This window comes from Strigops habroptila, chromosome Z, assembly GCF_004027225.2.
Source record: "Strigops habroptila isolate Jane chromosome Z, bStrHab1.2.pri, whole genome shotgun sequence".
Lineage (NCBI taxonomy): Eukaryota > Metazoa > Chordata > Aves > Psittaciformes > Psittacidae > Strigops > Strigops habroptila.
The window spans coordinates 49466875-49611053 of record NC_044302.2 but is presented as its reverse complement, the minus strand read 5'-3'; the positions used below and the strand labels follow the sequence as shown (position 1 = coordinate 49611053).

At 43.9% G+C, this 144179-nt stretch overlaps 1 protein-coding gene across 2 annotated transcripts; it reads right to left on the bottom strand.

Moving 5' to 3' along the window:
- Positions 1-73194: 73194 nt before the first annotated feature.
- Positions 73195-128995, bottom strand: LOC115601205 (neuronal acetylcholine receptor subunit alpha-7-like). 2 transcript variants are annotated; one of them, XM_030470882.1, is made up of 10 exons: positions 127942-128995; positions 112636-112775; positions 98484-98528; positions 96680-96789; positions 94190-94269; positions 93068-93235; positions 91725-91919; positions 90348-90434; positions 78595-78704; positions 73195-74201 (listed from the first exon to the last, which is right to left on the bottom strand). In XM_030470882.1, the coding sequence occupies exons 1-10, from the start codon at positions 128018-128020 to the stop codon at positions 73680-73682; spliced, it is 1536 nt and encodes a 511-aa protein (XP_030326742.1). In that variant the 5' UTR covers positions 128021-128995; the 3' UTR covers positions 73195-73679. The 2 variants fall into 2 exon arrangements, with proteins under 2 accessions (XP_030326742.1, XP_030326743.1); XM_030470883.1 differs by lacking the exon at positions 127942-128995 and adding an exon at positions 116284-116478 and having other exon boundaries at positions 73465-74201.
- Positions 128996-144179: the final 15184 nt, after the last annotated feature.

Sequence of the window (144179 nt, the reverse complement as noted above, 5' to 3'; positions counted from 1 at the left end):
TCAACTTGGGTTCTGTTTTCAGTTATCTTGTTTGTAAGACTTAAGCCTGGGCAATAATTGCCAGGTTTTTTTCTCCTTTATTTACACTTCTTTATGAAGAGTGGTAGAGATGTCAGAAAAATTTGCTCTACTTGCAAAGTAATTTTAATGCTCCTGATATTCAAAGGCACCTTCCTGGTAAGGCAAAAATGTTCTTACACATGAATAAGTCTCGGAAGCAAATAATGGCAACATTTAATCGTCTACCAAAAGCTCTCCATTCAGCCTGGTATAAAACAACAGCATGACCTACCAGTAGATGCACTTACTTAAACTTAATACAATTACATTTTAAAATGTATTCCAAATGCAGTATTTTTAAATAGTATGAGAACGTTCTGTCTTACTGTTTCATCTGAATTTTATTATTATTGTAATTTACCAAACAGATCTTTTTTTTAACTGGGTTATGAACTCCTGGAATTTTTGACTGAAACTCCTAATCCCTAAGCAGTCCAGATTCAATTGCAAGACTGGTATTTGCCCTACAAAATGCAGGAAGACAGGAGAAAGTTTTCATGGATGATATTCACCCGAGGTTAAAAAATACTAATTTTAAAAATTTTCCTTTTTAGTATGTTAATTTGTTACCACTTACAAAATAAAAACTGTCTTCGTATATTGTACCACAAAGGAAAGTTACAGACAAACTATTAGAAATGTGTAAAATAAATACAGACTCCTAGACCATCACTGAAGCATGCTGTCTTTAAACAGGTATGACCCTTTCGGAATAATATTTTATAATAATGAAGTTCATTATATTTGGCTTTGTTGTTAATACTCTTTAGTGAATAAACAAGGCACAACATTTCTGCCTATTAAGTAGGCAGAAATATGCCTCTTTATAACGAACTTGGAAATTAACTTCAAGTTAGCTTAGGCAAAGGACTAGGCGTCTGAGGAGGTGTACAAGACTGGCTGATTGAAGTGGAAGAAGCGATGCACACTTCTCCTGTGTGCCTGACAAACTGTGCTGTTGCTGGTTATCAGACCAGAACAAGAAGAGAACAGTTTCTTCATGGACTCCTGTCTCGATTAAAACCTAACTTCTTTTCTGTGCAACCTTCTATTTTAAATTCTGAACTTAGTCTTTGATCCTTCAAGAATTTACACAAATATTTCAAGCGTACCAGCAATTGAACTGAAAGATGTTCATTGCTTGCAGCATAATAACCTTACGGTTCTGTATAGCACCCTCAAAACTTTCTTAGGTTTATCAGTAATTCTTTTTGTACTTCTTTCATAGCGCTTATATTGACTGTTTCACACTGCTTGTGGTGGTGTGATTTTACTCAGCATTCAGAAGATGAGCATGGTCATTTACAGGATTTTATAGAATTAAAAAAAAACAAAACGATTTTTGATGTTCATAAGCTTTTTCTAGCTTCTGAAATGTTTAATGTGTTGCTGTGTTATGCTTCAGCTCTGGGTTAATTTTTAAACAGAAAGTAGTCATATTTCCATTTAAATGGGTTAGAATGTAGATCTGGTTTGTTGTAAGCAAGCCCACTGATATTCACATGCTTGAATATCTCTGTGTTTACTCCACTTTGGAAATTTTTGTGCCATTAAGTAAAAGCTGTTGAACTGCTTTGATTCCAAGTGATAGCAAGAGTTATGTATTGGGTTTGTATGACAAGGTTTTGGTAGCAGGAGACTACAGGGTTAGTTTCTGTGAGAAGCTGCTAAAAGCTTCCCCTGTGTGTGATAGAGCCAATGCCAGCCAGCTCCAAGAGGGACCCACCTCTGGTGAAGGCCGAGCCTATCACTGACAGCGGTAATGCCTGTGGGATAATGCATTTAAAGAGCAGGGCGAAGGCTGCATAGCAGCGATTGCAGCTGGGAGAGGAATGAGAATATGTGAGAGAAACAGCCCTGCAGACGCCAAGAGCACTGCAGAAGGAGAGGAGGGGGAGCTCCAGTGCTGGAGCACAGATTCCCCTGCAGCCTGTGGTGCAGATCACGGTGAGGCAGGCTGTGCCCCTCATTACCCTGTTCTGATGTGCTTGGTAATAAATTAAGCTAATTTCCCCAAGTCGATGTTATTTTGCCCATGATGGTCATTGCTGAATTATCTCTCTCTGTTCTTATCTCAGCCCACAAGTTTTCATTATATTTTCTTTCCCCTGGCCATTTGAAGAGGGGAGTGATAGAGCGGCTTTAGTGCTTACCTGGTGTCCAGACAGGGTCAAACCACAAGTTAATACAGATTTTTGAAAGGCAGGTGTACAGCAGGTCTTCAAATATTTTACCTCCTTTTTCAGGAAAATCAGAAATAGCTAATCTTCTCTGTTGCTCTGAAGAATATGACCAAAATGCTTTAAAAATATTTTTTTTTCTCACAGATTTTTCCTCTTTTAGCTGGACTTCAAAGAAAAGCTAAAAGGAATGGGTCTGGACAATGACAAACCGGAGGCTGTGGTTAATGCCACTAATGGTCAGTATTGTGCAAAATCAGGAGTGCAAACTTCCTTTAGGCCATAGCTATGAAGATGTAAATATGTACAAGCCCTTTTAGGGAAGGACTGGTAAAATCAAGTATATAAGCATCAAAAAAAAAAAAGGTGTCCAAGATGTCAGTTTCACTTTTTAGTCATGAACTAAGCAAATGTTTCTTGCTGACTGTATCTGTCGAAACTTCGATAACCTTAGGAAAGCTGTAAGAAAATTACCTTAGAATGTATTTCTTCATTTCCAAAGATGTACTGGCTGGATTTGGCCTTAGTAATCTTCCTAAATTACACAGAGATATTATAACAGCACAGATAACTATTGACAAGCATGCCAGAGGCATTGTTACCGGCTTTTGACAGAAAAGGTACAGTGTTTCTTCTTGTACAAATCTGCCCGAGATAACAGGGTGTTTCATTTCTGTTGGCAGTTTAGAATGGCAAAAATAGCCACATTAGTACTGGGACATGGGTCTGGATAACAATGCCATTAGAATGGGCTTATCCCAGTATAGATGTGGTTATGATTACCAGAGGGAGTGCCCAAGTTTTGTTATTACCACAGGTACTGTGTGGCTTTAGTTATAATTTTTGTTATTGTTCAGTTAATGCAGTGTTGGATTTTTATTGGATGCAGCTGTAGATAGTGTGTAATAGTGAGTATTGATAGCTGTAACCACTTGCACCCATTTAGCTTGATAGTTTGTAACCATTAGCATGACACTGACTTACAGCATGAGCAAAGTGGGATAGCTGTGTAGGGTGATCAAAGATTCTGAGCTCGCAGCTGCTAATTTTTCCTAGCTGTACCTTTAACACAGAAGTGTCTAAGCCATCCAGTCTTTAATACCTGCATCACTGTCATATTAGATGAACAATTTATAAATACCTCACCTTAAGTTTATGATTAGTTCAGACTAAACTAGTCAAACCTGAATTTGTAAAAACTAGCCTCATGTATACTAAGAAATGTCATGCTTGTACATATGGGCATTCAAACTCAAGCTGAAGACGTTTTTGAGTATAGACCTATCCTCAGATATACATATGCTCTGTACCTATGTGAATCCCTGTGCATGCCACTCTGTAGTTTGGCATATGTAACTGCTTGACCAGCTCAACACTGTATGTACCTTTTTACAAGAAATTCTCCATGATGACCAGATCATTGCCATTAATTTCTTGAACAACACAGAAGGAATGAAATAGCAATTTCAAACTCAGCTTGTTAGGCATCCCTTAACTGGCAGTTTGGGACCTACTTGAGTATAGTGGATTTTTTGTTGGTTTAGTTTTCCCCCGAAAATGTCAGTACTGTGAGACTCTGAATACACATACTTGTCCATAGTTTCACAGCTTTGCCATCTTTTGGAAGGTTAGTCTGTTCTTTAGTAGAATTCTGTAACATTGGAAATAGTGGAATTCACTCAGTGGAATAACCTGGTTCTGCTTATAAACAGTTTGATACATTACATGTGAGAATAAAGTACCTATCTGTAAAACTTTCCTCCCTGCTACCCCATGTATGGTAATAGCTTGCAAGTACAATCTCTATGGATAGCTCTCCAATTTTAATTCCTAGACTCTAATCGCATGGCAATCTGCTACCTTTTGCCAAAAGATTCCTGGTCATGCATGGCTGCTAGACTGTTGGTAGTCCATAGAATCCAGACTTTTGTTTTGAGCTTGCTAGCAGAGGAAAGGGGTTTGTCACATCTGCCAGGTTTCTTCTCCTAAATTTTTCTGAAACTGACTGAGTTCCTACTGTAAAGCAGATGAAAAACCTAACACAGAATTCCAAAATCAACCCAGAAAGAGCTTTTTCTCAGATAATGGGATGTTTCTTCAGTGGCTTGGCTCCATCTGGGACATAGAGTTGCTTTAATGAATTCAATTGCATTGATATCAAAGATATTTTTGTGACTGCACAGGAGATTCTGTTGCTAGCTTGCCAATTTCTTTCCTAAAACTGGTGGCAAAATCACATTTAACAGAAATATCAATAATTTCTTATTTTCTGAGGACCTAACTTTATATACTGTGAGCTTAGTTTCAGACCACTCAAAAATTTCAAAAAACAGTCACATAGAGAGGTATTAGTCGTGTCTCCTTAGGTCAGGTCTGATTTCAGTCCTTCCACAGTAAGTGCCCCAGGGTTGGAAACACCTGTCTCAAATAGCATGTTCCACTTGAAACTTTTGTTCTTGCACCTCCCTAAATATTCCTGCAAAGGAAATGGTGATACAGGAACAATTGCACTACCTGGTGGTGGTTTCTTGGTGTCCTTTAACATTAGCAAAGGCAGAACCATCTCAATATACAGGGGAGGAAAACCCAACAGAAGCTTCTACTTTTTGAGACCTACAGTGGAAAAATTGTTTCCTTTGCCTGTTGTGTTTATGTTCGTATTTCATAGAAGCCTGTTGATTTTACTATTTGATGGTAAACTATAATTACTGTTCTTCAATCACAAGAAGAAGGGTTATAGTAAAAGTAAGATTGACAAAGATATTTGTCAATTTCAAAGTGTGATTTCTGTAGGTTTTAAAACATGACTGCCAGCAAGCTTTTAGTCCTGCATAATCCCCTCCAAGGCATCAAGGAAATCAAGTGTGTCTAGTTGAGCAAATCTGTATGCCAACTTGTGCAATTTTGCTGTTAATATTCAGGGGAACTATTTTTTCTTTTGCCTTAGTTAGCCCTGGGCTTTGATGATTGTCTTAATGTACTTGCCTTGTAGTTAACAGGAAGTAGTTACCTCCTTCATGACCTCTGTCAAATGGTACTCTGCATAAAAATACTGTACAAAATACTTTTTAAGCAATATTTCCTCCTCATTGGAGCATTCAAAATTTCATTAGCTGCCTGACTTGTGCTTTCTGCTTCTGATGGTCAGTGAGTGGAAACTGAATACTATTGGGATGATTTTAATATTTTTCTGAGACAACTTTGAGGAAAACTCTGATGCCAAAGTAAAGAAACCCGGTGACACAGTGGAACAGAACTCTGGGAGGTCAAAGTAATAATTTTGAATGCAGAAGTAACAAGATGAATATTATTTTCTTACTGAAATACCATGTCTTGGGTACCTACAGTCACTAGAGGTCCTATGTTAGTTTGTAAGCCTCACAGCCTAGTTCTTTATTTGCTGTATGCTGTATATTAACTTTTGCTTATACAGCTATTGATTTATAAAGGCATAGTTATGTCAACATTTGCAACTTCACATTTTAGGTCTTGAGTATTTAATCAAAACGCAGAGCAGTAGCATATCAGGGTACTGCTGTGCTCATCATGGGTTTTTTCTTTTTAAGAACATCCACCTGCTGTGCAATCACTTTATAATTATCCTTAATTCATTCTATACTTGCATATCCTTCTATTGCTAGACAGCTTGCCATAATGTGACAATGGTGATTCTACTCATTAGTAAAATACATTATATTTTTCTGGATCCTTATGCCCCTCTAGGATGCATCATTTCCCAAGGAAATATTGCTTTATTTTGTTTCAAAACTCTGCTCAGATTATTTCGTATCTGTAGAAAGGTCTGCTGATGTGTGATCCGCTTCTGTTCCACATCCACACTCACGAGTCCCAGCCTAGTCTTCACCTCACTTATCATGCTGGCAGAGCTTCACAGTAGTAGTCTCAGCAATGATAATGTTAGGGAAATAAGTAAGAAACCAAATCATGGTGCTGATGCAACTTTTGGGGACACCTTTAAGAGGCAGTAGTGAATCCTGCACTGATATCTTTATTCTGCTGAAGTGAAGTGACTTGGAGTTCAGGGCGGCTGGGTGCCAGCTGTGCATTCTTTGTGTTGAGGCTTCCCAGGAATACGTGCATAGCAGTGAGCCTTTTTCAACTCCTGTAGTCCAGCAGCCTAGTTTCTAGTGGCCAGATTTCTCCTTGGGGCAGTGAGTTACATCTGATGCTCATTCCAGCACAGCAGATGTTTATTTGTTAAGTGATATAAGAATACAGCTGTATTTGGTGGAAACGGGTTGTGAGACTAAAAAATATAGCAAAGAGTACTTATTTAATAATGGAGTCCTTCCAGATGATCAGGCATTGATGCTTGAAATATTAACCAGTAATCTTAAAAGTTGAAGAGAAGATAGTTATCAGGATTTCTGAACAGTAAAATCTGGGCAAACAGAATAAAAAAGTATGTCAGAGAGTTGTAATCAGGAGTTTACGACTGTACAACTCCTAGGAAAGTGTAACATCATGGCAGAGGAAATTCAATGTTAGCACATGCAAAGCAGTGCTCTCATGGACAGTGATTTTCTCGGTTCATGCATCTTACTCCATGTTAGTCTAATTGCTCAAGATACAGACCAGGGCATCATGACTTTAGGATACTTCGGGAAGAAGAAAAGGTAAAGTAGAAATAGCTAACAAACTCAATTTAGTTTCAAGAAGAAAATACACCTGAGGCAATTATTCTATAAATCTTTCTCAGCTTTATTCCCTCTTGAATGTGTGGTTTTGGTAAAAAAAAAACCAAAACAACAAACAACAAAACCAAACATTTTGCTGAGTTTACATGGTAATTCATTGTTCCTAAGCAATAGGCATTGCAGGTACAATGTGAAATATTGTGGGCACATTGGATTGTGCTGCGATGTCTATCTGGAAGCGGAGAGGGATAGCGTAACAGCCTGTCGAACTGGAAAGCAGAAGGAAGAGTTGGCATCTGTTTCACTTTTCCGTTCCTTTGAATTATTTCATTAAACTGTGTACAATACTGCATAATTAAGCATAAAATGGATGCACATGACTAAACACAGCTGGAAATATGCTACAGTTGTTACTAGTAATTTTACATTTCTTTCTGATGTCTGTAGTTGCAACAGGACTGCTAAAGCAAATCCAAGATAAACAGGTTATGTGCCAATTCATCTAAAGTAAGTTCTCTGCTCAGGCATCATCAAGAGATTGTTGAATCAAAACTGGAGAAGAAAAACAAATACTTGAGGTAATTATTTCCTAATTATTTCTTTATTTGAATGACAACATTTTGTAGATTTTCTCCTACTAGAGCCAGGTTCAGCAGAAGGCCACCAAGACAGACAGAGGGCTGGAACACTTGACATATTAACAAATGCTGAGAGAACAGGGCTTCTTGTCTAGCCTGGAGAAGAAAAGACTCAGGACGCACAAAGTTTTGGGTTTGGTTTTGGGGGTTTTTTTGTTTGTTTTTGGGTTTGGTTCTTTGTTTTTTTGTTTGTTTGGTTTTGTTTTATTTTTGGTTTTTTACCATGTGGGTGAGCAAATACTGGAATAGTTTGCATTGACTCTGTTGAGTCTCCATCCTTGAAGGTGTCAACACTGTACTGAAGAAATAGAGACAAGTGCTCTGCTGGACAAGAAATTTAATTTGATTAGTCCTGCTTTGAGTAGGAGGTTGAAATACAAGATCTCTGGAGGTCTCTTCTGGCCTAAATTATTTTATGATTTATGGTTCAGTGATTCTAATGACATACTATGGAGCATGGTGACTTTGAAAATTAGCTTCATGGTTAAGTTACTAATAAACAGTAACACAGCAAACAAAATTTCAGCTCTATAATTTAACAGATGTAGTTCTTTTATGTTTACTGCTAAGCACAAAATTGAGGTACTTCATACTTCAAATCTATTTTAATAGAGATTGTTATATGAAAAAGTTTTAAAAATTATTACCAGTATGATTTATTATGTGATGTTAAATCATACCCACATAGTCTGACATTAAAAACTGATTGTAAGATTATACTTGTACGATATTGCCTGTCAGCCAACTTACTAACAGTGACTGACAGAAATAAACACTATCCATATTTAATTCACATCTCGGCTTAGACCCTGCCAGTACAACTGGATAACTACAGACTCTTCTGATGAGCTGTAAACTGGCTTTTAATATCAACACTTCCGTTTGCAATGCAAATGTCCCTGTCTTCACAAGGCGTATTCACTCCATAACCCAAACAGCAAATACCTACCCATAAAAATGTGTTGGTGTAAAATAAATGATAGATAAGCGATATTTTGGGGAACCCAAGGAACACAGCTAGAAAGAATAAGAAGTATACAGCAGTTTACTTTCTTTATGGAACTAATCAAAATCTTTCACTGGTCAGGTCTGGTTCCCCAATTTGTCAAATCCTCTTGCTCCATATATTCTTCCTCCTCTGCCAACCCTGATGGCAAAATATTGAACCATATCAGTGGAGAAAGTACATATTTATTTGAGTGATTTGAGTTTTTCCTTCCAGGAATTATCCGTTGTGGACTTTTGTGAAAACTGAAACTCTTTTTGAAGTATGGTTTGTTTGGCATTACTAGATTATAGAAAACAGTTAAGATGCCTGGGATAGTAAAATGTCTTGCCATGATTTACTAAGACTTTAAAATAGAGAATGTAACAAATATTGAGAAACAATGGCTGTCTATGACTAAGAGTGATGGCTATAAATTACTTGCCTGATTTAAGTACTTCCCAGCTCTTTCAGCTTCTAGATGAAATGCCATGAAAACCTTACTTTTATCTCCTACATGTACTTAATTCAGTCTTTCTTTCAGAAGCACCCTGTTTCCATGCCATTTTTTTCCTAAGTTTTTTCTATTGACCTGGTAAGTTTTGCCCTTGAGTTTCACAGCACAAGGGTGTGAATAAAACCATCACCTAGATGTCTGCATCCTAACAAGATCTGTGGACTGGTATTCCTCTGATCTAAAACTACATTCTGTTGCATAGTGAAAATGTCAGAGGTCCTATGAAGTTAAACAACAATAAGCAATAAAATAACAATTAACAATAACAAAGCTTTTGCTCTTTGTTGCAAAGAGTTTTGAGATAAAAATTCAAAGGGTTACTCCAAAACTGTAAATTTAATTTAATAGACGGAAACTGTAAGCAATTATATGTCTCTCAACTAATTCCGTTTTTGTTTATCTCCTAGATGCCCCAAGAAACAAAAGAGTTGTTATTTCTGTGGGTGCTTTAAGCATGCATAAATTGGGTCACTATGCCTTTCAGACTACTACTGAGCTGTTTCTACAGATTTTGGAGGTGTCTATCAGAGGGACAAACTTTTTTGGAAAGTTTGTGTAGTGAATCTGGTGAGGTTATTTGGATTCCACACGTCCATTTAATTATAGAGGTATTACTTTTTACTGTTTCTGAACATACTATGAATTTTGTTTTTACTGTTCTTTGCATTTATTTTCTAAAATTCATAGATGGCAAACATTCCCAACAAAGGGAAACCATGCTTAACTGACCTGACTGCCTTCTACAATGGCTGGACTGATGAGGGAAGAGAAATGGATGTTGAGTGCTGTCTTTGTTTTAGTTTTCATTGCCAAGGCCAGCCCTCAGGAATCTCTAATCCAGGAGAGCAGGGAGAAGGTCTGGAGAAAAGAATTCTTTTTCTTAGTTGAGGAGGACTGGGTTAGAGATCATTTAGACAAACTTGATGGGATGCACCATGAGTGCTGAGGAAGCTGGTGGACATCATTGCTAGGCCAGTCTTGGTCATCTTTGAAAGGTCACTGCAATCATGACAGGTGCCTGAGGACTGGAAGAAAGCAAATGCCAGGCCAGTGCCCAAAAGGCCAAGAAGGAGAACCCTGGGAACTACAGGACACCCACACATCAGTCCCTGGAAAGGTGATGAAACAGCTCATCCTGGAGGCCATCTCTAAGCACGTGGAAGACAAGAAAGTGATCAGAAATAGTCAGCATGAATTCATCAAAGGGAAATCATACTTAACCAACCTGATTGCCCTCTATGATGAGACAACTGGTTAGGTAGGTGAAGGCAAAGCAGTGAATGTTATCTTCCTGGGCTTCAGCAAGTCTTTCCACACTTGTCTCTCATAACAACTTCATGGGCAAGCTCAGTAAGTGTGAGTAGGAGGAGTAGATGCTGAGGTGGGTTGAGAACTGGCTGGCTGGCAGAGCTCAGAAGGTTGTGGTCAGTGGTGTAGAGCCCAATTGGAGACCTGTGACTAGTGGCATTGCCCGAGTGTCGATACTGTGTCTAGTATTATTTAACTTACTCATCAGTGACTTGAAGGGGTTAGGTGCCTCTTCAGCAAGTTTGCTGATCATACAAAACTGGGACAAGTGACTGATACCTCAGCATAGTGCCCACTGCCTCTGATCCTCTCAACAATAACCTCTGAACAAAGCCTGGCTCCAATGTCCCTTCATCAGCTTAGTGGCCCTTTGTTGAACTCTCTCCAGCATGTCCATATCTCCCTTGTACTGTGGAGCACAGAGATAGACCCAGCACCTCAGCTGAAAGCTCACCAGTGCTGAGGAGAGGGGAAGAATCCCCTCTGTTGACCTGATGACAACACTCCTCCCAGAGCAGCCCAGGACACTATTAGTCTTACTTGTGGCAAGGGGAGATTGCCGACTCATGTTGAGTTTGGTGTCCACCCGTCGAATATTCTCTGTCAAACTGCTTTCCAGCTGGCCAGCTTTCAACGTGTGCTGCTGCCTGGGGTTCTTCTGTCGTGGTTTAAGCCCAGCTCGTAACTCAGAACCACGCAGCTGCTTGCTTTCTCCTCCCCTTCTTCCCCCCCTGCCGGCTGCCGGAGGTATGGGGAGGAGAATCGAAAGAATGTAAATCCCATGGGCTGAGATAAGAACAGTCCAGTAACTAAGGTATAATACAAAACTACTACTGCTGCTACCAATAATAATAAGGATAATGGAAATAACAAGGGGAGAGCATATAAAACTAAAAGGGAAAGGGGAAAAAAGCCAGCAATAAGCACAAGTGATGCACAATACAATAGCACACCACCTATTAAGCCGTCCCCTGAGGCTCCTTCCCAGCGTCACCGATGGCGGGGTGGCTTCCTGGGGGGCTGGGAAGGATCCTGGGATCTGCTTGCCCTCCTCTTCGGGGCTCGCCAGGGCCTCCCAGGGCAGCGCTCATTGCCCCGGCTGTGCGTGGAGGGCCCCAGCACCACCTCCACAGGCTCCTCCTGGGCCTCTTCTTGCTCCCGGCGGGTGGGAATGGGGTCAGAAAGGGGGCTGCCACTACCCCCCCTAAGCACTAGGCTGGGGGCAGGAGACCCCCCTTGGGTGACAGCGGGACCAGGGGCCGCCGCAGAGCTGTCCTCCTGCCTCCCGGCAGCATCGGCATCCTCCAGGCTCAGGCGACGTCGGGCCTCCCCGCTGCAGCGGTGCACGATGGTGTCAATCAGCTGCTGGACAAAGGTCCTTGTGCGCCTCCCCAGGGAGCCCTGCAGCAGCTGGATCAGAGCCCCCTCATCCAGCCCGAAGTACCGCAGGCTGGATGTGACAAGGCTCTGAGCGGCTGCTGCTTCCTGGACATCCTCCAAGAGCTGTCCCAGCTCCTGCTGCAGCCAGGGCAGCAGGGGCTGGAGGACAGCGGGGTAGACACGGAAGAGGGATGCCCAGACGTAGGCGTGGAAGCCGCCCACTGGAGCCAGGGCAGTGGCCCTGCCCCTGCTGGTCGGGGTGATGCAGGGTGCTGGAGGCGTTGGCTGGCTTGTTCTTCTGGTTGGTTGTTCTTCAGCTCCTCCTGCCAGCTGGACGACGACTGGTGGTGTCGCAGGTGGTGGGATGATGTGCTCCTCAAAGTCATCGTCCCCCCGCACCGAGTGCACGATGGAGCTCACCCTCCACTTGCAGAGGGGGCACTCAGGCTTGCTCTCAGCCCACCGCAGGATGCAGGTGTAGCAGAACTGGTGGAGACATCATGTAGCTGGCATCACGTAGCTGGCATCCTCCCAGCTCTCCAAGCATATTGGGCAGCGGGTCTCCAGCTCCATGGCCACGCTCTCCACGGGCCGCAGTGGGCTGGAGGAAGACTGTTGTCTGGCCTGGCAAGGGGTGGAAGACATGCCCAGGTCCCTCAAGAAGGAAGCCCTCCCAGCTGCCCAGGGAGAGGTTTCCCCATGCATCTCACCTCTGCTGCTGCGAGCGTGCCTCCTGGGTGACCCAGCTGCTTGAGCCTGGCAGGGCTGGGGAAAATCCTCCAACAGCCCTGGGGTCGGGCACTGAGAGCTGCTCTTGACAACTCCCCAGGCACGACACCAGCACCAAAAGCCTTGCACAACACTCCAGACCTCGCGGACTCGCTCAGCTGGAGTGCGGGCACAAGCCTCTGGGTGAGACTTGGTACCTGGATTTAAGCAGCGAGGAACGAGAGAGGAACAACAGGGCTTCCCTGTTGTGCTGTGCTTGCGTGCACAGCTTTTGCCTTACCTATTAAACTGTCTTCAACTCAACCCCAAGTTTACTGACTTTTACTCTTCCGATTCTCTCCCCCATCCCGCTGCGGGGGGAGTGAGCGAGTGGCTGCGTGGTACTCAGCTGCCAGCTGGGGTTAAACCACGACACCCTCGTACCCAGTAGGAGGACACGTGGGAACGGGTCAAGGTTGTGTCAGGGGTGGTTCAGACTTGACGTCAGGAAGCAATTCTTTACCGAGAGCATGGTCAAACACTGGAACAGGCTCCTAGATAGGGGGTTGATGCTCCAAGCCTGTCACCGTATAAGAGACATTAGGACGGTTCCCTTAATAACATGCTTTAACCTTTGTTCAGCCTTGAAGTGGCCAGTCAGTTGGACGAAATGATTGTTGTAGGTTCCTTCCAACTGAACTACTCTGTTCTGTTCATTGCTATGACCTACCATGAGAGGTGAAAGGCAGCATTTGACTTGTTCTCAGGGGTTTCTCCTATCATTCTTCCCTAGCCAGGGCAGGCAGAGATGATCCCCTCTGCTCAGTGCCCACCTGAGAGACGAAGCCCAGGGCTTCGTCTAGGCCCTCTGTCCTGTCTGCGGTCCCAGACAGGAAACACCCCAAAAGACCAGGAGAGAAGCAAAGGCATTTGCAAGGCTGAAGCTGGAGAAGCAGAAAGCAAGCCTGTGTGTGAGAGCAGCAGCACAGTCATCTTGCTGGGCTCGTGCAGGGCCTCTTTGCTCTGACCTGAGTGCCATGAGTCTGGCCGGGGTTGCTCAGGGTCTGTTTGTCTCTCTCTGACTGCCTTGACAGGCCCCATGGCAGCCAGAGCAGGGCAAAGAGACACTGCCTGAGTAGAGGGCAGGGCCCATGGAGGAGGCCAGCAGGGCCAGAGGGCTCCTCTCCATGGCAAAGGCGGCCTGTAGGAGCACTGGGCCAGACCCCAGGGCAGCCTGCACCTGGCAAAGGAGCCCTGCGCAGCCATCATGTCGGAATCGGGGCACAGAGGCTCTGCATGAGCAGTGGGCCAGGCCCCATGGCATTCCAAGGGGTGCTCCAGGGGCCACCTGGCACCTGGAAGAGGGCTCGGCTGCAAGGCCCCATGGCCCATGGGGGTCCTGCAGTTTTGGAGTCAGGGGAGGGAGTCCAGCAAGTCCATAGGGCAGCTCCCGTGGCACTCAAATGGGTGGAAGGAGGCCCTCAAAGACCCATGGGCAGGGCCCCATGGGACATGAATCAAGGCTTAGAGGACCTGCACAAGAGAGGGTCAGGCACCATGGCACTCCAGTCAGGCAAAAGAGATCCTGCAAACCAGCAGTGCGAGGAGCCATGGTGCTCAAATGGGAGGAAAGTTCCCTGCAAGAGCAGGGGCTTGGGTGCCATGCTGCTTTGCTCCAGGAAAAGAGACCCTGCAAGGGCAGGGGACTAAGTCCCATGGCATTCGAATAAGAGCCACAGCAGAGAAATGCTGCATGAGCAGTGGGCAAGGCCTCCTGGTGCTCTAAGGGCCTATGACACTCGCATCATGGCAAAGAGGACCTGCAGGAGCAGAGCGTCAGGCTCCATGTCACTTTTATCAGGGAAAGGGCCCCAGCAAGAGCAGAGCACCAGGCGCTGTGGGGCTTCAATTGGGAAAAAGAGGCCTGGCAAGAGCAAAGGCCTGAGTCCCTTGGCTCCCGAGTAAGGAGGAAAGGTCCAGCAAGACCAGTCATGCGGTCTCAGTGATGCTCAAGTCAGAGCACAAGTGCCCCAAAACCAGGGCTCTTCACCCGGCATGCAGGGAGCCAGCTAACACACAGAGTGGAGATACTTGTTTATTTCCTGTCTGCACAGAGGTGGGTGCTTGGTGGTAACCCCTCAAAGCCAGCACACCCTCAGCCTGCCTGCTGTCCATTTTCATACATTTGAAACAGTGCAGATCAGGGGTTTCTCTATACGTAAGTCTGTATCTACAGTCATCGGCTCTTACATGCTCTCGTCTCAGTTTAAAGGCACAGTATGCATGTATTTCCCTAGGCCTGACCCATGAGTAAGAGCCTCTGCAGGGTCTCTTATCTCAGGCCAGGGTCTCTTATCTCAGGGGGTGTGCTTTTCAGCATTATAATGAACCCAGTTCCTTTGGGAACAGTTATCTTCCGTTTTGTTAGGCTTTTCAAAATTACTTCTGCCTTCCTAATCTTTCTGATGTTGATTGTTACTCTTCTGATCCAGATGGTTCATTTATCAGTCTTCTACCTCTCCTCAAGGTCTATGAGCTTTTAAGGAAACCTTATTTTTCCTTTCTACATGCAATTGTAAACTCAAGATGTTCAAGCTTCCCCACACATAGTCCCTTACAAAATCTTAATTTCTGCATTGCTGGACAACAAAAGCACCCTTCAAGACCAGAGGGCCAGGCTCCATAGTACTCAAATGAGGAGGAAGAGGTCCTGCAAGAGCAGGAGACTTGTTTCTCTGGTGCTCAAATAATGTCATGGCCCCATGGCCTTGCAGAGCCAGGATCCATGGCACTCTGCTGAAGGGAAAGGGGATCTACGAGAGCAGAGGGCCAGGCCCCATGGTTGCTCACACTGCCCACCACTGAGTTTAATCAAACTCTTGAGTCATGTTGCACTTTAGGTGGAGATAGAAGGGGAGAGGGTTGTGTCTTCTGTGCTTCTTTTTGCTTTGGTGAAAAGAGCTGGTGCACCCAGATAAGATATGGCACTTGGCACTCTGGCTGCTTTCCCTCTAGTCAGAACTCTTCTAGAGGTCATCTAGTCCAATCTGCCTGCTCAAGCAGGTCCACCAAGAGTTAGCTGCCCAGTAACAGGTCCCAGTGGCTTTTGAGAGCAAAAGAAACTTCACAGCTTCTCTGGGCAACATATTCCAATGTTCCATCACCCTCACAGTAACAAAGTTCTTCCTCATGTTCAGGTGGAACTTCCTTTCTATCCCAGGAAAGGTGATAGAACAGCTCATCCTGGAGGCCATCTCTAGGCATATAGAAGACAAGAAGGATGGCTCATGTTCAGCTTGGTGTCCACCCCCCGACCTTCCTCTGTCAAGCTGCTTTCCAGCCAGCCGGCCCACAGCATGTGCTGGTGCCTGGGGTTGCTCATCCCAAGTGCAGGACTTTGCGCTTTACCTGGTTGAATGTCTGGGGGCTCCCTTCTTGATGCACTGCTGCACCCCCTCTCCCACCAGGCCGACCCCAGCGTCCATAGAGCCTGGGAGACATGTGAGGAAACGGTAGCCATAGCACCAGGAGAAGGAGGAGAAAGCAGCACAGGTTGGGATAGAAATGCCCAAAGCCTTGATAGTAATGCAGAGACTTTATCTGCAGCTTTGATGCTTTCAATTTTTTTATTAAATGTTAGATGTGAAATAGATTTGGGAACCGGGACCACAAGGGGCTGGTGTGTGCCCCAGTTGGTGTGCGGCCCGTCCCCCGATAAACTGGCCCCTGAGGCACCTTCCCAGCGTCACCGATGGCGAGGTGGCTTCCTGGGGGCCTGGAAGGGCTCCTGGGATCTGCCTGCCCTCGTCTTCGGGGCTCGCCAGGGCCTCCCAGGGCAGCGCTCATTGCCCCGGCTGTGCGTGGAGGGCCCCAGCACCACCTCCACAGGCTCCTCCTGGGCCTCTTCTTGCTCCCGGCGGGTGGGAACGGGTGCAGAAAGGCGGCTGCCGGGACCCCTCCCGAAGCACTAGGCTGGGGGCAGGAGACGCCCATCAGGAGGCAGCAGGGCCGGGGGCTGCCGCAGAGCTGTCCTCCTGCCTCCCGGCAGCATCGGCATGCTCCAGGCCGAGGCAACGTCGGGCCTCCCCGCTGCAGCGGTGCACGATGGTGTCAATCAGCTGCTGGACAAAGGTCCTTGTGCGCCTCCCCAGGGAGCCCTGCAGCAGCTGGATCAGAGCCCCCTCATCCAGCCCGAAGTACCGCAGGCTGGATGTGACAAGGCTCTGAGCGGCTGCTGCTTCCTGGACATCCTCCAAGAGCTGTCCCAGCTCCTGCTGCAGCCAGGGCAGCAGGGGCTGGAGGACAGCGGGGTAGACACGGAAGAGGGATGCCCAGACGTAGGCGTGGAAGCCGCCCACTGGAGCCAGGGGCAGTGGCCCTGCCCCTGCTGGTCGGGGTGATGCAGGGTGCTGGAGGCGTTGGCTGGCTGGGTGTTCTTCAGCTCCTCCTGCCAGCTGGATGACAACTGGTGGTGTCGCAGGTGGTGGGATGATGTGCTCCTCAAAATCATCGTCCCCCCGCACCGAGTGCACGATGGAGCTCACCCTCCACTTGCAGAGGGGGCACTCAGGCTTGCTCTCAGCCCACCGCAGGATGCAGGTGTAGCAGAACTGGTGGAGGCACGGCATCACGTAGCTGGCATCCTCCCAGCTCTCCAAGCATATTGGGCAGCGGGTCTCCAGCTCCACGGCCACGCTCTCCATGGGCCGCGGTGGGCTGAGGAAGACTGTTGTATGGCCTGGCAAGGGGTGGAAGACATGCCCAGGTCCCTCAAGAAGGAAGCCCTCCCAGCTGCCCAGGGAGAGGTTTCCCCATGCATCTCACCTCTGCTGCTGCGAGCGTGCCTCCTGGGTGACCCAGCTGCTTGAGCCTGGCAGGGCCGGGGAAAATCCTCCAACAGCTCTGGGGTCGGGCACTGAGAGCTGCTCTCGACAACTCCCCGGGCACGACACCAGCACCAAGAGCCTTGCACAACACTCCAGACCTCGTGGACTCGCTCAGCTGGGGAGTGGGCACAAGCGTCTGGGTGAGACTTGGTGCCCGGGTTTGAGCAGTGAGGAATGAGAGAGGAACAACAGGGCTTCCCTGTTGTGCTGTGCTTGCGTGCACAGCTTTTGCCTTACCTATTAAACTGTCTTCAACTCAACCCCAAGTTTACTGACTTTTACTCTTCCGATTCTCTCCCCCATCCCGCTGCGGGGGGAGTGAGCGAGTGGCTGCGTGGTACTCAGTTGCCAGCTGGGGTTAAACCACGACACCCTCGTACCCAGTAGGAGGACACGTGGGAACGGGTCAAGGTTGTGTCAGGGGTGGTTCAGACTTGATGTTAGGAAGCAATTCTTTACCGAGAGCATGGTCAAACACTGGAACAGGCTCCTAGATAGGGGGTTGATGCTCCAAGCCTGTCACCGTATAGAAGGCATTAGGATGGTGCCCTTAATAACATGCTTTAACCTTTGTTCAGCCTTGAAGTGGTCAGTCAGTTGGACGAAATGATTGTTGTAGGTTCCTTCCAACTGAACTACTCTGTTTTGTTCATTGCTATGACCTCCTCTTGTCGTATAAGCTCAGAGGTAACTCAGCACCCTGCAGCTGCTCGCTCACTCCCCCCACTTCTTCCCCCCCCACTCCTGGCAGTATCGGGAGGAGAATCGAAAGAATGTGTACTCCACGGGTTGAGATAAGAACAGTGCTATTACTAAAGTATAATACAATATTACTATTACTACCACTAATAATAATACTGATAAGGGAAATAACAAAAGTAAAGATTATAAAACTAAAAAGGAAAGGGGAAAACAAAAACCAATGAACACAAATGATGCACAATACAATGCTCACCACCCACCGACCGATACCCAGCCTGACCCGAGCAGCGATCTGGGCCTTCCGGGTAACTCCCCCCAGTTTATATACTGGGCATGACGTGCTGTGATATGGAATAGCCCTTTGGCTAGTTTGGGTCAGGTGTCCTGTCTCTGCTTCCTCCCAGCTTCTTGTGCCCCTCCTCACTGGCAGAGCATGAGACTGAAAAGTCCTTGATCGGGGTAAGCATTACTTAGCGACAACTAAAACATCAGTGTGTTATCAGCATTGTTCTCAGACTAAAGACAAAACACAGCACTGCACCAACTACTGAGAAGGAGAAAAGTAACTGTTACTGCTGAACCCAGTACAATATCCACCCCTTATTCCATACCATTCACATCATGCTCAGGTCGCACATTTTTCAATACACCACCTCTTTTTGTCTCTTGATATATACACACACACAGAGACAGATATCATTCTGTAGTCCATGGACCATCCCTATAAAGTTCGCTGAGTTCATTCTGTCCATGATTTTGGGCTTCATCTGTCCTAACAGTCTTTTGGGGCAGGACAGACGGTGTGTGGTGTTGGATTGTTGCCTGCTGACGACACCGCTGAACTAGTCTGGTCACTGCTGATCTCGTTTGGTCTCATCAAAGTTCATTCTTTGTTGGGGTGATGATTGGAGGGAAGTCAGGGCCAGTCGATGGTGACCTGAGGACAGCACTGGGAGACTGCCACTGCTGTTGCTGGCTTTTCCCATGATTTTATTCTCTGCTGATGATCATGAGAGCACATATTTTCTTTTCAAAGCCAAGAGTGGTGGAGATGGGCATCTAGCTGATGGGGTATAAAAGTGTTATATAGCAGGCAACAGCATGTAATTGAGTTCATTGGCTGTTTTCCCCCTTGAAAATTAAAACCCCTTGAGGTACACACCAGACTTACCCATCTTCCTGCATTACCCACCAAGTAGATCCAGGTCCCTGAGCACAAGCAATCCCACAAGTGGGTTTGCCTTTACCTGAAGCAGGAATAACCCAGACTGCCTTCCCCAGCAAATTCTTTATGTGCACCACAGGAACTTTATCCCCCTCTACGTAAAGTTCTCATACATCTGGGCCAGCCATGTTGGCAGATCCCCTAGTGTTGACCAAAAAGGTGGCTTTTGGTAAATGTGTAGCCCAGTGCTTGAAAGTCCCACCACCCATTGCTCTCAGTGTAGTTTTTAACAGCCCATTGTACCATTCGATTTTCCCAGAGGCTGGTGCATGGTAGGGGATGTGATATACCCACTCAATGCCATGCTCTTTGGCCCAAGTGTCTATAAGGTTGTTCCAGAAATTAATCCCACTGTCTGACTCAGTTCTCTCTGGGGTACCGTATCGCCACAAGACTTGTTTCTCAAGGCCCAGGATAGTGTTCTGTGCAGTGGTGTGGGTCACAGTGTATGTTTCCAGCCATCCGGTGGATACTTCCACCATGGTAAGCATATGGTGCTTGCCTTGGCGGGTCGGTGGGAGTGTGATACAGTCAATCTGCCAGGCCTCCCCATACTTGTACTTCAGCCATCGTCCTCCATACCAGAGAGGCTTTAACTGCTTGGCTTGCTTAATTGCAGCCAATGTTTCACATTCGTGAATAACCTGGGCAATAGTGTCCATTGTTAAGTCCACCCCTTGATCACGAGCCCATCTATATGTTGCATCTCTGCCTTGATGGCCTGGGGAGCCATGGGCCCACTGGACTAAAAATAATTCACCCTTATGTTGCCAATCTAAATCCATCTGAGCCACTTCAATCTTAGCAGCTTGATCCACCTGTTGGTTGTTCTGGTGTTCCTCAGTGGCTCGACTCTTAGGTACATGAGCATCTATGTGGCATACCTTCACCACCAGGTTCTGCAGCCAGGCAGCGTTATCTTGCCACAGCGCAGCAGCCCAGATGGGTTTACCTCTGCGTTGCCAGTTATTCTGCTTCCATTGCTTTAATCACCAGACAGGGCATTTGCCACCATCCATGAGTCAGTATAAAGTAATGGCCATTTTTCTCGTTCAGCAATGTCCAAGGCCAGCTGGATGGCTTTCACCTCTGCAAACTGACTTCATTCACCCTCTCCTTCAGCAGTTTCTGCAACTTGTTGTAGGGGACTCCATACAGCTGCCTTCCATCTCCGACACTTTCCCACACCACGGCAGGACCCATCAGTAAAGAAGGCTTATCGCTTCTCACTTTCCGACAGTTTATTATATGGTGGGGCCTCTTCAGCACACACCACCTCCTCCTCTGGTGACATCCCAAAATTTTTGCCCTCTGGCCAGTCCATGGTGACTTCTAGAATTCCTGGACAACTGAGATTTCCTATTCAAGCTCACAGTGTGATCAGTGCAACCCACTCACTTCATGTAGCATCAGTTGTATGATGTGTAGAGGAGACCCTGCCTTTGAACATCCAGGCCAGCACAGACAACCAGGGCACCAGGAGGAGCTGTGCTTCAGTGCCAATTACTTCTGAAGCAGCTCGAACCCCTTCATAGGCTGCCACTATCTCTTTTTCAGTTGGAGCATAGCCGGCCTCAGATCCTCTGTGATGCCAAGTCCAAAAGCCGAGGGGTTGACCTCGAGTCTCCCCTGGAGCTTTCTGCCAGAGGCTCCAGGTAGGACCATTCTTCCCGGCATCAGTGTAAAGCACATTCTTCACATCTTGCCCAGACCTGACCGGTCCAAGGGCTACTGCATGAACTCTCTCTTGCTTAATTTGTTCAAGGGCTTGTTGTTGCTCAGGGCCCCATTTGAAACCATTCTTCTTCCGGGTCACGTCGTAGAAAGGGCTTACAATTAGACTGTAATTTGGGATGTGCATTCTCCAGAACCCCACAACACCTAAGAAGGCTTGTGTTTCTTTCTCGTTAGTTGATGGAGACATTGCTATTATTTTGTTGATCACATCTGTGGGGATCTGGCAACGTACATCTTGCCATTTTATTCCCAAAAACTGAATCTCCTGTGCAGGTCCCTTGACCTTACTCTGTTTTATGGCAACACCGGCCTTCAGCAGGATATGGATTATCTTCCTCCCTTTCTCAAAAACTTCTTCTTCTGTATCGCCCCACACGATAATGTCATCAATGTATTGCAGGTGTTCTGGAGCTTGCCCCTGTTCCAGCGCAGTCTGGATCAGTCCATAGCAGATGGTAGGGCTGTGTTTCCACCCCTGGTGCAGTCGATTCCAAGTGTACTGGACGCCCCTCCAAGTAAAAGCAAACTGTGGCCTGCATTCTGCTGCTAAAGGAATTGAGAAAAGTGCATTGGCAATATCAGTTGTGACATCCCACTTGGCTGCCTTTGACTCCACTTCATATTGAAGTTCTAGCATGTCTTGTATGGCAGCACTCAGTGGTGGTGTGGCTTCATTCAGGCCACGATAGCCTACTGTTAGTCTCCACTCTCCGTTAGACTTTCGCACTGGCCATATGGGGCTATTAAAGGGTGAGTGGGTCCTGCTGGTCACTCCTTGGCTCTCCAGTCTACAGATCAGCTTATAGATGAGAATCAGGGACTCTCGGTTGGTGCGATATTGCCGCCGGTGCACTGTTGTGGTCGCGACTGGCACTTGTTGTCCTTCGATCTTCAGCAACCCCACAACAGAAGGATCCTCTGAGAGACCAGGCAAGGTGGACAGCTGCTTCATTTCCTCTGTCTCCAAGGCAGCTATACCAAAAGCCCATCTATACCCTTTTGGGTCTTTGAAGTACCCTCTCCTGAAATAGTCTATGCCAAGGATGCATGGAGCCTCTGGACCAGTCACAATAGGGTGCTTTTGCCGCTTCCTCCCAGTCAGGCTGATTTCAGCCTTCAGTATAGTCAACTCTTGGGATCCTCCTGTCACTCCAGAAATATAAATAGGTTCCACCCCTTGATAGCTTGATAGCATCAGGGTACAGTGTGCACCAGTATCTACTAGAGCCTTATACTCCTGTGGGACTGATGTGTCAGGCCATCTGACCCACACAGTCCAGTAAACCCGATTGTTCCTCTCCTCCACCTGGCTGGAGGCAGGACCCCTCTAATAGTGATCAAAAGATTCTCCACTTATGTCTTGTAGAAAGGGATTAGAATTCCTTATCACAGGTGTTGGAGTAAAATCAACTCTTCCTCTCCATCTGGGAAGCTGCTCAGCAAAGGCTGGAGCAGCAACTTTCATGGGAGGATCATCCTTGACCGTTGTTCAATTCACGCACCTGTTCCTCCAGAACTGAGGTAGGTTTTCCATCCCTCTTTCTCATGTCTGCTCCGTGATCCTGCAGATAAAACCATAGGGTGGCCCATGGTGTGTACCTCCTATATCTTCTCTCTCAAGCAGTAGGGCGCCTTCTGTTAATAGCTGAGACACAGGCTGGTACATGTGGGGAACTGGGTAGATCAGATAAATCGTCTCTCAATTGTTTGAACTCCTGGGACAGGAGTTTTTCCACAGCTGAAATGATGGAAGGTGCGAGATAGTCTTCAAACTCCTGGAGCTGATGACTCACTTCATCCACTGTTGGTTCTGCTGCATCCCTCCAGCTCACTGATGCCAGTGAGTTGGCATACGATGATGGCACAGTCTGTGTAAATTTATGCCACATAGGTCATGTGCATTCGACTTCCTCTGGATCTATGGAATCTTATTCTCTGGAATGAGAATGCATTCCTGGCATCCAACTTACGATAGATCATCTCTAGAACAGCTAATTCCCTCAGGTACTGGAGGCCTTTCTCTATAGTGGTCCGCTTGCCTGGACAACATATAACATTGTCCTTGTAGGAATACCTTTCCTGCACAGATATGAAGACCAGTAGGCGGGTTTCGCTTTCACAATTGCTTTGTTAATTCCCCCTTCCCTAGCAAGCGATCCCAGTTGCTTGGCTTCCCTACCTTCTAGTTTGTGGCTGTCAGCCCCATTGTCCCAGCACTGCGGCATCGAGGTGATGATGTGTTCATTTGGAAGAGGGCTGAAATATTTTTGCATATTCCACAGCTCAGTCAAGGTCAGGAATCAAGAAGTTACCTCTTCCTCTGATTCTTGTACTAATTCCTCTTGTTCTTCTCATTCAGATGTTGCCACCTCTAGTTTGTGCATTGAGTCTTCAGCTTCCTTCACTACACAAATTGCTTTGCATGCTTTTCATTTACTTTTCCTCTTGCTCATAGGGCAACTGATATTGGCATGGATTGGTCCTTCAGCCTAGCTGCAGTGCCTGCTACTGGGGTTGGAGTGGCTGCAGTGTCTGTCACTGGGATTGGAATGTTTGCTGTGCTCGTTGCTGGGAATGGAGCAGCCGTGTTGTCTGTTGCTTTGCCATCAGATCGAGAGACATCTTTTTCCTGCACCTTGCAGAACACGGCTCTGTAGACGTAGGCCAAACCCCAGAACATTGTGGCGACTTGTCCCTTGCTGGTATTGACAGGACAACAGCACACCTTCTTCAAGTGTTCTGCTAATTTTTCTCAATTTTGCATTTGTTCAGGAGTGAAATTCCAAAGCACTGGAGGGGCCAACTGGCCTAGGAGCTTGCCCATATGATCCCACATACCCTGCCACTCATGACTCTCCAGCCTCTGGGAAGATCTCGTGGTGGTATTCTTAGATAATTTTTTAACCTCAGACAAGAACCAAGCCCAAGCCTGCTTAGCCTTCCAAGATAGACAAAATTGGGTGTTCTCAGGGTGGTATGGTCAGGAGTAAAACACATGCATCATATGCAGCAACATGGTGGTTCCCAGGAAAGGGAGCAGGCTGGTTTCAAGGATATTCAAAATCTTTAAAATTCTCAAATACTGCTGTAAATAGCCTGGTGCAGAAGCGGAGGGTGTGAGGGAATGTCTCCTTCATATGTTGACCCTCCAAGGGCGGAAAAAAGATGTATAATTGTTAAAAATTCCCATTACATGCCCCCCAAAGCATAGAGGTGATGACCTTACTGAGAACGCATGCCAGACCAGTTTCAGGATCAATGATTCTGTTGTATTACAAGTCATTACCATGAAGTACAGAGAAACAAGAATCTTAGCCCAAGTCCCAAAGCTGATAAACACTAAAACAGCTGCAAGTAGGGTGTGACATGCTGAAACTCTGAGACCAAGCACAACAACTCCAAGAGCAAATAAATCAATATTGTAACAAGTGACTATTAATCCGAACCAATGAATGCTTATCACAAAAAAGTTTTGACACACTCTGGTCAGATCTGTCATTATCTCAACCCTTTGTGCCCCACGTTGATCCCCACAAAGGACTGTTGAGGTATAAGCCCAGCCAGTAACTCAGAAGCACGTAGCCACTCGCTCACTCCGCTGCTTCTTCCTCCCCTCTCTGGATGGGATGGGGAGGAGAACCGAAGGAATGTAAATCCCACGGGTTGAGATAAGAACAGTCCAGTGACTAAGGTATAATACAAAACTATGACTAAGAATAATAATAATAATGACAAGGAAAATAACAAGCGGAGAGAATATAAAACTAAAAATGGAAGGGGAAAAAAACCAACAATAAGCACAAGTGATGCACAATACAATTGCTCACCACCCACTGACTGACACCTAGCCCGACCCAAGCAGCGATCTGGGCCTTCTGGGTAACTCCCCCCAGTTTATATACTGGGCATGACATGCTGTGGTATGGAATACCCCTTTGGCTAATTTGGGTCAGGTGTCCTGTCTCTACTTCCTCCCAGCTTCTTGTGCTCCTCCTCACTGGCAGAGTATGAGACTGAAAAGTCCTTTATCGGGGTAAGCATTACTTAGCGACAAGTAAAACATCAGTATGTTATCAGCACGGTCCTCAGACTAAAGCTGAAACACAGACCTGCACCAGCTACTAAGCAGGAGGAAAAAACTGTTACAGCTGAACCCAGGACACCTCCCATGGGAGGTCTAAGGCAGCATTTGACTTGTTCTTGGGGATTTCTTCTATCTTTCTTCCCTAGCCAGGGCAGGCAGAGGTGATCCCCTCTGCTCAGCATCCATCAGACTTCATCTTGGCCCTCTGTCCTGCTTGGGGTCTCAGACAGGAGGCATGCCAATAGACCACTAGTGCTCAGGGAAGGACACAGCGGTGTTTGGGCTGGAGCATTTACCCTTCGAGAAGGGGCAGGTGCTTCAGCATGGATCAGAAAAGGCTGTTGTGTACCTAAGAGTATACACTGGTGCCTGTGGGGAAGAGACCAAGGGGATGGGGACAGACTCTTCTCAGCAGTGAACGGCAGGAGGCTGACAAACAGTGGCAAGAGCTGAAACTAGAGAGGTTCATGCTGGAGATGCAGGGTTGGATCATTAAGCAGTGTAGTGGTTTGCCCCAAAAGGCTGTGGAATCCCCTGAAACCTAGGTTTTTACATGGGGGCCAGCAGCAGATCTTGGTGCCAAACTCAGCAGCCACCTTCTGTCTCTCTCCTCATCTCGTGTGGCCAGCTTGGCTGCAGAAGGGGTCATGTGTACAGTGTGTAAGAGGAGGGCAGGGGGCCCAGGAGAGCAGGGAAAAGATCAGCTGCCATTTCCACAGGGATCTCTTGCAGCAGAGAGGAGCAGAGGGATGCTCCATGAGCAGTGGGCAAGGCCTCCTGGTGCTCCAAGGGCCCATGAGCAGAGTGTCAGGCTCCATGTTATTTTTATCAGGGAAGGGGCCCCAGCAAGTGCAGAGCGCCAGGTGCCGTGGGGCTTCAGTTGGGAAAAAGAGGCCTGGCAAGAGCAGAGGCCTGAGTCCCTTGGCTCTCAAATAAGGAGGAAAAGGTCTGAGCACAGAAGCAAGTCAAACACACATATGGTCAAGGCAAAACATACCTGTTTTCCAGTTTTATTGTGCCAATGTGGTTCAGGATTTCTCAGCACCTTCTGTGATTAGCCTCCCCCACATTATTTCCTTCTCCTTATACCCCATGTTTCCCCTCTTTACCATGTTCTTGCTTTTAACTTCCTCAACCCCTTCCAAATATAATCCATCATGTTGATTTCATTCCACAGTGGTTCTGTGTTTGCTGACTTGATACGTTTACTTGATACTTGTGATGTGGTTGTCTTCATAACATCCATCACTGGTCAGCAGCTTCTTTAAACTAGTACTCTGGTGTTTTTCATTTCTATCATTTTTCATGTTTCTCTATTGCTAGTGTAAGTCAGGGCTGGGTATCTGCATGCACAGATAATTGGTGTGTCACCTACACAGATCTTCCACCACTTTATATTTTCACTTTTCTCCCCAAACCTTGCTCTTCAGCAGAACAATGTCCCTCATGTTGCACCATGGATAAATCATTCTGCACAGAGGTCCATGGACGTGGCTGTGCCTTCTGCAGGGCTATATACAGCCTATTCATATGGTATTACACTGGGGGAAGAACAAGAAAGTGTAGTTAAATGTTCAGGCTGTAGTACTTCAGTGCCAATACCACCTAAGAGGAAATGTGGAAACATTTCAGAGAATTGTCAGTCCAGAAATGTAAGGGGTAGTGGTTTTAAACTGAAAGAGGTTAGATTTAGGTTAGGAAGAAATTCTTTACTGTAAGGGTGGTGAGGCACTGGAACAGGTTGCCCTGAAAAGCTGTGGCTGCCCCAACCCTGTAAGTGTTCAAGGCCAGGTTGGCGGGGGCTTTGAGCAACCTGGTCTAGTGGAAGGTGTCCTTACCCATGACAGGGGGGTTGGAACTATGTGAACATTAAGATCCTTTCCAACCCAAACCATTCTATGATTCTGACTTTTACAAAAACACCAGTTCTTGTCATGATGGTAATGTAAGCTATTTGTATTCATTTAAATGCCAATTAAGCTGTTCTACATTTCTTATTGCTTTCCTGTCTTTCCTATTGGCCAATCACCTTTAAATTCAGTGTGCTGTTTGTGTCTACCAGGACCTTTCATAACATAAATATTACTCATCCTATATTAATTTTTTCTCAAACAAAATACCTACTAGTAATTTTAAATGAAACTTGGGGGTTTTTCACCATGCTTTATTCATTTATGAGTGCATATTTCTGGACCAAAATCCCTGTAAAGAATATCTTTGAACCTTAAAGAAATAAAACATTGACATTTAGGAGATCTAACTGGCCTTACTTCAATATGCAGACTTTCTGAACTTCACAGACTTTCAGAACAAGCTTCCAACTTTGTGGCTTACCTTCCTCTCTAATATCTCGGACTAAATATGAACAAGAAGATAGAGTAACCTAAAAAAATTATATGTGTATGACGTGCATTCATGTTTGTTACATTTTGGGTTGTCATGCTTTGATTAATTTTCATACATAGCATTTTCAAATCTTCTTCCACTTTGAGTTGCGTGCACTTTCTTGGTCTAAATCAGCAGTCATTTGGGGCTGTATAGGCATAATATCTTCAGAAAAAATCACAGCCAGCATCTGAGAAGTAAGCAAACCTTTTCTGACAGGGAAGTGTCATTAAAAAACAAAGGGCAGTCATAACTTTTAGTTGATGATATGGTAAACAATATACATTTTACAAAACTGAGAACAACAGGAACCAGAGACAATAAAATGCCCTTTTAAAAATATGTGTGGTTTTTTGTTTCTTGGAGCTTCCTGTATTTTTTCTTTTTTTTTTTTTTTTCAATTACCTGTTCATAAGCTACATGCTCCAAGTATTTTTAAATACAATAAGTGTGGTATTTAATTTAGTACTGAGATACTTGTTCACAGTGTTCATTGGGTTAGTGATTTCTCATTATTTGGCCAGTGTTACTAGGATAGTTTTTTGCTTTTCCATAAATATATTCAGTTTTTTAAATGTCTTTAAGAACATGTAAGAAAGTCTAACTCCATAATTTTCAGTATCAGGAAGGACTTGTTTAGTTTCTACTTTGTGGCAAGTGTGATTAAACATTCATGAATTTTTTTTTTAATGAAAACAAATGCCCAGTTCTTTGGTTAGCCGGCTGTCTTGAGAGTTCAAACCTGTTGTGACTTGCCTGAAATCTCAGTATCAGAAAGCCATAAGGCCCATTCTTCTAGTGAAGAAGCAACTTTCAAAGTTTTCCTTTGAAATATCTGCACTGATTAACTAAAACTAGAGAGGTGATGGCTGTACTTTAGTTCATACTTTAATGAAGCAGTAATCTTTGAACTCTTTCCCCTGCTTGCACATCTTCTGTCTTGGTGCGTATAGTACCCGTCATTTTCCTCAGGAGGAGAGCTGCTCCTCATCTTTCAGATGTCCTAAAGCAGAGAGCCAGTTTTAACAAATTTAGCTTCCATCTACAGTAATCTGTTTACTTGAAGACCCATTGTCTTTATCAACATTTGTTGTGGTAAATCACTTCAAAGCACTTGTCCTGGTTTTAGCTAGGATAGAGTTAATTTTCTTCCTAGTAGCTGGTACAGAGCTGTGATTTGGATTTAGCCCGAGAATAATGTTGATAACATACTGATGTTTTGGTTGTTGCTGAGTAGTGCTTACTCTAAGCCAAAGAACTTTCAGTTTCTCACGTTCTGCCAGTAAGGAGGTACACAAGCTTCTGGGAGGGAGCACAGCCAGAGCACCTGACCTGAATTAGGGAAAAGGATATTCCACGCCATAAATGTCACAATATATAAACTGGGGGAGTTGTCCAGAAGGGGCTGATTGCCGTCTTTCTTGGGTTTTATTCCTTTCTCTCTTTTTTTTTTTTTTTAATTATTAATGCTTCTTTTTTCTTTTTTTTTTTTTTTCCTCCCTTTTTTTTTCCTTTACTTTATTTCAATTATTAAGCTGTTCTTATCTCACCCCATGGACTTCCCCTTTTTTCTGACTGTCCTCCCCATCCCACCAGGGGAGGAAGGAGAATGAGCAAATGACTGCATGGTACTTAGTTGTCAACTGGGATTAAACCATGACAGCACTTTACAGGAAGTCACTCAAAATATTCAAGTTTGTGTTAGTTAAAACATTGTTTTCTAATTTTGTATCACTACATTTTTTAATTTAATCTCTTAAGCCTCTTATCCAACTCCTTGGATATGCTGATTTTATTAGAAAGCTTTTGAAATAAGATAAAGAAAACGTAAAGCCTCAAATATTGTCAAAAGCCATAGAGATAAGCAATAACCCAGATCACCTGAAAAAGTAGAAAGGGTTTCAAAAGCATGCAGTGTATGTGTGTGAGCGCTATGGATTTTTTCTGTCAGATACTCAAGAAAGAAAGAGACAAAAATTTAATGCTGTGCAGGTACTCAATTTATCTTACACAAGATTTATTTCTTCCATTACTTCTTCTAGTCATGAAAAGCTGAATTATTCCATTTAGTTATGTAATTTAGTGGCATGGTTACATCAGAGGCTAAGATGATAGTATTTACTCAAGTCTACATGAGCAAATACAGGTCTGTCATTCTTTATTGAAGCAGGTTACAGTCAACTACAGCCATTCTCACCTCTGCTTTTCTTCCATCCCCTGGGCCCAGACCCTGTGCTGCTGGCTTCTCCAGCTAGAGAAGCTAATTCTGCTTCTAAGCCTTGAGTACTCCATTTGTACAGAGTAAGAACCTGCATGAAGATCCACAGAGGAGCTTTGTTTGGGGTGGAATCAACACTGTGATCCATCCATGTATTTGCAGTGATATTGTGAGCTACTTTTTCCAGGTTGGGTGGACAGAAATTATATTAAGATGAACTTCTGAAGATCCAAGGTCCAGAAGAGACCTCCTCCCTTTCCTCTATGCCAAATTTCAATAAACTATTGAAAAAGAAGCTTGAAAATACAAGCACGAGAGATCTGTCATTATGAGAACGTTGTTTTACAAACAGGACAGAAGCTTTCTATATTACAGCCATTTGACTGAGGAAAGATTTTTTTTACTTAGCAGTAGGTTGCTAATTACATCTACTGTTTGTGCATGAGATCTCTCACTCTTGTTAACAGCTTCTAAGTATCAAGTCTTGGATTTCTCACCCCAAATGCTTGCTCTGCCATCTTAGGTTGAACTTAATGCTACAGTGCCTACCCTTTAAGATGAATAGGTGAAGCTAAGACAGATCAGAAAAAAACTTTCCAAGGTCAGTATGACAAAAGTCTTGGAGACAAAGCAAGTCTTGGTGATTTTTTTTTTTTAATTTAAGCCAGAAAACTCAAACTCATTTTCATGCTGCCAGCATAGAGCTAGGTGTCCATGCAGTTTTACGATACATGGAATATCCAGCCAAGGTAAAATATCTGCATGAATGACACAAGGACTTCACTGGTATGGTACTCTACTAGACTTTACCCCTTTTTTAAATATACAGTACTGTATCTGAGAAATCTAACAGCCAATTTGCAGCTTCTTCTGGATCCCTTCAGTAAACGTTATATACAAGGGACTGAAAGAAACTGCCAGGAATGTAAATAGGAGAGGAAACGCATATTTCGTCTCAAGTCTGTCTCTCCTTGTCAATAACAAGTAAGGAAAAACTGCCAGTTAACAGTGCCCTTCTCTAACCTACTAATGAGATTAGGAATAAGTATTAGAGCAAAAAGATAATACAATGGGAGGTTAGCAGGCAAAAAAAAGAAAATAAAAATAAAAATCTCTTAGAAAGTAATCCAAATCTTGTATTTTTTTGATTGGTTACCAAGAACCATGGAACTCACCTGACCTGAGCTGGAGGTGGATAGGTTTGTTGAGAGGAGAGCATCAAGAATTTTGTAGTTGAGATTTCAAATATCACAGGAAATGTGTTCAGGGCAGTCACTTATATGGCCTATTACAGAGTTTTTACACTGCTATAGAGGACGCTTGTGAGTAAAAATAATATTTTTATCTTTCTTTCTAGAATTTTCTTATGAAAGGTATGCAAGATCAGTTTATATCTATTTAAAATTCCTATAGTCACTTGTGGTGGGTTGACCTCAGCCAGCAGCTAGGCCCCACACAGCCACTCACTCACTTCCTACCTTTCAGTGGGGTGTAAGAGAGAATTGAAAGACCAAAAGCTGAAAACTCATGGGTCAAGATAAAACCAGCCTGCTTGCTGTGGGAGCAGAGTAAGAGAAAAAAAACCAAACAAAAAAACCAAACAAAAAACCCCAAACAAAAAACCCAGCCTTTACACTGTGCAATCACTTCTCAGCAATATCCAGACACCGGTATATTATTGGCATTGGTTTAGCCACAAATCCAAACAAGCACTATAGGAGCTGCTATAAAGAAAATGAACTCCATCCCAGACAGACCCAATACACCACTAAGCAGTCCTACCCGTATACCCAATGTTCCTCAGCCTGCCATTAGTTCTTAATAATACAGTCTCACAGAGAGGTCTTCTCTAAAATGAGGTGAAACATATAATTTTCTAATCCAATTGATGGCATTACAGTGACAGTAGTTTTCAGCCACTGTGTCCTCACATTCAAATGTTCGTTGCTACAAGTCTCTCTAAGGAGTACCTAGACATCTTAACAACTAATATTTTTCAGCTAATAGACTGCTCCATCAATAAATGCCAAATGTAAAAATTCCAGTAAGTCTGGATTTCAGTATGATAAACATATTGGGAGATATTCAGCAGACAGATTGCCATGCAAAAATGTATCTACAGAAAATGGGATCCATGTCACAGAGGGACAATGCTGCCCCTTGATGATTATCCCCAGATCAGGAGGGCACTATATACAAATAAGCCAAATTGACTGACTTAGTCAAAAGCCAGACTCCTGTCATCGGTTATCTAAAAGTTTCCAGGTGAGCCCAGATCTTTACATGTTGTAAGCTGATGCAGAGGTCCAGTGAAATGAATTCAACTATAAATATTAATATCACCTGAATTTTCAGGTCTATACTTTTTAAATAAAGATGAGTGAAAAAATGGATCAACAAACAGAGTTGACTCACACTAAACAAAATTCTATGATGCTAACTTTTTCATTTTAATAATCCAAGATCCAGCTCATATAAATTGTCCTAGGTTCAAATTGCCTGCCCTAGAAGAGAAATAGTATGTACTTTCAGCCAAGGAGCTCTGAAACACTTCCCTCTCTCTTCCGGGGTCATCTGAGAAGTTATAACAGAGAAGTGATGCAATTATTGTACTCCTCTGATAAAAACGCCTCATTTTCATAATTGTCATTTTTAGCAGTATGGCAACATGCTAATTTGCCTGACTTGAGTGAGGATTCTTCTGTTTTCTATGAAGACAAACTGTTGGATAAACCCCAAAGAATCTAAAATGTCTTAGAGATAATCTTGCTAATTCTAGCTTTGTGTGCTCTCTAGAGAATTATTATTTATTTATTTGATTCATTTGGGTTTACATGTTATCCTAGAAGAATTTTCTGTCCATATGTTTATATTATTGCTGTTGCATTTCAATTTTTAATATGTTGCGGTTGGTAGTTTCTCATATATAATTCCACAAACACCACATAAAATTTTCTTCATCTTAATGGCATTGTTCTTTTAAGATGTACCAGACTGAAACAAAAAAATAGTAACCGGAGCTGTTTCAAAAAATGAAGCAAAAACCTTTCTAATTTAAAAAGCACACCAATTATTTCATGTGAGAAAAACTTAGACTCAATCATGACTTAATAATATATTTTTGTTTTGTTCTGTTTTCCTTTAGGAAATCATGTTCTATTTGAAATTTGATATGGGTGGGAAATCCATACAGGTAATCTTGTTAGTAGGACAAGGTAGTTTTGAAAAAATCATAAAATACATTATTTCTTTTAAAAATTAGATTACCACTTTTTCTTCATAATTTCACCTAGTTTTGCATGGGAATGCCGTTTTAATTTCCTTTGCTTTTCTCAAAGCTAATATTCATCAAGCTTATGAAAAGAATGCTGAGGTACCAGACGATGAAACAAAATGTGTGGGTGGAAAGAAAATATTTTAGAGATGATAAGGATAAGGGATCTGAAAGACTTAAGCATACCTTATGACATATGCATCTACAGAACAGTCTGATATTAAAAAAGATAGTTTAATGGCCTGATTATGGGAAGTAGTCCCCACATGAAGCTGCAAAGGAAGTAGCAGGAAGTAGATACTGGGAAAGAAAACCCAAAGACTGCTGCTTTATCAAACAGATGATGAAGCAAACATGAGAAAATGCCAGAACTTAAGTCTGTGATAATAGAAACTGGTCTGGAAGAAGACGAATCTTAAGACAGCACGGCAGTGTTGTTTGATGTTAAATTGCTTATGGCAATCCCCAGAGGCAAGACTTAGAGAGAGTGAAAAAGGTGACAAAGACTCTTGAAAACCCCTGAGGTGGACAAAGAGGCAGGGGAAGAGAAACTAGAGAAGCCAGAGTTATTAAAGCTGAAGAAACACAAACTTTTGGAAGAAGCAGTGAGTGAACTGACATAACTGGAGAGAAGCAGTACATGAGGGTCCTTACCTTGGCTCTATCTGTCTGACAGACTGCAGACAATTCACACTCACTGCCAACCCAGCAGGTGGCATCAGAAGGACATGAATCACAACCCGTGTCTAATTTCTTTTTCAAAACCACAACTAAGAAATTGCTTCAACTCTTTGTCTTCACCTGCTTCTCTGGGGAGAGATTAAACCAGTTTTGTGACTGAACTTTTGACTCTGTGACCTTGTCCTATACTACAGCAATCAGCACAAAGGAAAAAAATATCCTCTTTGGACTAAGATTGACGTTGTATGAATGAGCATCCTAAAGCTCACCTTACTACTGTTGTAGAGGTAGTGGTATAGTGGAAAAGCACTTCCTCCCAAAACACTGTTGGGATCAAAACCAAAGTATTCTCCAGAGACTCCAAAAGCATCATAAATGGTGTAGGGCACGAGAAGACTGCCACAGCAACCTAGGATATTTCACCTGCCCTATCCAAGTATGTACTCCCAAGCATATCTTATCTTGTTGTTAACTTAACCTGGGACAGTTCACTTCTGATCCCATCTGAGTATGCAGTGTCCTGAGCACGTTCTGTCTCTTTGTCACAGTAATCCAGGATAGTTTGCCCCCTCATCTGCACCTACTTTTGCACAGGCACCAATGATGGAGGCCAGCTACAGGTTTCGGAATTTGGACAACAGCACTTACACTATATCAGCAAGTTTGCTAATCAGCAAAACAGGACATTGTGCATGTATGATATGTTAATCAGCACAGGTTTTATCATCCACCCCCATGGTGCTTTCCCTTGAGCTTCACTCCTGAGCAGGTCTCCACTGCATGGGGCCTCCATTGGATTACCAGTGGTGTCCTGGTGCTCCAGCTGTGGTAACACTAGCCTTTCATTAAAGCCAAAGCTTTAACTTGACAAGCGTTGTGCCCCACCCCTGAGGGATCTGCATCTGCTTTTCGCTTGTAACAAATGGCCACCCAGTTTTTGCCCTTTTCTAATAGTTGCCATATGTGGTACAATCTCATGAACTGACAAATTTAAATCAGAGAGAAATAATTTGTGTACTCAGAGGAATTTCTCTTTTGTAATTGCTCATGTTTTAACGAAGACATAAAATTTGTAACAAAAGTGTGATTGGAAATTCAGAAATCAGACTGGGATTAGCCAACTAGTTTAAGTTAGCTGTATATGTAATGCCAGGGAAGAAGGTCTGCTATGTAAGATAAATGAAAATAAATTTGATGAAACATAATGAAATTTCAAAATAATAATTTCTGTTTTTTTGGAAAAATGCAATGAGTCAACCAGGCTATAGATGTTTGAATAAATACTTTTAACTCACGAATCCCAGAGCTTATTCCCTATTTATTACAATGAAATTATTTTACTCAGAAAAATGAAGTCTACTGTAAAGCAGTTTCCATCATGAGGTTTACTCTTTGAACTCTTTCTATGTTAAGATTTTACAGCATACTTATGCATAGCTGTTGTCCACAAATCACTTCTTAATTTCTCAGTCTAAGGGACATATATTGGTTGTTCCCATGCAATTGCTATGGATGATTCTTAATGCTGTGCATTCCTTTTTTTTTTTTCTTTTTAATGGAATTCTAATTCTTTTTTATTTTGTTGTTTATGTTGTGTCATTTTTAGTACAATTGACAAAAGTTTTGTGTGTATATGAAGGATGTAGTTCACAGTGTTGCTACTTGCCAGGCTATTGTTTAGTTGACGTACTTTTTACAAATGATGCATAATGAATTGCCGACGTGAGTACCTCCAGAGAGGACGCCTTTAACACCGGAGCGGGGGGAAGCACAGCGTCCAGGAGCCTCAGTTCGGAGCGGCAAGAGCGACCGAGAGAGCCTCAAGTCCTCGACAGGACTTGCCCAGGAGCCGGCAGCTCAGCTGGCGCGAGCAGCTGACTCACAGGGGGCGGCGCCAGGACTGACGGCACCAGCCCTCAGTGGGTAAAAACCCACCCCAGGGAGCGCGAGCGACCAGGAGCGTGGCGCGGCAGTTGGCGCGGGCAGGGCGAGCGGGCAGCGGGCGGGATGGTGAGCACTCGCCTCAGGACCAGGGCCCGCTCTGGGAGCTCTGCCCCGGCGGTGGTCAGCGTGGGCACCCAGACAGAGCCGATGAGACGGGAGGCTGCGGCACAGACCTCGGAGTGTAGAAAGTGCCTCGGCTGGTCTCTTGAGGCGAGGGTGCACAATGGACAAGGCTGCACTCGGTGCGCTCCGGTGGAGGTCCTCCTGCAGCAGGTGGCTGAACTGCAGGAGGCTGTTGGAGAGCTAAAAGATGCCAGGGAAGCTGAGAGGAAGCTGGGCTGCTTGCTCCAGGCCCAAACTGTGCAGGAGCCACAAACGTCCAGCATTGCTCACATAGGAAAGAAGGAGGGCAGCAACCCAGGAAGCTGGGAATTAGTTACTAGAAAAACAAACAAAAAAAGGAGGAAGAGGACAATTAACAACAAGGGGCTTCCTCCTAAATCTGATGTCCCCACCCAGAACCGCTTTGCAGTTCTGCAGGGGGCTAATGAGAAAGCACCCACCACACCTAATGAGCATCCTGCTGATGCACCAGTAAAGAGGATCACTACTGGTGCCTCCAGGAAAAAGCGGAGGGTCATAGTAGTAGGGGACTCTACTTTGAAAGGCACAGAGGCACTCATCTGCCGGCCTCATCGAGTCTCGAGGGAGGTGTGTTGCCTGCCAGGGGCTCGGGTCAGGGATGTTGCTGAGAGGCTGCCTTCTCTAGTAAGTCCTGCTGACTATTACCCCTTTGTAGTGGTCCATGTGGCTGCTAGAGATATAGATAGCAGTAGCCTGGAGAACATTAAGAAGGACTACAGAGCCCTGAGAGAGGTGGTTAGGGGCTCTGGAGCTCAGATAGTTTTTTCGTCAATTCTCCAGGACAAAGGGGAGGACCTTAAAAAAGCTAGGCGCATTTGGCAGGTTAATAAATGGTTAGAATGGTGGTGCCATAGTCAGCGGTTTGGCTATTTAGAACATGGGGCTCCATTTGGGAGGCCAGATCTACTGGAGGCTGGTGGAGCTGGTCTGACAAAGAAGGGGAAGAGCTGTTTTGGTAGGAGGCTTGCCAGGCTGGCCAAGAAAGCTTTAAACTAGATGTGTTGGGGGAGGAGAGCATTGATCCATCCCAACACTCCTGGCCAGTTGCCAGCACCTGTAATAAGTGCTTGGAGTGATGTAGAGATGTTCCAGCTGCCCCAGCCATTGAGTCGGCTTCATTTGGAGCTCGGCTAAGGTGCCTCTATACAAACACCCGTAGTATGGGGAACAAGCAAGAGGAATTAGAGATGTGTGCAAGGCTACGGGAATATGATGTCATTGGTATCACAGAAACATGGTGGGATGGCTCCTATGACTGGAGTGTTGGAATGAAAGGTTACAGGCTGTTTAGAAAAGACAGGCCAGGCAGATGGGGAGGGGGCATTGCTATCTGTGTCAGTGATAGGCTAGTGAGTATGGAACTCTGTCTGGGGACAGGTGATGAGGTAACAGAGTGTTTGTGGGTCAGGATCAAAGGGAAAACAGCAATGGGGGACATTACGGTGGGGATCTATTACAGGCCGCCTGATCAAGAGGACTCTGTGGATGAAGTGCTCCACAGACAGATAGGAGCAGCCTCACGCTCGCAGGCCCTTGTCCTCATGGGGGACTTCAACCATCCTGACACCTGTTGGAGGGACGGTACGGCCCGTCACAAGCAATCCAGGAGGTTCCTCGATTGCATGGAAGACAACTTCCTCTTTCAAGCAATAGAGGAGCCGACAAGGAGAGGTGCCATGCTTGACCTCGTGCTCACCAACAGGGAGGGGCTGGTTGGGAATGTGATGCTCCAGGGCAGCCTTGGCTCTAGTGATCACGAGATGGTTGAGTTTGAGATCTTCAGGACAGTGAGAAGAGCATGCAGCAAGCTCACTGCCCTGGACTTCAAGAAAGCAGACTTTGGCCTCTTCAGGAACCTCTTAGTAAGGTTCCATGGGACAAAGCACTACAGGGCAGGGGGGCCCAAGACTGCTGGTTGATATTCAAGGATCACCTGCTACGTGCTCAGGAGTGTTACATCCCGACTAGAAGGAAGTGTGGCAGGAGGGCCAGGAGACCTCCATGGATGGACAAGGAGCTGCTGAGGAAACTTAGAGGGGAAAAAAGAAGCTTATAGGAGGTGGAAGCGAGGACAGGCGACCTGGGAATAATACAAGGATATTGTCCGGCAAGCTAGGGACCAGGTTAGGAAAGCTAAGGCCCAGTTAGAATTAAGTTTGGCAAGGGATGTAAGAGATAACAGGAAAGGATTCTATAGATACGTAGCAAATAAAAGACAGACTAGGGACAATGTGGGCCCTCTCTGGAAGCTGTCGGGAGAACTGGCTACCCTGGATTTGGAGAAGGCTGAGGTTCTTAATGTCTTCTTTGCCTCAGTCTTCACCAGCAAATGCTCTGACCACACCACAAAAGTCTTGGAAAGCAAATGCAGGGACTGTGAAAATGAAGACCTTAGGCCCACTGTAGGAGAGGATCAGGTTCGAGACCATCTTAAGAACCTGAACGTGCACAAGTCCATGGGACCTGATGAAATCCATCCATGCGTCCTGAAGGAGCTGGCGAATGAAGTTGCTAAACCACTGTCCATCATATTCGAAAAATCCTGGCAGTCAGGTGAAGTTCCCGATGACTGGAAGAAGGGTAATATAACCCCCATTTTCAAGAAGGGGAAGATGGAAGACCCAGGGAACTACAGACCAGTCAGTCTCACCTCTGTGCCTGGCAAAATCTTGGAGCAGATTCTCCTGGAAAGCATGCTAAGGCACATGAAAAACAACGAGGTGGTTGGTGGCATCCAACACAGTTTCACTAAGGGGAAATCCTGCCTGACCAATTTGGTGGCCTTCTACGGTGGGGCTGCGGAACTGATGGACAGGGGCAGAGCAGTTGACGTCATCTACCTGTACTTGTGCAAAGCGTTCGACACTGTCCCACACGACATCCTTGTCTCTAAATTGGAGAGACATCAATTTGATGGATGGACCACTCAGTAGATAAAGAACTGGCTGGATGGCTGCACGCAAAGAGTAGTGGTCAATGGCTCAATGTCCGGTCGGAAAGCAGTAATGAGTGGTGTCCCTCAGGGATCGGTGTTGGGACCTGTCATGTTCAACGTATTTGTCGGTGATGTGGACAGTGCAATTGAGTGTGCCCTCAGCAAGTTTGCCAATGACACCAAGCTGTGTGGTTCAGTTGATATGCTGAAGGGAAGGGATGCCATCCAGATGGACCTGAACACGCTTGTGAGGTGGGCTGATGCTAACCTTATGAAGTTTAATCAAGCCACGTGCAAGATCCTACACCTGGGTTGGGGCAATCCCAGGCACAGCTACAGGCTGGGCAGAGAAGAGATTCAGAGCAGCCCTGTGGAGAAGGACTTGGGGGTGTTGGTTGATGAGAAACTTAACATGAGCCAGCAGTGTGCGCTGGCAGCCCAGAAAGCCAACCATATTCTGGGCTGCATCAAAAGAAGCGTGACCAGCAGGTCAAAGGAGGTGGTCCTGCCCCTCTGCTTGGCTCTCATGAGACCTCACTTGGAGTATTGTGTACAGTTCTGGTGTCAACATAAAAAGGACATGGAGCTGTTGGAGCGAGTCCAGAGGAGGGCCACAAGGATGATAAGGGGACTGGAGCACCTCTTGTATGAAGACAGGCTGAGAAAGTTGGGGCTGTTCATCCTGGGGCTTCTCCATCCTGTTCATCCTGGAGAAGAGAAGGCTGCATGGAGACTTCATAGCAGCCTTCCAGTATGTGAAGGGGGCCTACAAGGATGCTGGGGAGGGACTCTTCCTTAGGGACTGTAGTGGTAGGACAAGGAGTAATGGGTTCAAATTTAAACAGGGGAAGTTTAGATTAGATATAAGGAAGTTCTTTACAGTGAGGGGGGTAAGGCACTGGAATGGGTTGCCCAAGGAAGTTGTGAAGGCTCCATCCCTGGCAGTGTTCAAGGCCAGGTTGGACAGAGCCTTGGGCGATATGGTTTAGTGCGAGGTGTCCCTGCCCATGCAGGGGGGTTGGAACTAGATGATCTGAAGGTCCTTTCCAGCCCTAACCATTTTATGATTATATGATTTTGCTCCTCCACATCTTTTCTTTTCCGTATTCGAATTTCACAAATTTTAAATTCACTTGTTACAGCATGTTCATCTGATTAAACACTAAAAGCTATTGTAGATAAATTTACTTCATTCATAAAATATAGTTTACCTATTGCTAGAGCCCTGACTGTTAACTTCAAAGCACTGCAGTAAAAAACAGAAAGCAAATTTAAATATATAGTCAGTATTTTTTCTTTTAATTCAGATAACCAGTGACCTTAAAAAAGGACTTCATGCAAACATCAGATGAGCATTCACAGAAATGACAGCTACATTTCTGGAAGAAAATATCCTTGGCAAAACTTAGAGAAAAATTATATTTTGGGTTTTGGGTTGTTTTTTTTCATGCTGTTGTCCAGATATGTCTGATGGTACTGGAGCACATATGAAGAGGCAGTTAGAAAAAACAGTTGTTCTGCCTGTCTTACATATTTAGGATATTTCTTTAAGGAGTGTTTCACAATCATAATAGCTTTTTCTGCAAAGTTTATATAGTGACTAGTTTAAAGGGATCGGTACTGTATTTATTTTTTTTACTGCAAAGCCTCTCATCAGTTGGATACAATTCAGCAGAAAGGTCCATGCAAAACTTTTTACAACTTAAAGCTAACTTTTAACACTGATTTCAGCACAAACCCAACACATAGCCTCACACCAGCTGCTATGAAGAAAATTATTCTAGCCAAAATCAGCACAACTACACATTTGAAGTTTAAGCTTACAGATTGTGAGTGGAAACATGGATATATATGCCCCCATAATTAGTCTTTTTTCATCTTGATTGTTGAAAGTGTGCTTAAGTAACAATACCACTAGTTCCACTCATGTTCCTTTACTGATTTTGCAGCAAGTTACTATTTAATACAAATTTCCACTAGAAATTTAATACAAATTTCCAGCAGAAGTTTACTTGTAAAAGAACCAATGCAACTTTACTAAGCTTCATCCCAAACTCACAGGAATTTCTCTCTTATCGATCCTCATAGCTAAAAAATTATATTTCTTCAGTGATGCAATGAAAGCTTGCCAGGTTAAAATATGTTTAAGACTGAAAATATATTGGTTTCATGTTAAATCCTTTTTTCAAAACCTTTCCCAATGCTTATCTCACTACGCAGTAAAGCTGGGAGCTGGGAGCAAAAATCTATTCTCTTTCCAATTTTTTTTAATGTTTTCTTGAGAAAGTTGCTGCTGTCAGATTTAATGAATGCTTGCACGGTTCTTTGCATACACTCCACCTAGGAAAGAAAATCTTAAAAGAGTCCACTTTAAAAAAAGTATTTTTTATATATATATGTACAAAAAACTTCCACAAGGATGATTAGAAATTGTGAGAAAAAGACATTTTTAAGAATCATGAAAAGTTATCTCAGAATCCAATCCAGATGACCAGCATTCAGGTAGAGATTAAGCAGTTCCAGAGTTCCATGGCCCATTTAAGCAATTTTGCTAGTGCCGAACTGTTACCTTCAGCTTTTTCAAGACTAATGTAGCTGAAACTCAGATGAATTTTTCTGAGCATTAGTGTTCTCAGCCAAAGCACTGAAATTAGAGATAAACACGTCATTAAGACATACACTTTTCTGCCGTAGGGGGTAAAGTATGATCTACATTTAGATCATTATATGTTTTTAGAATTGCATGCAAATGAATACATAGAACAGCTTACTATATTTTTGCATTAAATGTAGAAGGAGAGGAAGAAGTTTGCATCTCTTACTTGAAACATCTGGTGGTAATTTAATGACAGTAATACTTTACTGAAACCTTTATTGTCAAGATGGGGAGATGCCATGGGTTGCCCTCACTTATATAACAGTGAGGTACAGCACTTGCGTTGCGGTGTTCGTGGCTGTCTGCTTCTGGCATTTCTCAGAAAAGAAGGGTTCTGCAGGCTGCGTGTTACACAACATGACCCAGAATCTACACGGATAACTGACTGCCAGTTGAAGCTGTAAAGCATGTGTAGAAGCCAAAGACTTTTTTGTCTTTTAAATGTGGCTTGTCATGGCAAAAAAAGGGTAGTGTGAATGTTAGCTACTGACATGCAGGATTATTTCACTGAAGTGTGACATAAAGTTAGAGATCTAGGCTGTGAGCTGTGCCTCTAGGATCCATTTTAAGAGAAGGGAGATGGAGAGAAAGAAGAAAGACAGGTACTCTGTAGGCGCATTATTCCATCTGTTTTACATGTTTATTCCATCTGGTTTAGATATTCTTCCTGTTTTATTATCAGACAATGACCTTGATAAGGTGTCCTTCTCAATCCATTGACTGTGGAGGATTCAAGATAGTGGGCTAACAGAAGGTACCTTACTTTCTGAAGGTTCTGAAAATTAGATGAGCTGAATTCCACCTATTCCCTGAAACTGAAGCACCCAGTGAAATGAATCATAGAATCATAGAATAGTTCGAGTTGGAAGGGACCTTCAAAGGTCATCTAGTCCATCTCCCTCTGCAATTAGCAGGGATGTCTTCAACTAGATCAGGTTGCTCAGAACCACATCCATCCTGGCCTTGAATGTCTCCAGGGATGGCTGTAGTAAGTGAAGTCTAGGGCCTGCGATCACTACAGGTCTGAGTCATGGATTAATGAACAAAGATTGTGTGGCTGTAAAATATTTTTGATATCACTCAAAGTTTACAATACTTAAACCTTTTCATCTTCAAGAAGATTAAGAACTTTCCAACCTAAAGACTTCAGTCAATGTAGACATACAGTCCTCACACACAGAACAGTTCAAGACTCTTATACAATGCATATCAACTCAAAAGTTCTCTTCTTGAAGTCTCCCATCCAAAAACAAGTATATAAAAAACATTAAATTTCTTACATTAACAAATAGGATTTCTTCAGATTATACCCCATCCATCCCTTTTCCAAGATGAAAAGCAAATTTCCAATTTTAATCTTCTAACACAAAATGAAGTGTGTATTATTTCTTACAGTAAGGAGCTTTCATCACTCACAGTTTCCAGTCACAGTCCATACTGCTGTCCTTTTTGAACTCCGTTATTATCTTGTCCAGCAAGTGTGTTAGCCATCACGCAGCTGATTATCTCCTTCTTGCAGTCACTGAGAGCCACTGTATAGCAGAATCTTCATGTCTTTGCAGAGCAGATAGCAGCAGTGTACCCCCACTCTCTGCAACAAGAGCAACCCACAATTGCTCAACTTCATACCTTCATTGCATTTGCAATGAAATGCTTTCTGCTTATACGTATATCTGAATTTTTTTCCCTCATGGCTGACCTGGCATTTGTTCCACATATTGATGGAGTTAGTGAACAGATTTGCACAATTTCTTTCTGGTACCACAGGTTACTGAAGAAGGCATTCACAGTACTGCAGTCACTTGTGCAAGGTTATTACAGTTTTTCACTCTTACGAACACTCCTCCTACTTTCTGGTCTAGAATTGGTGGTGTAGTGCTTCCCTCCATTATTGCAGGCTTTGCGTCGGCCATCATGCTAAATTCAGGCTGCTTAAGACTGCATTGTTACTGCCTGTCCTGGGTTCAGCTATAGCAGTCATTTTTCTCCTTCTTAGTAGCTGGGGCAGTGCTGTGTTTTTTAACTTTCAGCCTGGGAACAACGCTGATGACACTGATGTTTTTAGTTGTTGCTAAGTAATGTTTATTCCAACCAAGGACTTTCTCAGTCTCATGCTTTGCCAGGGAGGAGGGGAAGCCGGGAGGAAGCAGAGACAGGACACCTGACCCAAACTAGCCAAAGGGGTATTCCATACCACAGCACATCATGCCCAGTATATAAACCGGGGGGAGTTACCCGGAAGGCCCAGATCACTGCTCAGGTCGGGTTCGGTATCGGTCGGCGGGTGGTGAGCAATTGTATCCTCTCCCCTTGTTATTTCACTAATCATTATTATCATTGGTGGTAGCAGTAGTGGTTTTGTATTATACCTTAGTTGCTGGACTGCTCTTATCTCAACCCGTGGGAGTTACATTCTTCCGATTCTCCTCCCCATCCCTCCGGGAAGTTTTAGTGTTTATCGGCTGGCGGGCCTGGGCTAAGGTTCTTGTTTAACTGTACTTCATGGTAATGACTTGTAATACAATAGACTCCTTGATCATGAAACTGGTCTGGTTTGTGCTTCCAGCGTGGCCATCACCTCTATACATTGGGAGGTATATAATGAAATATTTTAGCAATTGCATATCTTTTTTTTTCTCCGCGGGGGGTAAACTTACGAAGGAAGCATTCTCTTTCACCCCCCGTTCCCCCACCAGCCTATTTGCAACAGCAGTTGAGAGTTCTGAAGGTTTTAGATGGCCTTTGAATACCCTTGAAGCCTGCCTGCTGATTGTGCTGGGGATCAGCATGTTGGCAAACATACGGAGTGTGTTTTACCCACGGCCATCCCGTCGTAGGAACATCCTACTTCGTTTAATCTCAAAAATTCAGCAGCATCAGGTTCGAATCTGGTCTAGGGTTAGACGACGATATAGGAGGACCACCAAGAGATTTTCCCTGAGGCTGGACAGTTATGAGTGGCAGGGTGTGTGGGATAGTATGGGCAAGTATCTAGGCCAGTGGGCCCCTCCAGTGCTTTGGAACTTCACCACTGAACAAGTGCAACATCCGGAAAAACTAGTAGAACACTTAAACGAGGTATGCTGTCGTCCTGGTTATACCAGAGAGGTACAAATCATGGCAACGTCCTGGGGCTTGGCCTATGCCTACAGAGCCCTGCTCAACACTATCCAGCACCTTCAAAGGGAAAAAAATGTCTCTGGATCTGATGGCAAAGCAACAGACAATGCAGCTATGCCAACTACAAGCACAGCAGCTACTCAGACCCTGACCACAACAGACAACACAGCTACTCCAAGTACAGCAGCTACACCAACCCCAGTGACAAGCACAACAGCTACTCAAACCCCGACAGCAACAGACAATGTGGCTACTCCAAGCACCGCAGCCACACCAACCCCAGTGACAAGCACAGTAGCTACTCAAACCCCGACAGCAACAGACAATGCAGCTGTTGGTGTTACTCAACTCCCAAGCACAACAGCTGCACCAACCCCAGCAATAGACATTGCAACCACTCCAATCCTAGTGGCAGACACTGCAGCCACTCCAACCACAGTGACAAACACTGCAGCTAAACCAAATGGCCAGTTTGTGACAATGTCTGTTGCCCCTGTAAGCAAAAGCAGACGAGAGGCACAAAGAGCAACCCGCGAAGTGAAGAAAGATGAAGACCCAATGCCATTACTACATGCAACAGCATCTGAACAAGAGTTACTACTACGTGGGTCAGAGGAAGAGGAAGAAGAAGACGAGGTCGCTTCTCGACCCCGGACCTCAACCGAACTGCGGAATATGCGAAAAGATTTCACCCGTCTTCCAGGGGAGCACATTGTCACCTGGTTGCTCCGATGCTGGGACAATGGGGCCGACAGTCATGAACTAGAAGGTAGGGAAGCCAAGCAGCTGGGATCACTTGCTAAGGAAGGAGGAATTGACAAAGCGATTGCAAGAGAGAAGCGAGCCCTCAGTCTTTGGAGGCGGCTCCTGGCAGCTGTGAAGGAAAGGTTTCCCTACAAAGACGATATTACGAGTTGCTCAGCCAACTGGACCACGATAGAGAAAGGCATCCAGTCCCTGAGGGAATCAGCCATTATAGAGATGATCTATCGTAGGCCGGATGCCAGGAACACATCCGTAGATCCAGATGAAGTCGAATGTACACGACCCATGTGGCGGAAACTTACACGGAGTGCGCCATCATCATATGCCCACACATTGGCATCAATGACCTGGAATGACGGAATATCACCAACAGTGGATTGCCTGATTCGTCAACTCCGAGAGTTCGAAGACAATCTCACCCCTTCCATCATTTCAGCTGTGGAAAAACTGTCCCAGGAGTTCAAACAATTGAGAGACGATTTATCCAATCTATCCAGCTCCCCACGCGTACCAACCCATGTCTCAGCTATTAACAGAAGGCGCCCTACTGCTCGAGAAAGAAAATATAGGAGGTACACGCCACGGGCCACCCTATGGTTTCACCTGCGGGATCACGGAGAAGACATGAGAAAGAGGGATGGAAAACCTACTTCAGCTCTGGAGCAACGGGTGCGTGAACTGAAGAGGAGAACAATGGTCAAGGATGATCCTCCCAGGAAAGCTGCTGCTCCAGTCTCTGGAGAGCAGTTTCCCAGATGGAGTGAAAGAGCTGATTTTACTCCAGCTCCTGTGATAAGGAATACTAATCCCTTTCTACAAGACAGAAGTGGAGAATTTTATGATCACTATTAGAGGGGCCCTGCCTCCAGCCAGGTGGAGGAGAGGGATAATCAGGTTTACTGGACTGTGTGGATCAGATGGCCTGACACATCAGTCCCACAGAAGTATAAGGCTCTAGTAGATACCAGTGCACAGTGTACTCTGATGCCATCAAGGTATCAAGGGGTGAAACCCATTTATATTTCTGGAGTGACAGGAGGATCCCAAGCGTTAACTATGCTGGAAGCTGAAATCAGCCTGACTGGGAGGAAGTGGCAAAAGCACCCCATTGTAACTGGTCCAGGGGCTCCATGCATCCTTGGCATAGACTATTTCAGGAGAGGGTACTTCAAAGACCCAAAAGGGTATAGATGGGCTTTTGGTATCGCTGCCTTGGAGACAGAGGAAATTAAGCAGCTGTCCACCTTACCCGGTCTCTCAGAGGATCCTTCTGTTGTGGGGTTGCTGAAGGTCGAAGAACAAGAAGTGCCAATTGCGACCACAACAGTGCACCGGCGGCAATATCGCACCAACCGAGACTCCTTGATTCCCATCCATAAGCTGATCCGTAGACTGGAGAGCCAAGGAGTGATCAGCAGGACCCGCTCACCCTTTAATAGCCCCATATGGCCAGTGCAAAAGTCCAATGGAGAGTGGAGATTAACAGTAGACTATCGTGTCCTGAATGAAGCCACACCACCACTGAGTGCTGCCATACAAGACATGCTAGAACTTCAATATGAACTGGAGTCAAAAGCAGCCAAGTGGTATGCCACAACTGACATTGCCAATGCATTTTTCCCAATCCCTTTGGCAGCAGAATGCAGGCCACAGTTTGCTTTTGCTTTCACTTGGAGGGGCATCCAGTACACTTGGAACCGACTGCCCCAGGGGTGGAAACACAGCCCTACCATCTGCCATGGATTGATCCAGACTGCTCTGGAACCGGGGCAAGCTCCAGAACACCTGCAATACATTGATGACATCATCGTGTGGGGCGATACAGCGGAAGAAGTTTTTGAGAAAGGGAGGAAGATAATCCAAATCCTGCTGAAGGCCGGTTTTGCCATAAAACGGAATAAGGTCAAGGGACCTGCACAGGAGATTCAATTTCTGGGAATAAAATGGCAAGTGGATGCCGCCAGACCCCCACAGACGTGATCAACAAGATAACAGCAATGTCTCCACCAACTAACAAGAAAGAAACACAAGCTTTCTTAGGTGTTGTGGGGTTCTGGAGAATGCACATCCCAAATTACAGTCTGATTGTAAGCCCTCTCTACCACGTGACCCGGAAGAAGAATGATTTCAAATGGGGCCCTGAGCAACAACAAGCCTTTGAACAAATTAAACGAGAAATAGTTCATGCAGTAGCCCTTGGACCAGTCCGGGCCAGGCCAGATGTGAAAAATGTGCTCTATACCGCAGCTGGGGAGAATGGTCCTACCTGGAGCCTCTGGCAGAAAGCTTCAGGGGAGACTCGAGGTCGACCCCTTGGCTTTTGGAGTCGGGGATATAAAGGATCCGAGGCCAGCTACACTCCCACTGAAAAAGAGATACTGGCAGCCTATGAAGGGGTTCAAGCTGCCTCAGAAGTGATCGGAACTGAAGCGCAGCTCCTCCTGGCACCCCGGTTGCCTGTGCTGGGCTGGATGTTCAAAGGCAGGGTCTCCTCTACACATCATGCAACTGATGCTACATGGAGCAAGTGGGCCGCACTAATTACACAAGGAGCTCGAATAGGAAATCCCAGTCGTCCAGGAATTCTAGAAGTCATCATGGACTGGCCAGAGGGCAAAGATTTTGGGATGTCACCAGAAGAGGAGGTGACGCGTGCTGAAGAGGCCCCACCATATAATGAACTGTCAGAGAGTGAAAAGCAATATGCCTTGTTTACTGATGGGTCCTGCCGTATTGTGGGAAAGCATCGGAGGTGGAAGGCAGCTGTGTGGAGTCCCCTGCGACAAGTTGCAGAAACTGCTGAAGGAGAGGGTGAATCGAGTCAGTTTGCAGAGGTGAAAGCCATCCAGCTGGCCTTGGGCATTGCTGAACGAGAAAAATGGCCAGTACTTTATCTCTATACTGCCTCATGGATGGTGGCAAATGCCCTGTGGGGGTGGTTGCAGCAATGGAAGCAGAGCAACTGGCAACGCAGAAGTAAACCCATCTGGGCTGCTGCATTGTGGCAAGATATCGCTGCTCGGGTGCAGAACCTCGTGGTGAAGGTACGCCACGTAGATGCTCATGTACCCAAGAGTCGGGCCACTGAGGAACACCAGAATAACCAGCAAGTGGATAAAGCTGCTAAGATTAAAGTGGCTCAGATGGACTTGGATTGGCAACAGAAGGGTGAACTATTTTTAGCCCGGTGGGCCCATGACACCTCAGGCCATCAAGGCAGAGATGCAACATATAGATGGGCTCGTGATCAAGGGGTGGACTTAACGATGGACACTATCGCCCAGGTTATTCACGAATGTGAAACATGTGCTACAATTAAGCAAGCCAAGCGATTAAAGCCTCTCTGGTATGGAGGACGATGGCTGAAGTACAAGTATGGGGAGGCCTGGCAGATTGACTGTATCACACTCCCATGGACCCGCCAAGGCAAGCGCTATGTGCTTACCATGGTGGAAGCAACCACCAGCTGGCTGGAAACATACGCTGTGTCCCACACAACTGCCCAGAACACTATCCTGGGCCTTGAGAAACAAGTCTTGTGGCGACACGGCACCCCAGAGAGAATTGAGTCAGATAATGGGACTCATTTCCGGAACAACCTCATAGACACTTGGGCCAAAGAGCATGGCATTGAGTGGGTATATCACATCCCCTACCATGCACCAGCCTCTGGGAAAATCGAATGGTACAATGGGCTGTTAAAAACTACACTGAGAGCAATGGGTGGTGGGACTTTCAAACACTGGGATACACATTTACCAAAAGCCACCTGGTTGGTCAACACTAGGGGATCTGCCAACAGGGCTGGCCCAGCCCAATCAGAACTTTTACGTTCTGTAGAGGGGGATAAAGTTCCTGTGGTGCACATAAAGAATTTGTTGGGGAAGACAGTCTGGGTTATTCCTGCTTCAGGTAGAGGCAAACCCACTCGTGGGGTTGCTTTTGCTCAGGGACCTGGATATACTTGGTGGGTAATGCGGGAAGATGGGGAAGTCCGATGTGTACCTCAAGGGGATTTGATTTTGGGGGAAAACAGCCAATGAACTCAATTGTACGCTGTTGCCTGCTCTATAACACTTTTATAGCCCACCAGCTAGATATCTTCAGGTCACCAGCAATTGACCCTGACTTCCCTTCGATCACCACCTCAACAAAGAATGAATTTTGAGGAAACCAGACAAGATCAGCAGTGACCAGACGAGTTTGGCGGTATTATCAGCAGGCAACAACCCAACACTACATACCATCCCTCCTGCCCTGAAAGACTATTACAAGAGATGGAGCCTGACATCATGGACTGGATGAGTTCAGCAATTTTACAGGGATTGGTCCATGGACTAGGGAATGATATCTTTCTCTGTGTGTGGGTGTGGGTGTATATATATGTGTATATATGGGACAGGGGTGATGGTGTGCTGAGAGATGTGGGATCTGAGCATGACGTGAATGGTATGGAATAAGGGGTGGATACTGTCCTGGGTTCAGCTATAGCAGTCATTTTTCTCCTTCTTAGTAGCTGGGGCAGTGCTGTGTTTTTTAACTTTCAGCCTGGGAACAATGCTGATAACACTGATGTTTTTAGTTGTTGCTAAGTAATGTTTATTCCAACCAAGGACTTTCTCAGTCTCATGCTTTGCCAGGGAGGAGGGGAAGCCGGGAGGAAGCAGAGACAGGACACCTGACCCAAACTAGCCAAAGGGGTATTCCATACCACAGCACGTCATGCCCAGTATATAAACCGGGGGGAGTTACCCGGAAGGCCCAGATCACTGCTCGGGTCGGGCTGGGTATCGGTCGGCGGGTGGTGAGCAATTGTATCCTCTCCACTTGTTATTTCACTAATCATTATTATCATTGGTGGTAGCAGTAGTGGTTTTGTATTATACCTTAGTTGCAGGACTGCTCTTATCTCAACCTGTGGGAGTTACATTCTTCCGATTCTCCTCCCCATCCCTCCGGGAGCGGGGGGAGGAAGGGGGAGAGTGAGCGAGCGGCTGTGTGGTTCTGAGTTACCGGCTGGGCTCAAACCACGACACTGCCCCAGATTCTGCTGGAGTCGTGGCTTCCATGTACAATACCAATAGTAAGTGAACCTTGTAGTCCAAGGTAACTGCCTTTTCTCTTCTTACCATCATGAAAACACTAAAAGGACTCAGTGTTGACTTCAAATACGTACCATCATTTAGTCTATATTTTCTACTCTAGCCCATTTCTCTTTGATATGAACATTTGTTGTTTCTTACATATAGCTGGCTAAGGCAGACTTACTCTTCCACTGTATTTCTCCAGCTTTCTAAGTTTGTACATGTATACCTTTAACAGATTCTCTCAAATCATTCACCAACTGCAGCTTGTTTGTGAGTCTTATTAATAGGAGTGCATAGTACATATAAGGTGCTGATTGTCCAGGATAAAATTCTTTATCCATCTCAGCAATTCCATTGAGAACATTTTTAATAATTTCTGGACAATCCGAATTGGTTTCTTCCCTAAGAGGTATTTGCTGTATGTTTAAAAACTGACTTTGCAAAGCCTTCACACCATTTATTCCCCATTTTTCCCACCTGAAAATTGTTGTAGAATTCATAAGACAACCTTTCCCTAATCTTCTGTGCATCTCCTGACATCTTACATGGCCAAAAGCTGTTCTGCCTTTTTATGTCCATAAGTGTTCCTGCAAACTCTTTCAGCATACCTCTTTTCAGCATATTCTTGTTCTTAATTTCTCTATCAACTTGCATCATTTAACATACTTTCAAAATTATCCCTCCAGGTGTTATTAGTCCACTCATTATTAATTTGCAAAATGTGTCAATACAAAATTTGTGCTTTCTTTTTTATTCACCATGTTGCCTTGATGAGTGTGTAAAAGAATTTTTTTCTCCTTTGTCAGGTACCAAATCCACTGCAGATGACATTTTTAGCTACTGCTGTATTTTCTTTGACTTTTTTTTTTTAATTGTCGTGTATAAACTGTGATAAAAGTTTTTATATTGAGAGAAGGTTTTCAAGCTCCTCTTTAACAATGAAGGAAATAGTCAATCCTTTAAAATTGACAAGTCGACAAGTATTTCTTAGCATATAAAATACCAAATATAGTTCTAAATTCTCTCTGCAGTGGCATTCTTTCTAGTTATGAAAAGTTTTCTGTAGTTCACATAGTCCTGAATTCCTCTTGAATCACTATGTCAGTCTCATAGTCATTATTGCACGAAGTGAAGTATCACTGTTGTAGATACTCCCCTCATTTTTTTGTAGATTCTAGATTAATTATATTTTTAATTAACTGTAATTGTAATTTATTAATCTGAGTTGTGAAAAAATCTTTTATGATCCTGGCTGGCTGTGATTAATAGATTCTACTTTGCATTGTATCAAACACAGGGAAACATATCTGGCAACTTGTGATAATATGAGCAGGGTGGGATGTGATATAAGGGAATTTACTGTAAGAGATAAAAATAGCTGCAAAGATTTAGGGCAATGAACATTTATCTGATGAGACAGATCTTCTCTTCAAATAGAAGGATTTCAAAGTCTATTCAAACAGACTGGATTTCTGTTGAAATATGAAAGTGCTTTCTCCAAATCTACTTTGTTGTATTTTATACATTTTATGTAATCAGGTTTTTAATCAAGAGCTCTGTAATTTGTCTGTATTTCCATGACACTGAAATTGCTTTTTTTGTCATAAAGCGATTATTTTAAAAGTTAGATACCTGAGTTCTATTTCTATCCAGTCTTACATATTTTATATTCAATTCCTTCACTATACACTAAGAAATACAAATCAAAACTGAGGTTATTTTTCTGAATTCTTTTGCTAAACTGAAGATTAAGACTCATATATTTACTGAAATGGAAACAAATGCTTTCAAGCATCCCTCCTATGCGAAATCCTTTTAACGTGCAAACTGTAGCCCAAAATGGGTTGAAAATGATTTGTTCATTCACCATCAGATAGCAAACACTTGTTTACAGATGACTGATTTTATTTTGACATGAACATTACAATGCCTTTGACAATCTTTTAACTATATTAGAGATGTTACATGCATGAATATTTGATTCTCTTAATGCTAACAAATTGTCTCCTCAGTTTAAATATGAAGATTTACCTTTTTTTTCTTTCCTTTTATTTTGTCCCTTTCTGTTTTGAAATATGACTAGCCAACCACGATAATCTGGAGTTTTGTAGTATCAATATCTAAAATAATCTAGAGAGAAAGGATAGCTTTTGTTCCTAGGCATTACCCAATGATTTCAAAGATATGCTACATCCATGAGAATATTAACTCTGTAAAGCTGAGGTTTTTTTGTTAATTTCCTGATCCTGAAAAATGGAAAAGCTACTAATGCCGGGAAAAAAACGTGTGGAAAAGCAAAGCCACAAGGAAACATAGAATGAACTTCTAAGAAGCAGATGTATCAGCGTGTGAAGATAACCTCTGCAAAGCATCTGCATATTCACTCACTACAAAGCATATAAAGGTTTCTTTCCTTGGTTTTCATTCTGCTTCTAGCTCTGGTCTTGAGAACTTAATTCTATCAAATTCAGGAGATTTAACATTATTTTAGCCTTCTCATATTCACTTCTTTACTAATTGTGACTTCTTGTCTCACAGATACTTGCCCTTTGACAAAAAGTCAGAGCACATACCTGTCTTCATTTTTCTTGTTCTCTTGAATATGTTTCTGCTATTAATTTGGCAATCTAATGAAAATGCTTTTTGATGTCTTTGATAGAGTCTGTTTGCATGCACATACATTGTTAAAACAGTGACAATGTAACATGACTTTTAGAAGGTTTGTATGTCTACTAAGTTTTATTTATCTCTAAGAAACTAGTATTTCCATACAGAATTTGAAACCTTTATAAAGTCATTACCTGAAATTAAGACAAAAATAGTTCAAGAATGAATCACACTAAAAACCACAGTTTGAGATTGCAAATGAAAAGAATGAGAACAAGTGTTTGTTTTTCGTGTGCACTGATTCTGTTTACATAGGATATTGGGCACTTGTGCACGTAGATGAGTAAAATTAGGTGTTCATCCACATGGGTAATGAGGCAGAGAAAGTATATACAGTGCACATATGCAGCTGCAGCAATCAAGTATAGTCTTGCTTATCTATGATTTTGAAAATTCAATATTTACATCATTTTTGCTGTGGACATACATATTTTCTAGCACTACTAGTACCGATTTATACTTTAACAACTGAAAGGAACTGATTATGATATGAAAGCACTTCCACTTCTACAAACATGACCAATTTTACATTATAATATTCAGTAGAAATCTGTCAATAATGTAGCTGATATTAGCTCAGGAAGCAAGGTACTGATAGCTAGGATCAGAGATATCTTTGTACAGTCTTGAGATATTTTTTTGCTGACATTGAAAGTTGATGACAAATATACAGAATCAGATAGATTTTAAAGAAAGGATGAAAATCTTTCAGTTGACTGAAAATACAAGTAGAAGAATTAATTCAGTCTCAGGTATTATGTTTGTGAATGTGAATGATTGTGTATTTTTCATGCCTGTTTTATGTGACATACAGAAATAATGGTTTTCAAGTAGGATCAAGCTCACTCCATGCATCTAAGCAGTATGCTAAAAATCAGTTCCAGTATTTATAGATATTTATGGAGAAAACTGTTATTTTCTATGGTGAATTGTACTGGTGGTGTCCCTCCATTCCCACATGCAAAGCTTTCTGATCCATAGGCAAAGTTGCAAGGAGCCATTCTTGACTCAAACTTGGCATTATTTAGTAATCTTTTATCGTGAATCTTGCTTGTAGATTCTTTGAGCATTACTTTATATGCAAATAGCTAAGCTGACCTAATTGTTTTACTTAATTCTTTCTTCATATCAGAGAGTAGAAGAGGAATAAATAAGCCCCCTCCCTTTCAATGGCAGCAAATGGTTCATTTAGCTCAGTTGCACTGTGAATTTTATTTTTAGTGTTAAATCTTGAAACAAATACTGGGATTTCTAAACTTTTTATTGCACTTGTATATTGGCTGCAGAACTGTTGGTATGTGTGACAGAGTGGCAAACATCATATTGTCCTCCATAATCAAGCAAGAGTATTCCAGAATGACAGCTGTGGAGGGAAATGGGGACAAATGCCTCCATTTCAACCTACATTCTGAGAACACCTGCTCTAGAAAGCGGTATGAAGCAGATGTGATACTTCACTGATGGTTTTACAGAGCAGCATTCCAGAACAGAGTGAAACTGATGTCAAAATCAGGAAAAAAGTTAACAGATCTTCAGGTTTTATGGATACTGAAGAGATTATAATATATCACACATCCTTTTTAATCCTTAGAGATCTTGTTGGGTTTAGCACAACTGTAAAGACTACATATTTCTACAAGGTTCAGGAATTCCCTAAATCCTACCAGTGCATTCATTTGATGTATCCGCTCTATGACTTGGACAACCTCAGAGGGAGATGATACCCTTAAAGCATCAGAGCCCCACAAAACACTGAGATGGTATATAGCTCAACAGGTGGCTGAGGTGGACGCCACTACCTAGGGTAGAGCTGCAGCCACTGCACATCACTGACTTCATGTATGTCAAATGTTCTCATGCCTAGAGCATGAGAACAGGACTTGTGGATCACGAAGCCGATGGTTTGTTTTGGAGCAACTGTACTGCCAACAGCTGTCTACGCATCCCATGACAATGCCTGCTAAGAGGAATGCCTGCTACCCTGCTCTAAGAGTGGCCCAAGTACCAGTGTTGTCAGTTGTCACATTCACTGCAGGTTACTGTCTGATGAACCAGTATGGGTTGTTGTTTTCTTTGATATAAAAATAAGCAATGAGAGATAGCTGAGGAGGTAATTCCACTGTCTACTGTGGCTGCTGAAAACCACATCTTCTGAGTTGATGAAATTATCCAGGATGTCTGGAATTGAGCAGTTGGAGATCCACATCTCCAGTATTTGGACAGGTGCCCTAAACTTCCCTAACCATGCTTCAGAAAAATTCAGCTGATCTAGAAGGCAGGGCAGACAAATGATCAAAAGCCAGCTTGTGCCCAGGCAGCCAAGAAGGCCAATGGCATCCTGGTCTGTATCAGCAATAGTGTGGTCAGCAGGACCATGACAGAGATAATCCGCCTGTACTGGGCACTGGTGAGGCCGCGCCTTGAATCCTGTGTTCAGCTATCATTGTCCCTCACTACAAGAGAGACATTGAGATGCTGGAGTGGGCCCAGAGAAGGATGATGGAGCTGATGAAGGGCCTGGAGCATAAGTCTGATGAGGAATGGCTGAGGGAACTGGGGGTGTTTAGTGTGGAGAAGAGAAGGCTCAGGGGGGACCTTATCGCTCTCTACAACAGTGGTGCAATCACAGTCCCTGGAAGTGTTCACAAACCATGTAGATGAGGTCTCCAGAGACATGGTTTAGTGGTGGACTTGGCAGTGCTAGGGGAATGGTGGGATGTGCTCCATCCCTGGCAGTGTTCAAGGCCAGGTTGGACAGAGCCTTGGACCACGTGGTTTAGGGCAAGGTGTCCCTGCCCATGGCAGGGGGGTTGGAACTAGATGATCTTAAGGTCCTTTCCAACCCTTACGATTCTATGATTCTATGATATGTAAGTTGATTCTTGTCAGGCTTTTAGCTCAGTAGTTGGGCTTTGGAAAGCCGTATTTTTTTTTTTTTTTTTTTGGTTTGTGGATTATTTGTTTTGTGTAAATGGTTGAAATGAATGGGAACCTAGCTGAGAGCTCATTCCCACTCATGACTGAGAGACATAACAAAGTATGGTTTTTGCCAAAGTGTATTCAGTAGAGTATATATGCTCATGTTCCTCGTGACTGTTGGAAAGAGGCAGGAAAACATAGGTGTGCAGCTGTTCTATGACCTTCATACTTGGCTGCACCAACATATCCACTCTTTGACTTGGCCAATGCTCTCTGCGTGGACAAGAGATCATGAGAAACTGCATGGCCCTACAAGTAAACAATTACGGATCTGACATAAAGCCGGTTGTTTTTCTAAGGGTATAAAAGCAGGACCCTCTTGTAGCTGAATCCGAAGCCTCACCTATGGGTGGACACACTGTGTAGGAACCTTCCCAGTTGCCTGAGACTCCTGGCATTGGCTGCAACGGGGCTTCCCAGCTGGAAGTGTGGGCTTGGATGATGATTTGGTGGTAACTGGTGATGTATTTCTCTTAACCTCTGTTCTCTCTATACAGTAATGATTTGATGCATTGCTAATTTTCCTCTGTGTTTTACTTACATATATATATATCTGATTTGCTTTATTGTACTTATTTGCAATATATACAGAGATATACACCTGCATTGTGTTAGTGTGCTTGTTTGCTTTAGTGTGCTTATTCAACTTGTTTAATAAACTGTGCATGATATACAGCTAGTGTGTGGTCGTTTGTTGAGTACCCTGCCTGTCAGCAGAACAAATTGAAGTAGTTGGCTGTATAAGAAACAAACTGGCATTTTTTAAGATAAAGAAAAAAGTTCCTAAGACAGTGGAGCTGGATTTCCACAGCTGGGAATGATTACCTTATCATAATATAGCTGCTGAGGAGTCATGTTATGGTTTATGTGAGAACTGGGACTCCTCATTGAATGGAGCAGAACCTCCTGATGTAAAAGTTTCAGCAGAAAAAGGGGATGAATTGATTGCTCTGGGGAGAAAAGGGTGGGTTCTGCTGGCTTCATACTGAAAGCAGAGTTAGCAGAGGGAGCAAATGCGTAAGGAGAAGATTGATTTGGAAAAAAAAGTTTGCGAATTGCAGGGAAAAATAGATATGTTGCAGTGCCAAAATCTCTTATTAACTGATAAATTGGACACTTATCAAACAGTAGCAAAAAAAGCAGCTGCTCAGATTGCCCAATATAAATATTGAAAGCAAAGGGGTTGAGTAAACAGGAAAAAGGTGGATGCAGTGATCACGGAGGCAGGAATTAATTGGGACCCTGAGAAATGGGATGGAGATGTGTGGGATTCAACTGATTTGGATAGTAATTCAGAGGGTGAAGTGTTTGTTAAAGCAAAACCATTAATAGGAAGGAAACTGGAACCTGACCCTAAAAGTTGTTTGGCTAAGCATGACGTGGCAGAAATTTTCACTCAGCCATTATGGACAGGTTCAAACAAAAGCCTGGAGAATCTTGGGTCATCAGGTTTCATGACTGAGGGGGTTCAGGAGTCAAATTGGATCCAGACAATAGTAAGAAATTTGTAACATTAAGCTCTGACTGATTCGTTCAGGACACTTTCTGAGGCACCAAGGGGGACACTAATTTATTAGCAGTGGTAGTGGAAGGCTATAACAGAAAATAGCCCATGGAAGCAGAATGGCTCAGTGCAGAATTGACCCTGCTGGTATACTTTATGGGATTGTATTCAGTGTATTAAGAAGGAAGGAATGCAGTTTTTATCAGAGATGCAGACACTATGCTGCAGACTGAACTATCAGCTCCAATTCAGAATAGGATCATTAAGACTGCACCACATGCATATGAAAGTTTTACGATGACCTAAATGAAACAGGACACCCCATAGGAGGAGTCATAGAAAAGATCCAGCAGTTAGGAGTTTTGGGGGGAATAGGGCCCCAAACAAAACACAGGAGGCAATAAAGGAGGGGCGAGGTGAAAGAGAATTGACTCTCTTGGAAAGATATGTTTGCTGCTTTGTTGGAAGATGGGAGGGCCCGAGATAAGATTGAGGGGATCCCCACCAATGAATTGTGGAGATTGTACAAGCAACATGGGTTGCATAAATCTGTGAAAAGGGTAAAAAATTCAAGCTCAGACAAAGGTGAAGACACGACAGATGAAGCAATTCGACCTTCTGCTCCCCACTTTGAGCCTCAACGAGATGGTACACTTACCAATGGAGGGCCCCCATTGGTGAGTTGACAGTTCTGGGGGACAAAAAGGGATGGGATCGGTACGCTGATCTTTATCCATGGCCAGATGTTAAAATGTTAAAACAATTGAAAGGATTAAAAAGGGACTGAGATGAGGGTCAAGCTCTAGTACAAGGGTGGGTGAAGACAGACCATCATCCTCACATAGAGCTTCAAATCTATTGGAAAAATAGGTCTTGTCAAACAGTTAAGGCCTTTGTTGATACTGGAGTGGAGGCCTCTTTAATTTATGGTAATCCTAAAAAATTTAAAGGGCAAAAGGTTTTGATTATGGGACTAGGTGGCAAATAAATTGAAGCAGTACAGACAAAAATTGAAATTAAAATTAGCACTCTGCCAAAATGAACTTATTCAGTCATGATTGTTCCTATCCCTGAATATATAATTGGAATTGACATTTTAAAAGGATTGACTTTACGCTTACCTGATGGTAAGTATCAATTTGGAACCAGGATATATGTATCAGCTTGGCCAGTTTTAGTTGGGAAAGTTAAAATGCCTCTGGTACAAATCCCATCTACCACCAAGGTAATAACAGTGAAACAATATCGTATACCAGGAGGACATGAAGAGATTTCACAGACTATTCAAGATTTATTAGATATGGGAGTATTAAACCAACAACCACTGCCTTTAATAATGCTATATGGCCTGTTAAGAACAGTGATGGAACTGATTCGCATTAGTGTGCTTGTTTGCTTTAGTGTGCTTATTCATTTTAGTGTGCTTGTTTAATAAACTGCATTTTAAACAGCTAGTGTGTGGTCGTTTTGTTGAGTACCCTGTCTGTCAGCACAACAATGAAATCACAGGCCACATCTTTCATCCAGCTGTTATTTTTACATTTTTCCCTCAAGCAACAATTTGGTTTTCTGTTCTGAAGTATAAAAAGAGGATAATATTCTGTCTCAAAATCTTTTTCCTGAAATGCTAATACATGTTAATATATTAAACATCTATGTGAAACTTTTAAAATATTTTTTTAAAATACTGCTTATTTCAATTGAGGATGTCACAAGGTGCTATGGATCTGTCATTGCCTATGAAAAAAATTTGCCACAAATGTGCAGTGGCAAGTGTGTTCCTACAGATATTTTCTTATGGCGAACTGTATATATCTTCAGCCACTTTAAAGACAATCCTTGGTTTATATTGATAATATGTTTAAGTCACAAGAAGAAATTTAATATGTATGTTATATATATGTATATATGTATTTCTAAGACAGGTGTTCATTTTGCTCATGTGGATGGCAATTTCCAAGATTTTAAAGAATATGTTGAAACCTTGCTCTGACTGTTAATCCAGAAATCCTCAGAATGCATGGGAATGCCAATTTAGTGTTTCAGGTTTGTAGGTTTTTCTTAAATACATTTCTAAACTAATTATGTTAAATCAATTATACTTTGTAGCTCAAAGGGCAAATTTGATTTAACAATCACAGTTTGTTAAGCAGAAATAATGAGGAGGAATGGTTGTACTACTCATTAGATCTGGCTCTTCTGGCATAAGTATGTAACACAGAATCCTTAGACGTTCTCTTCAGCCCATTTCCTATCAACTCATGTTTTAATATTTTTTATACATTATATGCTACATACTAACATATATGTTATCTCTGGTTTTGTACAAATCATTTTTATGGCCTAGTGGTTTTAGACTTCCTGATTCCACAAAGGAATACTAAGAATCCCTTCAGATCCAAGTTCTCAATATTACATTTGTTAAATCTTATTTGTTTTTCCCAGAGGGACCCCAGTAATCCTCTAAAATCTGCTTAAACAGGACATTTATAGCAGCTGAAACAAAATAATATTATATGCTTAGAAATACTCAGGATAAGGAAGTTTGAGACTTTCAACACAAACTAATGGTGCATAAACACAAAGGGAAAAAATGTTAATTTATGCTTATGGTTTTGGGGTAGAACTGCACTAATTTTGTACAATTCTTGATTGTGGCACAGATCCCCTGGGTAAGTCATTTGATCTCTTTCTTTGCTTCCGCTCATCACAAAAGTTGATGAGATATACATTCTTCCTATATCTGTTATATTTAATTGGAAAGCTCATCAGGTTTATTGTAGACAGCCAAGCACATAGGTAACTAATTTTGATTGTTTTCTCTGAGTAGTTCTGTGTTTTCAATAATGACAACCCTTGAGTTTGGAAATACATGTATGTTAATATTTCCTGTATCATTCTGAATAACCTGATCTGTAAATCATACTTTCATCATTTATCTGCCAGTTTCTACAAGATTTCTAATTCCTTAAGTTTATATTCTAAGTCCATCAGGTAATGAAACACATATCAGTCCTTTTGTGTGGGAGGCATCAGCTTCAACTTTTGGAAGCAGCTTTTGAACAAAATCACTTTAATTGTGTCACAACTCTCTGTTTAGGAAAAAAGCTTCTGTTTGTGTCCATAGTACAATATTAACTATAAAAACTAGACTTCTATAGCAATAAACCAAGATACTAGCAAAATAAAGGATATCACTCCCCCTAGAAAATAGAGAAGATAAAAAAACACAGTATTTAATAAACTTTTTTCCTCTGGGCATGAAACTAGGATTTAAAAACATCTAGTACTAAGATAATTAAGTAAAAGCATTAATATTTTAACTAATTTCTTTATATTTACAGTCTCATCAGGAACAGATGTAAGGAGTTTATTGGCAAAATTAGAAACATACAGAGAAGAATAATCTTCTTCATGTAGGAAACAGTGAAAATTGTCTCTAGAATGATCAGCATAAAGTATGAATAAACACTTTAATTTTAAGCATCTATCTTGAATTTAAATTGTATTCATAGCCTACAGTTCAATGGAATAGATGTTGTGCAGAATTAAAAAATATATTGAATGTTAATTCCTGGGAAGGAAATTTAGGAAATACAGTTTTCCTGGCTAATTATTATTTTACGAAATAGCTGAGAGAAAATAGAAAGTTGATGCAGAATAGCAGAACTAAATTTTGGAGTGAACCATGTAAATAAAATCATAATCCCCAATATTCCATGGAAGTATTTCCTATGAACAAATTAAAAAGAGTAAAAGACAAGATGAGGCTTCTGAAGAGTGTTCTGAAGGATTCCTATTTTCTATTTCCTCCCTTCTATCCAGTGTAAAAAGATAAATGCTTTAATTGTAATAATCCTTGAGTTGCAGCCATGAACAACAGCACAAGTGTCAGGAAAAAGCAGTCACAAAATTGCCCAAGTGCTTGCTAACAACATCTTGTCCAAACTTCTATCCTTCTTAGTGCCGTTGTTCTATATCTTAAAGATTATTGATTAAAAAGAGTGAAAATTGGTTTATTCTTTGATAAAATCATTTCTAACAAGTGTACTAGTTTTACCTAATGAAATAGTAAATGTACATATATAAAAAGACAAAGATTCTAATAGTACACAAAATTTTCTGTACTTTGACTGCTAAAGAGGGAAAAGAAAACCCTGATCATGATTTCTGGTTAACCCCCAAAAGTTGTTACATAAAACTTCATTGAGCAGCAAAGTCTCACTTGCACTTTTGAACATCCTCACAAAGGTATTCTGAATGAATACAAAACGTGAGATTAATCAAAATAGATTTTTCTTAACGAAAAGTGCTCTTTTACTAAGTATAAACAACTGCTATACAGCATAAACATTTGGGAGTAAAACACAAATAGTTCAAGAAGTTAAGACCTGTAAGCAATAATTTGTGTTAAGAATGATGATTTAAAGCATATTCTTGGGACAAATCATAGTGCTGACAGCCTCTTTCAAAATGCCCCATGCTGGTCGGTGTATCTGGCTAGACAGAACCATCAAAATAGGTGAGTGGGATGAACCAGTACATTGGCTCCTGCCGACCTGCTGCTCTCACAGGCACAACAGGGAATACAGAAGTCAGCAACACATCATCACTTAGAAAAGCATCAGAGAGGAATGTTAATGCATGGTAAATTCTATTTGTTAGGCACCTACTTTCTGATTTCCTCAGTTTCCTTAACCAGAAAAGCCTCCTTGCATTTGAGAAAATGATTCTTAGAAAAGGGAAGTGCATGAAAAATGTGATTAACTTAGGTTGAACCCCTTCTCTAACTGACCTCTTCCCATCTCTTCTGTTTTCCAGAAGCCACTCTTTGATAAGCCCACCAATTGTATGGGAATAGAGAATGGGGAACAGACTCTTGGTGCCAGAGCAAGCACTGGGCATTTTATGGTGCAGTAGAAAAGTCTCAGTGATGGATTCTGGCAAGCCAGTGGAACAAGTCCCACTGAATTCAGTGAGACTGGATGCTGATAAGCAGCAGGCTCTTCAATATATCAGCGTAAACTGAAACAGGCAAAACATTTCGCCAGCACAGTTCTGGCTTCTGGGTGAGAGCATATAAACAGCTGTGAAATTTATACATTTCAGGTGATCTGGTTGTTAAAATTTTCTTTTAGAAAATAAATTAAAATAAGATCTAAGGGAATGTGTAATAGAAGCTGCTCACCAGAAAAGAATGGTACTTTCTCTAGTGGAACAAAAGATGTATATTGTTGCTATGATACTTCATCATGGCAATTTTTTTGAGCAGTGGAAATGATTTTTCTAATCACTTAAGACTTCCAAATCCATTTAGAAATACTGCTCTCTTTTCATAGGCATGCACTGCAGTCAATATTGTGCAGTCAGTACACAAGCAAGTCAGATACAGTCACTCTCATACCAAGTTTTTCTTATGAACACTTGCCCCTGTTTGCCTATGGGAATATTATTATTGGCTTTACCATAATTTTTAAGGTGTTTAGCTTGTTTCTGTGTTGTAATACATTTGAAAGAGTGTGATCTTAACATTTCAATGTTTAATGCTGAGAACATAAGGAAAAGCATTGATTTCAGAACACCTCTAGGGAACCTCCTTAGGGTTTATCTTTTATTTAGAGAAGAATTTTTTTAAAGCCAATTCTCTGATCACTGTGTAACTTGTAATGTGTTAAATGCAATTCCAGAGTGGCCAGATTCACCACTGAAATGAATTGGTATGATTCCATGACCTGCTATTTAGCTGGCTGACACAGCATAAGAGATCAAGTTTGAGTGGGGTTTTTGGGTCTTATCATTATCTCATACATGATATGAGCGAGATCGTTAACTTTCAGCAGAGATTCCTCCCTACAGCAACAAGCCTGCACACAGAATCCTCAGCAGACATACAGAGACAGAATGAAGCTGGGAGATAGGTAGCTTGGTATTCCATCAGTAATTCCCATTGTGTGATGAAAAGGAGGGTCCTGCGAGCTACTCACCACTGCTTAGGCAGGACAGGGACAGATTCAAGAATCTGCACAAACTCTTACAAGTATGGCACTCAGCTTATTTTGCACTAGGTGACAGCTGTTGTAAGTCATATTCCAGAGTCACACTCCAGAGGTAAGTACATAAGTTCTGGTTTTGAACTATAAGTAATGACTCTTAGATTTTATAATTCCCAGCAGCCCTTTATCACAGAGTTAATAATTTTCATTAAATCCATATGTCAGCTATTTTTACTACACTATAAGAAAAATATGAATTGCCTTCAAGTTTTTTTATGTCTTTGAGGTTTTTTTGTTTTGTTTGTTTGTTTGCTTATTTTTTTTAAAAGAAGTCTTTGGATATTTAGGATCTCTCTTATTTTACTATGGCTCTGAAAGAGAAGAAAAGCAAAATGCAAAGTGGAAGATGATTTCATATTACACTGCTTTTACACAAAGTTTTCTGTTGCTGGTAGTTATTTGAACTCATTGTCTTCACAACTTTAATGTCCAACAGACACAAGAGCTCTTTCATGCAGTCTCCATAACAAATACAGAAAGATTTCAGTCTACAGCTTGTATATTACAAAAATCTTTTCACCTGTGCTTTGCAATGATTCGCTGAATGTTCCAAGTTAATTTTACTAATGTGAGCTGCATGGGGTCTGTAAGTTGTTGTTGCAAATGCAAGACTAGTGTTTCTGTACAAAATTATAAATTATATCTAACACATTTTTTGAAGGTCCAAGTACTTGAACCATTAGTTTAGATCTGTGGAAAAGAAGGCTCTGAAGATCATTCAAAACAAAGACAATCTGCATTTAGATACCGAAGTGTGAATGTAGACACCTGACTGGGAGCTCACTATTTGAAATCACCCTTCTGATGCCCTTGAGAAGGGAAAGCAAGGACTGACATTTCACTCAAGATGTGTTTGTGTTTTGGTAGATAGCTGTCCTTGATCTCAAAGCTATTTTTGCAATGCTGCTGCTAAGCAACAAAACCAGCAGGATTTAATTATATCCACGCAATTGGTAAGAATCACAGAAAAGATGTGCCATTAATGTTTCTTAGAAGAGTACAGGAATAAACTGGCCTGTACTGTGAGTTGAAGTGTGTCTCACTATGCAAATCACACACTCCTTTATCATTCCTTAAGTCAGTAAACAAAAGTAACTTCACACTTGTAGCTTTTTTATTTAAGTAAGGTCTAATTCTCCCTTGAGTATAGACAGCACAGTCTGTCATGTCTGTCTGTCTTTACCTGGAAATTGCACTCACCAAAAGTACAGGATCAGCCAAGAGCACGGCACCTGTCTCTGTACACATTTCTCAGCTGCAGTTCTCTAGTAATGTCTGTCACAGTAAAGAACACTTTTGTCAATCAGTCTGTATCAGGAAGCTCTGGGTCCACCCATCAGGAGGAGTCCATTCCCATTATGACTTCACCACAGGTCACCATGGTAGAGTCTTTCTGAGTTATCTTCTCCATGCTAAGCACAAACAGCAGCACACAAGCCAGCATCAAATCTTACACCGCAGTCAGAGAAGAAGAAGTATATTCTAATTCTGTGTATGTTTTGGGGAGAAGAATTCCCGGCCAAGATAAAAAATAAAATAAAATAAAAAAAATACAGCCACCACTTGTATTCGTTAGCCTTACTTCTGAGACTTTCATAAGCTGAGGAAAGATTTAGGGATGACAAAACAGTTTTAACCACAGCTTATAATTTTTAGAAATGTGTACTTTATTAATGGATTTTCCTGCCAGGAAACTTTCACCTTTGCTTTTTAGAAGGTTTACAGATACTCAGTGATACTGGTGTTGCGCATGGTTATGAATGAACCCCAATGTCAGCCAAGGGAGCTTGTCACTGCCTCGATTGGTGCAGTATTTTGTGAGCACAGCAAACCACTGCTAAATATTCAGTTGGTGCAGCCTGGTTTTAAGATGTTCGCTGTGCAACAGATTAGTACTCCCATGTCAGGTACCTGCTGTAATCTTAGCTCTGACCTTAAGACAGAGCTCTGAGCTAGATCTCCTCCTGATGAAGAGGAAAATGTTAGGAGCGCACCAGGGAGTTCTTACTACCCGGGAGTTAATATATTGCACTTTCACAAAAGTGTCATAACTTATTTGCCCTCTGCCCTTTAGAAGTGGTAAATAGTACGGCAAGATGCTGCCTGTGGTGAACACTGAACCCTCAACAGCTGGTTCTGCCAAAGGCGAAATCCCCCATTTCACTTGGCACATTTTTCTGTTTGGGAATCTCATCAGACAGACCTCAGTTGTGCCATCTGGAAAAACATATCTCAGCTGAAAGGAACTACACTCTCTGAGAGAAGAACCCTCTGACATCTTGCCAAGAAAATTTTAATAATACATCTTACAAAAGATATGGTCACAGAACTACAAAAAGCTAGAACTATTTTGTGATGGTTGACCAATGAGATGAAAGCCAGGCTCTTTTGATGTGTCTATGGGAAGGAAGCTTATGTCCAAAATTAATAATAAAAGTAATGACAAAAGCTACAATATAGTATTTTTACATCAAAACTTGTCTAAAATGATCAACAAAGTTGTTGCTTTCTAATCATCCACAGTGCCTACCGCTCCCATCTTTTAACAGCCATGGCAAAGAGAATGGTCAGATGTACAGTTAATTTTTTGTCTCATCCAGTTTTAGAAGACCAGTTAGTCTTTCTTTATGTGCAGATGAACTACAGGCCCTGACATGCATCCCCAGGAACTGTGGAAAAGATATTTCTTCTTACAAACAGGTCTCCCTCTCTCTCACTATTGAACTCTGCCAAGTTCACAAGAATCATCATTGCTTTGCAGATGTTTATTATCTACCCTTAGTTTTCCAAAGGCCCAGATTTTCACTTTGCAATCTTAGATGCCCATGGTGTAAATCTGGATGTTTTTTGCTATTGACATTCTCTCACAAATACCAAAAGTTGACACTGATAAAAAGCATGTTATACTATAGAGGCAACTGTGAGAAAAACACACCTCTGAATAAGGGATAAGTGGCCCACTTCTGCTTCTGCTTGAAATCTTTTTTTTAGAGCTTTTTCGAAACCCGCAAAAGAGCTATTGCTGGGTTTGTGGTTGTATCAGAAGAGCCAGAGAACTTTCTATAGTATGTTTCCAAACAATCGGGTTCCTGCTCTGTGCGCGAATCCAGCATATCCTCTGGAGCCTTTAGGAAGCTGGGTATAAGATTTTGTCCTCACGATAGCTCTTGTAGATGGTATATGGAAATTTCATGGTGAACTTGATCTCTCCCAGCTTTAACTATGGAAGCTGCTCAGAGATACGAAAAAAGAGGCTGGCCTAAATTTGCTGTGTAGTTCTTTCTCCAAAGGTAATGTGGAATTAAAATCTCAAATTCACAGAGAGCGCCCACTAAAAAGTCTGTTATTTGTTATTACCATGAAGTTAGTCAAGACTGTTTCTGAACACTTGGTTTCAATCTGCTACTATTCTTCAAGGCAAAGACTTCTGGGAAGTGAGCAGAATGTGCTGAAACATGGCCCTTGTGGCACATGTGGTAGTCTGCACTTCCACAGCTCGAGCTTTCCAGGTCATTGTGCTGCACCAATCTCCGAGATCAGGTCTTCCCCTTCATCTGCCTGATCTGTCTGGGGCTACTATTTCCCTTTCCTCTTTGAATAGCATGTTCTTAATGGCACATTCCCAGGCATGTATCCAGCAGGTTTCCAGCAGCAGGTTTACAGTGACAGCACTTTAAGATAATGAGAGATACCTAAGTCTAGCTGTCCTCCTCACTACCACAAACACTACTTGCCCTCCAAGCATCCCCTGCTGAGAACCTGAAACTCCAGCAGTCTTTTCTGCTGATGTTCCACCTGTTTGTGCTGGAGTATGCTGGGCCGCAGAGTCCCAGAGCACATTCATTTTAAACTCAGCATCAGCAGGAATTTGGCAGAAAGATTTGCTAGGGTCATAGTATGCAGTGGTCACATCTTCAAGGAGTACCTGAGGGACTTTGGTAGACAGAGCATTTCAAATGTGGGGTATGAAGCCAGGCAAGTGCTTGAGATTATATATGCTACAGATTCTTAAAACCTGAACTTCTCCTGTTTGGGATCTTGTCCACCCTGTAACCAACATAGAAACTTTCCTTTTGTCACTTCCACTTCCTTCTGCTTATTACTGTGTGCCTGTGCTACACAAGATTTGGCACCCTTTTGCAATTAGATTTTGACATTTGGTTGCACATAATTATAAAGTTGGAAGCTTTCAGAACTGGCAAAAAACCTCTGTGCCTTGTCTTTGACTTCATTTTGAAGTCACGTACTACAATTCGGAGTGCTGAGAAAATGCGTCTTTAAAATACTCTGGTCATATGCAGAACTTTTCACACTAAGCATAAACATGTTTTATATTCTCATTACTTCTCAACACATAGCATGTGGCCTGTTAATTCATTAAGGCCTATTAGTTGCAAAGCTGTAGAAACAAATTTCAATTTAGGAAGGCATATTCAGATTACAGACATTATTGGTCCTCTTAAAAGTTGGATACTGGGGTAGAAGGGTCTGTTGTCAACCCCACTATAGCTGAATTTAGCCATAAACTTCAGTTTAACAAGTATGATTTAAGTACACAGAAACTTCACAAGTAACATTAACTAAAATACTCAGTTTTTATAGTCTTGAATTAAAAAAAAAAAAAAAAAGGTTACACAAAATCTTTCTGGTTCTCTGATTCTTCTTTTCCACAAGGATTTTTGACAGGTAAAAAATTTAAAAAGAAGACAAAAAAACCCCGAACACCCCACATGGAAATACATTTGTTTGCCACAGAGTTCTGCGTCGTAGGTGCCAGTTGTCTGTATTATTCTTCTGATAGGATGCCTCCTTTTAATTGTTCCTAGCTAAGAGGAAAAAGGGAGAGAGCAGCTGCCATTTCAGATAGTTCTTATGGCCTAAGAGACTCTGCAGGGTTATAAAGGCCATTTTGCACCACTCTTCTGTCAACTTTAAAACGAAAAATCTTGGCTTTTTGCACAGATATTAAGAAGAGTCTTTTCTCATGAAAAATAGGCATCTGCAGGTTTTGGATGTACTTTTGACATTTGTTATCAGAGTTGTAAGGAAGCATTTTTTCTTAATAAAATAAAACTGACAATGCTAATCAATTGAAAATAAATTCTTAACTCCAGATGTCTTTGTTAGAGCTCATAAAAACTAGTAAAAAGATATTTCTAACTAAAATGAAATTTAGAATAATTTTGGTAAATCTATTTTTAGGGTTTCTGCAAGGGCATGAATCTTTTCAACTACCAGGCATGTGATAAAAAGCATATGTGAGACCCCCATCCTCTCCATTAAAGACCTCTCCTACGTGTGATGTACTGGGAGCTGCACATGCATCTTGTCAGCAACAAGGTGAAACATAAATGAAATTCATGTTAGCCAAAATGCATTTATAAGTATAAATGCATAGAAATATATTAAAGTTTTAGTACAGTATTCAGTTTTGGACATTAGGACAGATAGAAAACAAAAGGATGAGAGTTGTGTTAAAGTTGCTTTCAGAACTTGCTGAATGGGCACAGAGTTAAGGTTACATCAGTGTGTACTATAACTCTGTACTTCATAGATTGCAGAAATCTGTACCTGAAATATCCTCAATCCTACTTTTTTTTGTTCCCGAGAAGTTTCACGTTATAACATTTTTTCCCCACGTTTTCTTCAATGAAAAAAAGACATTTTCATGCCTTTTTTTTTGACACGAAATTTCTGAGAAAATAGAAGTGTTATTTGTTGGCTTTTTGAAAGATACTGTTATTGCAAAAATAGCTAAATATACAGTTGTAACCTTGAAGGATGCAGACAGTCAAAGCCTGTTGGTATTCCAAAGTATAACTTCCTCTTATTAAATATGTTCTAACATTGAATGTAAATAATGGCTGTGCCCTGAAAATTTTGGAATGTAATGTCATGTGTCTAAAAACCAAGAATGTAATAAATAAAATCTTAAAAACTTATTTTTATTAGAACTCAGTGGACATCTCACTGTACTATGTTGTGTACATGTCCACTTTTTGGATATTGTATAGCCAAACAAATTATTTCTACCAAAATAATTGTCTATATAAGGAAATAGGTACTCCAAAAGCCACACTGCCCTATTTCCTGTCCTTGGTCTGAAATTTAGAACCCACTTTCTGTAATAAATTGATTAAAAAACCCAGGAAGATATAACGCTATGAGAAAAGCATGCATCCTGAAAATGCTAATCTTTTAAAGTTCTCTTTTCTGCAATAATAGCTCTTTTTAGAGTTTAACATCTGAATGACTGCATGGTTTTTTCCTACTATTCTGTCCTTTTTTGCATTTTAATTGCATTTGCATTTATTTTCATTCACACGGTTGTCTTGCCAATTTTTTTCCTTTAGGCGGACAAGTCTATCTGATCTGTATCAAAGCTATGTTTTACTTGGGAAGGTCTTTACCCATTTATTGCATTAAATGAAAAGCTACAGGGGCAAGGTGCCGACAGTCTTCATAACAACTCAGAGGTTTTTTTTTGCAGAGGAAATTGACTATGTGTTGAAGCAGTAGGAAACTTTTTCTTCCAAAATCACAACTGTGATTGATTTTCCCAATATTAAAACTGTGTCATGATGGATGATCACTAGTACTTTGATTCCTAATCATGATCATGATTATCACCATAAAGATACTTTTTTAATGATGCTGGGTCAGCTAACAATCCTGACATTGTGCCTTCTCATATGAAAGGTGTTTTTTTAAGTGTTTGAGTCTAGTAGTTTCCTTTATATGCTAGAAACTAACAAGCAATGATAAAATATACCAGTGATATATTAGGGAAATTTAATTCTCTGTTATTGGAGGTTTAAGATCATTTGTTGAAAGCACTTGATGCACATCTGTTCTTGCTACAGTACTGGGACAGAAGAAAGATTGTGTGAATTATTTGTATGATTCAACAAACTTGATAAGGAGGTGCAGTTAGGGATCTGAAGACCATCTTAAATGGTGACAGAAAGCAGTTGTGATGGAATCTAGCTTTAACAGCTGTTGAGTCAAATATAAACCCAAAAGAAACTTCTACTCTTGTCTGCCCAAAACCCATATAAGTAGGCCCTTGGTAGCCTCCAGTTCATTCAACAAGAAAGCAAGCAGGACAGCTCTCTGAGCACATAATTTAAAATTTGGAGTTTCGAATGTTTTGTGTTCTTTCTCCCTTAGTCTGCACATCATCAAGAATAAAAAAGACTAAGGAACCTTTATTTTGTTTATAATTCCAAACTGGATATCTAATTCTGGGAAGAGGAAGTCTTCCAGCCAAAGGACCACTGCACAGCCCAACCTCTTAAATCAAATGTAAGTTTACTGAGTGCTTTACAGAGTTTCCAATTTTTCTTCAAAATTCTGTGAGAGGAGACTCACAAAAAGAAAGGGATTTCAACCAGTTTCAACTCTGTTTATTTCTGTGGGGATTTCACAGTGTTTGACACTCACATTGTCTAAAACTACCATATTTGTCCTGTTCTTCATTAACATTATTCTGATTTATACCATCCTCTTATTCTGGGCACATGGTAGTTTAGAATAAGAAAATCGTTTTAGATTATGATCCTCTGCTTCTTTATTTTAGTCACTACTAAAAAGTTAATGTTGAATAAAGAACTATGTAGCTTTACTGTAGTAAATACTTGATATTCACTGTTGGAAGTTATATACCTGTACTTCTCAAGTTGGCAGATAAAATAGAAAGCTTTCAAGGGTGATGAAAATGTTCTAACAAAAACTGAAAACATAGGTTCAGGTATATCTAGGTATTTGAGTCAAGATAGTTAAGAGGCCTCAAAAAAACTGGTAACCCATGAGTCAGGTTAAAATTACGTTTGATGATAACTACAGTTCCTTATGTTCAATGAAAAAATCAGGGCAGTTTCTCATCTTCCTACACTGAATGCCTCAATTAAAGAAATCTACCATGCCTTCTGGGAAATAAGATACTCTTGAGTAAGAGAAAGTGCACAAAGACCTTTACTATCATGTTGCCATGTTATCAGGGACTGGTACTGGCTTACCATGTAGAGACCATCATTCTTTACGTAACTTTGGTTTAAGTGCCTGGATTTTGTAAAGGATATTGTGGATTAGTTTCTTGTTGCCATTTACCTTTTGTAATCAATTTCGTATTTTTTTCTCCTTTCAGAATCATGTAATACCTTGACAGATACTCTGTGACACTAACTAATGATGCCATGAAGAGCTGTGAATCAGTATATACAGATGATGCATCAGTCTTTCAAAGTGTACTGTAGTTCTCAGAAAAATCTTACATGCTTCTCACTTTAATCTACAGTGCTCTGTATGTATAGTAACCATTTTTCTGTGCCATTTTACACTATTTTGTGATAAAATGTTATTACTTTCCAGAACGCCAAATGACAACTGAATGTCAGAAGGACCTGCCTCATTTTGTCATTTGAAAAAGTAAGCAACAAGAAGTTTCAGCCTAGTGTGAGGATTTTTAAACAACATACCACTAGAAGAATTTGTGTTTTAGGACATTTCTATAAAAGGCAACTTAGCCTTGGCAATCTAACTTTGTAAGGTAGTAATCGAACACAACTCCAAGCAATGTGATAAATCCATTGGTGTGATGTTCCTATCTTTCTGCTACAGAGGTAACATTCATTACACTGAAGTCTACTTAAAGGGAGCCATCTCCACCTAATGAAGAGCAATAGTGGAAAAGCAACTTACCCTGAAGTGATATTTCTTCAGTCTCTAGGACTACTAGCTTCCCCATCACTTTTTAGATGGAAATAGTTTCCATTGAGTAATAGCAACCTGATCTGCTTCTTTCTTTCCAACCAGTCATGATGGGAAGAATCCCATCACACGTATATGGGAAATGTTAATTTTGGTACACTAACACTGGGAGACTGGGAAGTAGAAAGTTAGCCACAGAAGATAATACTTTGTCACCTTTCTTTAGTGAACATTCAGAGAAGTGCTGTGTTAGCCCGAAGATGAAAGTTGCCTACATCGGTCCACGTCTTTTTGTAGCTCTGCTGTGATCAGTAGGCAAAATAAAATCATACCAACAGAGGAGTCATTCCCACCAACAGTAGTGAGTGGAAAGAAGCTGCTATTTAAAATAGTGCTGGTTTGCCCTTATCTTCCAGAGAAGTAGCATAATTAGAATCTTCTTTATTAATATATAGACATTATATTAGAGTATTATGGGCAGAAAATTGCTAATAAACGTTGCTACATTAAAATTTAGCAAAATAAAATCAACCTTTTACACACTCCTTTTAACAAGCCCTACTGACCAAGTCAGAAAGAGGACTGTACTAGTAGAATTTTCAAAAAATACTACTTCAGTGGTGTTGACTAAATATGAAATCTGAGCCCAATGAAGTCAGTGGCAAATTTCCTACAGATTATGCAGAGCCAATATTTTTGCCCTAATTATGCAGAGTTAGCCAGTATTAGGTTGGCAACCATGTCCCAAGAGATCAGAGATATTTCAAATCAAGTAGAGTTTCTAGATGACGGCAACAGTTAAGCATCAGGAGAGCTGAAAAGGCACTGATGATAAATATGACTGTCATCATGGAAAATGATTTTTTTTACATCTTCACAGCCAGCATTTCCTAATTAAAAAAAAAAAAAATAAAAAAATACACTCTGTTAACATATTTACTGACAAAACATTCCAGTCACTGTACTAGTAAGAGCTAACATGACAATAGTTTATTTTCATGAATACAATATACAGCATCATACGATTGTGGAGATATGTCTATCAAATCCAAGAAGAGAATGTCACAGCCACGTTAAACAAAAATGATAAATCACAAATATACTGAAAACAACAAAACACTGTAAAGCTTATAGTCATCAATGATAATTTAAATTATTAACAATATCTAAAAGTTCACAAATTCATAGTAGTACATTGATACTAGTGTTAACTTGTAATAACTATATTGTAGATTTGAATTGTCTATCACTTGTCACAGATCATGACATAATTACACGTAGCACTAGTCTATGAAATAAGTAACAGAGATCAATATGTTTACTATTCAGTAACTACAATCACTAACATCAGGAATAATTGCCTCCTGAAATTATTTTCATCCCCTTCTATGTATGTTAGCACATATAAGTACACTTCTCTATTTGAGTTATATTTTCTAGCAAAATTACTGGCATATCAACTTCTAAGTGATCATGCTCATCTGAAATCTTTATGCAAAATCCTTTGAAACAGCCTCTATAAAATTTGGAGCAGACATGAGTATTGTAAATGTGCAAGTGATGGCAAAAAGGGTAAATGCAACCAGGCATAATCTGTCTATGACAGCAGCTGCAAACTTCCACTCACTGCAGATCTCTTCACCCTCACCTTGTTTCCTGAAGCGCATTGCTATGAACTGAACTTCCTCCAGAATCTTCACAATCACTGGAATAGTACCTGTTAAAGCTTTCTTTTGAACAAGGTCAATATCTTCCGGTAAGGAACAAGTAATCTTCCCACTGTTGCTACCCAGATCATTCTTTTGGGGGCAGCGTGGATTATCCATCGCATGGTAGCTATAGATCGTGTTGCCATTGCTGGACTGGTGGCCAGGTAGGACATTCATCTCCATGCTGCTTATGCTCAGATGGTGCTTGGGACAGCTATATTTGCAAGAGAGGGGCTTTATACTTTCCCCGGGTTTTTTCATTCGTAAAAACCAAGCACACCAATTCAGCAGGATGACACGGACCTGAAAGAGAGTGATCATAATAGAAATAAAGGCAACTTTCCTGCATTTTTATATTTTTTGAAAAAGTTTTGTGACTATTATAGTTAGCCTGTATGGTCCTTTAGAAAGACTGACAGATTTCTGTGTTCTTCAGCTACCTGCTTTGAAATGGTTTTTTTTGCGGAAGGGATCTGGCTTCTTCCCAAGGATGACCTTTTCTTAGATATGTCTTAAACATAGAGGTGTTGAATGCCCACTTAGCTTATGAAGCAAAAGAAATGTAAAATCTTACTTTACAAAATGATTCTTGAAGTCCTATCTTTAGCAAACAATCCCAGATCTCAGTACAAAATTGGCTGCATGTTTTCCAACCATTCCTCAGATAGTATGAAAAAAGATACACCTAAATATTTGTGGGTTCAATGATTAGATTCTGCTGAACCACCCTCCCCACCCCCTCCACGCAACAGACTAACAGCTTGTTTTAGCACATTTCTCCCCTCCCCCCCAATCTCTATTGTTTAACTCTAAATAAACAACCTTGGTTGTTGTTCCTTGTTGTTGTGTTTTGGTTTTGTTTTGCTTGGGATTTTTTTTCTTAATTTGAAAGTCATTTTAACACTCCTTTGAAGAGTTCAGCCACATAATACAGCAAACCCTTTTTCAAAAGCGTAATAGTAAATCAACTAAATTAGGCAGTTCAGAATCTGAATCCTGCTATTAACTGCTGTCATTTCCCTGTGCTCTGGTGTACAAGTGCTCTGGCGCATCACAAAAGCTCTCTAACCTGCACATGGCAGATTGTGCCCCATATGTTTCTTGTCAAGGTCATCAAATGACCTAACACCAGAGAGTATGTCCAGCATTTTTTCCCAGTGAATTGATCTTCAGATGTCTTGTCTGAAATATGAGCTTGCTATGCCTTCTATTGTTAGCACTGTTTTCTGAGAAAGGCAGTAAAAAGACTGTGAAATCAGAAACACAGTAATTTAGTTAGGACAGCTAACTAAATCCATAAAATCTTGTAATTATAAAGTCCCTTGGGTATTATGTATACAAAAGGACATTTGCAGTGTGCTTGTGAGAGTTCCTCTGGGAAGATAGGTGGACTCTTTAATGAGTTTGTTATTCTGGTTACAAGTCAAATAATCTGATGTCCAGGAGTGAAGAGACATGACCCAGTCTTGGCTCGGGACTCTCTTTGTGATCCTGCTCCAGTCACTTTGGCCATGTTTGACTCAGGACCACACTTTGCCTCCAAGATTGTTTTAGTTGCAGGATGAGTTGTCTCCTGTGTTTACACAGAACAGATGCAGGGATGGGAAAATTATAGCTAACACTTTGAGTTGCTGCTGTAATGACAAGCATAATTTCAGAAAGGAGGAGGCATTACATACCACAGGTGGGAAAAGTAAAGCAAAAGCCCAAAACAATGATCAGTGTAAGATGGTTATACAGTTTCTGAATTCTGCATTGTGAGCTCTTCTGAATCACAGGTCCGTGCCGTTTTCTGTAAGCCTTTCTGCTTCTCTCCCACTAATGGATCTTTTATACTTCATCTTGAAAGATTATTTCCCTGTGATTCATAGTGTGGTCTCATTGTGGTCTTCAAATATTTTATTATTTCCTCCATGGTCAACACAGACAAGTAGAGAACTATAATGTAGCAGCATAAAAAATTTATCCTGCATTTAATTGAACTTACTTAATTACAAAGTCCTCTGAACTGCTTATGGACATAAAATGGAGCATCATGGAACAAAATAAAGGTCTTAATTGCTAGCAATATCTCAACAGTATCCATGGCAAAGGGGAGAGAGAAATTAGTTATCCAGTACCGTGACATTCCAAAATACTAAGCCAGACAAACTTTGTTATTAGAAAATGTTAATATGTCTGCCTTAGCTCTAGAATTTGCCTAAACTTCCAAAAACCCTATTTCCTTGAAAACAGACACTCAGACATCAATCTGTTCTTATCATACCAGTTAATTGAGAAGATAGATGCAGCATAAGAGTTGTTGGAAAACAGTCCAGGCATGATGGTATGGAGCTGTAACCCACACCTGAGTTTGCCTGCTCCCAATCTGCTTCTTAGATGGCCCTTCTTTAATGCTCTTTTCCATGCTAGCTAAGCTGACATTGTCAAAACTGCCAAGTAGCCAGCAGCTCTCACTTCTCAACCAAGTAGCCAACAAATGCCCTGACTGCACACCTTGGATTTAATGTCCCTCCTGGAAAACACTGGATTTAGTAAGTCATCAAAGATTAATAGAAAGGAAAGCACATTTCTCAGCAGTGGAGTAAGGGAAGAAGTGGGCATCTACAGAGAGGCTAGATATTAATATGCACATCTCCTCCTTCTTCTGGTTCAAAGGCGAAGCACAGAACCCTTGAGACACAGGCAGGGAAAAAAAGCTGCTCAACTGTAAATAGTTTAGAAAATGGGTGTTTAGGCAAAGCAGTCAAATTTTTGAGATGTGAAGCTGCTCCCACACAAGACCAATGCCTTCCCCTACAACCTCCTCCAGTAGCTAATTCCATTTAAGCAGGAGGTGAAAACAATCCTGTAACAATATCCAATGAACCAGGGTTAGAGCTTTGCAATAAACTGATGTCTGGTTCTGCCTCACTTTGGTGGGGTCAGCCTCTTCCCTACATGCTTGGCACTCATCCTTTTTTCTTGAGATCTCACAGCCCTGTCAGCCTGCCTGATCAACAGCATTCACCGCCTGTCATCTGTGCTTCCCAGTAATGGCTTCCACAGTTTTGCTTCCCAATGGCATTTTGGTTTTAATATATGCCAGCTCAGCTGTTAGGCAATTGAACAAGGCTCCTCAAAAGTGAGAATCTGTTGCATGCTGAGTTTCCAACCAAGAGAGCAAGAGACTGGTAGAGAGCAAGAGCTGACTTGCAGGACCTGTGAGCAGATTTAACGTGAGCCATTGTGTCTAGACTCCTCAAAAAGGAGACAAAACAATAAAATTGTCCATGGGGGCTGTTGTGCTGCCACATATCCTGTCCATGTAGTCATCTGAAGCACGTTTACAGAGATTTATGCCCTCAGGTCTTGCTTACACACAGGTTCATCCAGAACTCACATGTGCCTCTGTTTTTAAAGTAATATGATTTTAAACAATACAGCACTTTTAAAAATTGCTAGTATGGTTAATTGCTATTGGACTTTTTTTTTTTTTTTAATTTGCATTGATGCTGCAATTTGTTTTTAGAGAGGCTAAATTAGAAAGCTGTTCTGTGCTCAGGATGACATTGGTAACCATGTGACATTCAACATCATGTCAGGATAACTGTCTAGCATGACAAATGTGGTGAGTGAGATACCAGAGGATGTTGTACAACCAGACTTCTGTGAAACCAAGGTGGGTAGATAGTTGACTGTGACCATTTGTATCTCTGTTTTCATTCCTTTGCATTTTGTAAGCACAAAGTATACCTTGCTTATTCTAAAATCTATTCTTAGGAAAAGGAACGAGAAAAAAAAAGCATCACATTCTTTTAACTTGAAAACGTAAAGGTAACCCATTCTTCCTAAGGGCCAGCTGTCATTGGTACCAGACCTCAATGGGCTAACCTAGTCTGCTGCTGTAGAGAAAAGAGGGTCCACATGTTAATGCACTGAGAACTGACCAGATGATAGCAGACAAAATAGTTTTTCCACACAGAGAAATGGATATGGTTCAGCAAAAGGCAGATTTCTAAGCCAGGGAAGTCTAGAGGTCTCCTCAGTACAGTCGGACTAACCCTGCAGTGTTGCCTCTCTGTTTCTGCTGGTGGTACAGTAACTGAGCTCCAAGATGTGAGAAGCACAACTGAGTTCAGTATTCAACACCCTTACCACTCTGTGGTATTGCGGTTTCTGATCTACCAGCAACTCAGAGAGACAGCTCATAACTGAAACAGTTGCAGACAGAAGTCAGTTGGCTTCATCTCCTATCTTTCTTTCAGGAGATTACAGCTCTGTCATAAACTAGTGAGAAACTCTGTAAAGACACAAAGTAGGCAATTGGACCAGCAGAGACTAGTATGTGTTTGTTTAGTACTTTGAAATGTCACATTCTATTAGTACTGGTGTCAGCTGGATAAGAAATCAACTTTGTCCACAGGATTAACGCTTGTAAAGGTGCTTGTAAAGATTACTCTGCCATGGCTCAACCACCCCATTGTAAATTTAAATAAAACCTAAATAACAGATACTGGTTTTAATGCAAAACCAGACTTAGTATGTTTGTTCTTTTCCTCCAGTAGCAAACTTAAGTGTCAAACATATTGTCCGTAGCCGTCTGTTCAGATCAGTGGAGAACAATTGTCCCTCATCTATAACTAGTTTATTTTAGCTTTTAGATTATTTTTTGCTTTCAGTAGGCTGTTGAATATTTACCACCAAAGCTGCTTACCCATTTGGGCATCTTTCCTGCTTGTGGGTCATGATGGTGAAACTGCAGAACCAGCACTGTTATCACCACAGACAGTCCAACAATGACCATGATGCTAGCAAAATACTGAGCTGCAAGTAAAAGAAGACTTGGTTAGGAAGGGAGAACACAAACAAAAGGCAAATAATATTCATTGGTATTGCCTTGAGATCTACATTTGAGAGGCACTGCATAACATCCAAACATCCTCTTCTCTGGTGTTCCACATTGGAGCATTTGAGGCCTTTGAGGTTTTCAGCGTATCTGCTCACATACCTCCTCTCCAGCAAGGGAAGAGCTAGAACCAGTGAAGAGCATAAAACTGTTTGGCTTTGTTCCTAGAGAGGAATGTAAAGCCCCCTGCAAAAGACCAACTCCCTGCCTGCTGTCAGGACAGCAAGAAGCTGAGCTGACCAGACCAACTGAGCGCCAGCATCCCCAGTGCTAGTCCACCCCATGATACCAGCAGAGGTGCTCTATGGTATCCTCCCAGTGTCTCTGGAACCCTTCAGAAAGTGTCACCAGACCCCACTCCCTCCCTCATCCCACCACTGCTCACAAGGGGTTAGGCATATTTCTTAGCACCCTCCTCAGCCCCTTAAGACCACTTCTTTTTGTTACTGTGAAAGCACCCTACACCCTTGCTGAGTGCTAAATTTAAGCCTGCCATACAGGAAAGAAATCAGCATCTTGAAAGCAAGCACTGAGCCTTGAAGCTGTATCTCCTATGTGGCAGTACAGCTTCCTCATGCCAGGACTGAGGCTGATGCACTGGAGTGTAAAGCAGAATGACCCACAGGGCTAATGACATTTGAAGGTGGCTGTGGCAAAATATCAGAGAGCATTACCACTGGCTGATGCGATAGGGCAATGTGGGACAGCATGTGACACTGCCCCAGACTGCAATGTCCTCCCTCCCCCAGTCCTCCCTCCTGCAGCTTGCAGGAAAAGCCAGAAATTCAATACAAGCTCCAAGACAAGTTTTGTTCCAGCTCTGTTTCTTGATATGGATTCTCACTGCCTCAGCAGCAAAAAACTTGTTCATAATAATGAGGTTCTCAGCCTTCCTGAAAACAATGCTGCAATTGCTTCAAGAGGTGGGCATGGCTTTCCATGGCAAAATGAATTATGCAGCTGGATTAGAAGAATAGTCCTGAAGGTGAGGTGAATTGAAGGGTGTCTGTTGCACTTACTCATGAAAGAACAGTCAGGCAGAAGTAGAGCAAAACAGGAACTCAAGTTTCAGGGAAGCTGGCTGATCTGATTCCCATATGCCCCTTATAACAGAAACACAACAGTGTTGCTACTGCTAGTTTAATTACTGCCATAAGTCACTAAATTAGTTCCATAATTTCTACACATTTTGATGGCGCTAGAATTCAAAGGCCTGAAGTGGTCCATTTAAAATGGCATTGGCTAGGATTTTTCACAGATCCCTGGAAAATTAGTCACCTGATTTAACTTGGAAACAACTTGGTACTATCTGACTCAAGATCCCAGCCAACGATTACCAGAGGAATTCACACTCTCACTTTTTTGCACCGTAAACCCAGGAACAGAGGGCAGGAACTATGGAGACTTGCTAGTAAACAGGAAAAAGAATTTTCTCAGGAACAGACTGGAACTGTAGAGGACCTGTGGTCTCATAATGAAAGATGTTTTATTGCTTACCTGGTGACAGGCAAGGAAGATAGCTGGGTGTCCATCATCTGCATTTGGGGGTGGGGGCACCTCTGTTCAAGGTACAGTGAAGTTTTCAATTGGAAAGTAAGGATGGAGGAAATAGAATGTGGTACTTCAGCTGTATTACCAATATCAGGCAATCAAATGTCACAAGATATCTGTGAAATGAGCAGGTACCTATGCTGCTACCTATGCAGCCCAGGTAGCTGCAGGTGCTGTATTAATTTCAGGGGGAAATGAATTTCACATTCATTTTCATCTCAAAGCCCTGGAGCAGCCCAGACCTACTCTAGGGCTGGATCTCATCAGCCCTGAAGAACCAGCAGTGAAAGGGGAGGAATGAAGTAGCAATGGCTGGCACACCTGCCACATCAGCCTTTCACATCTCTAACTGGGGATATGATGAAGGCTGCTGCCTCCTTTCATGTGGCCAGAAAAGGCAGAGCTAATTGCTACTAAAAGTAATTGCTAGATCTTCCACCCATGGGTGTCTTTGATTGAAAGCATGACTCTGTGCTTACAATCCAGCCCCTGCATTGGGGAAAAGCCACAGCCAGGGATGGCCAAGACCTAACTGGACCTGGGTTCAGTGACGATTCACTTGTAATTGAGTGGGTACATCCTTGAGGCAAAATGGTCTTGTCTCTGAAACAGTATCCATACTCAGCACTTTCTGATCTTTCCCTCCAGGGTTTAATCCTCCATCCTCTCTTTCCAGGCAGCAGAAAAACATGGTCCTACTGCAGCAGTCAGGAGAACTGGTAGGGAAGACTCCTGTGCCACCTCTCATGCACCTCCCTAAAAGCATAGCTTAATCCTCCTCCAGTCTGCTGGCTTGGCGTCTCTGTTCCTGACCATCTTTAACCCTCACATCAGCCAGAGCAAGCCCATCACTTGGTGAGAGCTACAAGGGCTGCTGTCCCTTTTCACCTTTAGCACCACCTCTGGAATGACCATAACTCAACCTTCTCCAGTGAGCCTGTGAGCAGAGGAGCCTACGTGCTGAAAGGATCAAGCTACAATGTGCATAGATAACATGTTCCTCAAAGCCACGGGACTGCAGTCTTCACTCATCTTACCTTAGCCCCACACAGCCCTGAATTAGCAAACTCTGTTCCTGTGCCTCCACAGATCTGCTGAGCACAGAAATAGGATGCTTTCCTGTGAGATGTGGCATGGGAGACAAGCAGTGGAGTCTTAGGTGTCCCAAGTGGCAGCCAGAGACCAGCCACCAGACTTCTTTTGCCAGTATTTTAGGGTCCATCTTAAAAGCCTACAGCACTTATGCAGTTAAGGCTTTGAAGCTGCTGCTCCCACAAAGTCCTATCTCATGTGTCTGTTGGCAGAGGTAAATGCAAATCTGATTTTACAAAGAAGTTTTCATGTAAGCTGCAGAAGGCAAATACTCAGCAACTCTCACTAAGCATCTCTCTGTATCCTACTTAAGAGCTCCTGGTTACTAGATCATCCCTGTTATGGATGGGTCAGCTTGGATGCTTTACAAATTTCTTCACCATGGGCAACGTCAGGAACAGCAATTCCAGACCCCAGTGTATTTGAAAGAGCAGGAACCTTATTGCTGTAGGTCAGCTGCTCTGAGGCACAGCTGGGAAGGGACCGACCTCTTCTGGAGGGGAACTGACTCATTGTACTCTTTGCCCTGGACAGCTGCCACAGGCCAGGAAAAGGAACCAGAAGACCTTTGTTTGGAGCCCCTCAATATCTTTGACTTTACACAGAGACATTCCCCAGGAATACTGAGGTCTCCACCATACACTGCTAGAAGTTCTTCATGTGTTTTTAATCCTGCATGCTGCTTTGTGTGTGTGAATGGAAAAACTGTTTGGGATGCTCAGTTGAATCAGTGACAACAGCTATTTGTTCTTGCAGTCATCTTCAGACACAGCCTATATCAAAAGGATGGCAATGACTTGCAATTCCTAACTTGAGGGGCCTACAGTACCATTTTTGGACCTTCTGTCTTAAAAGAGCAAGAGACTTCAAGATTGGATACTGTGCCTTCCTCTTAGTTATGGTACTTGTAGAGGGCACAGGGGAAGTGTTTTTGTTGTGTTTTCAAACTTTTCTCCTCCCATATGCTTTTGAAGAACAGAACTGGGTGTTTGAAAAGTAAAACAGTTCTCTTTTTTTTTTTTTTTTTTTTTTTTTTTAAATACTGAAAAAGCATCCAGGACTCATGGCTTGGGGAAAAGCCCCTTAGATTATGGGCATGAAAATAACAGCTGCCGCAAATGAGAACCTCCGTTTCACTTAAGAAGCTGAGTAGGGTCCTGGCACCAGCGAGATATCAGACATGACCATGAAACAGAGAGCGTGAAAGCACTCCACAAAATCAAAAAGAGGCAGTGTAGTGAAGTGACAGCAGCTGAGAACATACAGGCAGATGACAGAACATGTAACGGGAGATTAATATCATTTTCTCTCCCTAGTCAGAACCACTAATGCCTTATGCTCATAACTTAAGCAATCAGTAATTCCTGGAGGAGGGAAACACCACATTGCTTCCTTGTCTTAACAATTTGCAGCTTCTTTTGCTGTATGACTATTGCAAGAAATCAGCTGAAGCATCTGCTGCCTACGTACTTATTGAGAGCCTAAAACCTTCATTCTTATTGAAATAATGTAAGCACAATAACGAATGGCAAGGAGGGGCAAGCTGAAAGTAAGTGATGATAGAAGAGCCCTAAGCAGCTAGGAAGTGTGGTTTTTAAAGAAGCAAACAGAGGAGCTCAGCGAAAGAAGAGAGAAATGCACTTTTGTTATCTGGGGGTGAAGATAACTAAATTTTTATTGTGCACTATTTGATACATCCTGCCAAGGTGTCAAGCATCACATGGATGTTAATCATAGGAAGCAAGTTCCTCATATTCATAAGTTCCATGTTCCCCTTTCGAATACTCTTTGCACACACCAGCTTTCATGTGTTCCAGACTTTCTGCTACAAAACTCCTTTCAGAGCAAAATACAGAGTCTTGATCCAAAACCAATGGTGATATTTTGGAGAGAGCTGGAAGGCAGTAATAATTTGCAGTACTTAGGAGTTATTTGGGCATGGAAAAAACCTCAAAATTGCTAAGCACTTCCATGCAAGTGGACGCATTGAATTTCCAGGTAAAGAAAGTGTTTAGGGAAAAAACAAATCATCTGACTGGCCTGAGAGGTCTGAATGTTTCATGCCAAGGTTTGGCTTTGGGGCAGAGACACACCTTACCTGGGTTGACAAAGTACTTTGAAAGTGATACTTTCTCAGAGCCCTGGCTGGGGTGAAGGGAGAGACTGGAGTTTCGGACAGCTTTGGTCTCAAGCTGAAAGTGTCCTGTGATGGGTGCTCCTAGCTGTTTCTGTGCGTGACTGTAGTTTCTGTGCCACCTGGGGCTTGAAATCAAAGACTCCAGTTATCTTTGGACCAATAAAGGAGTGCAGAGCTGAGTGGGATTTTCAAAGTAAGCATTTTAGGATCTGTCTCTGCACTGTGTCAGCCTGTTGCCACAGTGGTGGGACTGCAGCAGAGTAAAGAAGAGGTGAGAGCAAAGTGGATATAGGTGGATGGAGAGGAAGCGCCTCAGAGCCAAGAGAGGAGTGGAGATGTGGCAGAGTGGAACAAGAGGTGACCTAATGCTCACTCGGGCTGGGGTCTTAATGGAGTTTTCTTAAAAAAAACTCCAAACACATCTGGTGCTTGCAGCAGCTGGAATCATGGAGGGAGAGGGACAGCTACAAATTTTTCACTGCCATGTGGCCCCAAATGCTTTTCCTCTCTGAAGATGATATTGCAGGTGGGGAGAAAGATGAGTGAGGAAGCTGTGCTGGTTATGCTTACAAATGTGTTGCTTTCAATTTCCCAGAGCATGGCTTTTGGCCCTGTATGACTTTAACATGAGCTGCGGATTGATCTGTCTTTCTGAAAACTGTCTGGTTTTGGTAGTAACTAAACATGACAGTAGGAGCTGATTTTATTCAAGTCTGTGAGCCCAAACTAGCAGCTTATACTGGGACATTAATTTTTTGAAGATACTCCTATAGCAGTGCAAGGTGAATAAGATTCTGGGCACTGCTTTATCAGGTACCACTGGATGTGGGTAAGCATGACCACCAACTGTGTCATATTAAGAAGGCTCTAGTCAAAGGACAGTCAGGAAGGGAAGAGTTACAGTTAAGAATCTATCATGAAGTAGGGGAACATGTTCCTTAACATGATTCCTTAGCATGAACTTGTTCTCAATGCATGATTTCCTAGCCTTAATTACAAGGTTGCTTTCAAATGTGAAACATAGTTTAATGAAATGGGTCAGGGATATAGAAACTGTAAACAGGGAGGCAGAGTACTCTTTAAAAAAAGGAATTCCAGCACGTGTCTTGACTAAGGAGGGAACTCATTCTTTCTTCAGAGATGGTCATAAAACCACTATCAAAACCAGATCTGATTATCCAGTGCTATTTACATGGATCATATTGTCTTTATAGAAATAAAAAAAAAGCCCTTCCAGTTGAGATCAAAATACCTCAAATGTAGTTCTCAAGTGAATTACCTAAGCCTTTAGTTTCAACGGGCAGGACCTCAGCTTGTACAGAAGCTCTAATTGAAATAACAGGATTTGTTTAATTTTGACTTGGTCATGGAACCAGGAAATCAACAAAGTGGCACACGGATATGCCCTCTTACTTAATACACTAGACTGAGTGCAACAGTGTTATGCTGTAGGGGCAGGAAGGCTCATCAAATTCCCGTGAAATTACTTGCATTTGTAGCGTGAGATGAAAAATGCATAATTGCACAGGTTTTTAGAAGCAGAAAGAACAATTGTTGTCATATACCTGAACTGTATCACACAGGGTTTATGATTTTACCTAGTGATGAGTGCACTCAGACCAGTAGTTTCAGGTGTGTAACACATCTGGAGTTCTCTGCATTACTCTATATCCTTTTTTCAAGTAATGAACTTCAGCTCCCTACTTACAGACTCTTGATAAAAGTATTTTAAAAAAGAGAAATCAAAAGCAAGTCAAATCACGAGTGCAGCCAGACACACTTCCCGTGAGGCATGATTAAACTATACTAGGAAGGGTAAGTTTAGGACACATCTGCTGCTCTACAGTCATGGTCTGAAAGTCTTATAGGAGCTGCACTCCAGAGATTTTAAGTGCCAGGAGGGACCTCCAGGACACTGTAGTGAAACAAGCCTTGTTCATATAGTCAACCTGCGTTGGATTCTGGACAAACTCTTGTGTTTGTAGCTATGATGGGACTTTAATGCTTCTGATCAAAATGGCTGAGCTGATTCCTGTCACTATGGTTTGTTAATGTTTTAAACAGAAATAGGTATCTTCGCTCTGGTTCACAGACTTCTCCTTTCTTCAGCATCACATATAAGTTTGCAGAAAGGCAGGATTTAAGTTTTGAAAGATTGCAGTGCTCTGCTTTGCACAGACGCATGTGCTTTGGAAATACCTTGTTTCCCCCAAAAGGGAGGTGCTCCTGGTGCAGGCATGCTGCTGGGCAAGGAGTAGCTAATTACTGATGTGAAAAAAGGTTTCTTACAAACCCCAACAAAGCTGAGTGAGAGCAGGAGTAAATGTAGTGACACAGCCTTTTCATTGTCTTGACATGGAAAAGGGCTGGCTCACTGTGGAAAGGAAAGCTTTACCCATCACACTGCAGAGCAGAGGAGCAGCAGGGTCCTGGTGTCCAAAGGTGTTGATTAGCCTGCTGCTCACTTCTAGGCAAACTCTGTCATCTGCTCTTTACAGAAAATAAGTTAGCTGTTTTTAACATGTATTAACATAACAGTTAGTAGACTACATAGAAATTGGAGTCCTTTGTGTGGGGAAGTTGGACACGTGGAATGAAAGATTCTCTGCTCTGGGCAACTTTACGAACAGACAGAGAATGAAGAGGACATACCAAGGAAGAGGGGAGCCACTTTGCAGAGAGGTATTAAAAAGCAAGTGTTTTGCCCCACCTGCCTCCTTGTGATTATTTAGGCTGAGAGGTGCTTCATTTATTGTAGAAGTAAGTTGAAGTCAAGGAAGATTGTTCTCAACTAAGAAGAATCAGGATATGATTTCAACATTTCTTTGCAAAGACACCAAATCTCAGAAGCTAGTTCTTTTCTTGGTGCCATATTTGACCAGCTTTCCTTTGCTACCTGGAGTGGAGCAAGGACTTAGGAGCAGGGCTTTAAACTAGGAATACTGTGGAAGGGAGACTACAACCCAAGTTTAAATCGAGAAACAGTGGACAAGGATGGAAAGAAAATGGTGCTGGGTAGCCAGAGGAAGAATGATCTCAGGATGGTGACAACAAGGTAGATGGGCTCACCTCCAGGGTCTGGGAAACATGCAGGAACAACTGGAACTCTGTGTATGGTCATGAAACTAATAGTGCTGGGACAACTGAGATGTGGAGGGACATCTCTCACTACCTGAATGCTCTGATGCATAGGTACAAGCTCTTCAGGGGGAGCAGACAACAAAGACAATATGGGCTGCCCTCTATTCGAAGGAGCCACTTTGATGTTAAGGGCTCCTCTATGGAATGCATGAATGCAGCTGGAGAGCTTGTAGGTCAGGTTCAGTGAAGAGCTCTTCAGTGAGAGTGAGGCTGTGGTGGTAGTGCATTCTCCAAACACAGTGGATAAGGGGATGGGAATTTCTTAAAACAACTCAGGGAAGCCTCTCTATCACAGATCCTGGCTGTCACAGGAGGCTTGGATCTCCCTGATGTCTGCTGAAAAGACAACACAGTGTAATGCAAGCAGTCAAAGATTTCTGAAGGATGTCAGCAATAACTTCTCAATAAAAGTACAGGACAGGCCAATCAGACGTGGTGCACAATTGGCTCTGTTCTTCACTAGCAAGGAAGAACTGTTTGGTAACATGGTAACGTGTAGTTATCATGAAAAGTAGGAGTTCAAGATCATGAAGGGAGTGAGAAATTCGAGCAGCAGAGTACAGACCTTGGACTTCATGTGAACAGACTTCAATTTTCTGGGGGAACGAGTAGCTGGGATCCTGCTGGAGGAAGCCCTGAAAGATGAAGTAGCACAAGAAAACTTCAAGGGCTTAAAGTACAGCAGCCTCAAAGTGCAAGAAAAGTCCCTTCTATTACTCAGATAAATAAGCAAACGCATCAGGACACAAGCATGGCTAAGCTGGGAGCTCATCATGGAGCTCCAGTGCAGAAAAAGTGGTATGCAGGAAGCAGGGACACGCTGCAAAATGAAATGCCTGGGCATTAGCGTTGGCGTTACGAACGTTAAAGCTCAGGAGCTGAGACTGCCAAGGTTGTCAAGAGGAACAGGAAGAGTTTCTACCACTACACGAACAGTAAAAAGCTGGACAAGCAAAACATGGGCTTGCTTCTGAATGGAGAGGATGATTTAGTTACAGTGGACAGAGACAGCATGAAGACAGTGTGTATAGTTTTCGCCATCAAGGTCTCCTGTGTCTCTGTACTTACTGACATGGTTAAAGGAATGGGAAAACAACCAGCAGTAGATGAGGATGGAGTCAAGGATTGACTGTGAGATTTGAACCTGCCCAAGTCCATGGGATCATACAGGTGTCACCAAGAGTCCTAAGGGTATCTTCGCAAGGCCATGGAGTTGGGTAAGATCCCTGACAATTGGAGAAAGACAGATGTTGTACCCATCTTCAAGAAAGTCCAAAAGGACAATCCAGAGAACTACAGCTCTGTCTTTCTGACTCTGGTCCCTGGATAAATCAGGAAGCAAATCCTTGGAGGACATTTCTGGACACTTGAGGGAGAAGGTGGCGACTGGGAGCAGCCAGCCTCCATTTATCAAGATTAAATCATGTCTGACCAACATGATTGCTTTCTATAATAAAATGGCAATATTTGCAGACAAGAAGAGAGCAGTAGATGTCATTTATATCAACTCCAGAAAGGCTTTTGACACAGTCTTCCACTTCCTGAGGTCCTTTATACCCTGAACTATCTTGTGATCCCATGAAACAAGAGATTCCATTGAACAGGGACTGCTGAGGTTCAGAGCATGGAGCCTGAGTGCACCCCAGTGTGTGAAGGTTCAGTTTTCTTCTGGGCTGTAACAGGGAAGCATCAGCTGACAGTAGCCACAAGACTGTTTTAGACGTCCCTCATCTGGATACCTGAAGCCAATCTCCAGGGTGTTACAAAGCATCCATGTGCAAGGATTATTCTTTTGCAGCATTTCACAATACAAAATTTGGCTAATGAACAGATGAAAGAAACAGACTGTGTTTGACTTACATGACAACTTTGATAGGTGCATTTCTAATACATCTTATATGCTCTAATTATTTGGGAATTAGGAAAAAACTTTCAACAAGCTGTCAACAAGACATACTTCTGACTAGGTTATCACCATCCTTGACTGAGATCCAAAAAGAGTGAAAAGATGTGAGGGGTCCTAATAGCTGAGCCAATATTCACCTGGAGAAGGGAGACTCGATGCAACAGCGCTCCGCATTGCTACTGCCCCTCGTCTTTTCCTGATAGGTGTTCACATAGCTATGCTGTGATAAATAGAAATTAATCTGTTGTTACAGCACCAAAATCTGCAACATGACACAACTATTCATAGATTTCTTGGTAAATATCTTACCTTCCATGGTAGGGGATTGTACCAGTAGAAACTGGTCTGGTTAAGGCTAGTGGACTGGGCATAGGGCAAGTGCATTTCTTTACTCATTCCAAATTACTTTTGTTATGTATCACACAAATCAAAATTACGTGAAGACTGGGCCAAGATGCCTTGTGTCTCCTCTCTGCACACAAAGTTTCTCTTAAAATTGTATCTGCCTCTGTGGAGTCCTCGGTGTATGTTCAGAGAGAAGTTTTGTTAGTTTTTTGGAAGTTCCTGAATGACTCAGAGGCTATAGTCCTGCTGACTGTCAATAAGAAGCTTTCAGAAACTCTTGCCAATAGGCATTGTTGCCCATACTGTTGCATAGTCAACCTCCTCCCCAAGAGTTAGGTCTGGGGTTTTAATCTCTGAGTTAAATGCTCTTTTGTCCTCTATGTAACTTGTGAGGGGCTTTAATTACACAATGGTGAGGTGCACCTTGCATCAGCACCTAGATATATTGTTGAATATTTTGTTTATTTCTATTGTCTGAAATGTGTACTTTAGTCATGATTTGTACACAAAGATAGACCTTAGCTCAGGAGATGATAATTAAACAGGTTCTGAGTTTTCCTATGGTATTCATACTTCTTTATTTTGTAAACCAGAACAGGATTATTCTACCTACTCTGTTACGAGGTTAGGGAAAAATGTTTTCTCCCATTCACAGTTCAGAAACCGAGGCTCCATGAGATTCAGGTAAAGGGATGTTCCTATGAAAACAGAGGATGCTACAATGCCTGTCTGGCCCACGTTCTCAACATGATAATCTATCCAATAGTTTTCAGTACATGTTAAAAATGCTCCAGTGATATATTTGAATTTTGACTGTAGCATCCTGAGCTGCTCTTCCTATAAAAAGAAGAGAAGGGGAGCGGGGCAGGTAGGGAAGAGAAAGACATACATAACAGCAAGGAGGGCAGTTGATGTTGAACAAGACAGATAAATTTTCTTCAGCCAGCAGCACTGGGATCTTCAAAAGCTCTCTGTGAACACAGCTCCATCCAAAGTGCTGTTGAAGGGACTTTACGGACAGACTCAATGAATCCAGAGCTAGGGCTGAGTACTATGCTAGGGCTGAGTACTATTCCAGTATCCCACTCCTGCCCGTGCACTGGAGGTGTTGGCTTTGTGCTTTATCTACCCAAACCTCCACATTGCGTGTTCATTCTGTGTGCCCTCGATCCTTGCAATTACCATCTTATCTGATATTTCCAGAGCCTTTCTGTATTCCTCACGAGCCTCTTTTCATACATGCAAACAGTAAAGCGCAGACAGAGCTTTACTCCTGACATTGCTGAAATACAAAACTATTGTAACAAAAAGAGTCAGTCCTCAAGTAGGCTTTGAACAACTCTTGAGAAGCATCATACGTTCTGCACAGAACAGAGGAAATCAACTTACCTATTAGTGGGACTGAGTCAGAAGTTGCAGGCATGATCTCAGCCACAAGCAGCATGAAAACAGTCAGGGAAAGCAGGACAGTGATACCTTCGGGGTGTGAACGTGGAGGGAAAGGATGAGAAACGTGAACTCTGCAGCTGCTCCTCTGATGTCTCTGCTGTTAAATATAACCTTGTCCTGATCTGCAGCTAAGCCAAACCCATGACTTCACGTCTGTCAGTGAAGATAAGAACTTCCACAAAGTGAGAGCATTTTTGGATGCAACTTTCTCTGCTGTCTTTTCACTTTTCTTAATTACATGCAAACCTTTGCTTCTCTTTAAGTAAAGACGAAATATTTCCTGCCAAGTGAAATGAAACTTGCAGAACTGGTAAACTACATTGCTTTTCCAAAGCATAGTGCAAACAAAGCCCAGATGGTTATTAAAGGCTAGGAGAGATTTGCACAGACATGAGTCCAGGTTTTCGATATTGTATATTACATAACACTCTCCAAAGAGCTGTAGCCTATTTTAAAAGAAGCTCTTTGTTTGTTCTATCTAGAAAGATGGTTGCTAAACCTAACTGCCACAGCACTGAGAAATCACAAGGTCAATGCAAGAACATTATCTCCTATTTTTTTGTCAGCATTGTACGTGAGCTCAAATAACACTTTTCCTTGTCTCCACCTTAAGTTTCATAGACAGCAATTGTATCCTCCATAACCTGTTTTACTTCTTGTAAGACAGGCTGCTCAGATCCCTCATTGTTCTACTAACGCTGAGGGCACTTCATATGATTTAAAGGTCTCTGTCCTGAAATGAATTGTGCACAAATGACCCTTAGGGTCTCGCCTGGGCCAGTCTTGTGTATTTACATATCTCCCCATCTTCTCTTGGAAGTACTCCTCCTGTCTTTATCAAAACACACAACAGTAAATTTCATTTAGCCCTTCCTTGGCTGTCACTGCTTTGTGTTCATGGGGGCTCATGGCTTGGTGGTTTGGGAGCTGAACTTGGAAGGTGAAAACCCAATGTATGGCTGCTGCTGCTCATACTCCTTCACTCTCAGTGTCTTAGTATGTCCTATCTCAAAAAGAGTTAATCAGCTGTGAAATGCATAGAAACATGCTAAAGACAGAATAACAGGAATTAAAAGTACTGCCGTCTGTGCCAGTGACAAATTCTGCCTCATCCCAGGGTAAAATCCAAAAGATTTTACAAGTGTTTAGCATAGGTTGTGTGATCGCCATACAGAAAGCTGTTTCCCTGGTTTCTGCAACCATACAAGTGCTTCTAGTGCTCCTCTAGAGAAATCTTTATTCATCAAGCACCATGAGGTGTTTGTTTTCCATTTTATAGGAAGCACTTATGAAAGAAATTAATCCTTCAGCACTTACCTAAAGAAATCTTCTCCCCTGAATCAGCTGGCAAAAGGAAAACAAGCAGTGCCAAGCCAGATATGAGAACACAGGGAATGAGTAGGTTCAAGCCATAGTAGAGTGTGCGTCGGCGCATGGTGATGGTGTATGTCACGTCTGGATATGGTTCCTTACAGCATTCATAGTACATCTCATTCCTCTTGCCTGGGACACCTACAGGGAAGGAGATCAGAGTAGGAAGAGAAGCATGACCCCCAGGTATCCCCTTAAAACTGGCCAAGAACTGATGGTTTATGAGCCAATGTGCAGCACCTCCACCACACATTGTGGTGCTTTGAAGAGCATTGAAGAGCGCTTTTAAGTGTCGTGTAGCAATTGATAAGAGAGAAAAGATACCCCCAAATCTGTTACCAGGCAGAAGTAATTTTATTAACACTTGCAGCCAATGATGCACACATGGATTAATAGATTAAAGAGGACAAAAGGCAATGTGCCTCATTCACTATAAAGGAGCACTGGGAAGTCAGGAGTGTTTTAAAATGGATGGACTTTAGTGGAACTTCCCTACAGAGTCCTTCATTTTCTCATGAAACTGAACACCGATTATGTTTCTTATTGTATTTATTTCTCATATACCCTGAAAGTTAGAACTACTGCATGCAGTTAGTCAGTGACAGTTATATCCTTGTCTGCATATCCAGACCAGAAGATGACATGCATCTTCTGGAAGCTCTTATTAGGGTGGCCTAAGCTAATATCCATTGATATTGCTTCTGACTTGCAGCTACATAAATGAGTTCAAAATAACTCACTAGGAGCTCACACTGAATAACCAGCTCTGGGCATAGATTTATCTTTTAAAAATATAGGTATTCTCTACAGCACAGAAGTGAAGAGATACATACAGAACTGCAGTTATTTGCAGTTACTATAAACTGGTAGACACTTTGATGGTTTTCTGGGTGACAGCGATCCATCTCTCTAAATGCTTACTCCAGTTTTGCCGAAATAGTGGGATTAACATCAATCAATTTTTGGCTGACATGTTAGAGTAGATGTGACAGTCGTGTTCCATGCACCTACATGAGACACATCCGAGTTTAGTACTGACAAACTGTTCAGATGCATCAGGACCAGCAGTTTTCATTACGTACTCAGTTGCATGCAATTGCTTCAGAGCACAGCCTTTTCAGGCACAGTTCAATAAATGCAGCTGAAAGGACGTCCCTGATTTGTGATTATTTTCTCTTTTTTTTTAAATATCTGTATTTCATGTCCCAGTGGGATTGATCATTTCTATATATTTGGGTGTTGCCTTTGAAAATTAGACTACTAAAAAATTTTTAGGCCAGACGATTTACCCACTAAATCCCATTCTCCATTTGAGATGTAGTTGGAAATATCTGCCTCGAGCATCTGCAGATCAATCAACCAGCCACTGTGAGTCCAGGAGCCAAACTTCAGATCACACTTCTGCACATCAAAGGGGAACCAGCGGACATCAATGTAACATGTGCTCTTCAAAATGCCTGTGAACAGAAATCAGGCAGAAGCAAGCATATGCAGGGTGGAATTCATTTCTACCCTTATCTGTCTGATTGATTGTGAGCAACTTTGTTCTCCAAACATCTGTGTGATGTAGTCACGAGGTAACCAAACAACTAGCGCAGGCAAAAGATGCTGCCATGGGTGGAATAACCTCCTTTCCTAGGATATCTATGAAGATCCCTCTCTCTTTCACTGCATCCTTGAGCTAGGTTGCCCAGGTCACTCTTGCCACTCAGGAGCAGCCCAGCCTGCCTTCCAGTGCTGGCTGTCCCCAGCAGATCATAGGCAGTGCTGCAGGGCCTGACAGGAGTCTAGACTACATAGATGTCCACTACACACTGTGGCTGCAAGTTCTATGACAAGTTCTTCAAAAGGAGCTCTTCAAAAGGATTTCCTGCATTTTCTACAACAGATTTCCTTTATTACTTTTTCTCTCTTTACTCTTTCCTTTGGTTCTTAAGTAACCGATTCTTCACCATGGAGTCTGTAGTTCACCAAGACATGAGCAGGATACCAGATCTGCCTACATAGGCACCCTCTGCATCGCCTCCCTACCTAGAGGGATGGAGAAGTCTCTACTCTGGTACATGTCAATTTCATTCCTGTGGTCACACGCCTTTCCACTCTCAAGAAATTGCTAACTGAATTGCACATGAAACACAATGTGAGAGTCCACACTACCTTGCTTTAGACAATACCTCATCTGGGCCCCTGAATGTTCTAAGCAAACTGCTCAGGAGAGTAATCTGTTGATTTGTGAAGTGGAAATACACCACTAATAATGGATGTAAATTATATCAGTGAGTCTGCCCCATAATTACACAGCTTGCAGAATTTCCACAGGCTGCTTCTAAACACCTTGGCTTCATTCATGAAGGAAAACGCTTGTATTTATTTGACTTTAAGCAAACAAATGCTTTCCGTGTCCTACCTACCTGGGGGAATATATTGGCAGGATCCAGAGTAATTCACCAGCACATTTGTGTGAAATGTCGCATCAAATCTTTCATCCGCACTATAACAGAGTATAAACAAACCAAACAAAAATCAAACTGACGTTTGAGTTAAGATGTAGTAACTGTCAACATAAAAACGACGTTTTGGCTGAATTTAATGCACAGACTGTTTGAACTAAGGTCCTATGCCTGGGTGAAGTGCCCACCCTTGATCAATATCCCAGCTTCTCATAGACGCTGTTGGCCTGCTCTCAGGCATGATGGGTGCATGCTGCAATGTCCTCAAAGAAACGAGAGGCAAAGCTGTTTGATGTCTCGGAGGAAAGGCAGAAGTGAAAGGAGCAAAAGTGTCACAGTAGCTGTATCCTACGACTGAACAGCCAGGATGACAATGCTTTTCTGGGGCTGCTGTCAGAATCAGGCAGCTACAGTGCAAATCAAGTTATCTGTTACCCAGATACCTATTGCAAGAGTAATGGTGGCCTGAGACGACAATTCTGCAGTCTCTCAGGATGCAGAGAGGCCACAGGTTTGCTTCAAGCAATGGAGGAAAGCACTGGGGCTTGTAGGAAGAGATTGAGACTCTAAGAGGAGAAACTCGGAGGAAGAGACCACGAAAAGATAATTTCTTTACAATTACAGCAATTCTGAGTAAAACAGGGGAGAAATGAGCCAGGAAAAGACAAGAATTCTTCAAGGGAGCAGGCCTGGAGGCTTGCTCCAGAGGGTCTCTTGAGAAGAGTTTAACTAAAGAGGGCTCCCCTACAGGCTGATGGTGTAGATCCTTGCCTGTCATGGCTGTTGCATGACACAGCCTGCATCTTACACACCCTGTCTCACAACTAGCTGTGGAAAACTCAGACTCTCTGTTCCTCCCGTGACCTGCTCTTTATTCCTGTTTGAGTCCTCGGTCCTCAGTATTGTACCTAGCACAAAACAAAGCGGATAAAATTGAAAAGACTAAGTGCAGAATGAGTAATAACTATGAAAAGACATGAAAGGCAGCAAGAAAGTTATTTATAAATGCAGGGAAATGAGGAAAAAACAAAGGACCACACAGACCCTTTACTTGCTGTGGGAGGAAAGGAAACGAGAGTGTGCATAGGGCTGCAGTCTCCTTCACTCTCTGTGCTTCACTCTTCACCAGCTGTGGCTCACAATTAATTCTCACACAGTGGCAGGAGTCCAGGGCAGAATAGGGGAGGAACAGGCTAAAGAAATGCAGATAAGACAGATTCCAGTTGGCAAGGCTGATGAAATTTACTCTTGAGAACTAAAGGGACTGGCCGAAATACCCTCTGAAGCATTAACAATTATCTGTGAGAACTCATGGAGAATAGAGAAGGGTTCAGTGAATGAAGGAAGATCAAAGAGAATTCTGATTATTTTTTTTTTTAAGGTGAAATTATAGACATATCAACCTAACTTCAAAGATAATGAGGTGAAAACAGCTGGCACAGATTTGCGAAGGGTCAACTGTATCAAATCAATCCAATTTTCTAACTGACTGAGCAAGAGGAGGCAGGTGATATATGTGAACTTCAGAGAGCTTCTGCCATATCATGTCCTTCTAAACAAACTACAGTAATATGGACCAAGCTATATGCCTCCTTTTTGGAGACTGAAAAGGAATAAAGAGACTGTGGAGAGTAAAGCTGAAGAAAAGAAGGACACTTAAGCAATCCAGGTCACTCTAAGCCTCCTTCAGATACCTTCTAATGAGCCTTGGAATGTTAAACGGATCTTGGTGAACTGGGGAAACAAACAGAAAGAAATTCAGTTTGGATGGTTAGAAAGCTTTACCCTTGAAACTGCCAAAGAAGGGCAGATCAATGAAAACCTAGTAAGACAGCAAGGCTGAAGTACAACGTCTGGAGTTTGTGACAGATCAAAAAATAAAAGTCCAAAACTAAGATGTTAGTCAAAGCAAAACCAAAATGCCCTCTTCCTGGAAAGCATTAAGGAAACATCTGTCTAGAGAGCTTCCACTCTATTCAACACTGTAGAAGTGCTGGCTAAAGACCTGGATTCAGCTCTGGAGGAGGAAAAACAGACTATAGAGTGTTCAGAGGGGAATATGAATGATGGAGAGATTTATAAAATATGAGTGATGAGGAAAGAGAGAAGAAAATCAGTTTGTTTAGTTCAGGCAGGCACACTATGGCAGATACCCGATAATAATTTTCCATGACACCCACGGTAATTATAAGAAGAGGATGGATGTTTTCTCTCTGTGTTCACTGCGAAAAAGTAAAGAAGACATCTGCAGAGCTACAGCAAGGAAGACTTCTACTGGCTATTATAAAAATCTATTAGTGAGTGCTTCTTTGCTTTTATTGTTACTGTTTCTAGAGTAAGAGCCAAATCCCCAGACTGCAAGAGCCCAAAATTATCAGTGAAGCATGGCCAATTTTCAGCATCAAATGGTCTAGTTCTAGGCTCTCACCAGCTGCTGTGCATCTTGCTTACCTGTTATACAGAAGAATGTCTGGTACCCAAATCTGGTCGGCTGGAAATCGCAAGTTCTGCACCCCTGGGTATTCATACTGATCCCAAGACAAGTAAACATCAACCCAGTACTGTTGGCAAATACATACATCAGATTACATGAGCCAGTAAAAGTCTTCAAAGTTGTCTGGAATATTATGGGAACAGAATGGATTTTCTAGTAGTAATAGCAGTATTATGATAATAGTTTTATTCTTGGCTTTAATTATTATGAAATATTAGTATACACTGAAAAATCCACACTGCGATGACTGAATACTGTGAGATTTATTTTAATTTAGTGTCTAACCTCTCCACCTTGTGGCCTGAAGCCAGACATCCCAAACCTTTTCTAACGGGGTGGCAGAAACACTGACAGTAGGCATCTCCATGAGGCACGGTGGTTCTGAGGTAAGGTGGTTTGAATGACTTTGGTATCCTCAGTGGTACAGGGACCACAGCCTGAAAGTCCCTATTTGGTGGAAATAATTTAATGTTACAAAGGTTGGGTGACTCTTCTAATAACCATCCTGCTATGACAGGTAGGCAAGTGAACTTTATATCCTAAGGGGTTGTTTCTAATTCCCTATCCTACAACTCAACACAGCTAATTCAAGAAAGGTGCTGGTACAGGTTTTCTGCTGAACCTTGTGACGCACAGCAAAGCTTCGTGGGAGGGCTGCAAGGGAAACAGTTATCCGTCCTATAACTGAAGGACACCTCTGCAAGGGACAGGACATCCACAGGCTCTGTCTTAATAATCTGTAGCCCTATAGGTTGCTTTGGGTTAGTTTTGCAACAGGAAATAACTCATTTCTTCTGCAAATCCCAACAGGTAGCTGAGGAAGAAAGAGCCTGTTCACTTGTACCCATTAACATGAGAGAGTGTTTGGCTGCTAAAGTCAAAGCAGAATTCGTTCAATCATTCAAGTCTCCTGCAAGTTTTTCCCTCCAGAACTGCATCTTTACTGAGCACAAGCCATTAAGGAGATTGGTTTAAACACTATGAGAAAAGATCATATCTCTCACTATACAGGGCCAGCAGCAGATCTGACGGGAAACTCCCTCACCCAAAATCCCTCACTGAAGACCAGTTTTGCCTATCCTGCATGACTGATGCAGGTCACGCCTCTACTGCAGCAGGCTGCAGAAGAGGTAGGAGGAACATTTACGGATGAGGTTTGTAAACCATGAGGGAAGGCAGCTTTCCCACTGACATACCTGAGCACTGCTGGCAGGGGCTGCTTGCTATACCTGGCCACCGCACCGCCCAGCCCAAGCAGTCTCCATGTGGTCCAGCACGGCTGCATGACTGTTGTGTTTGGTGGCAAGTGCAGGGGATCTTTGTGCCCTGCCCTCCCGGGGGCACCCCTGGCTCTCTGTTTCAGACAGAGGTGGGGATTTTCCCAGAAGCCATCTGAGTGCAGGATGCCTGGCTCTTACTGGGCATTTGGCTCCTTCACAAGAAGTCCCTGTCACCAGCCTTGGAGAAGACCTTGAGCCCCTTGAAGAAAGTCTGTTTCAGCTATGGCGGGACCTGATCTTGGGGCTACATCCACTGGCCTAACAATGCAGTTGGTTCCATGCTGCAAAGGTCAAGAGGTCTGCCCAAAGGATTTATGACGTCTCAGTGCTAAAAGGAGCACTAGAGGAATTTCAAGATGCCTGCTTGTTTCACACTATAGACAAGTTAAAAATACAGCAATCTTGCTTTTTGGCTAAGAAATCACATTCAGTAGTTTGCTATTAGAAAAGACGTTTTTCCTTATGGACACAGGTTACTCACCATCTGCAGCCAAGCATTTGTGATCAACACCTGATTCTTCTCATCCTTTGAATGAAAGAGGGAAGGGAAGGAAAGGGAAGAAAAGAGGAAAAAAAAGGATGAGACTCAAAGTACAGTTTGATTACAGGTGGAGAGTTTCCATTTCTTTTAGAAAACCCAGACTCTCAGGATAAATAGACACAAGCTTTATGGAGCAGACTGAGCTCAGTGCAAAACCACTGAATTGTATGGTCCAGAAAATAACGGCTCTTTTCTACCTTTAAACCTGCAGACTTCCTGCGTTTGTCATAACAGATAAACAAAAAGAGTGAAAATAACAGATAATTGCTCTTATTTTGCTGGGGACAATCAGACTGCTTACCAAAAGCACAGGCTTTTCCTTCTAGCTAGTCAGTCAAAACAAGATGATTTCCAGTACCACACAGCATGCAGTAGTTGGAAAGATTTTATGCTGTATTTGCTGCACTGCAAAACAACAGTGAAATGGTGCTGGAACTGCTGTTCTTTTGGAGTGTCCACATTATGTAGCTTAGCTCAGGCTGAAAGGGAAGGAAAGGCTAGCCTTGGGCAAAAGGATACAAATGCTGCTTTAGAGCGAGCTCATGTGGTGCCTGCACAAAGCAGGAGTCTGTAGATTTATATACCTCTATGGAGAGGCCACAGGGAAGCAGCTCTGACTCACAAAAGAGAGAAGCTGTCACCCAGCTGGTCTCCAAGTGTTGTGGGGAGCCACAGGGTGCCCAGCTTGCTGCAGCTGGCCTGCAGGTGCAGCACCCTGCAGTGCTACTTCCAACAGCAGGGATGTAGAAGAAAGGCTGCAGAGTTACTGCAGGGTTATTGCAGGGTTACATTCCAGATCCACACCCCTGCACGGCAGAGCTCTCGTCACCAGCACAGGCACGCCCTGGGCTTCGCAAGAGCTGAAGCTGGGATATCCAGTGGGGCTGGCTCACCATATGCCCAGCTGTCTCCAAACCATGGGGAGGTGTTTCTTCCCCTTCAGAGCACAGAATCATAGAATCACAGAATCACAGAATCAATTAGGTTGGAAAAGATCAAGTCCAACCATTACCCTAGCACTGCATCACCTGTATTTAACCCTTACCTCTCCAGAGGCACTGCAGCTTTGACTGAGGTGCATCCTGAAGCTTGGTTTTGATGCTGTAGGTGGGGGCAGGCCCGACCAAGACAGCTACTCTCTGAGAAAACCACATTCTTGGCCAAGAGGCACAGCAGAAAGCAACAGTTTCCCCCTTTGATTCAGCTCAGCTCTCTTGGGCACATGTTGGAAGGCACAGCTATGGCCTGGCCCAGGTGACTCACTTGTCACAGCAAAGTGAAATTACCTTCAACATATTTTCTCACAGATTCCCATCCTGTTGTGCACAGACTAGACTTACCTTCCTATAGCTAAGTTGAAATAAATTATGATTTAGGCCCCTGAAACACTACTCTTCTTTAAGCAAAGGCAAAATTTTTGTTCGTTTTCTTCCCTTTCTTCCATAGCCATTGAGAAACACATCAACTCCTGCAGAGACTAGAGATGAGCTACATTACAAGGAAGATAAGGAGATCTCTGAAGGACAGGGATATGTTTTAGCATCAAACAAAGCTGCTGTGAAACTGCAGCAAACTGCAGTGAGCTGCAGCCCATCATTGCTGGACTGCAGTGATCAAACCTCAAGGTACAACACAGAACTGTGGGAATGTGGAGGCACCAAGAGGATACAAAGACTCATGGCAATTATGCTGTACGAATAGCCAACAGGGGGCTTCACCAAGATGCAAGATCATGTGTTGGCCTAGCAAATTTCTAAAGACAATCTCCACTGCCTACCCGTGGGTCCCGGCTGAGGCTCTCTCCTAACCAAGTTAACTTCTCAGGCTCATGATACCAATGCCCAGCTGCTCCAGATGGCTCTCTGTGTGTTCATGCCATGTGAAGTGTGTAAGGTTCTTTTCAGTGTTTGGGGTGGGAAACGTTGCAATTGCATACTGCTCTGGCAGGCATTTAAACCCTACAGAGTATCCTGGGCATGCATGCCCTCTCTGGTCATGTCCTTAATGTAGAAGATGAGTTAGTGTGTGCTTGCCATTGTCCTCCATGCCAAATGTCTCTCTCACTACCACCTTTCGTGCTGCACTTGAGTCCATGCCACTTCTACTCTTCATTGGCACTCAAAGTCCACAAAGCTTGCTCTCCAGAACCACAAGGTAAACCACAGTCCTGAAGTAGGCTGGGCTTTTTGGTTCACTCTGAACCTAGATTATACTATACTTTTTGCAGTACTTACTGGTTAACAAGGTAGCAATGCCAAAACTGCCTTACTCACTTTAGAAAAATACCAGTCTGCTCATCTTAAGCAACATTCATGCTCTTTCCTCCCCTCCTCCCCTTCTCCCCTCCAGAGCTACCCTCATGGTACATATGCAAAGAAACTACCCCAGAAGTGCCATGAAAGATGTGAGCTGCTTAAAAGTAAACTGCACCATCTCACTGACCTGCAACACTTGGCATGTGCTTTCTTCTATGAGGCCTCTAGGTTTTACTTCTTGTGTGTCCCACACCAGGGACTGCAGACTCCCAAGCTAATGCATGAAGCAGAACTGCCTGTGGAAGCTTCCTAATTACTGATTCCCCAGCTCAGAGAATACTCGACCACTGGCACTGTTGAGCCCCTAGCAGGAACCTTGTCTGTGTCATGATCTCCTCTGTTCTCCCACTTGGGTTGTTGGAGCTGCAGAAGCATCACAAGCTGGAAACGTAGATATCATTGATGTGGAGAATTCCTGACTTTTTTGGCACTATGGACAGTTACCCTATGCAACCAGGGTCCTGTGCTCAGAAAAAACAAACTTCGGGCATGAAACAGGCCTCTGCCATAGTCCTCCACATAAAACTGTCTATCACACTACCTCCTCCTCTGCTCCTCTTGGGTCCCCTTGAGACCTTCCTAAACTGCTTCTGCTGCTGGAAGATGCCACACAAAAATCAGCAGGGATTATACTGTTCATACATTTCCTTTTCATTTCTCTGCTGCTCCCCATGTATCTGCCTCTCTTTGGGCAAACCACAACCTGCTTCTAGAGGCCCTGTCCATCTGAAACTCCCTTTGTACCTTTGGTGGCAATTGCTGAAGCAATTGTAAAGTCTGTAGAAAAATAAGAAAAAATAAATCACACACAGGACTAAGCTTGCTAAAACATGTTTTTTTAGATGCTAAAGGATTCAAAGGGATAAACACCAACTTGGAAAGGTATAAAACCCTAAAGTGAAAAAAAAAACCCACCAAACCAACAAACCAGACCTGGTAATTGGTGGGGTTACCAGAGCTATCTGTGTCAATTGACGTGGGAAATGAAAGCAACCCAGCAACAACAGAGGCTGTGTCCCAGTGATTCTCACAGGCCAGCCCCGCTCCCTCTGGCTGATGTCTTCCTGACCACCAATGACTCCTAAGGTGTCTTCTAGGGATGGTGAGCATGATGCTTCTCTGAGTCACTTACTAAATCCTAGCCGTATTTTGTATTGCTAGCCAACCAATAATTGCTTTATACTTGTAAGCTGCACATGTACTCCTTACAGTCTTTCTGCATACTGCTAAAGCCTGAACACCATGACCAAAGAGGTGGACTGCAAGGTTAGGCAATTCCTTTACTGCGCAAAATAAAGGATTGTACACATCTGCATTGCACCCTATAGGGAAGGGGAGGAGGGGACCTTCCTGGTTTGTTGGCTACCTGACAGCCACAGGGGGATGCATTAAAGTGCAGTGTAGATCTGAGAGGTCTATGGGTTTCCTGCATGTGGAGATGCCTCCTGTCAGGACCGTTTCAGGTGTGGTTCTATGTTTACAAGTAAACTCCCTTTTACCTGGCATAGTAATTTTATACTTGACGGGCTGCAAAAGAAGACATCTAGGGCTGACTTCCTGTCATGGTTTGAGCCCAGCCGGTAACTCGGAACCACGCAGTCACTCGCTCACTCTCCCCTTTCTTCCTCCCCCGCTTCCGGAGGGATGGGGAGGAGAATCGGAAGAATGTAACTAACTCCCACAGGTTGAGATAAGAGCAGTCCAGTAACTAAGGTATCATACAAAACCACTATTGCTACCACCAATAATAATAATGATAAGGGAAATAACAAGGGGAGAGGATACAATTGCTCACCACCTGCCAACTGATACCCAGACCAACCCAAAAAGTGATCTGGCCTTCTGGGTAACTCCCCCCGGTTTATATACCGGGCATGACGTGCCATGGTATGGAATACCCCTTTGGCTAGTTTGGGTCAGGTGCCCTGTCTCTGCTTCCTCCCAGCTTCCCCTCCTCTCTGGCAGAGCATGAGACTGAGGTGGTCTTTGGTCAGAGTAAACATTACTTAGCAACAACTGAAAACATCGGTGTTATCAGCGTTGTTCCCAGGCTGAAAGTCAAAAACACAACACTGCACCAGCTACTAAGAAGGAGAAAAATGACTGCTATAGCTGAACCCAGGACACTTCTGTATTTTACAAAACTTTGTTGCCCTTACCTACTCCCCTGTCACAACTCTGTGAGCACTTTACTCAAAGTCAGATGCTAATGACCTAGGTAATAAGCTTTGACTCCAAGCAATTCATCAGCCATGTATTTCAGGTAGCATTAAATTTATTATTCTGGGTGCACTTTGTATCCTTTTCACAGTGCTACTGTGCTCACCATGTTTGTCCTGCTTGTCAGATTTGTTTTGCAGTCAAAGAAAAGCTTGTCTATTAGAGTTCTGACAGGTTTAAATACAGCCCTGCATGGTCTTCCTTGTCTTGCTTTTTGATAACAGCAGTCAGCTAGAGCACAATGTCTAACCAGGGCTTTGGGCTGCTTACGTCTCTTGTCAGCTTGGGCGGGGGGGGGGGGAATGTCACTTCTGGATGTTTTCATGGCCATATAGAGTCTATTCTCACCCTTGCTTTCAGGCTGCTGAGCTTTCCAAGGGTTTTTGGCTTTATGGACAGCAAAACACAGACAATGTTACTTCCGTATTCAGCACTGATCTACAAATGCAGCCTGATGGGTGCTTCTTAGCGATACAGAAAGTTTTACAAACAAGGCTGTGCGTTTGACAGAAGTGCCTGGTTTGCAGGAGTAGCAAAGCTCACTTTACACTGGGCAGGCCTTTGTCCACGTGTATTTTTCTGTTGCAAAGATAACTTCCAGGAAACCATGAGAGTGTGTGTGCTTACTCTGTCCCAAGAGGTCACTGGCCAGTACCACTTTGCTTAAGTAAAAGCTAATTCTAAACAAAAGCTTGGGAGGTGCTGGAGGTGGTTCCCTTACTGTGTGTCATTGGTTTGTGCAGAGGCATTTAAGGTCAGCTGTAAGGATGCCTTTCTTCCCAGGAGAAAACATGAATAATCCATCACACTGCTTTTCCTGTGAGAGGTTTCTGTCTCATTTGGCAGTGTTAGCCTGGGGGATGACCTTCCCTCCATGTTTGGCAAGCTCTCAGCTGCTGGCTTTTCCCCCTTAGCAAAGCAACAAAACAGCCCTGCTAAGATCCCAGGTGAGGCTGAAGATGGCTGGTCCCCAGAGGTGCTTCTCCAGCACTCCCCTGGGAGTTCAGCTCAGTGGGCTGCCAATGTTCAGCTTAGACAAATGAGTTTGCTTCTGATATTCAGAAATGCTGGGAAAAGTTAATGCTGTGGTCACTAGCTAGTGCAACAGTTGTCCTCTAAATCCTTCCTGTCTCTATTTGGGTCTCTTTCTCCCCTGTCTTCTGCTTGATCCCTGTTGATCCTCTGCCCTGGATATCTGCTTATTCCTACAGCCACCTTTAACCCATAGATAGTGACAGATAGTCTGGTTTGTTGTGGTGCACATGCTGCAACATGTGAGTGTGTTAGTTCAGTTTTCTTTCTCTGCTCTCAATCCAAAGCTTACAAGGTATGTATGCCTGCCTTTTGCACTGTCGCCTATCAGTAGGTTCTCCCTTGTCAGGCCAACATCTAAATAAAATGTATTATTCTCAGCCACATAATTACCTGGGTCATAGCACATGGACTATAAACCCCAGAGCCCTTTTCAGTTCAGTAGTCACATCATATGGTAACATGTCATCTCTGTAGTGAGGCACTTAGTAACAGGTGACTAGGAGGCATCATTAATCCTTGTCCTCTCACTAAGCTACAGAACCAGGAGTTGAATCAGCTACAGATTTACTGCAAGCTACTGATCAGAAAAGTCCCAAATTGAACAGGTATCTCTCAGAGGTCACCAAAGGCTATACATAGCTAGTTTGGTTAATTTTTATTTTTTTTTTTAAACATTGTTTTTGGTTTTGAATACAGGGATGGATGTCGTCAAAGGACATGGAGACACAGACATGGAGACTTGGAAAGTTTTGTTAGCAGAGGCATTGCCTCTGCACAGGATTTTGAACAAGAGTATCAAAAGGAATTGATGAGGCTTTCAAATACTTGTGCACTCAATCTGTAACTGCAGCAGGCAGTCCTTTCTATTGCTTGAAACAGCCATCTGCCCACAACCTTCAGCAGACTAACTAAAACTCAGCTTAAATGAAGTCCCACAACACCAGACAGCTTGGTGAAAACCCAGGTTGCTTTGGCAACATCCGGTAAGCATCACTAGACAGCCTTTATATTTAAGGGGTCTCATTAAAAAGTTGGAATAAATGTTGCCATAGTAACATCAACTTTGAAGAGATACCTGAAGATTAAATACGTCATCTCAATACCTTTAACAAAGAGGAGAGATACAAGGGGAGAGATACAAAAATACACTGGAATAACAAAGGATGAACAAACATCCACTGTCACCTGCTAAGCGTTGTCAAGAAGGATATGGTTAAGAGCTCATAGCAGAACAACCATTCTTCTTTTCTCACCTTTTTGCTTGGGCCTTTTCTCTTATGAATGGTTGGAGGTGATGTATTGTAAGTGTTTTCCACCTAATGTTGAGCCACATTCCCACCTGTTGACACTGGCTTCTCTTTGAGGACATCTTTCTTGTTCCCTCTCCACTCTTGTCTTGGAGATGCATATGCCCCTTCACTCTGGGCAAGCAGCAGAGTCTTACTTTGGTCTTTGCACTGCGTAGCAGCATGACACTTCCTGGTCCCACTGCCTCTAACAGCCCATGGTGTTCTTCCCAAAAGAGCATTCTGCGTGGAATAGCACTGCGCCCTATCTGCTGCTTACAGGAGCCCTGTGCACACTTGCTTTCATAGCAGGAGCTTTACATGTTGGAGAGTCTGACCACTGTCCAGTCACACTGTTCCCCTTGCAAAGGCCTGGAGCCAGCCACTTACGGTGAGAGTGGAGAGTTTAAGAGAACCCTGTACTGTGAGGGGCATACCATTCAGACAGGGGCAGTGTGAGAACAGCCTGCAAACACAGGGATGCAAGCTCTGTTCCTCAGGAAACATAATGCATGGCAAACAAAGGCTTTGAAAGGTGTTCCTTGTGAAGGCCTTGGCTCCCTGTATGTCAAAAACCGTAAGCTGCTTTGTTATGAATGTTAAATGAAAACGCCTGGATGTAAAAGCTGCAGCAAGAAGTACTGAATCTGCACATTCCCCACAGGCAAGAGCAGGAAGAAGGAACATGGGAAGAAATGGGAGTTTCTGCTGCCAGCCAGGGCATCAGAGGAGGTGGCTCTGCCACTCACTCACACAGCAGGTGACTGAAGGTCTGCCAAGCCTACAGATTTTTGCCTTAACTGCCTTTTTGCCCACATTTTCCAATTTACACTGCCACTATGGTAAAAAAAGGCAGACTTTTGTTATGCTGCATATGTGACATGACCTTCAACCAGGGCTGTGGGTACCTGCCTTAGGAAACTAGGGGTTTTTTTCCCAAGGTGCAGCTTTTCGGCCATCGCTGAAGATCAGTATTGCTGTGAAGTGTGTCATGTGACAGACTCCAGCACTGGTTTTGAGACTGTTTGACCTCAAGTCCTTCAATAAAGACCTGCAAATTCCAGAAACAAACTTTCCCCACAGATCCTGGGGAGAGTGAAGGCACCAGCCTTGTCTCACTGTTTCACAGATGCTTCTCATGGAAACCCAGAAGCTGGGTCAGAGGCCCCTGCATGGCTTTCCAGCATAGCATTGCTCTCTGCTTGGATGAACTGAGATACATGCTTGGTTCCTGGGGGAAAGGATGTTATGTCACCATCCAAAAGCAGTTAGTCCTCCATTAAAATCCCAGGTCATCGACACATAGCATGTAGGTGGTTTGTATATTCTCCAGGATGGATACCTCATCGTGAAATAGCCCTCCATGTGTTTTGAGCACCGTCAGCAGGTGTTTCAATAAACAGGACTAGACATGAATTGTTATTCCAAGCTATTCATTATTCATTGCCTTTTCAGGATTTGAAAACACAGGGAAAGCAGTAGGAGAGTTGAGAAAAGTCCCACATAGGCCAACCGTGAGAACTTACCAAAGACTCACACACAGTCTAACTGCAAGGCTGCCTTTGCTTTTTCTTCCTGTATTTGCATACTGCTGTGACAGCACAGCAAAGTAAAGGTGTGCAGGCCTGTTTAAAAACTCAAGTGAGCTCCTAAAGTCTGTGATCAGGGATGGAAAGGTTTTTACTGAGGAGCTGAACTCACTGTCTCTCAGGACTTACACTCAGAGAACAGAGTGTTCAATCATAGAATCATAGAATGGTTTGGGTTGGAAAGGACCTTAAGATCATCTAGTTCCAACCCCCCTGCCGTGGGCAGGGATGCTTTACTCTAGACCATGTCACCCAAGGCTCTGTCCAGCCTGGCCTCGAACACTGCCAGGAATGGAGCATTCACCACTTCTTTGAGCAACCTGTTCCACTGCCTCACCACCCTCACAGTAAAGAACTGTAAAGCAAAATAAAGTGTTAAGATAGTAACCTTCCAAACACTGAGAAAATAAAAAGTACTAGGTTCAGCACCATCCCAACAGCTTTGGTTTAACTGCTTTATTGCAACTGGTGGCATTAGAAACATCACCATTTGCAGTGGCCCTGCCCCATGCTAGCTTCCACAGTCCCCTGGCAACAGCAAGGCATGGCCAGAAGTGTCTGATTTTTGGACACCCTGCTGCCTTTCCTGGAAGGAGTTGTGGAAAATGTTTTCCATTTCAAGCAGGTGAATGTTTCTTCAAATGACGACTTTCTTTACCTGCCACTGCTATTACATTGCTCAGTTTTCCTAAGTTCATCAGGAAAGTCTCACTTTAAATAAATTTTGCTCCTGTGCACCTTGGGGAACTGATGTAAAAGTACTAAAGATTCTTAAAAATCCTTGATGGATCAAATTAGTTACCCGAGATTAAGGAATATACATGATCTAAATTCACACATCTTCAAAGAGCGTAGCACAGCCTTTTCACCAGGCAGGCAGTAAACTGGTTAGTTATTGTGAAATGCCCAAGCTGGATGACCACCACTGAACACCTCAGAAGCAAATCAGCCATTCTTTTGTTAAAGCCAGAGCCAACAAGTACAGCTTGAGGAACCATGCTGAGAGAAAATAAGATATTGCTGCTCCCTGAGTGAGGCCTCTCCACTCTTTGACCTAAGTCAGGCAGAAGCCAATGAAAAAAAGCTGAAGTTTTAATTCAAGTAATTAAGACTTCATCATAATGCTTCATGCTGATGTGTCCACAAAGTAGTATTAGATGGGAAGTCATAATACCCGTGATGCTTAACTTCGTTGTGCTAGCAAACTCATGTGTCGTGTTTAATTGGTTTAGTGAGACTGATATTTTCATAATGCCTGGCACTTAGAGGGCAGGCAAAATAATAATTCATGGCCCCATTAGCCCTGGCTTTCCCTTCTTCAAGCTCCTTCTGTGCTAATGAAGAGGCCAATTTATTTAATTTTTCCTCCCAGAGTTCAAAATTTGTCAGCTATGTGAGTTTTGTGACCAGGAGAGAGAGTTTGGGATTTAACTTTAATGAATCTGTTTGTCTAGCAACCTTTCTGTAATTTTTCTGCCTGGGATTTTAATGACTCCTATTCATGATCATTAATTACTGATTTTCAGCTTTTATAATGATACCCAATTTGTTTTCCTTCTCAGTTACACGATTTTGCATCAGTCTCACTGCTGTAGTCTCACTGAATTTGCTCCTTCCAGATAAGACTCAAATTTCTGGTGGAGAAAAAACTTTCTGGAAAGATACATGGTTTAGTGGAGTAGGTCTATACAAGGAGAAACAGAGTAAACAGCTCACAAAGGCTGTACAGGAAGCCCATAGCTGAATGCAAAGGTATTCCTAGAAGAGGAAAAGGAAGATACAGAGAAAGATACTCTGAAAGAGTTGAAAGAGTCGGAGTCTCTCTCTAGCACTTATCAGTGCTTTGTAATTAAATAAGTCTCAGAATACCTGTTTTATAATCCTCTCCTTATTAATTCTTTCTCTTTCTCATATTCTGTCTTTTTGAATCTTGCATAGTCAAGCTTACATTGTTGAAGTTATGTGTCTATAAAAGATTTGTACAGGATGTACTGTTAGGATTACGGTTTAATCTAGTGAATACTGATACTATATTGGAAATAATAAGTGAACAGATGCTTATGTGTACTGGGATATTTATATTGCCTTGAAACACTTGTGTGCTGATCTGGGTTTGCTACTTAACACCCGGCATGGAGATTTGAACATGTAATGGTGCTGGATTGAAGGGTGGGAGGGGATGACCTAGCTGCTGTAAAGTCAGTTTAGGAAGGAAGAGGTGAATTCAAGCTAGAAATTTAACCCTTGAACTTTCTGTTTTTTCAGTTTACCTCCAGAACCAGCCTCAGAAAGCCTCTGTCCTAGCAGACAATATGGCTGCAAGGCTAATGGCTTGGCTTGCTCTTGGGGCAGTACCTGGGGCCTCTGCCCCTCCTCTCCCCCTCTGGCAGGACCAGTGCCAGCACTGGCCACCTCACAGCCCTGCGGCACCTCCTGCCTCCAACCACAAAGGGGGAAACAGTGTCTGTGCTACATTAACACTCACCAGAATGAATAAGCACATTTTCAGATGAGAAAGCAGAGTGGTTTTCACAAGTTGGTGGAGTTTAACACAGCTCTTCTCTATTCTGCAGCTCATGAAACAAAAACACTTAAAAGCAAGGAAGGCAACTTCTTAAAGGAATTCAGGCTGGACAGAGGTTATGTGAAGAAACTGACGCTATGAAGGCCGTGTTGGACAGAAAGTACCACAGGGCTGGGTGTTGCCTTCCCTCTGCCTTTTCACCTTCACCTTCTGGCACAGTATCTACTGACAGGCAGCCTCAAGCTTTGGCGATTGTCGCTCAAATGGAGCACATGTTTCTCGTCTTGTTTATTCCCCATGCTGTGTGCATTTGCATACACACATTTAAGTTGGCCCCCAGTGAAGCTGGCTTACTGGCTGGAGTGGCAGGATTTCCTTTGTGATGCTCTTCAGGTGTTCTCCTGCTGGCCTGTGATCCCTCTCCAAGCACTGGGCATCTCTTGCTGGCACTGGCATCAATCTGGTAGGAATGGAATGGACTGATGTTCCCCTCCCCTGGCAACTTTAAAGCCCTCTTCACCAGCTTGGCAAGCTTATGACAGAAGATGCTCTTCGCCTTCTCTGACAAGTGAACCCCATCAGCCTCAGTAGACGATGTTTCTCAAAGCAACTCCCATGGTCTAAGTAGCCAAACCCCTCCCTGGCTGTGGCCCCAGTCCCATAACCATTCATTCGTACGCCAGATCTGACCAGCCCTTTCAAACCCCTTCCTTTTGACCAGAAGGACTGATGAAAAACTACGTGCACTCCAGAGTCTATGAGTCCTTGTTTCCTCCCCAGGGAGCATGGTGCATGGAGTCCTCTCAGGTTGGGACCTTGCCCAGTACCCTGCTCTATTATGGTAATGGAGCATGCTGGACACACAAGACCCCCGTAAGAAGAGCTTTGCACTTTGTTAGTGCATACACCACTGCCAAGACTGTCATGGTGTCTGTCCCCTTCTTCAAGTAAGAAGCAACTGTGCACAAGTTGCTTTGTGTTGTGCCAAGCAGGGCAGCTGAGGAGGCATAGTCTACTCACCCCCAGCCTTCCATCTGAGTGCACAGAATGATGCCCTCTTGGTTTGCTTTGGTGTGTCAGCTAATAGAGGTTACCTCTCCTTTGTACCTTGTCTGCTACTCTTTACATCACTGTGGGTATAACAACCCTCCTTTTAAACAGACATTTTCTTCAGCAGCTGGAGCATCCAGATGCTTCAGTCTGTCCAGCCAGACATGGAGGCTGAGGGGCTGTGTCCATGCTCACAGCTTGCTTCCTGCTGGAATGTTCCTGCATTGCTTCATGATTTAGGGACCCAGAAGACCAGTGTTTTGCAGACTTTCAGAGTGGTAGGTTTAGTCACTTGATGCCACAGTGACCTTTCTACTACAGGGACTCCCCTGCAAAGGATTTTCTGTCCTCGCCAGAGGAGACAGATACCTTTTCACATCATGCGAGGTAAACACTTCAGGTGACTCTGGATGTTTTTTAAAACACCATGAGTGCAGTTTGCAAGACCATGAGCCTGAGACAAGTCATAATGCTCTGAGCTGATTAAATTCTACCGTCTGCAGTGTGTGCAGAGATGGAGGGAAGCAAAGCATTGTTTGTGCTATGAATGACCATTTAGATTACCCCTTTCCTACAGTGAAAAATCAAAAGGGAAGTGTGGAATTAAATTTGTTGCAATGGACATTGCCGTAATGCAGATAAAGTGCTTAAAGAAGTGCTGATTTCCTGAATGGAAGGGTCTCACACGTGAACGTGAAAAACAACTGAAAAAAGGTTTTATGTAACTCCTCCTGACTGATTGACTTTGAAAATGTACAGTCACAGCCATAAGGCTAAAATCTCCCCTTTACCACCCCTAACCTTCAAATTACTGCAGGAAAATACCATCAGAAAAAGAAGGACGGGAGCAAGATCGTTGGAGCTAAGATGTTTCTGCTAAACCTGGAATTGGCTGCTGAAATTTACTTGAAATTAGCTGGAGGATTTCTCTGCCTTTTCCTGTGAGCTCCTGCTGTGAATGAGTGACTTTGGTTCAGAGTACTGACCTCTCTCTTCCAGATCAATGCAGTTGCTAACATTTCAAAACAGGAAATGCCTCCAGGAGCACCACAACAGGCTCAACCTGCCACTTGTATGGCACAATGCTGGAGGGTTAGACTTCCAGGGTCCTAGTTACCCATCCAGGGAGAGCACCTGGTGCACCACACATTTCCTGAAAGATTGAGAGAGCTTTGAACTGTTCAAATACGTGAGGCTTCTGTCAAATTGGTCTGCAAATCCAAAAAAGTTTGCACATCTCTCTCTCTCTCATTCTTGTGCCTTCCATGACAGTGATGGTGTAGTGGAAAGCAGCCCATAATACTGACTATGGAAAGGGTAGGAGGAAAGGAGTACTAATGTGTTCAGTTGTTTGCTGTGTTGACAGGATGGAGGTGGTCAAAATTGTTCTCCTGGCTTGTTTTTTCCATGTAGATGAAAGAAATTCTCTCTATATATCATGGTTTATCATACAGAATCCCCTCCATAATGATGAAAGGGATTTGGATTATTATGTTAAAATTTTCCGTGGGTCAGATCACCAATTATGGGAGAGCATGTTGCAGTCAAGACAACTAGACGGCTGTGCCTCCAGGTTTTGTTTTTATGTATTTCTAACCTCGTCTCAGGGAAGGCTCCTTCAACTACAGTGCATGGTAAAGATGTGAGAAAAGGCCAATGCCATTATAATGCCTAATGAAAAAGTGTAAGTGCAGTGATGCTAGCTTTGAACACTGCACATGGTCTTCAGTTATCGCATCCCAGATCACTCTGAGGAGAATTTATCATTAATAATTTGTAGTAACGCATGGCTTCTAATTTATTGAATTCTTCTATTTAAAAAAAATGGAAAAAACTACATAATTAATCTTCTTGCAGCCCATGTTGTATCAGAGATGGCTGTGCTTTTAGGAGGATATTTACTCCTCCAAAGTGTCAAAGCATGTTCTCCAACATTTAGGGAGGCTGCTTAGCCAAAGACAATCTGCACTCAACTGATAGCCTGATTAAGAGCAAAAGTGTGGTCCCTACAGGAGAGATCAGATTTGTTATGCTGCATGGGTGCCTTAGCGAACAGAAGAGCAAGTAACTTACCACGTCAATTATCTGCAGCAAAGAAAGCTGGAGCTCGACTACAAGGGGTTGGGAGTCATTCACTACTGGTCTTTCAAGACGATTGTAGTTTCTCAGCAGTTCTCTGTACAAGCATCTCTGGCTTTCGCCCTGCTGAGAGACTAGGGGAAAAGAAAGCAAGCATCTGTCATTTGGGTTGGTCACACTGTCCCCACTGTTTGTCTGTTTTGTTGAAAAACCCCTCTTAATAAGTCTGTAATTTGAAAGAAGTTCACCCAAAAATCCCCAAAATTCTGCACATGGGTTTGACAGACACAGCTTTTCTGAATATGTGACTGAGGACCTCTTATAAAAAATGAATTATTAAAACTCAGAAACTAGTGACCAGCCTCTGGAGCTCTGAGTAAATGTTCCCCTTCCTTGGTGCCCCTCCTGCTGATGGTCAGTGGAGATGTGGCTCCAAAACCACCAGCCAGCTTCCTGGAAGGAAGTCAGAGCTCTTTTATTTGCTTGTCTTTATTTCCTAGAGCTGGTATTACTTGGACATACTGTGCATTTACCTAGTGTGAGTAACATGTAGTCTTATTTCTTGGAGCCGATGTATCAGGCCCTTTTCTGTGCTCAGGAAAGAGTAACGAGCCTTTTTCATACTCTCTTCAGTTTGGTATGGCAGTCTTTCCAGTCTTTGGGTTACTCCCCTTGCCTTTTTTCCTTTTGATGGCAGCGCACTTTGTTAACACATAATAAGATGGTGGTATGAAGGTTAGAGTATTTGACAGGTATGTATAATGATACTGAATTTCTGGTGTTATATGCTTAACTCAGTTTTCACTGGGAGCAGCCTCAACACAGAAGCTGTCATGCAAACACAATGAGCGTGATAAAGACTAGCAGAATTTCTGCCTGTGCTTAAATTGCAAGATGCCCCTGTTCCACAGCTTTGGGGTGGGTGTGGAGAGCATCCACCTAACCTACACAGCCAGGTTTTCTTGCCACAACAACCATGGATGGGGCAGGATAGAAGTGATGGCTTGGGTCTCTTCCCACAGAAAGGTGAGCACTTTGCTGGGAGGCACTACCCAGGAACTCCGGTCCCCCAGAGCAGCGTAGGTGCTGGTGCTGTGGCCTGTGGCAGCCTGAGCCCTACCAAAGAGCTGCGTCTAACAAAGTGAGGGTCATGGGCTGCAGGTTCCCTGAGGCCAAACCAGTCCTGTCAGCATGAGTGCATACTCCCTGAGCTGTAGTAATCCAATCCCTAGCAGGGAATCTGCACTCTAAATTATTATTACTTTGGACTGAAGCATTTTTTATCCACTGCAGCTCCTGGCCTCTGTGTGTGACTTTTTTTAACTCTTGAGCAGAGCTCTGCACATTGAGACCGGGACTTTTCTCACAGTGGTTATGATGAACGTCTTTTTGACAATGCAAACAAACTATAGCAAGCAGTTTGACCTTCCCCAGACTCTTCCTTCAGTCTTCTTTTGACTCTGTGCTCAGCAAACCTTGCAAGCCTGGAACAAGGTGTTTTCCAACACTGCATCCATGCCTTTTAAAGCTAATAGTAAATTTAGTTTATAAGCAGTTTATAAGTCTGTTTAATTTGAGTTCTCCTCAGTTTTCCTGATATTAAAGGGAGCTTTGTGGCTTTCCAGTATGGCAGTGCCTGGTGAACAAGGAGAAAAAGTATTTTTGTTTATTTTGGTGAGTTACACCAACACATCATCTTCATTGGCCCTCCCTGCTCTTGTGTAATATATTACATGATCATGGGGATCCAGAGGAGCAGATGCTGTGAGTACTGCTTCAATAGCCCTTGCTGACATGTCAGTATTGTAGGCTGTGTTTTCACCATTGGCAAAAATAAGCTCTGGACACAGTATCTCTCCCTTGCCAGCTTAAGTAAGCTTCCCTGCAAGGCAGGGATTTAGGTACTCTGTGTTGGCATTAGTACTTGCTTTCTAGTGTCTCAGTACACTCCAACTCCCTTGTAAGACCTTCCTGTGGAAACCAGCAAAAATCACACCACCTTGTTCTGTGGATAGAGGTTCTGAGCTTTGGTCAAATTTGTTGTCCTTTCACCTGCCTGCCCATCTCACCACCCTCCCAACGCCACCCCCCCATGTTGCTGTGCTTTAGGGAAGAAATTACTGTCTGCACTATTGCTCTCGAGTACTTACATAATATTTGCCTTTAACCTTCCTTTTAAACTGGCTGCTTCAGCTTTTACAAGGGAAAAGCGCCCTTTACCAGTCTCTGGAAGTCAGCTGGGCTGCTAGAGTGCCCTGGTATCATCACTGTCATGGTGCATTAAAGCAGCCCTGCCAAGGGAGGTCTGACTTGGAAAGATCTGACCATAACCCTTTGCTGTGTGCTCCAAAGATGCTGAAGCCAGGCTCCTTTCCCTCTTAAACTTCATGAGTTGAAGTAGCGCAGTACAGCAATTTCACGCCTGGTTTTATACCCTTTCTTCAGCTCCCGTCTTCAATGTGATCCTATTACTTCATGACCTCTTATATCCAAAATTGTTAACATAGCCTTAGCTGACCTATTCTTAGCCCGCTGACTTGACATTGGTGACCACATGTTCGTGTGCTGCATAGTTTTGCCTTAAAAATTACATAGATTCAGAAGCAGTAGAGCCTTGGGGTGTCCTGGCAAATAGCCATGGCAGCTGTTGGTACCAAACAGACCTGGATAATGTAATCAGACTGCCATCTCTCTGCTGTAGCTGCACTGGAGAAGGAACTGAGGTGGGTCACAAGTCAGACTTGTGTTTTCATCAACTTTTTCTTTAAACTGCAATCTTCAAATACTTGATGTTTCATACTCCAGAGAGTTTTCTGGTTTTTTCCCCTCTAATGCTTGTGCTAATGCATTGTGACACTACATCTTTGTGTGTTAAATGGAGTGCTTGCTGGTGATGGGGAAATCTGGATCTCTCAGGAGTAGTGCTAGAATAAGCTTTACCACTGCTTACCCCTCAGTCACAGAAATCTAACCAAAAGCTACGGCACTGTTTCATCTTCTAAACTAGGCTAGACGCTGGACATCAATATTTAAGATTGCCAGGTCAGTCTCCCAAAAGGAATGCCAGACTTACTTGCCTGTGTACGTTTCAGGAAGTAACTGGCAAAGTACAAGTAACTGGCAAAGGGCAGGATGCTTTCTGGATAAAGGATCTTCGAACTATAGAGACCCCATATCCCACTGCCTCAGACAGTGTCCCTGTTGTTTCTAAATTGTCTTTGAATACCCCAAACCTCTGAGTAGGAAAAATAAATTTAAAAAAAAAGAGAAAAATAAGTAAATAACATAAAAATAGAAATAAAGAGGGGAGGCAGAAGGAGAAAGAGAAGGAGAAGGAAGGAGAAGGAGAAGGAGGAGAAGGGGAAGGGGAAGGAGAAGGAGAAGGAGAAGGAGAAGGAGAAGGAGAAGGAGAAGGAGAAGGAGAAGGAGAAGGAGAAGGAGAAGGAAAGGGCGAAGGAGAAGAAGGGAAAGGGGAAAAGGAAGGGAAAAAAGGATGTTGACTAAAACTATCAAAGCCCTTCCTCATTCCCTGTGTACCAGATACGGTTTCAGTGGTTGCACTGGTTTGTTCCTTTACAATTTTACTTCGCCTGTTGAAGAGACATAGGGCTCTAGGCATACTGCTGTGGGCTGACAACAGACCTCTTCCATGTTCTCTGTCCAGGTGGGACCCTCTGGGCATGGCCTGCCTGTTCCATGCTTGAGTGTCATCCCATCCTTCTCACCAGTAATACTGGTGCCACCATAATACTCCTTATTTCTTCTGTGGGTTTGGGTTCAGATCTGGGGAAGTGTTTGCTGGGGCTGGAGGCTGCTCAGCATTGTCTGGTAGGAATGAATGGCTGTCAAAATTGCAGCTAGATCTGGCCAGACTATACGTATGCCATCCCCAGGAAGGCCAGATGCTGCTTCCTTTCCTAGGAGTTGTGCTGTCATGTCTGACCTTGGCTGGTAGATCCTTGTGCTCTGCTCTGCATGCAGAGCTCCCTGAGCTACAAGGCAAGAGTCCAGTTCTTGCCAATTTCCCAGGTTTGCTCCAAAAGTTGTCAGCTCCTGGACTGAGCATCCCTGGTGTGGGCCACATTCTGGCTTGCTGTGCACAGTAAAGAATAATATTGAAATATTAACAAGAGAGTAGGTGGAAGGACATGGATTTCCATGAGGTTTTCAGCCACAATACCTGTATTTATGTACCATTCTGGGACAGGTTGCCCAGAGAAGTGAATGCCCCATCCCTGGCAGTGTTTAAGGCCAGGCTCCACAGAGCCTTGGGCAACACGGTCTAGTGTGAGATGTCCCTGCCCATGGCAGGGGGGTTGGAACTAGATGATCTTATGGTCCTTTCCAACCCTGACCATTGTATGATTCTATGATTCCACCACTGGTTCATAGATTTCGCTCATTTTATTTTCATAATCTTTGAACATTTTGTTTGGCCAGCTGCTAACTGAATGTTTTCTAGCTGTTGCTTTATTCACACAAGATTATGGAAGTTATTGAGACCAAGGGATCCAATAAGGAATAGTTTTCAGACCACTCCACATATTACTTTATATTCACACACGTATGATGTCTCTGAATTACAAAACACGTCCTTTTTTTTTAAATTTCCCTTCTCAAAAACAGTTCCTAGAATTGTTTGCATATAAAAACTTTTTGCAGAGTAAGTTAAAATCAACAGTAAGCAACAGCATATTCCTGGTCTGTCACATTATTGCTTTTAAATATTTTATTTTCCCTGCTACTTCATGAAAGGTCCTAAACTGGAACGATATTGTGGTTGTGGTATTTATTCACACCTTCTGCAGGTATTTCAGAACATTTATGTAATTTTTTTTCCTCTCTGTATTGTGACTGTGCCACATTCCCTTCGGTTGGTTTATTTGCTTGTCTTACTGTTTCCTAAAATAAATTAAGTGGAGTTCCGGCCTTTTTTAAAAACCAGTGTCACTATACTGAGAAGTATTGTTATATTTTGTGTGTACAATCTCGTTATAACTGGAACACTCAGAGAGCAAAAAGCCATTAGGACAACCTATAGTTATTAGAGCTAAAACTTTGAACTTTTTAGCATTTTCCTAACAACCTAACCTAACAGCTCTTCTGTCATAGCTCCTCTTTGATTATTTATTTTCTTTTTAGTTTATCACTCTACTTTTACAGAGATTTTTAGCTATTTCTTTGGGAATGCAAATAGAATCATCACAGGAAGACACACACACTATATGCAATTATGAATTATGAGGGAAATAACAGAAGTAGTATCAGAAAAAAAGCAGCTTGTTTCACAGGCATCTTCATCAGCATAAAGAATTGGAATGGCAACAGGACCTTCAAAAATGTGGCATGTTCCAGTTCTTTGGTAGCTATAAAAAAACACCCACCTTATTTTTTATATTTTGCAGATTTCTGAGAATGTAAAGCATGTCACTGCCATATGTCACTTAATCTGCAGAGACACAGATGTGTCCCATCTGCTTTTGTTCTTACGTGCTGCTTTGCTGCTTTTATCTGTGGCTGCAAATGCATTCTTTCTTTCAATGTCCTTTGATTTAAAATGCATGCCATCACACCTTCTTGGAAGAGTACCCACATAAGAAACAACGGAATCACATCAGCTACCTCAACCCTGTGTGTGTCTGTGTCTGTGTGTTTGCGTATTGTGTATTTGAATACCTCCCTCATTTAAAACCTCTTTTTAATCTACTTCCCTTCTGGGTAATCTTTCTTTGACTCTAATCTTTGGCTCTCGCTATGCAGATTGTTTCCGCATCCTACACACAAAACTCAGGCAGCCAGAGGAATGTGTGAAATGCCATGTCTTCCTAGGCAAAAAGGACCTAATCTTCCTGATATTGGTCATTTTCTTCTTTCACAGCAGAGAAAGAGCTCCCACCAGAGACTGGTATTAAACGGTATGCTAGGAAGGGTTTCATCTCAAAGACTTTAGGCACATGACAATATGCTAAAAAGAGAATATAGGCCATTACATAATGAAAGCATGGGATTATATTTTTGGTCCTGCCGGCATGATGCAGATGTTTTAAAGGCTGGGGTATGTGTGTAAGGTGAAGAGACACATGTTAAGAAATTAACAGTGGGATACCTCTCAAATGTGTGATAGTTATCTGAACTGTGTCATTGCTCCAAGTCAGAAACATAACTGGCCGGAGGCAGAAAGGGAAAAAACCTGTATTTTTAGTGTAATGGTAGTTTACGTTAGCTGCATGCAATCTAACTGAATTACTACAATACCAGTAGTATTACCAGATGTGGTAGTAGCACAGGAGAAGGAAGTTGGAGCAGTGGTGAAAAGAAGGACTCCCCTTGGTAGACATGTTAAAAAAAGCTGTGTCTGTCTGAAGGTGGCTCTTGCCAGTCATCCTGGGATTTGTGAGGAGGAGCAGTAATGGAAGCTAATAGAAAGAAACAAAATCATATGACAAAAGTGAGATACCAGTGATGTGGTCATCAGTGTATTGGAGTAGGCTTTTGGACTCTCCACTCCCACTGACTCGCAGAGCAGCTTGTCACACGTCTTCACATGTTTCAGCACCCAAACCAGTAAACTAAGGGAAAGCCCTTCTTGGGAAAGCACTATGGACTTCACTAACCAAGTGCTGTCAATGAGGTAGCCATGGCAATCTGCACAGCATTCACAGATGGCTCTGAAAAGGGTCACAGGGAATCTGCATCTCCCCATCAAAAGCCCATTCAGCACCATGCCAAGCACATGTAGGGAGCTCAGATTTGGGAAAGCCATATGTGAACAGACAGGTGTAATCATGATTTCAGTGAAAATAGATAAGCTAGTCTCGTTAGGGCTGAGAAGACAATAGATAGAGGTTTTTCTTCCTAAACTCAGTGCAGATAATAACAGTGATAAAGTCTGCAATGAAATCTTCAGTTTACTGTGCAACACAGTTCTTCAGGCTCCACTTCCATACTGAAAATATCAGATATGTAATATAATTACAAAGAAGCCCACATCAGGGTCAGCAGGACCCTGGAAGAAGAGGAAGACATGTTAACCTCCCAGGAAGAGAAAGGTAAGTAATTCTGTCCCCAACACATGAAGAGAGCAAAGATTAAAAAACCCCACAAAATTAGTTCTCCTAAGCACTATTCCTTAGTCACAGACATGCTTTTAATAGGCATGGAAAGTTTGTTCCTTTTTTCATAGTTCAGAGGTGAGGGAAACCTCAAAACCATTGCCTCAGTGTGTTGTTACCAAAGCAGTGGGGATATTGTTTAACTTCTCCAGGCAATGCAGAGCACAGGTTGAAGTGGAACTGTTATAGAGAGTATTTTTGTGGAAATGAACCATCCAGTGTGCTTAAAGATACTGTGGTGATTCTTTCCCCCTCTCCTTCTGCAGTGCTGGTCAGTGGCAATGGTTATGATCCCAAAGACGGCTAATTTCCTGAACAATGAACTTTTGCCTTGCCAGCCTGCCAGCTGTAATTGCATAGCAATACTAAGCAGGAAAGGTACCGAGGATGAAATAGTCTAGGCTAGTGATGGCTCCTCCTGCCTTCTTTCCGCATTGCTCAAGCCTCAGCTATTGCCTGTGAGCAAAGTGAGAGCCGCACTGGCTACAAGGCTCAGGCAAGGCACAAATGGCTAAGCATGGTCTGATTCATGAAGTTTACAGCTATTTGAGTTGGGTTTTTTTCCCAGACTTTGAATGTCACAAGGTCTCAGTGACAACTGAGCATTGGTTAGCCTTGATCTGTTTGTTTTCAGAAGCATTCTGAATGTTAGTCTTTTCCGCAGGTACAGGGCTTGAGTCCTGGTTTTGTTGGGATCAGTGGGGATATGAAATAGGTGGCTCTCCTTGCTGTTCCCTGCCAGCCAAACCTGCACTCGCTGAATCACTGATCCTGACTAAGAGCAGAGATGAACCATATGATGTACTTCTAGATAATGATGATCTGGGGAGCCTGTTTTTGTCTTAACTTTACTCTGTTGATTTAAAGCTTTGGAAACTTCAGTCTAATTCTCCTGAATTATGTCAGTGCAAACAAAACAAAATTAAAACAAAATTGGTGTCCAGCTGGAGTGTGACTGACAGCTTGTGATAGAGTAACAATGCCTGCAGAGGTCTCTCAGAGACCAAAACTAGCCTGAAAAGCAGAAAGTGACCCTGTGCTGTCCGGCCTGCCCTCTGGTGTTCCCCAGCATCCAGACTTCCTGAGTCTGATAGAGCGTTTTGACGCAAAGGGGAAATGATTTGCCCGCTTGGGAAGAGGTCTTCTCTGGAGAAGGATGTCTCTTCTCCTTACCCACAGACCTGTTCCAATTTAGTTTATCCTTTCTCTATCATCCTTCCCTCTCCTTGGCATTGTCAGGCAACACAAAAGAAGATCTGACGATGGCAGGGGTGCTGAAATGCTTGGGCTGAGATACCAATCCAACAAATTTGAGTTACAAAGTGAATGGAAACTGGGGACCATAAATATCTTTGGAGACTACATTAGAAGGCTTAGACCGAATGAAACACTGCTGCAGACAGCATGCTGCAAGGATAGCTGTTTGTCTAGGTTAGAAAGGCAAGCTTTTTGCTTAGAGCTTTTTAAGCTGTCCACTTGCCTTTTACGAATTGTTCTTGAAACCTGAACAAGAACAGTTCCAATTCAAAGTTGCTGCCTATTTGCCACTTGAAACACTGACAACTGTAAACCATCTAACAACTACTTATTTCAATTTTTTATCTCATCTTCCTATTGTTACAGCTGCCTAAGCTAGATTTCAGTTTGTTAATGACTTTTCCAAAATGACACAATATTCAAAGAAAATGGTGTACTCCATCATTTGTCATGACCTGCTCTGCCACTTTGCAGACTCAAGATGAGGAAATCCTTCCAAAAGAGCACAAGACGGCTAAGAATTTCGGAATGTAATTTCTGCATCATTGTATGACCTCCTACTTTTGGGTTGGGGTTTCCCCCCCCCGCCCCCAGATCTACTGACTCAGAGGTGATGAAAACACTAAGCAGCAGCATCCTCTACAGCCAGCCTATATTCAACATCAGTGAGACACAATGCATGACACACAGTTAGCTCCATGCCAGATAAAGCCTCTCCAGGGCAACACAAGACATGCACTAACCATGTGGAGTGAGTCAAGTGGAGGCCACTGAGACAATCAGCTGCTAGAGCATAGCATGTCTGATGAGAAATGCAGACAGGCCTTTGCTCAGCTCAGGGTGAGAAAGCAAGGGGGAGCTCTTCAGGTGCCGTGAGGAAGGGCTCTATGATGGAGGAGCCAGACTCCTCTGGGACATGCAATAATCAGATTAGTGAATCTGCACTACAGCACTAATCAGATACAAGTTGCACCACGGGGCATTGCCAGGGTATCAGGGGATCCTTTATTTCTCTGAAGAGAGGGGAGACCACTGCCCTTGGAGGTCTTCCCAGCTTGACTTCTTCAGAAGCAGCCTAATAAAGCTGTCCCTGCTCTGAGAGGAGGGGTTCAACTGGGCAACTTCTGGAGGTCCTTTCCAGCCAAATTATGCTACCAGTCTATGAATCTGTATAGATCAGATTCTCTTTCACCTCAGCTGCCACAGACACATCTTTTCCAATTTACGACTTAATACTCACACTTGGCATGGTGGAGATGTAACTGACCAGAGATTGTTTTCCATGTAGTCACAGCTGAACTTCAGGGAACACAGTGTACAGTCTTGTCAGCCCAATCTGCAAACTGACTTTAGGCTGTTTGAGCCCTCAATTTGCAATGGTATCTCCTCAAGCCTGTCCCTTCCCTTTAAGTCCTTTTTCTGTCCAAATCTTATGTTCCATTAAGTATAGAAATGAGGATTGTGGATTTCTCTGCAACACTCTGGAATTCAGTAGGTACTGAAGACATCCATTTCTGGAAGGTGATAAGGATTGCAGACATCTGCTTCAGTACTCTAGTAACCACAGCTTCTCTAACTGAGCAAAGCTAATTGATAGCAAGGCAGGACAGGCCACCTGCACCTCACTATTGACATGCGTAAGTACTTATGCTGACTACAAGTTCTCTTATCTGCAATTTACTGACTTAATTGCAAGCCCCAGGTGGGAAGACTGTTATTTCCAAATACATCATCTGGTTCTGGACTTAGCCTTGTTATCAGCTGCTTTGCTCAATGCAGAAAGGACTTGATAAGCAAAATTCTTTGTACAAGCCATATTTGTTCAGGAGTGTGTCCCAAACCACCAATAAACTCTTGGATACCTTTTTCATTCCCATGGATCCTACTGATTGCCAATGTTAGCCCTACCTGTCTCAGGCAGATTTGCTCTCCTCCTTAATTAGATTATGCAGGATCTCTAGACAGCAGGCATCCTTGTATGACCAAGTCAGGACTGATGAAAAGGAGTTCGATCTATTTTAATCATACCCTAGAGCTAGAGAGACTTTGTATCTCCCTCTTTGCTTGTCATATACAAATGAAATTCTGCGCTAACCCTTTGTTCAGGATGTACAGAGAAATTGAATGGTATTTAGGTACACACATTCCCTTGAAAATCATGTTCAGATAGAAATACTTCCTGTTTTCTGACTGATGTAACCCATTCTGGAAAGAGTTATTTCATCATACAGTGTGAAAGGGATGCTGCTGCTCACTGTTCTCACTATATACCACACACATAAAATATTTTTTTCACTGCTTGGAAAAATTTACAATTGCTGACAAAATCATCCAATATGATACCACCACCACTAACTCATGTTCTCCTCCACATGTCTTAGGAGAATAAGCCAGAGGGAGTAAAAAAGTCTGAAGCTGTCTTTAGAACATGAATCCTGTGCCTGGAATGGGAACTTCTGCTCTGAGACCATCAGAAGGCTCCCTGGTCTGGAGCAAGGCAGGGGGTTCCAACGTAGCATCGTACATTGGAGCGTTCCAACATTCCAACTTACCATTCCAATGTTCCAACTGGCATCATCCCAAAGACCAGATGGATACTACTTTTATGTGCACTGTATATGCTTCTGGATTCCTCCCTACTTGCAGAATGCTATACTAATAGGTGCATATAACAATAGCTGCTGGTGATGTCAGGGCCCAAGTGCTTTTTCTGGACCTTCCCACTTTTTCTAGTGAGATATGAGGAGAGTTAACACAAGAAGATTAGCCCGATTACTATCAGCAAATGTGCATGGAAATACCTATAAATATCCTGAAGCCTGGCACCTTCTCACAAGCTTGGGCCAGCTCCACATTTGCAGCTGTGCCTATGATAATACAGAGCAGCCTTTAGAGCTGTGCCAGTGAATGCACAGAGAATGCCAGAGCAGTGCACATAGAATATTAGTGACTGAACATGAAGTCTGGTACATTGAACTGAAAAGTCAGTCTCAGGAGGCAAGCATATAGAGCAAGTTACTGTAGCAGACAGTAGTTCACAGTAAATAATCTCAGAGATTTGCCTAGGACTCTACCTGCCTGTCTTAAATGTGTTGAGACAGGTATTTGCACTAGCGTTCTTGATCGCAGAGCAAAGTGACACCTCAAAACAGACAAGTGCTACAACAATCACATTAAATTCCATCTGACTCCCTGCATATGTGATGCCTCAGCATGCTCTCAGCATCCAGAGTGACAAGACTCTCATGTCTCTGCTCCCAGTTATTATAGTAACGGCAGAGATCTGGCAGTAATTTTCCATCTCTGCAAGGTGCTTGTGTGGCATCTTATTAGCCAATCTAGAAGAAAATACCTACTTGTATAAGCAAAGCTCTTCCGCATATCTCTTCTATTTTAAACTTGATTCAGCTGCATTGTAATCTTTGAAACTGTGTTATCACTTAGGCAGGTGACACAACTCAAATCATTAATGTACAGAATGTGAGGAACTGAAGTGAATGCAGCCTTCAGACCTCAAATTAAGAGTATTAAAGATTTTAAATTATCTGACTTTAACACCTGGTTCTAGTCTGGTAACACTTATAAGGTCTAATGGTGGAGTTCCTTCACCAACCACCCAAATTACCAGTGACATTACATTGTACTCTATTAAGGTGCAGGACTTCTCACAGGTATTCCACAGTGTCCCTTTGTAGTAAACCAGTTTGATTAGCGTAGCTCACTGCAGTTCCATCCGTCCTACCCATGTGAGGCCTTTAGACTCCATATATAGGTGTTTAAGAACCAACCTTCGTTCTTCCTGCTACACATACCTCTAAACTCATGCCACCTCAGTCTAACTAGCTCACATTAGAGGAATTGTAGCTTGACAGCAGAATCTGGCCTTTTCGGACTGTCTTGCCAATGTTACTGCTGCTACAGGAACAGCTGCTGCTTGCATGGAAGCGAACCAAGAACAGTATCTTTGTGAGGATTTGCTCCTAGAGATCACCAGTTGTGTTCTGATACGATCACTAGACCTCATCTAAATCAGCAAAGCTGTGAGAAACACGAAATGAGTGTAACAAAGGAATTAAACTCTGATTTGTGAGTGAGCCAAATAAAAACTGCTTTGCACCAGCTGGGTACCCCAAGTGAGGCTGAGTAACTTCATAATTTACATCTTTTAGGTGGGTAGCTCGGTTGCAGCATCCCCTCCCATACTGCTGAGCACTTACATTCCCACCTGACTGCGAAGGAGGGGCTCTGTCCTCAGTTTGCCTTTGCCTTTGTTGGGCTTTTCAAAGCCACAAGGCCAGAGTGTGACCCTGATGTCAGGCTACACAGAGCAAAGAACCTAAGTCTGACTCTACTCTGTGTGACATGTATGGTACTTTAGTGGCCTCACTGGAAAGAAAAGAAGCCCAGTAATTAGACATAAAAGCCCAGTAATGAGAACACATGGGTTGATTTGAGACCAGCAAAGTGAATGTTTAACTTCCCTGGATGTTCAAACCCAGCAGATGCCCTGTGCACTATGAGCTGAAGGTAATGCTCCTCAGAGAGGCTAGGTACCCATGTGGTTAATAGGACATGTTTCTCAGAACTCCCTTGCAGGGTTATCTGCTCCCTGGATCCCAGACTGCACCACGCTGAGAGAAAGGAGCAGGAGTGGGCCTAATCCCTCCCTTCCCATCTCTCCCTAGGGCAGGTTCTTCAAGTCACTCCACCTGAGGTTGTTATGTAGCTGCTGGGACTCACTGGGTCCTTCCATCCTCTGGGTGCTCCTTCAAGGATTGCACCTGGCCTAGAAGGGATGTCTGGCCCTGAGAGATTTCATCTGGAATCCAGGGAGGCTGAAAGCCAGTTTCCTGGTTTTCCCTAAGGCCCATGTCCTAGGAAAGCACCACTAGCTCCAGGCTCCTCAGGAAGGAGTGCTGGAATGACCTAACATTAATTAAATGTGTATCAAGGCTCCTAGCAGTAGAGCAAGCAGTGTCAAGTGAAAGCAAAAAGTTGTGGAAAGGACTGAAAAAAAATGACCACGGTTTGGTTTAGTTTGTTTTTTACCTAGTCCTTGTCACAATATTCTGTCAAACAGCCCTGCAGAAATTTTCAATGAGAAATAGTTTCAGTTAAGAAATTATTATGAATTCTGTTGAAACAACTCAGCATTATGTGACAGTGATGTTAGTTATGATGGACTTCCTGTGACTTCTGTGTGGGTTCTCCGAGGAAGCCTTCGGGAGTTCATTCGGAGCTTACTGTTAAAAGCTTACTGTTATCTGCTACCAATAACAAGCTAAGATCATCTTGACTTTTTCCTCTTCTGCCCCAACTGAAAGACTCCTGAGAATATTATTTTATTTCTCTTTTCTTTAAAAAGAAAAAAGAAAACCAACAAACTATCCACAAAGCAGAGGTCAAACACAGACCACCTTAATCAGAGGTTCATTTTATTCTGCTTCAACATCTGCCTGTAAAATTGCATACTTGTAAACTGCAGGTAAAAGCACCTAACAAAAAAATCCTCTGAACTATTTGTAAAAGCAGTTTATGTCTTCACATGCTGCTCAGAGAAACTAAGCTCTTCGCCGATGATTTAATGATTACCCAGTATTTAAAAGGCACTATTTATGTGATACAGAAATGCTCAAATGGGACTGTACACAAGTGAGTTATATCATAACTAGCTGCCATCACCTGCCTGTTAGTTTAGCTCCTGAAGTAGCACAGAAAAGCCTTACAAAGATAGAAAGGTCCTTAATTTAGCAAAGTAAGGAAACAATTTTCTGAAATACCATTGCTACATTAGGCAGCTGAAATGTGGAGCTGTAATAATGAAATGCATGGATGTTTTGCAGATTCAGATAAACTAGTAAGGAATTATCTGCGTGCATGAATAGTCCAATGTGACATCACATACAGGTAACTTTACCATGCCCCTGTGCTTCTGAAATATGTGGACTGTTTTCTGGGCTTTAAAAAGACAATCCCTCTTTCTCTATGCATAAACTGTGAGTAATATGACATGGTCCCTCACACCTGGAATACTCAGTTTTAGAAATTATAGTTGTTGAAGGCATGTATGTTTCAGCTGTTGGGGAGGAATAAAAGCACATTTTGTACAGAATCCTGAACATCTTTCAGGACTGTGGCTATTCCACCTCCCCTTCTCATTTTAAAGTTCTTTCTTATTAGTTTTGCAATCCTCCATATTTCAGAAGAATCACACAGTTCCTACATTTGTTTCTAACATGGTGAAACTTCAGAAGATAGCTTGGTCACAGGTGACACAGAAGTCCATTATTTTTTTTATTAGATGTTTCTAAATTATACCTATCACTGCCTGAAAAGATTCTTATTAAACATACTAAAAGCTGGAAGAGAAAAACAAACCAGAAATAGTAAATTTATGAATTTATGCACAAATTTATTTATGTATAGATCTTTCCAAATGATACACAGAAAGTAAACAGTTAAAAATTTTCTTCAGGTCATTTTCCTTTGTAGAACACTATTTCACACTCAGACTTACAGGGTTCTCACAGCCATCCTGTACAGCCTGGAGTTATAGTTTCCCATTCCCCCCAAAAAATGGATAGGTTCAATTTTTAAAGGAGAGCACGAACATATTCCTTTTGAAGCACAATCATTTTAATTCATTCTTGAAAGCGACTCACTTTTCATTTAAAAAAATGCCCACATCTTATCCTTTCTTAAAAGAAGGTGCCCAGCACTGGTTATAAAACTCAGTGGAATCAGCATTGGACTTTAACAAGGTTTAAACTAGAAGCAGATGCAAGTCCTTCTGATAACAGAGTTAGGGCAGGATGTGACTAGTGTTTAATTAAAAAAAAAGGGGGGGGGGGATAAAAACAACAAATTAAACCAAACAAACAAAAATGACAAAACAAACAAACAAAATTTGGACAACCACAGATGAGCTTACCTTTAAAGAAAGACAGGAACAAAGATGCCCAGAGACATAGTCCAGAATAAACAAACGCCAAGCACTTTTCTGTGAGCATTGTCAAAATAAGCTGGCTATCCTTCCTGAGCAGAGGATGGAAGAGGATGAAGTCTTGTAGACAGCCTGCAATGACTGATGTATTTGGCAATTACAGTAATACGGCATCAAACCAGCTTCCCACCAGTAGAGAGAAGTGCATTTGCTTGTGTGCTTCTACAGTCCCCAGGAGCCAAATCAGCTCAGTGCTGGGTCATTAAATTCAAACACAAAGAGGCTGGTTACTTTGCTTGGGACTCACATTCCCAGGCACTCTGAGTCTTTTCTTGGTCAGAAGCAAAAGCTAGCGACCCCCACACACAGCTGTGTGTGTACTGCAAGAAGGGGGAGCGTGCTGCCTGGGAGATGCTTTCCACATCCCCACAGATTGTACCTAACTCGAGAGAGCACGTCTGCAGTGCTTCCAGTGCTTGCACTCGAGTGCCTCTAGAGCTGCTTCCCAGCAAAATGAGTACATGTCCCTCTCTGTTCTCTCTCAGCTGCCTGTGCAACTTGGAGTAAGCACCTGTGGCACAGTCCCTCTGCCATGCTCCTACCGTTTCTACCAGCAGAGGTGGCTGGGGAGATTCAATAATGCAGAAACTGGAAAAGGTGAAACTAGACATTCTGATGCCCTTTTTGATGCAAGCCTTCTGCAACTAGTAACCTTTCTGAAGCTAGTTGTTAGATGATTTTTGTAAGTCCCTTCAAACAGAACTGTTCTATTCTGTCCTCTTTTGTTCTGCTCTATCCTCTTTGATTCTATTCTGTTCTAATCTGTTCATTGCTATGACCTACCATGGGAGGTCAAAGGCAGCATTTGACTCAGGGATCTTGGGGATTTCTCCCATCATTCTTCCCTAGCCAGGGCAGGCAGAGATGATCCCCTCTGCTCAGCGCCCACCAGGCTTCGTCTAGGCCCTCTGTCCTGTCTGTGGTCCCAGACAGGAGACACCCCAAAAGACCAGGAGAGAAGCAAAGGCATTTGCAAGGCTGAAGCTGGAGGAGCAGAAAGCAAGCCTGTGTGTGAGAGCAGCAGCACAGTCATCTTGCTGGGCTCGTGCAGGGCCTCTTTGCTCTGAGCTGAGCGCCATGAGTCTGGCCTGGGTTGTTCAGGGTCTCTTTGTCTCTCTTTGACTGCCTTGACAGGCCCCATGGCAGCCAGAGCAGGGCAAAGAGACACTGCCTGAGCAGAGGGCAGGGCCCATGGAAGAGGCCAGCAGGGCCAGAGCGCTCGTCTCCATGGCAAAGGCAGCCTGCAGGAGCACTGGGCCAGACCCCAGGGCAGCCTGCACCTGGCAAAGGAGCCCTGTGCAGCCATCATGCCCGAATTGGGGCACAGAGGCTCTGCATGAGCAGTGGGCCAGGCCCCATGGCATTCCAAGGGGTGCTCCAGGGGCCCCCCAGCACCTGAATGAGGGCTTGGCTGCAAGGCCACATGGTCCATCTCCCATGTTCGAAATATTTGAAAGCAGATAGCAGGCAGGCTGAGGGTGTGCTGGCTTTGTGGAGTTACCACCTAGCACCCACCTCTGTGCAGACATGAAATAAACAAGTATCTCCACTCTGTGTGTTAGCTGGCTTCCTGCATGCCAGGTGAAGAGCCCTGGTTTTGGGACACTTGTGCTCTGACTTGAGCATCACTGAGACCGCATGATTGGTCTTGCTGGACCTTTCCCCCTTACTCGGGAGCCAAGGGACTCAGGCCTCTGCTCTTGCCAGGCCTCTTTTTCCCAATTGAAGCCCCACAGCGCCTGGTGCTCTGCTCTTGCTGGGGCCCTTTCCCTGATAAAAGTGACATGGAGCCTGACACTCTGCTCCTGCAGGTCCTCTTTGCCATGATGCGAGTGTCATAGGCCCTTGGAGCACCAGGAGGCCTTGCCCACTGCTCATGCAGCATTTCTCTGCTGTGACTCTTATTCGAATGCCATGGGACTTAGTCCCCTGCCCTTGCAGAGTCTCTTTCCCTGGAGCAAAGCAGCATGGCACCCAAGCCCCTGCTCTTGCAGGGAACTTTCCTCCCATTTGAGCACCATGGCTCCTCACAGTGCTAGTTTGCAGGATCTCTTTTGCCTGACTGGAGTGCCATGGTGCCTGACCCTCTCTTGTGCAGGTCCTCTAAGCCTTGATTCACGTCCCATGGGGCCCTGCCCATGGGTCTTTGAGGGCCTCCTTCCACCCATTTGAGTGCCACGGGGGCTGCCCTATGGACTTGCTGGACCCCCTCCCCTGACTCCAAAACTGCAGGACCCCCATGGGCCATGGGGCCTTGCAGCCGAGCCCTCATTCAGGTGCCAGGTGGCCCCTGAAGCACCCCTTGGAATGCCATGGGGCCTGGCCCACTGCTCATGCAGAGCCTCTGTGCCCCGATTCCGGCATGATGGCTGCACAGGGCCCCTATTGCAGTGTTTGACCATGCTCTCGGTAAAGAATTGCTTCCTAATGTCAAGTCTGAACCAGCCCTGACATAACCTTGACCGGTTCCCACGTATCCTCTTATTGGGTATCAGGGTGGTTTAACCCCAGCTGGCAACTGAGCACCACGCAGCTGCTCTCTCAGTCCCCCCATGGCCGGATGGGGGAGAGAATTGGAAGAGTAAAAGTGAAAAAACTTGGGGTTGAGATGAAGACAGTTTAATAGGTAAAGCAAAAGCCGTGCATGCAAGCACAGGACAACAGAAAAGTCTTCCCATCAGCATGTGCCAGGAGACCTCTGCCAGAGCAACCTGACGGGGCCTGGGGAAGACATGGCCAAGGCCTCAGTGGCTGGTGTGCAACACCAGTGCCCAGCATAGGGCAAGCAATGGGAGGATTGAAGGGGCAGCGGTGTTGCAGTAAGGCCAGACGCGTGTGCTGGGGCCGGAGCACTGCCAGGGGAGTGTGGCAGGCCAGGATGAACCATCGGGATGTGCCCGCCTGATGGATGGTGATGTCACTGCGCAATAGGTTCCGAGGTCCCTGAGGAATGGAACACAACATCTCCAAGCAATGGACTCTGATGTCACTGAGCGATGGATTGTTACCTCTCATTCCTCGCTGCTTAAATCCAGGTACCAAGTCTCACCCAGCGGCTTGTGCCCGCACTCCAGCTGAGCGAGTCCGCGAGGTCTGGAGTGTTGTGCAAGGCTTTTGGTGCTGGTGTCGTGCCTGGGGAGTTGTCAAGAGCAGCTCTCAGTGCCCGACCCCAGAGCTGTTGGAGGATTTTCCCCAGCCCTGCCAGGCTCAAGCAGCTGGATCACCCAGGAGGCACGCTCGCAGCAGCAGAGGTGAGATGCATGGGGAAACCTCTCCCTGGGCAGCTGGGAGGGCTTCCTTCTTGAGGGACCTGGGCATGTCTTCCACCCCTCACCAGGCCAGACAACAGTCTTCCTCCAGCCCACCGCAGCCCGTGGAGAGCGTGGCCATGGAGCTGGAGACCTGCTGCCCAATATGCTTGGAGAGCTGAGAGGATGCCAGCTACATGATGCCGTGCCTCCACGAGTTCTGCTACACCTGCATCCTGCGGTGGGCTGAGAGCAAGCCTGAGTGCCCCCTCTGCAAGCAGAGGGTCAGCTCCATCGTGCACATCATCCCACCACCTGCGGCACCACCAGTTGTCATCCAGCTGGCAGGAGGAGCTGAAGAACACCCAGCCAGCCAGCGCCTCCAGCACCCTGCATCACCCCAACCAGCAGGGGCAGGGCCACTGCCCCTGGCTCCAGTGGGCGGCTTCCATGCCTGCGTCTGGGCATCCCTCTTCCGTGTCTACCCCGCTGTCCTCCAGCCCCTGCTGCCCTGGCTGCAGCAGGAGTTGGGGCAGCTCTTGGAGGATGCCCAGGAAGCAGCAGCCACTCAGAGCCTTGTCACATCCAGCCTGCGGTACTTCGGGCTGGATGAGGGGGCTCTGATCCAGCTGCTGCAGGGCTCCCTGGAGAGGCGCACAAGGACCTTTGTCCAGCAGCTGATTGACACCATCGTGCACCGCTGCAGCGGGGAGGCCCGACGTTGCCTGGGCCTGGAGGACGCCCATGCTGCCGGGAGGCGGGAGGACAGCTCTGCGGCGGCCCCTGGCCCCGCTGCCACCCGAGGGGGGTCTTCTGCCCCCAGCCTAGTGCTTCGGGGGGGTCCCGGCAGCCCCCTTTCTGCCCCCGTTCCCACCCGCCGGGAGCAAGAAGAGGCCCAGGAGGAGCCTGTGGAGGTGGTGCTGGGGCCCTCCACGCACAGCCGGGGCAATGAGCGCTGCCCTGAGAGGCCCTGGCGAGCCCCGAAGAGGAGGGCAAGCAGATCCCAGGAGCCCTTCCAGCCCCCCAGGAAGCCACCTCGCCATCGGTGACGCTGGGAAGCTGCCTCAGGGGCCAGTTTAACAGGGGACGGGCTGCACACCAGCTGGGGCACACACCAGCCCCTTGTGGTCCTGGTCCCCAAATCTATTTCACATCTAACATTTAATAAAAAAATTGAAAGCATCAAAGCTGCAGATAAAGTCTCTGCATTACTATCAAGGCTTTGGGCATTGCTATCCCAACCTGTGCTGCTTTCTCCCCCTTCTCCTGGTGCTATGGCTACCGTTTCCTCACATGTCTCCCAGGCTCTATGGACACTGGGGTCAGCCTGGTGGGAGAGGGGGTGCATGAGTGCATCAAGAAGGGAGCCCCCAGACGTTCAACCAGGTAAAGTGCAAAGTCCTGCACTTGAGATGAACAACCCCAGGCATCGGCACACGCTGTGGGCTGGATGGCTGGAAAGCAGCTTGACAGAGGAAGTTTGAGGGGTCCTGGTGGACACCAAGCTGAACATGAGCTAGCAATGTTCCCTGGCCACAGATAGGGCTAACAGCGTTAGCCAAACCTTTATATGAAAAAAGCCACAACCTCAACATTACATATTCACACAAATGGCTGAATGGATAACAGGGCATTTTTCCCCACATAGTATCTGGAGGGAAGGGATTCCTTTGCAATGTAACATGGTGAGTAATCCCAACACTGCTAATGCAGCTGGAAGAAAAATGATTTTTACTACTCCAAGAAAGACGCCTTGATCCATTCATCCAGCCAAGACTCCTGAAGTGCATTTGACTTCAGGAATCTTGACTGCAGCTTTGGACAAGGCCCAGTCTCTTTCCTCCCCACCTCATCATTGACCTTTAAGTTGTTGAATGCTGTGGATGGTACAAATCTGCAGCACATTCCCTCACATGTTTCCTGTTGGTGGCATGCATCTATGGCTTATTTGAATACTTATATTACTTTGCCAAGGCAAAAAGCTATTCTTTCAGCTACTCCCAGCTAGTTGATTTCACCCATTTTGATTTGGGCTTTCTCATCTGTGCCCCTTCAGTAACTCTACATTCCTGCACAGAAGGCCAAGAGTTTAACAAGCAGCCAAGGGTGATACACATTTCGATGACAACTGTTGTGAAATGTGAAGGCTTATTTGTTCATGAAGATGTCACACTTGGTCCCCGAGTCTTTACAGCTTGTGATGTTAGAAACAGACCCATACCTGGCCAGAATCCCAAATCTTCAAGGTCTTCCTTTATCAAGAGTAGCAGTATCTAGTGACAGGGTAAGGTGTCCTCCAAGACAAGCCAAAGTGGGTACAAACATGGTTACAGACCAGGGCACACGTTTTACCTGGCGTAACCACAGCCTCTAACACTGCACCATGAAATAACACTGGCTGAATTGCTGCTGCTCACCAAAGCACTGGCTAATTCTGATTCCTCCACTGCCACAGGGGAACAGTGCTCAACTCTCATGGTTTAAAACCAGACAGAATCAAAGCGGTTTACTGGTTTCTTAAATATATGCAATTAACTGTCAATCAATCAGCTTGTACTTCTAGTCTCCTAAGAGGTCTTGAGCTGCAACTGGGAAGGGCAGTTGGGCAGGCCCTACCTTAATTCAGGTCCCAGACCTCTCCCACAGGGGATCAGCGCTCAAGGCAGAGTAGAAAAGGAAAATGAAGCTGCAATTGCTCCCTGCAGCAGGAAGAGAACAGTTACATCACCATTCTGACCCAGAGTTAGGTACCCCCAAGCCAAAGTGAGAAAGAAAAACATTGCCCTGGAGTATTATCTCCCTTCCATGTTTTAGGACACAACATGTGACAGCTTCACTGCCTCTCACACTGCCTCTGCTCCTGAAGATGAGTCTTCAGATATTGCCTGCTTGTGGTGGATGGGAAAAGTCCTCTGTGTGTTAGAGGAACTGCAAATACAAGCTCCATAGCTATAGGTGGCAGAAACACGCATGTCTTACTACCAGATATACACCCTGGAGCCTAGAAAATCATACTGAAGAATCATTCTTTCTCACTGTGGTCCTGGAAGGCAGTGGTGGACAGGTACCTATGGATGCTTTTTGTACCACACACTTGGGGAGAGGGAAGCTGGGGGCTAGTCCTGGTGCCATGGAGTTGGCAGGCCAGGCAGGAGGCACTGAAGAGGACGAACAAATTTTCTCTTTTGAAAATCATGAGAAGGCACTGGCGCTATGAGTCAGAGCATGTAACTTACTGCACTTCCAAGCTGGAGCCTGGCTTCTTGTCAGGCTCATTACTCACACAGGCTTGGTCATCAGCACAGAGGCCTGGACATGCAGTTCTCTGCTCACAGGCTGCTGACAAGAAAGGAAACAGCAAGAGCAAGTCTGTGTTGCTCCTCCTCTCTCCTGTTCATCTGAACTGTGCTGCTACTGCAAAAGGCTTACCAACAGATGATAAAAGCAGGCTCTTCTGGCTGAGATCCTACGGGAAGGATGAATACCCCTCCGCTCTGGCCAGATTCATTGCTGGCCTCTCCTATAGAAGCAGATCAAGTGAACACAGAAACCAACAGCTTCCACCAAAGAACTGTGAGGCAAACATTTTCTTTTGCCACCATTTCCCTCCGTGAAAAACTGAGATAAACCACTGCAGACTGGGACTTGCAGAAAAGGTCCAAATCAAAGCTCTGTCTACAAGTTTGGGCTGTACTCTGACCTCATAGTTACATGACTTGTTCCTCCTCTTCTTGGGGTAGCTTCTGCTGCTGGCCACAGCACTGCACCTCAGCAAACTCAGCACTGGCCATCCCTCCTCTACAGACGTGTGCCTACAACTGGGCCAACTCTGCTTTTTCCACCCCTCATGCTGCTGAACCTCTGCAGTCAGCCCTTCCAGCATTAACTTGACTTTCTAGCTGAACTCCAGCACCTGAGCCTGAGAGTCAACACAAATAAAGGACAATCAGCCACAGTCAAATCAACAGCTGAGCAAGGAGAAAAGAGGATAAAGAAAGCACTTGTACTGAAGGCAGCACTGCGAAATACAGCTGTCGTCAGCCGCTGCAGGCTCCAGGGAAGAGCAGAGACACAAGACCCTCTGCTTTGATTCCCTGGAAGATATATGGGGCTATCTTGAATCTTTGTGAGAACCTTTGATTGTCATAAAACTGTTTCTCCCCAGGAGTGGTTTGCGTCTCTTATGAGTAGTTTGGGGAAGTCTTGTCAAACGTATCAAGTGCTGGCTCTTGAGTGGATGTGCTCTGCAGTGCATTGGTGATCAGTAATGTCACCAGGGTTTCTCCATGCATGTCAAGCTGCAGAGTCTATTTACTGTGTTCAGCTCCTGTCCAAGGAAGGCTTCTCTCCAAGCACAGGCTGAGTGGCCTCGCTGGCAAGGCTGGAGATGCTGGAGGTGGACGGGAAGGCACTGCAGTATGTGAACACCTTGCTGGTGGAGCAGGGAGCCAGCAGGGTGATCCCAATGCTGCCGGGTGTTGAGACAGAGGAGCTGGGGAAATGTGTGATGGGGAACCAAGCGCTGGTGTGAAGGGAGGCATATGGTGGCAGGAGAGTCTGGATGAACTGGGGATCTCATGGCTCCCCACTCCTGCAGGCAGCAGAGGCCCCACTGAGTGGCCAGCGTGGCACTGGAGCTGCTGCTTGAGCTCTGCATGCTTCAGCAGCACATCTTGCTGAGCTGCACGGTAATAGCAAGGAGCAAGAAACTCGATCAGTGTCAGCAAGGTGCACACTGAGGCTCTGGCACTTCAGCCTCTGCTCGGTCCTTTCCACACACAGGTTGAAGCTCTGGTGGCACCACACCGCAGCTAAGCTGTGAGGCTGAAGTCCCCTCCTCACCCCATGTGCAATGGGCAGGGCAGTGACTGGAGTTCACCCCTGCCTCCAACTCTTCTCCCCAGAACCATGACATGGCCCAGCAGTACCAGAGGAGGCGCAAGGAGCCCTGGAGGCTGGAGAAGCTCCTGCCACAGCTACAGCTGCAACTAAGAACACCCCAGGGACCATTCTCCTTGCTCCCCAGTGCCCGCAGAGCTGACTGGGAGAAGGGACCCAAGCATAAGGACAACACCCACAACATGTGAGGGGAAAAGAAGCTATGGGGGCAAGAGCAGACACGGGCTGTGCCAAAGGGCGAAGGGCATGGGAAGATGCACACTGGTATGGAGGCCTTAGAGGAATGCTGCAGTGGCCACATAAACTTGGGCCCTTCTCTTTCATAGACACGCCACGATTAACTAGCCCAGCTGCGACAGGAGGCGGGGAAACTGTGTGGGGTGGCAAGGAAGAGAGTCCTTTCCCTGGTTTGACGTGGAAAAAGCTGGTGAGCCCTAGGACACCACACTCGCACATGAGCTCCACCGACCCTGGGCCTGGGATCTCGCTCTAATCTACCCTATTCCTCATCTCTACACCACTTCCCCATCCCCGTGTCCACCTCCCTCTAGTCCTCCGTCCCTCTTTCCTGCTCTCCCTCCCTTTTCTTCTCTCTCGCTATCCCTCTGCCAGGTCTCCAGACTTTCTTTATCCATCCTTGTGTCCAGCTCCTTATACCTATTTTTCTGTGCCCCCTCCCCCCCCCCCGGTCTTTCTCTATCCCCATCTCTCTCCCACTCTCCCCATCCCCTCCTCCATTCTTTGTCCCTATTTCATTCTATCTCACCTTCAGTTTCACCATTCTTTCTGCTCCCTCCCTTCCACTACTGGTCCCAGTGTCCTCAATCGCCCGTGTCCCCCCTGCCCCGCTGCTGCTGCCCTCGCTGCCCTGCGTGCCTCACGTGGGGCCGTGACCCCTCCGTCCCCTTCCACCCTGACCCGCTCCCCGGTCCCCCGGCACACTGCAGACACCTCTCGCACCAGCACGGCTACCGCGCGCAGAGCGCGCACGCCGTTTTGCGCATCCGCGCTACCCCTTCTTCCCTCATCCCGCGGGACTGAGAGCAGACCCATGCACACGGCCTCACCCCGCCTTCAGCATAGAGGCTTGCGCATGCGCACTGCCCCCCCACCCCCACCACCGCAGCCATCGCGGTACTGCGGGCAGAGCCGTGCGCACGGCCCCATCGTGCCCTCAGCACCGGGCACAAGCTGTGCGCATGGGCACTGCTCCACCTTGCAGCCAGTGCAGTACTGCGGGCGGAACCACGCGAATGGGCACTGCCCCGCCTTACAGCCATCGCGCTACTGCGCGGAGAGCCGTGCACATGCGCAGCTACCCGCCGGCTTGTCGCGCGGCGTTGCTGCTTCTGCGTACCTCGATGGCACAGTGTGGCAGGCGGCTACCGCTCGCGGAGCATCGGTGTCACCGGGCAGTGACTGCAGCGCGCAACGCCGCTGCCCCCACCTGCTTCCCGGCGACGGAGCTGGAAGCGGTGTCTGCAGCCGCGGGAGCCGTGACCTGTGTTTCCCGCTGGCGCAGGCTCGGCCGCGGGGGAGCGGCAGAGCCACCCCAAAATGTATGCCCCCAGCATGGAGGCAGCCGTCACTGCACTTACTCTGGCAGAATCATAGAATCACCTATGTTGGAGAAGACCTTTAAGGTCCTCAAGTCCAACTATTAACCCCGCACTGCTAAGGCCACCAGTAAACCATGTCGCTGGCGGCCTTGTCTATACAGTTTTTGAACATCTGGATGGTGATTCCACCACTTTCAACTTAAAAGATTCACATTGCTGCCTCAGGGTATTTGGTGGTCCCTGAACGTACTCCTGCTGGCTTTGTCACAATAAAAACCCAAACCAGCCCCAGGCCCCAGACACCAAAAGCTCTGCTTGTAGCCCCCAAAGGCTCCAGTTCAAGGTCATGAATCCCTGCCTAAGTCCAAAGACCCTAGAGGTCAAAGGAAGCAAATCCTGCTCTTGTGAGACCTCACTTGAAGTACTGTGTGGAGTTCTGGTGTCCTTAACTTAAGAAGGATATGGAGCTGCTGGAGCAAGTGCAGAGGAGGGCCACGAGGATGATAAGGGGGCTGGAGCACCTCCCGTATGAAGACAGGCTGAGAAAGTTGGGGCTGTTCAGCCTGGAGAAGAGAAGGCTGCGTGGAGACCTCATAGCACCCTTCCAGTATCTGAAGGGTGCCTACAAGGATGTTGGAAAGGGATTCTTCATCAGGGACTGTAATGATAAAAAAAAGGGTAATAGGTTCAAACTTAAACAGGGAAGATTTAGGTTGGATATAAGTAAGAAATTGTTCACTGTGCGGATGGCGAGGCACTGGAGCAAGTTGCCCAAAGAAGTGGTAAATGCTCTATCCCTGACAGTGTTCAAGGCCAGGTTGGACAGAGTCTTGGGTGACATGCTCTAGTGTGGGGCGGCCCTGCCCATGGCAGGGGGGGTTGGAGCTAGATGATCTTAAGGTCTTTTCCAACCCAAACCATTCTATGATTCTAAGTTTCCCTAAGGTCCTGAAACCCCCCAACCCTGCTTTGAACCCCCAGCCTTACTCAGTTCTTTGCTCCCCTCAATGATCTGCACCCTGACTGAGTGCACCCAAACACCCCCATCCCTGTGCTAGCAGCCCAAAATGCCCTAAACCCTGCTCCAGGTGCCACCCTTTACCCTGTCATCCTGCTTGAGTATCCCCAGTATTTTCCATTCCTGTCACAGTACACTCCCAAAACCTGTTTCAAGGCCCCTAAATACCTTCGAAAGCTTCTCAGAGAATGTCATGTGTCATACCTGCAGACCCTACCCTAATACCCCTATGGTCCCACAAACCTGCCTCACAGGACCCAAAACTCCAAGACCCTGTTTCTAAGCCCCTGAAACTCCTCCTCCCAAACCCCACAGACCCTAATTTCCCACAAAGACTGTACAAATCTTTCTTGTGGGCCACAAAACGTCCACACACAGATCCTTCCCAGGAGCTACCAAACAACCTCAAACTTCTCCTAGGGCGCCTGCAGTCCCCAAACTCTGCTTCCAGGTCCCCAGAGACTTCCCCCAAACGCTCAGAAACCTCACTCTTGGGCCAGCAAAACATCTCAAATTCAAGTGCCCCCAAAGACTCACCGAAATGGCCCACATGGCCCCAAACAACCTAAGCCCTGCTTCCAAGCCTATCTGACCTCTCCCAGGCCACATCAAAGGGTCCAAACACTGTGCTAAAGCTCCCACCAAACCCCCAATATCCTCAAACCTGCTATAGTTCTTGCTGGCTTCAAGAGACTCTGTACCTTGCCCAGTTCTTCTCAAAGAGCACAAAATTTGCCCCAAGCTCCCAAGCAGAACTTGTCCTCCTTCAGGACACTCAGAAACCTCCCCAAAACTCTTACCACAGGACCCCAAACGTTTGCTGAAAATCTAACAATGCTGAAAGCCCCACACCCTCCACAGTGACCCTAAAGACTCCAAATCTGCCTCATGCCCAAAACCCCCAAAGTGTTCCCCATGAATCCAAAATACTTTCAGCTGACACCCCCCACACTCCCCAAACCTGTGACCAGGGCTGCTGACATCCCTCAAACCCAGACCAATAGTCTCCAGAGATCTCCAAACCGACACTAGGGCTCTCAAATACCCCAAAGCCGCCTTTATGTTCTTCAGAGATGCTTTCCAGCCCCCAAATCGTCTTTCAGGTTCCCTGAAAGCCTGCCAAAGTGCCCCAAGGACCCTAAAATGTGGCTTAGTGCAGGGGAAAAACCAAACCAAAACAAACAACAAAACAGAAAAACCCAAACAAACAAAACAACAAAATCACAACACAAAACCAAATGAAAACGGCAAAACCAAACAACAACAACAAAAAAACCCTCAACCCCCCCATACCAAACAGTTTCATAGGCTCTTAGAATCTCTCCCAGACACCCCTGGATCCTTTCCCAGCATCCCTAGTCCCCCTAAACTTTGTGCAAGTTCTCTGAAAGACCCTGCAATCTGCTTCAGGTCACCGTAAGACTTCCCCTGAACTACCTAACTCACTCTTAACTGTGCTTCAAGCACCTCACTTGCTCCACACAATGTCCAAATATTCCCAGCGTCCCACAGTCCTGACAAAGGGCTCCAGTCCACAACCAAAACCTGCTTCAGGACCCTCAGTGACCTGAAACGGTATCTCAGGTCATCGGGCCATGGACACCCCAAAACCCTGACTGCCCGCCCACATAATCCTCAAAAACCTACTCTCAGGCTACACCACCTACCCTTCTTCTAAGTTTCCCTACCCCAAAGACTCACAGACTCTGTCCCAGAGGTACAAAACCCACACAAACCAGACCCAGGGCCCCCAAGCACTAGGAAACCCTTCCCTAGAGACACCAAACAACCCCAAACCTGTGACAAACCCAGAACAGCCAACCCTGCTTCACCGCCCCTAGACACTTTCCCTAAACCTGTCCAAACCATACCCCAGGCCCTGCAAAGATCCCGAACGATGCCCAAGTGTCTCCAGAGATGCCCGACCCTGCCATTGGTCGCCAAAACCTTTCCTGGGGTCCTCCTGTATCTCCCAAAACTCTGCTTCAGGGTCTTCAAACATCTTCCTCTGAACCCACCCATACCCTGCCCTGCTGCACTTTCCTGCCCTCCTGGGCTGCTGGCACAAACCCTGGCATCCCGTATCTACATCTCCCTGCAGACATGCCCTAGGAAGGGCTATCAGCAATGGACTTTACCATAGAAACACCTTGCTGCTTCGCAGAGGTCATGCCTCTCAAGGCCAGGCTTGGTCTGCCACGAGGCTTTTATCCTGAGGAGTCTCCAGGGGTCCTCCAGCACCAAGAAACGCTAGTCCTGTGGCTTTTGGGACACACCTTTGTGGAGGACAGCATGCAATGAGCTGGGGATTTGAAAGGGAGGGAGAAGCTCCTTCTGGGAAGGCAAGGGTCAGTCTTCTTGCTAGGTTTTGCAACCTGGAAGGGCAAAGTAGTTGAGAGTTGGGCATTCCTGACAAACCCCAAAAGAGTTGGCCTTCTTTTCATCTTGTATTAGCTAGTTCTAAGTAATTGCAGGGTTTGGCTTTTGTAGGTGAGATCTCAGTCGTCTTTTAGTAGTGTGCAACAGATGGAAATTGCTGTGAGCAGCCTGGCAAAACTTTGTGTGTACATGGAGGCAGGTTGCAAACAGTGATTAAAAGCTGTGGTTTCTTGCAGAGCCAAGAAAGCTTTCCACCACAAGGGCTTAGTTCAGCCCATTGCACTGGGGCAGTCAGTGCAGAATTCCTGTGGAGGCAGGAAAAGGAGCAGTAGGGTTGAAGTTCAGTCTTTCATTTACAGGCACTCCGAAGAGCAGCAGAGGCTGGAGGAGTGGATTTGTGCCACATGTAACTGCTTAAGCTTGAGGTCCCTCCATCCTGATGACAAATTCAGCATTTTAATGTGGTCTTTCTGCTAAAAGAGCATGTGCAGCAGCTGCCTTCCCTGGACTTCGGGGGAAGTTGTCTGAGAGGACAACTTCAACACTAAGGTGCACTGCTTTTCCACACAATGGTTTCAGAGTGGCCATAAAGCTTTACAATTACAATTACCTGTAGAACTTTTCTATACGTTTAATACATGGTCCCACCTCCCTGCAGGGAAGATCACTGGGCCATAGCAGGGGTGCCTGTTCCTGCAGTTGGTTGTGCTGATTGGGGAGCAGCTGTAGCAAAACTTCTCCTTTCCTCCTCCTCTGTGCCTCTCACCTCCCCACAGTAGTACAGCATCGACCATAGTTTTGGCCATGTTTTGTTTTGTTTTTTTAATTTTAGTTTGGACTTTTTTTTTTTTTTTCTTTTAAGTTTCTTTAAAAATGAAGGCATTCACCAGTGGGCACGGCTTCACACAGATTGCAGTTCGGGTAGCTGTACTCATCTCCAGCCACAGGAGATGGCTGTCCTCCTGCTTTCTGCCGAAGCACAGCAGAGTCCTTGATTGAATAAAAGCCTGTGCAGCTACCAGAGGGTCTTCAAATTCCTGTGAAGTGATGGAGTGACAGACTTAGGCAACGATGCTTAAGTTTGCTGTAACTGTTTGGTTTTAGATGTGTAACTTGCTCGACTTTATTTAAGTCTTCCTTCTCCAAGCAAGGTGTCATAGTACTCATTTGGGTGGAAGCTGGGGAATGAGCTCCCCAAGTTGTGCAGGATCCCACATCCCTGCCACATCCAGAGGATCGATGGGATTGTGCAGGGGGTGCACAGCCTGTGTTTTTGATGCAAACAGAAGACAGCAAGTTGGAACAGATAGGAAGTGCTGCCTGCCCTCGCTGCTGGCAAGCAAGGGCCATGGGGGTGAAGAGTGCTGGGCAGGCAAGGGAGAGGGAAGAGTAGCAGAGGGCCTGAAAGAGCAGCGCATCCAAATGGAGGGGCTGTTTCTTTGGCCACAGGAATTACCTGCACCATGGCAGCACAAGGGAGCCCAGGAAAGCCTGTGGACCATCAGCAGAGGAACAGCTTTTGATTGCCTCCCCAGCTCCTTTGCGGGTTCACTGGTGGGATTGGTCAGAGAGCCAAAGTCCCCAGAGATCTTCAGGACACTGGGCTGTAAGCTCCTGCACACCTGCAAGGCCACCACCTTAGGGAGGAAGGTCTGTCTGGGGAGCAGAGCCCCTTTGCCCCTTGCCCTGCTGTGGGTGAACAGGCCACTCCTTCCTGGGTGACACTGGGAGGTGGATGCCTGCCTCTTTAGTGCGGTCCAGACGACTTAAGCAGCCCCAGCCTGACTGCATTTGGCTTGTCAGTGCTGATACCAAGCACTGCCCCTTGGCATCCCTTCCTTTGCCCCTCCATGTCACCTCCTTGCATACCACATGGTCCCAGAAGCAGCAGCCTCAGAGCAGGACTTTGCATTTCCCCTCACAGCTTGCTTGGGGGGGGAAAGCAGGCTGAGGTGAGGCTGCACGATGGGCACAGCAGCACCTCTCATGGCTTCTTTTTCTCTGTGTTTCCTTAGTGCCAGAGGAAACCCAATAAAGGCTTCAGTTTCCCCAACTTTCTGAAAACGTGTCCTGCAGGAATCTCCATAGGGAAGGGGCATCGAGACCTGCAAAACAACCTGGAGTCAACAAAGCAACCCAAACCAGGACCGATGCCTGAGTAAGTGTGTATTTATCTATCTTTCAGTTTGGGAATTAAAGATCTATTCCTTAACAATGCAGTTCTTGCGAATTCTTACAAGATGTTCATTATCCTCTCTTCATTTCCCACCCTGTGGTCGAAACAGCCTGGCTACAGGAAGAAGAAGAAAGAAGAAAACCAAAATAAAAGATCTTTGAAGAGGGGTACAATGGGTATTAGTGATAGTGGTAGTAATAATAGTCATAGTAGTAGCAACAGCAGCAGCAGTAAGGTTAAAATGGACCTTTGGTGGTTGGAAGTAGTTCTGCCTAGATTTCTCCTTACAAGGAGGCATGCCAAAGAGACACGGGGGGCTTTTAGCTCAAAAGAGCAGCTTTTGAGCAGGGTGCAGGGACAGGTTGGGTTTTCGGGAAGGTGAACAGAAACTAAGAGATAAGGCAGAATGGATAGAATGAAGTAGAGTTTCAGAGTTTTACTACAGGCATGTTGTGTTATTCCCTCTTCCTCCAGGGGGATGCACAGTCTCTTCTATTGAAGAAACATCATGTAGCAAACTAAATAATGCCAGTACTGTCCATTATATGTTAATAAAGCCCTTAGTTCCTGAAGTAGGATCACAGAGGATGTACATGGGGGAAATGTATCCACGCAGAAAGTACTATAATAGATGGTTTAGCTAGTTAATATTTTTAATATCACCCTCCTGGGCTCCTTTTCCATAAAACCTCCCAAGAAAACTAGTTTTGTTCCATTTTGTAGCACATGTGGTTCTGGGATATATTTTTTTCCATCCTATACCACCATCTGACTTAAGCCAAAGCAGGCACACAGGGGAACACATTGCAGCTGCAAGTAAGACCACTTGTTTTAAATGTGATAAAAATTCCCTGGAGAGTTTAAAGCTTTTGGTGTTTATTTTATTT

Bases quoted from the DNA above. Each gene is read 5' to 3' on its own strand.
- LOC115601205 (XM_030470882.1), bottom strand. From the start codon at position 128,020: ATGCTCACAGAAAAGTGCTTGGCGTTTGTTTATTCTGGACTATGTCTC. The intron at 91,920-93,067 runs GTAAATCGTCTG...CCTTCCCTGTAG, and splicing joins TGGAGAATGGGATTTAGTGG to GTGTCCCAGGCAAGAGGAAT. The intron at 74,202-78,594 runs GTAAGCAGCTTT...ACTCTCTTTCAG, and splicing joins CAGGAAAGATGCCCAAATGG to GTCCGTGTCATCCTGCTGAA.